Source organism: Haliotis rufescens, unplaced genomic scaffold (genome assembly GCF_023055435.1).
Source record: "Haliotis rufescens isolate VD_foot unplaced genomic scaffold, xgHalRufe1.0.p SCAF_20, whole genome shotgun sequence".
Classification (NCBI taxonomy): domain Eukaryota; kingdom Metazoa; phylum Mollusca; class Gastropoda; order Lepetellida; family Haliotidae; genus Haliotis; species Haliotis rufescens.
The window spans coordinates 1,947,041-2,082,706 of NW_025963891.1; the positions used below are offsets into that span (position 1 = coordinate 1,947,041).

General features: G+C 43.1%; 2 protein-coding genes across 2 annotated transcripts; one reads left to right on the plus strand and one right to left on the minus strand.

Moving 5' to 3' along the window:
• The first annotated feature begins 35,942 nt into the window (after positions 1–35,942).
• Positions 35,943–41,134, plus strand: LOC125382689 (uncharacterized protein DDB_G0290685-like). The gene is made up of 2 exons (XM_048400972.1): positions 35,943–36,053; positions 40,544–41,134. Exons 1-2 carry the CDS (start codon positions 35,943–35,945, stop codon positions 41,132–41,134), a joined length of 702 nt encoding a protein of 233 aa, XP_048256929.1.
• Positions 41,135–60,689: 19,555 nt separating this feature from the next.
• On the minus strand, positions 60,690–117,938 carry LOC124151033 (bone morphogenetic protein 3-like). Its single transcript, XM_046523273.2, has 3 exons — positions 117,020–117,938; positions 82,090–83,072; positions 60,690–62,129 (listed from the first exon to the last, which is right to left on the minus strand). Exons 1-3 carry the CDS (start codon positions 117,315–117,317, stop codon positions 61,938–61,940), a joined length of 1,473 nt encoding a protein of 490 aa, XP_046379229.1. The 5' UTR covers positions 117,318–117,938; the 3' UTR covers positions 60,690–61,937.
• Between the last annotated feature and the right edge of the window lie 17,728 nt (positions 117,939–135,666).

Here is a 135,666-nt window from a genome sequence, read left to right on the forward strand (position 1 = left end):
ATAAATATTAAATTATTGAAAATGAAAATTCTTCAATATTTCAATATTTTGTATTGATATATTTTTATGAAGCACTATCATGACGGTGGAGAATGCTCTAATATGATCGACGAATCTGAGGCCACATTTCAGATCACAGTAAAATGCTTTGGACTTAAGCACTTGCAATTTTTTCTCAATCCTTATCGGTGGCAGATTACTATACTTGTATTTACAAATGTAGGTTACGGATTTCCAAGTCATGATCTCTAAAATATTTAAGATATGAATGACAATACAGTTCAGGGAGAGTGTTAGGCATGCAGTGACCTCACCGAGTGAAAGTAGGCGCTCGTCCCCTTCCATTTGTCACGTCAAATGCATGAATGTATTTCTGGAGACGTTTAAACGCACCCCACTTTAGCACTATTCGTTAAGTTGAATAAATGGCTTTGGCAAATGACAAATAAGTCCAGTGTCTAGTGTTGTCCTCTTATGGTCGTGGTTGTATCTAAAGTTTGTGTAGGCAGTATTGCCAACGTGTTCTTCTGTTGCCGCAGCCTTCTACCTGCCCGTTTTATACATTTTCCCTAGGTAAGAGAGTTCACTGACTATGAAAGTCCAGTTTCCAGCCTTGCCGAACTAGGCTGGTATTATGGAGTTACGTTTGGGCTGGACTAACGAGTCTATGCATAGTCCAATCAAAATCGCGCAACGAAATCGAAATTCGGTTCGTAAACTGTCGTGCAGATTTCGGTCAATTGCATGTGCACCGCCAAATCGTTGTCAACAATTATTTTCCAATTTTTTTCATTTTTTTAATCAAGTTGCTCACGTGATTTGATGCATTTCGCGTTAAGTAAGACCCGTTTTATCACAATATAGACCTTGATTATCGATCAGATCGTCCTTACTGGGCGCCGCTGTTTTGTTTGTGTCAAATTAAGTGATACGAGAGTTGGAATCTGATTGGTCCATAGGAGAGGTTTAGAAGGGACATAACTCGTAATAGCCACTGGTGGCGCAACGATCGAGCCCAGAAATTCCAACATAGTTCGGCAAGGGTGGAAACTGGACTTTTAAAGTCAGTTAACTCTCTTGCCTCGGAAAGATGGTTTTAATATGAACCCACAGTTGAATTAAGAACACATTCTCTTTAAGGAGCTACTGTGTACCGATGCCAAATATTTATCCTGGTTCCTGAAGAAAATGGAATCGTTTGAATGTCGAATACACTCTTAAAGTTGCCATATTCTTTGAACGTTGTGTAAATGTAATTATGACTACTCCAGAATGTCCAACAATTTGGGCAATCCTAGCACGTCGGTTGTAAATAATAGTTTTCTCACGCGCCCGGCTCCAGTCCATCAGTCAACACCATCAAGGTCCTCTAACAGTTTTTTAAAAAAAAGATCATCAGTTCTCGGGCATCTGCACTTTTTGAACCAATGAATTACACATGGCCTCGTGTACCTCGTTTGTAATGGGTGTCGCCTAGTCCCGAGTGAGTGAGTGTGTTTGGTTTAACGCCGCTTTTTTACATTATTCCAGTTATATCTCAGCGTGTCAGCTTAATGTGGGAGGAAAGCCCGAATTTATTCAGGTCTCAGATGTTTACCACTTCGGTGAAAGCCACGAGCACAGGTATGGTGCTGACAAACCTAGAAACATTATCGGGGCGAACTGGGATTCGAACCTATAAGCATAGGTATCTGTCGTGCCAAAGGGACACAACTCTGCACAGCTAATTGCGGCGCCTTAGCCCCGAGGGTACAACAGTGGCCCAGTGATACAGAGCGTTGGGTTGTGATCCACCCTGATAACTGACCCTGCTATGTCATCACCACATCCGTTCTCGTGGCACCCACGTCTACGATCCGCACAGTTCAAGCTTCTCGCCCGCATAAGGGGATGACCGTGATATTCTGCGGTAAGGGTTGGGGGTGGGGTGGGGATGTTGCTGGAAAACATTATTTGTTCAATGTTTTGCATGAAAAAAAGGAAGCCGTGTTGGATGTTATGTGCTGGAGAAATAGTGTGTTTTTGGTACCCAAGAAAATAGAATTCTGTCTCAAATGAATACTAAATGGTTATTTCTCTCACCTCACACGAAGGATCATAACTGAAATTTGTTGAAAGAGTCGGTTGAAAGGGTAGGGGTGTCACTGGATGAGGGTGACATTGGTAGGTATGTGACTTGGTCATTCGGTACTGGTATGAATGTATAGGGTTGTCATTCGATACTGGTATGAGTGCATAGGGGTGTCATTGGGTACTGGTATGAGTGCATAGGGGTGTCATTCGGTACTGGTATGCCTGCATTGGGGTGTCATTCGGTACTGGTATGAGTGCATAGGGGTGTCACTGGGTACTGGTATGCCTGCATTGGGGTGTCATTCGGTACTGGTATGAGTGCATAGGGGTGTCATTGGGTACTGGTATGAGTGCATAGGGGTGTCATTCGGTACTGGTATGCCTGCATTGGGGTGTCATTCGGTACTGGTATGAGTGCATAGGGGTGTCACTGGGTACTGGTATGCCTGCATTGGGGTGTCATTCGGTACTGGTATGAGTGCATAGGGGTGTCATTGGTTACTGGTATGAGTGCATAGGGATGTCACTGGGTACTGGTATGAATGCATAGGGGTGTCATTGGGTACTGGTATGAATGCATAGAGGCGTCATTCGATACTGGTATGAGTGCATAGAGGCGTCATTCGGTACTGGTATGAGTGCATAGGGGTGTCATTCTGTACTGGTATGAGTGCATAGGGGTGTCATTGGGTACTGGTATGAGTGCATAGGGGTGTCACTGGGTACTGGTATGCCTGCATTGGGGTGTCATTCGGTACTGGTATGAGTGCATAGGGGAGTCATTGGGTACTGGTATGAGTGCATAGGGGTGTCATTCGGTACTGGTATGCCTGCATTGGGGTGTCATTCGGTACTGGTATGAGTGCATAGGGGTGTCACTGGGTACTGGTATGCCTGCATTGGGGTGTCATTCGGTACTGGTATGAGTGCATAGGGGTGTCATTGGTTACTGGTATGAGTGCATAGGGATGTCACTGGGTACTGGTATGAATGCATAGGGGTGTCATTGGGTACTGGTATGAATGCATAGAGGCGTCATTGGGTACTGGTATGAGTGCATAGGGGTGTCACTGGGTACTGGTATGCCTGCATTGGGGTGTCATTCGGTACTGGTATGAGTGCATAGAGGCGTCATTCGGTACTGGTATGAGTGCATAGGGGTGTCATAGGGGACGGGTATAGTGCATAGAGGCGTCATTTCATACTGGTATGAGTGCATAGAGGCGTCATTCGGTACTAGTATGAGTGCATAGGGATGTCACTGGGTACTGGTATGATTGCATAGGGGTGTTATTCGGTACTGGTATGAGTGGGATGGGATGTGAGTGGGTAGGGGCTACTACCTGCTTTAATTGTCAATATTTAGCAAGTAGGTTTGAGGATATTGAAAAAATGTTAGTTTTAAGTATATGGAGGGTACGAAATCCTTTGTACAAATGTACAATAAAGACGTGATTCCCTTTGAACTACACTCTCACGCAACAACAAATCTCATGTTTCAGCAAAAGTGTGACTTATCTAGCCTCAAAGAACAGCTATGATAATTGAACTTCTCTGTCAAATATTTTTTGACACGAGCAGCGCTAATGACGTCATACCAGGCGTTAAAGCGAAGTTATTTCGAACTCATTTGCAGCAATCGGATTTGTTCCTTGTTATGGCGAGATTACATCTATTTTTTATGTCATAACATTATATCGTAATACACACACGTACTCATTCCGTATTGAAATGCGTCTAAAAATGCAAAGAGTCTTCACGTGATACCCAAAAGCCTATGAAATAGTTCATGATTAAGGATTTTAGTCGTTATCCTATCTGAGCTCATCTTCAGATTTCTTCAGGATCAAATTACGTATTCATGACCGGCTGTATGATATGGCTTCAATATGGCGTCCAGACGGAACACGATGAAGCAATGTAATTACAGAATAACATGACCATTCCTGGTAATCCTGGCAGTAAGACCAGAGATGTGAAGTCGGTGTTCATCGCGGCGGTTTCAGCCGCCAGCCGCGATGGGGAGAAAAGTAGCACCATTTCTCTGAAGTTCCTATTCGACCCGGTATTGATTAGCTGTATAAAAGACAAACGATGACAGTTATGTGTCGGTGCCAATGAGTTAATCTCCGTGAGGAGCTCAGCCGGTCGGATGGGACTTGTGGAAGGATAACCGAAACCGGAAGTACCTCATTCCTAGTCTTTGCTAGGGCTTTGTATGATCTTATTGTGCTGGAACTCTAAGAACACGGCAACAAGAAGCACTAGTGGTATACTTAAGAAATATCACATATTTTCCTTTGAAGTTTCAGACTCGATCCTGACACGAAATGTGTTGAATTCAGCGTGATCAATAGACAGCTTATTTCATCGTTCGTTTATGAACCTGTGGAAATGCAATGTAACATTTTGGAATGGCGCTGTTTGGAGGCGAGGTATTTAAGCGAAATTGCCGCTCATGCTCCACGGGTTGTTGAGACTCAAGTGAAACTATCGCCCATATAAACTATCATTTTAGTTACACGGGAACCAAGCCCTCGGGACCAATAAGGTTTCGCAACAAGGAATCCCTCAATATTGTGTCGGTGATATTGGACTCCTTAGAGCAGCTCTTTAATTACAGTCTATCGTTACTACCGCCAATGGGTGTCTAGGGAATGGACAGGACAATATGTCTTTACCCAAAATGAAGTCGGGATTGCGGATGTCACATCTCATGATCTCAGACCAGCTCTAAACCCATAGATAAAGAAGCAAGCATGAGCACTATGACGTCAGGCGCGATCACATTCACTTAGAATTAAGTAGATTGGTGAATGGCAAGAACGACCAACAACCTAATAAAGATGTTTCGTCATGTCTTGTCAAGCTACTGTTAGGGCACTATTCTCTTGTCAGTTGTGAGAGCACACGCCATTGTGTAATAAAACTGTTCTGACGCATTTAGTTTGCGCATTGGCTTTGATGTGGAGGCGATGAAAGTTGCATGGACAGAGAACTGCTGATTGGTCTGAGCTTGATAATCTGATCTGAAAGACGCTCGTGGCTGGTCGGACCCAGCCTCCGGCTTCGCATTTGTACTGTTCTTCTGCTGTAATTATCCAAGTATTATGGTGTCAAACACACTCCATGTTTTGCTAAATTGTCCATTTATTCCACTGAAAGAAGATTTACAAAACATCTAAGCTTAGAAGATTGGAACTTCAACGTCTTGACAAGGATCCCTCTTAAACTGATGAAAGACGTGCATAATGATACTCGTGGTCTTCCCACCGAGCGCGTTCATGCTTGTCGTGATATATTTAGCTTGTATGGAATTATGTTAAATAGCTAAATTGCAATAGGTGATAGAATCGTTTCTGCACCACTGTTGACATACTTAATATAGTGCACCAACTACCTTCCTTTTGACTTACCAAAGACAGTGTCCCCACTACCCCACAGTTGACATACTACAGACAGCGTCTCCACTACCTAACAGTTGACATAGTACAGACAGCGTCTCCACTACCTAACAGTTGACATACTACAGACAGCGTCTCCACTACCTAACAGTTGACATACTACAGACAGCGTCTCCACTACCTAACAGTTGACATACTACAGACAGCGTCTCCATCCCTAACAGTTGACATACTACAGTGTCCTAATACCCAACAGTTGACATACTACAGACAGCGTCTCCATCCCTAACAGTTGACATACTACAGTGTCCTAATACCCAACAGTTGACATACTACAGACAGCGTCTCCATCCCTAACAGTTGACATACTACAGTGTCCCAATACCCAACAGTTGACAAACTACAGACAGCGTCTCCATCCCTAACAGTTGACATACTACAGTGTCCTAATACCCAACAGTTGACATACTACAGACAGCGTCCTCACTATCGCAAAGTTGATTTACAACACACAGTGTCTCCAGTACCTTACAGTTGACATACTACAGTGTCCCAATACCCAACAGTTGACTGACAACAGACAGCGTCCTCACTATCGCAAAGTTGATTTACAACACACAGTGTCTCCAGTACCTTACAGTTGACATACTACAGTGTCCCAATACCCAACAGTTGACTGACAACAGACAGCGTCCTCACTATCGCAAAGTTGACATACTACAGACAGTGTCCGAATACCCAACCCTTGACATACAACAACAGACAGTGTCTCCACTAGCCAACAGTTGACATAAAACAGACAGTGTCCGAATACCCAACCCTTGACACACAACAGACAGTGTCTCAACTACCCAACAGTTGACATAAAACAGACAGTGTCCGAATACCCAACCCTTGACATACAACAACAGACAGTGTCTCCACTAGCCAACAGTTGACATAAAACAGACAGTGTCGGAATACCCAACCCTTGACACACAACAACAGACAGTGTCTCCACTAGCCAACAGTTGACATAAAACAGACAGTGTCCGAATACCCAACCCTTGACATACAACAACAGACAGTGTCTCCACTAGCCAACAGTTGACATAAAACAGACAGTGTCCGAATACCCAACCCTTGACACACAACAACAGACAGTGTCTCCACTAGCCAACAGTTGACATAAAACAGACAGTGTCCGAATACCCAACCCTTGACACACAACAACAGACAGTGTCTCCACTAGCCAACAGTTGACATAAAACAGACAGTGTCCGAATACCCAACCCTTGACATACAACAACAGACAGTGTCTCCACTAGCCAACAGTTGACATAAAACAGACAGTGTCCGAATACCCAACCCTTGACACACAACAACAGACAGTGTCTCCACTAGCCAACAGTTGACATAAAACAGACAGTGTCCGAATACCCAACCCTTGACATACAACAACAGACAGTGTCTCCACTAGCCAACAGTTGACATAAAACAGACAGTGTCGGAATACCCAACCCTTGACACACAACAACAGACAGTGTCTCCACTACCCAACAGTTGACATAAAACAGACAGTGTCCGAATACCCAACCCTTGACACACAACAGACAGTGTCTCCACTACCCAACAGTTGACATAAAACAGACAGTGTCCGAATACCCAACCCTTGACATACAACAACAGACAGTGTCTCAACTACCCAACAGTTGACATAAAACAGACAGTGTCCGAATACCCAGCCCTTGACATACAACAGACAGTAGCCCCACACTTGAAAAAATTCAGACAGTGCCCAAAGTTACCAAAAAGGTTTCTACGTCCATATTATAATTACAATGGACGAAATATTTCACTACTATAATTCATCTCTGCGTGAATACTAGCAGGGGAGAGGAAAACCACGTTTGCTACTGAATTAATCCAAAATATATTCAGTCTATAGATTTTGGCAGCGTGTGTTTGGGGAACGTGAAGGTGACCCGAGAACGATTACATAGTTCCTCAAGTAAGTCATCACTGTCTGGACCATACGTTACCTATTACCCTGTGTTGGGCGAAGATCTATATGTACTGGCCTGTAGTATGCGATAACACACTACTAAGTGTTAACATACATGGTTTATGATGAGGAAGGGTATTTTAGCCGGTTAATATTCTCAAACTGATAGCATTTTACAACGCATGGCCGGCAAACAGAATTGATCCACGCAGCACCATTTCGGCTACATATCTAAATCTTTTTGGCGAAACTTTAATTGGTTGGATTGGTTATCGATCAGGTGGCCCGTGAATGAGGTGAGAACACTCCTCCCTCTACACCCCCTCTCCTCCGAGCGCCCTCAGACCCAACCCATCCAACAATCACGTTCTCAAGCCTAGGTAAACACTGCCAGCTAAATTACACCCTAGCTTCTAGTAGCAATCTACGGAGAAATTTCCGGAGATCGGGCGAGTAAGACGTAAAGTATTAAACTGAGGCTGGCATAGATTCAATTACTGATCGGTCCCTTCTTTACCGATCTCAAATAAAATAGGGCCGAGCCATCTTCATTAGACGTCGTCTACTTTGAAGCGGTTGACCGTTCCAAGACGCGAGGCGCAGTCACCACTCTCCAAGATAAAAAGACCTTTCAAGAGCCTGTTTGAAGCTGTAAGTATCGCAATGGGACATACTCTCCCTTGTAATTCAGCTTCGTCGGGCTCAAAGAGTCTGATGTGGAACGCTCATGTCAAAGAAAATCCTTCAACTATTACTGACGCAATAGGTGATTCTATTTTCATGTTAAAGTGTTAAAGTCTATTGATAAGATAATGACAGGTCTAGCGTGTTGTAGAGATCGTTGTTAGTTAAACGTAAACAGGAAAATATAAAACTAGGCGTTTCTTTTAATATCCTTTCAAAAACGGGGACAATGCTCTCGTGATTCCCGGAGAGCCACCCTTTCAAGCTTGTATATGAATCCCCGTGAAGAGGATGATGAATGAGAGTCTAAAAACATCTAAAACCTCGGCAACAACAAGGAAACACTATGGTGCTTTAATGGTTTGTATCGTCGAAGATAATAACAGAACGCCTGTGTTCTTCGATAAGTGAGTGAGTGAGAGTAGGTTAACGCCGTTATGAACAGTATTGCAGTTATATCACAGCTACATGTCAGAGGAAAGGCAGACATGATGCCAGTCTTAGACGTTTACCACTTTCGTCTTTCAACTGTAGTAACATTACATACAACCACACAGGCAGCCAGGAGTGTATACACCCCAGGGAACTCAAAATGAAAATCGAGTGTACAGTGATCCATTGACAGGGGTAATATAATGAGTCATGAACATTCGCTTGGTGAATGGACTTTGGCGCATTATTAATTATTATTCCTAAGTAGAAGTATTGTTGTTGTTCTTCTTCTTCTTCTGGGGCGGTCGGGTAGCCTAGTGGTTAAAGCGTTCGCTCGTCACACCGAAGCCCCGGGTTCGATTCCCGATGTGGGTACAATGTGTGAAGCCCATTCCTGGTGTCCCCCGCCGTGGTATTGCTGGAATATTGCTAAAAGCGGCGTAAAACCATACTCACTCACTCACTCACTCACTCACTCACTCACTCACTCACTCACTCACTCACTCACTCACTCACTCACTCACTCACTCACCGACCGACCGACCCACCCATCCACTCACTCACTCACTTACTCACTCACTCACTCACTCACTCACTCACTCACTCACTCACTCACTCACTCACTCACTCACCCATCCACCGACCCACCCACTCACTCACTCACTCACTCAAGCTATGATACGGCGGTCTATAAATAATCTATTCTGGATCAGCCAAACTAGTGATTGAAAGAAAGAGAAACATTCCAAGGGGTCTGACCTGACCATCCGCCTCTAGCAGGCTGACCACTTGTAATGACCCTCGATCCAGCCTGCACTTTAACAAACACGTCCAATACTAGCATGCGACACAGTGAGTTAGTGAGTGAAAATAGTTATACACCACTTTTAGCAATTTAAATACTCCAGTTATATTACAAAAATGGGGTGGACACATTGTTGGGAAATTGAACCCGGGGCTTTCTCATGACGAGTCAACACTAACCCCCAGATGACCCCACCCGACCCTTTACATGACGAGGGGCGGTGGGGTAGTCTAGTGGTTAAAGCGTTCGCTCTTCACTCCAAAGACCCGGTTCGATTCCCCACATGGGTACAATGTGTAAAGCCCATTTCTGGTACTCATGTCGTGCTATTACTGGAATATTAATAAAAGCGGCCTCAAACCTCACTCACTCACTCACTCACTCACTCACTCTTCTTCTTATTATTATTGTTATTGTTATTATCATTACAATAATACCTTGATAGGGAAGATCAAGTTCGTATTTACGCGTTGTCAATTTCAGAAATCGAACCGAGCTTTCGAGTAACGAGAAAACGAAATAAGAATTTCGTCACCATTTCTACATCACTAAAACTGATAATTGTCCAGGAATACACATGCACGGATTGCTTTTAATAATCTACATCCATTAATTTCATTTTAATACATGCCTGTTCTATGTTCACCATAACGGTTCTAAAAAAGACAATATGAGATAGCGATTGGGTGTGCGTCATGAGAAGGCACCTTCCAATCTATACACCCATGCTCCACCAGACGTTCCTGCATTCGGTGTAATTGCAAATCATTCAGGCAGGATTCCTTGCTGACTAAATAGCAAGTTTGCGTGGAAAAAGTCATTATTGTTAAACTTGTATTAACCTTCCTGCGTTTTGAAATTGCATTTCGCAAGAAGTTGTATAAGAACTGATTAAATGGAATTGGGATCGGTAACATAGAAAATAGGAAGATGACATGTGAAAGCTCATGGGAGTATGTTGAACACAATATCAGACCGTGATTCACGTCAAACATCTCAAGTGATGACTTTGTCAGAGACGTCATAACAACATATATTATCTGGCCGTGATTCACGTCAAACATATTAGTAACTTAACACCATATCCAGCCGCAGTTCGAGTCAAACACCTCCAGTGACCGTCTAGCCAGGGTTATGTAAACACCATGCTTGCCCCCGATTTACGTCAAACATCGAAAGTGGTGGATTTATGAGGTGTCTAAACTCCATATCAAGCCCCGATCCACGTCAAATATCGTAAGTGGTGGATTTATAAGGTGTCTAAAAACACATAAAATCCCGATGCACGTCAAACATCTTCAGTGGTGGATTTATAAGGTGTATAAACTCCATATCAAGCCCCGATCCACGTCAAATATCGTAAGTGGTTGATTTATAAGGTGTCTAAACTCCATATCAAGCCCCGATTTACGTCAAACATCGAAAGTAGTGGATTTATAAGGTGTCTAAACTCCATATCAAGCCCCGATCCACGTCAAATATCGTAAGTGGTGGATTTATAAGGTGTCTAAACTCGATATCAAGCCCCGATCCACGTCAAATATCGTAAGTGGTTGATTTATAAGGTGTCTAAACTCCATATCAAGCCCGGTTTACGTCAAACATCGAAAGTAGTGGATTTATAAGGTGTCTAAACTCCATATCAAGCCCCGATCCACGTCAAATATCGTAAGTGGTGGATTTATAAGGTGTCTAAACTCCATATCAAGCCCCGATCCACGTCAAATATCGTAAGTGGTTGATTTATAAGGTGTCTAAACTCCATATCAAGCCCCGATTTACGTCAAACATCGAAAGTAGTGGATTTATAAGGTGTCTAAACTCCATATCAAGCCCCGATCCACGTCAAATATCGTAAGTGGTTGATTTATAAGGTGTCTAAAAACACATAAAACCCCGATTCACGTCAATTATCGTAAGTGGTGGATTTATAAGGTGTCTAAACTCCATATCAAGCCCCGATCCACGTCAAATATCGTAAGTGGTTGATTTATAAGGTGTCTAAACTCCATATCAAGCCCCGATTTACGTCAAACATCGAAAGTAGTGGATTTATAAGGTGTCTAAACTCCATATCAAGCCCCGATCCACGTCAAATATCGTAAGTGGTGGATTTATAAGGTGTCTAAACTCGATATCAAGCCCCGATCCACGTCAAATATCGTAAGTGGTTGATTTATAAGGTGTCTAAACTCCATATCAAGCCCGGTTTACGTCAAACATCGAAAGTAGTGGATTTATAAGGTGTCTAAACTCCATATCAAGCCCCGATCCACGTCAAATATCGTAAGTGGTGGATTTATAAGGTGTCTAAACTCCATATCAAGCCCCGATCCACGTCAAATATCGTAAGTGGTTGATTTATAAGGTGTCTAAACTCCATATCAAGCCCCGATTTACGTCAAACATCGAAAGTAGTGGATTTATAAGGTGTCTAAACTCCATATCAAGCCCCGATCCACGTCAAATATCGTAAGTGGTGGATTTATAAGGTGTCTAAAAACACATAAAACCCCGATTCACGTCAATTATCGTAAGTGGTGGATTTATAAGGTGTCTAAACACCATATCAAGCCGCGATTCACGTCAAACATCGAAAGTGGTGGATTTATAAGGTGTCTAAACACCATATCAAGCCGCGATTCACGTCAAACATCGAAAGTGTTGGATGTTTCAGACGTGTCTTAACATCATATCTAACATCTTAAGAAAAAAACACCTCTTGACGTGGCCTTGACTGTGAATTACTGAACACCAGTAAAGGACCGAGTGCAACTGAACGGTACGAAGGCCTCAAGGTTGTCTACCAAGTTGTTACCAAAGAGACATCAAAGCAGATCCATCGGCAGATGCATGACTGGAGTCTCGGAGTCGGCCCGGAAGTCTGGACGACTGGTCTGACAGGTGGTCAGTGATATCTGCTGGTAATTGATATCAGCATCGCCGGGGCTTATAACATCAAGAAGGGATATCACCACGACCAGGGCTAAGCCTATTATAAGCCAAGGTGCGTGAGCAGTACATTATTGTCACTTCCATAAAAGATCAATGTCTTGATTTAGTCAGATATGTTTTGTGGTGGTGCAGAGCAGTACAGTGAGAGGGGTCCAATATTATTGAAATTGGGAAAATACTGATTTAGTAACATCATTAGTAAAAGGATGACATCCTCCATTAGCCAGTGTCTTATTTCGCCGTTCCAATACGATAAGTACCCTTGATTCATTCACCACCATGGCACCGTCTCAAATCAGTAACACAGAAGTTCTTTCGCTCATTATTTGATTGTATGTCTTTTTTCACCGTTATATCATTTTAATCGGACTTTTTGTTTGAGAATGTGTTTTTCAGTCAGCCCTTCAGGACAAGCCAAACAATATTCGTCGAACTACAAAACATTACTTAGCAGAATACCTAACATGTCCTAATATCGAATGATCAGCATCCATCTACACTACTCACTTACTACCAACAGAGACCTAATACTCTGTTAATTCAAGACTTTAAGATTATTTACGAAGACAGACTATTTAATCAAAATCATTAATCTTTGAAACATTTATTTCATGTCTATTCAAGTAGCCGTCAAGAACTACGCCCGAACCCATCCTTCCTTGTGACGAGTATGTTTGAGAATTCCATCGCACGTATTGATCAGCATGATGCGATGCAAGAATGTTGCTAGGTTTTTCATTACGATATATACAGGTAACACATGCTCTTCGTCAGTGTCACTGTCGACAAGACAATCAATACATGTCATTTTCTCAAAGAAACCAGTTTCTCACGCCAGCAACATAATATTTACGCTAAAACATAATATCGACTCGACAGTAAAAAGAGTCGTGTGCCACTGTTTGCTTACGGTCGAACTATTTTCTACTCGCTTAATGTCATCACGACCTTAAAAATGTGTTCGGTGAATTAAAAGTTCTAAACCGTGTAGCGATATTATGTAAACGCGAAGACAAACACCGCTAGCCGCCATTAAATGAACTATGCACCACTCTCGCTGTGAAGACTTCAATTTCGGGTTCAAAGCTGACAAAAACAGGCAGACAAAAATCAATGTGGGAGCTAAATTGTAAACTGTTAAGTGAATCATGTTCAACCGAGTCAGGTTTGGGCACCAACTAAAGTAATAGGGATCGTCAAGCCTCTTCCCCCTATCTGAGGCATATGGCGGACCTGCATGTATGTTCTTCCCAATGCAGTCGGCATCACCATGTTGCAATCAATACATGGCACACTGAAAGCTCTCGTGAAGGTACATACGCATCCTAATGCTCTCATCTCCACCACTAGTAACATTACTTTGCCGGTTTCGGGAAATTGGAAACCTTTTTATGTCCTTTGAAGTCAGCTGGGTGAATTAACGCATAACCCTGCTTGAAGCATATAGAAATAAGAAACCTATATTACTTGCGTTATTGCCCATATAACTGCTAAAGTGAAAAACTTTTCAAAGTTGGTATGGAAGGAGATGGGGTTATTAAAACCTATGGAAAAAACTGTCCTTTCACTTTTGAGAACAAAAAACTGTTAAAAGAACCGTCGTGGTTTTGTAAGAAGAACAGCAAGGTGAATCAGGTAAGGTATTTTCCCCACGGTAATTCGTTGCAGTAACTCCGACGCATACAACACCCAACAATAGCCCAGTCACTCGTCAGGAAATAAGTTGGTGGGTCCGTATGGATTTTCCTACTGTGTAAAAATGATTAAGAGAAAAACTGTCTTCTATTTTCAAATTCGAATGATTGTACATCAGCAGTATACAGAAGTCGCCACGTGAAACAATATTTACTTTTGTCAGCCATTCCGGCAACCAAACTCTTTCATTGCACATTTCTGTTATCAGTATTTTCACTTCAACACAACAGTCCCTGTGCTGGGTTCAGGCAAAGTATCACCACCCTAGGCATTTCAGCATAAGAGAAAATATCGAAAACAGTAGATTAAACCTTTGTGGGGAGCATTTTGGTCAATTTGACGGGTGTGTCAGTTACACTTGGCTGGTCAAAACGTTCATTACTTCGACCAATAAGGCAATGGCAAGAGATCTACAGCCCTTCAAAATTTGGTAACATTCTTGTGACGGACAACTTGAAGCTGATCCTTGCAATGGAACGCGCTTAATCCGAGCCTTTACCATGCTTTTGTATATCTGCTCCTCCTCTGATACTTCTCGCCTGATAAAGCTGAAATTATGAAGTTATGTTTCTTCTTATTAAGACATCTTATTTTGTTTTATTAATTGTGAACCTATTTGAATGTTTTTTGGTTACAAATTGGGTTTGTTTTACTTTAAAATTTAGAAAATGCACTTCAACAACCACAATGCACTGAAAGCTGAAACGGTTTATGAATGATAGTGTCTATTAGATATCACAATATATGCATTTCTTTGTATCTTAAGTTCCTGTAGTTCAGGTGAAACTTGACATGCATTTGCATGTGTTTATAACGGGTGCCATCGTGGGGTAGGATACGCCCATTTTAACGCGAAAACCTGATATCATCGCTGTTTGATTGTGATTCATAAACATATGCTTATGCCGTAGTTAGAACCGTACAATGGACTCTGCTTTTAGCGGAGATTTTTTTCATAATTATATGGAAAGGGTTTTGTCCCTATTTGCACTGTAAAACCATCTCCTCAGAAACTGCTGGACTAATGCCATCCAAATTTGTTTGAATCCGGTATGCAATAGGACCGCCACAGCAGCCATATTGAAAACCTATTTGTTGCCATTACTCGGCCTATTTATTCAAATAAAACGAATTATTTTATAACTGTAGTTGTTAGAGGATCTCAAAATTTATGTTCCCTTTTTCGCAGTATTAGGAGTTGTAAACCTGTTTTAACCATGCTTTTAAAATAAATTTGCGGCTAAACTACTTCTCTTCCCATTGCCAGACTGGGGAAGTTGACCTCTGGCATCTATGTTTCTTCTTAGGTTGACATCATATTTTGTTGGATTTTAGCGTGAGTTTTTATTATATTTTTTAAAGTCCTCAACTTTTGTCAAATACCCATCATTGTATATTTGTCATTACATATTCAGGTGAGCTACAGTGTTTTTAATGTTATATTTTTACCTTGTTTTTATTCACCGATGTATTCACATGTATTCCACTATAAATTGTAAGAATCCCTGGTTCCTCCGCTCTCAGAGATCCTCAATACCGTCAATGTAATCCGCTGACAAGGGCTTTAATGAATAAGAGGATTCCACTTCCTGTTTTGATGCTAATCTTCCTTTTTGTATAACCCTAGTTCCTTCGATTGAGTTTGTCAGAGATCTAGAAGACCGTGTATATGTGGTACATGACACTTATCTCCCTTGCGTCATTAGCTCCCCGGATACAGTTTGCGTGTAAAATTAATCGACCTAACAAACGGAAAATCGGATTTCGAATAAAAATAATGTTGTATTGTATAATTGTTTCCGGGTGACACGAGTCTGTCTTTGTTGAAAGTATATTCGACAACAGCAAGACATTGATCGGAGAACTGCCGTTTACCTTTCATCTTCTTGCAGACATAGACAAAACATTAAAAAATCACCGTTCCTGGATACTCAAGAAAATCTAATCATTCCCATAGCCGCCAATGTTTACTCCCTCAAACAAACAGCAATAGCTGGAAATTCCAATGTCAACTGTAACCCCATCACACAGATGATGTGGGAAGTTTGTCTTCAAAGGACGTGTTGATGATGAGAGTCCTCATCATTGCTTTCCGTTTTTACAACATTTTATATGCATGGAATAATTGCCATTTCAAAAAATATGTGTTTACTAAAAGGAGGAAGCGTGTGAGGCATGAATCTTTTGATCAAATATTTATGAAAGGACTTCTGTATACCATCGATGTCCATAACGATCATCACAAAAACACAGGACATAGGGAGTGTTGATTGTTTGATCCGAGGACCGCGAGATGGAAATTAGTTGTTTATTGTGTGTGAATATATACATCTACATGCTGTAACCTGAACTTAAAATCAGTAGAATGTGCAAATAAGTAATTGTAGATTTCAAGACGAGTTTCGTGGTATTTGTGTATTGATATAATTTTCAGTTTCATTTGATGGTGTGTGTGTGCGTGGTATTCGACTTGCAGGCTTCTTTTATTCTCATAAAGGATTCAGGATTCATGATAAATGTCATCCTCAGTGTTTGGTGACCAACTTCAGAGAGTGGGAGTCAGGCACTGGGTAGATGTTGGCTTATGTCCCCTCAGGCAACAATATTGCAGGAATATCTAGTGTTTAGGGGGTACGTTCGTGGTGTGTGTACATGTGTGTGTACATTTATAAAACCAACTATATCTTTATCAAATATGTCAAACATCGAGACTAAAATCAAAAACTTTTCTTGTGTGTCAATACATACGTAAACTCGACCGGCGCCTAATCAAGCTCCATTTGACTGCAACGACCTTACAGATTTTTAAACTGCCATCCATCATTTATCGTTTTATCTATCATTTTACGCTTTTCTGGACCTTATCAGTTTATGATCGTTTTACATTTTATTACTTCATTACACTCCCGCAATACGTGAATTCCCGAATCATGTAAAAAAAATCCTATTTATAATAACCAGGTTCTTGAATTTGTTCCTTGTTTCGAATGCCAACCTCACGCACTGGCACAACTCTTAGAAAAGCAAATGCGGATGCAGCAGGTGACGGTATTGGTGGATATGTTACTATAACACGACTGTGGGGTACAGGTGGCCAAGTCATCTGAAGAGCGGAAATGACAGAGTTGTGTCCCTTAGGTGTTCCAGGTACCTATGGTCTAGGGTTCGAATCCCAGATTCGCCCCCTGATTGTGTTCCTAGGTTTTTCATCGCTATACCCTGACTTTTTTGCAATGGCAAACCCGTGAAAACCTGCATCACTTCGGGTTTTGTCCTCCCACATTAAGCTAACAAACTACTTTAAGTTTCAGTTGGAGTTTATGTTCAGTGTCTGTTTGTAAATCCCCTTGAGAGTCACACAGCGTCTTCCCTCGCCTCTCTGTCCTCTGATTGAACACAAGCACCACACCAGAATCGTGTTGTATGTCTGTACATTATGCTTGGTATATGAACATATGTGACATTATGACAATGACTGATAATGTGAGTATATGACGTTGTGATAACGCCTAGTTCACGAGTATATGACATTATGAGAATGGTGTGACATTATGATAATACTGGTATATGAGTACATTATATCATGATAATATATGGGTAGATGACGTTATGATCATATATGCATACCTGGTATATGATGGTATGCCTCTTTGATAATTCCCGGTATATGAGTATATGATATTATGATAATTCCTGGTATATGAGTACATTATATCATGATAATATATGGGTAGATGACGTTATGATCACATCTGGTATATGATTGTATGCCTCTTTGATAATTCCCGGTATATGAGTATATGATATTATGATAATTCCTGGTATATGAGTACATTATATCATGATAATATATGGGTAGATGACGTTATGATCATACCTGGTATATGATTGTATGCCTCTTTGATAATTCCCGGTATATGAGTATATGATATTATGATCATACCTGGTATATGATTGTATGCCTCTTTGATAATTCCCGGTATATGAGTTTATGACATTATGATAATTCACGGTATATGAGTATATTATATCATGATAATATATGGGTAGATGACGTAATGATCATACCTGGTATATGATTGTATGCCTCTTTGATAATTCCCGGTATACGAGTATATGACGTTATGATAATATATGAATACATGACGTTATGATAATGCCTGGTGACCGGCTGGATAAACAATAAACACCCAGTTCCTGCTCTCATATAACTTCTGTGTCAACTCACAGACTCGCACCTGCCCAAGGTGTAGGTGACGCCACCCCCGGAATCAGTTCATCTACCCCTGGGACTCACCCAGTGACGGGGCACACATCAGTCCAGCAAGATGGAGATATATATTTTCATTAAATCTCCACGAAACATTAGCCACCTGTGTATTCGCCAAACACCTCGATGTCTGACGTCTTCTGTTGGTCAGAAATAACATTGCTGGGCAAAGCATACATCACCCTGCGGAGGAAATGAGCGCAACATGCCTCCTGCCACCTGCCACCTGTAAACCTGGCTCCTGCTACTTGTCACTTGTTGCAAACCGACGCGTCCGCATGTTGGCTAGATGCATATTTGCGTACGCGTGTTGACTGGATGCACATTTGCGTCCGCGTGTTGAATGAATGCATAATGCTTTCGCGTCTTGACTGAACGCATAATGCGTCCGCGTGTTGACTGGGTGAATAATGCGTCCGCGTGTTGACTGCATGCATAAGGTGTCCGCGTGTTGACTGGATGCATAAGGCGTCCGCATGATGACTGGATGCATAAAGCGTCCGCGTGATGACTGGAAGTATAATGCATTCGCTTGTTGACTGAATGCATAAGCGTCCGCTTCTTGACTGAATGCATAATGCGTCCGCTTGTTGACTGGATGCATAATGCGTCTGCGTGATGACTGAACGCATAATGCGTCCGCGTGTTGACTGGGTGCATAAAACGTCCGCATGATGACTGGATGCATAATGCGTCCGCGTTTTGACTGCATGCATAAGACATCCGCGTGTTGACTGGATGCATAATGCGTCCGCTTGTTGACTGGATGCATAATGCGTCTCCGTATTGACTGGATGCATAATGCGTCCGCGCGTTGACTGGATGCATAATGCGTCCGCGTTTTGACTGCATGCATAAGACATCCGCGTGTTGACTGGATCCATAATGCGTCCGCGTGTTGACCGGATGCATAATGCGTCCGCTTGTTGACTGGATGCATAATGCGTCCGCTTGTTGACTGGATGCATAATGCGTCCGCGTTTTGACTGCATGCATAAGACATCCGCGTGTTGACTGGATCCATAATGCGTCCGCTTGTTGACCGGATGCATAATGCGTCCGCTTGTTGACTGGATGCATAATGCGTCCGCTTGTTGACTGGATGCATAATGCGTCCGCTTGTTGACTGGATGCATAATGCGTCCGCTTGTTGACTGGATGCATTATGCGTCTCCGTATTGACTGGATGTATAATGCGTCCGCGTCTTGACTGGCTGCATAATGCGTCCGCATGATGACTGAATGCATAATGCGTCCGCTTGTTGACTGGATGCATAATGCGTCCGCATGATGACTGAATGCATAATTGGTCCGCGTGTTGACTGGATGCATAATGCGTCCGCTTGTTGACTGGATGCATAATACGTCCGCGTGTTGACTGGATGCACACACATTCACACACACACACGCACACACACACACACACACACACACACACACACACACACACACACACACACACACACACACACACACACACACACACACTGATGTAGAGCTCGGACGTGATCTACACACGTGTAGTAATGTTGCACTACGAATTGACGCACACACGTGCACTTATGTATGCTGACTATTTTGATGAATGGTTAAATGTTTCTTTAGCAATGTCATTTACATGAGGAATATTTCAACTGAAACCGAGATAGGGGCTGAATGTCCTTTGTAATTAAGCGTTCAGCACTAATACGGTCTCGGCAGTCACTGAAGCTGTGGTACAATCTATTAATATTTCATTATTCATACATAGTTGAGAGTGACTTTCAATCAGCCCGTAGATTGTATCTATGTTGTGCGAGAGGTTATGGCAGTAGACGGAGGCTGATCTATGTGGCAAGTACTCTAGCGAAACTATCAGGGGAACATTAGCCAATAATTAATGGCTTTTTTAATCCCGGTTCCAAACTGCACATTTAAAGTATGATCAATAAAGATGATGTATGTGTTGTATAATGCATATATACATTGCGTGCCTTTAATCATACACATTGTTTGGTAATTTAAAGTTTACCGTCTCACGATTGCTCTTTTTGTCCTCAGAATGGAGTCTCGTCACGCAACTGGTGGGATTATAGGGCCGGTTCTCTCAGTTACTTGGGTTCTTTGAATGCATTGTTTGGTGATTATCTTCAGATGCAACTTAATATTATCACGGGGAGATAAAGTCTTAGTAATGGATCTCTTTCTTTCTCTCTTGCATAGGGTTTTTGTCGTCAACCTGAATCTTTGTTCTAATACATGGTATTAATATCTAAATTCACGATCCGCTACTTGTTTGTAGTCTCTCTCTCTCTCTCTCCCTCTCTCTCTCTCTCTCTCTCTCTCTCTCTCTCTCTCTCTCTCTCTCTCTCTCTTGAGTGTGCATTAAGTAGAATTGGCATTAAGTGTAAAGACATAAAATATGTGAGGACGTTTAGTTTACTCGGGCAGAGGTTAGATTTCTATCGTCAAAAATATATAAAGAAAATATACCTCAATTCATTTTCTTGGTTCTTTCACATTCACAGCAAAGAAACCCCCACTGCTGAACGATAGTAAAGAAAAGTCTTTTCATTCGCTACTGACGCACCCAGAATGTATGAATTCACACTAGTTTCTATCGACGTCAAAGCCAATAATGTAGTACTTAATCATGAGAAAAACGTTAATTACGTGCATGAAACAGTACAGATTAATTTGCCCTGTGTAAGTGTTGGCGCTATTACTGGTACCGAGCGAGGTCGCGTTGTTCAATACTCTGGCATCGATTGAAAGTGCATGTTTAATCATTTACTTGTCGAACCGCCCAGGCCGCGTGTGGTCATCCGTTACGCGGTGTGCTCTAAAGTTTCAATATGCGCACGGACTCGACCGCCATTTTTGTAACAATATCAATCATACTAATGTATTGTAATACTTTCACAATACTGATTGGTTTTGGAAAGACAGTAGTTAATGTTGAATCTTTTATAAGACGTTGCGTGACGCTAGAGTTGCCGTTAATATTAGTTCGGTTGAATGGTCCTAACAGCTTCAATCTTTCCTGATGAACAGCCATTGGATGTGGCTATGTTACGGGCAGGTGTGAGAATGCTGTACACATAGATAGGTCTGTCACGACTCGTCCAGCTGATTATGTCTTATTAAACTAAGTGAGTGAGTGAATGAATATGGTTTTACGCCCCTTTTGGCAATATTCCAGCAATATCACGGCGGGAACACCAGAAATGAGCTTCAGACATTGTACCCATGTCGGGAATCGAACCCGGGTCTTTAGCGTGACGAGCGAACGTCTTAACCACTCGGCGACCTACCGCCCTTATAAACTAAGAGTGAATAGTTGATTTTAACGGTTGGATGTTTGATGTGTTCATATATATCCGCTAGAGGGTGTTCTGGTTGCTGTGTCGAAAGAACAGAAATTACTTCCGGTCATACGCACATCTTTAACATGTGTGAAAAGCATCCCTTTGTGCCAAATTGTGCAAATGTCTTTTCATTGATCTGGCCATTATTGGGGTACGTGAGATCATGTTGCTGTTACGTTGGCTTTAACAGACATCACATTGTGCTGCTGAGAATATTATCTCCCCCGGGAGACCTTGACACAGTCTGTTGTTATATGGCAGTGGAATGTATGGTTAAACAATGATTGTAACTGTGTTACATTATTTCTTTTGAAATTCAGTAGAAGTTCATTGCATTGCATTTGGACAATGATTAGTTGTCAGGAATATAGTACTATTTAATGTAAGTAGTGGTGATGAAATTATTATTATATTTAGATGCTCGAATTATATGTAACTTCCTGAAAAGCATGGATGGATGTCAAGCTTTACAGAAACGTGGAATATTCTGTGATGTTTAAGTGACACTTGGCTGATTTGGCACTGTGTAGAAAGCTGGTTAGACTAGATGCGTTAGATGCGTCCCTGTATCATCTCACATTTCATCCCACATTTCATCTGACATTACATCAAGACCAGCTTTTGTGTGAAGATCACTTTTCACCCTGATGTCCAGCCTAGGCCTGATTTGAAAGCTTTGCCACTGTTACGGTTAGGTGAATATTATTACTTGAATTTCACTGAACTTGTATAAAATATTGTACTACCACTCTATTGCATACTACCATTGTTATTGCGGTGCAATAAATTTGTATTGATTTGTATACCTAGTTAAGTTATTAATACAATTGTTGTATACCATTTTTGGGCTGTTTGTTGGTTTCACACTAAGTTCTTTTACATACAGATTTCTGGGTTAACATATTGTTTCAATTTAGGAATCGACACGTAACAGAATTTGGGATCTCGTCCGGGATCGACATTTAATATATCACAAACTATTTGTCAAAATTATTGGATGAACATCTTATTATTTAACATTGTGTGAAGCCAACCATCACTAAGGTGTTTTGTGTAGAATTCGTTAGACAACCTTCAACGAAACAAGTCTTTTGTTCTCAAAAAGTCTGAACTAGTCGAATTGGCCAAATATTATAAACTTGACATCAAATCGGTTATGCTTAAGTCTGATGTGAAGAAAATTTTGATAACTAACCTGCTTGAGAGGAAGAAATTTTGGATGATGATGCTTTTGTTTTGATTGAAGAAAAAACTGATGTTTTGGCATTGAAGAAATTAGAATTCCAAAGAGAAAAGTGGCAAATGAAATTGGGAAAGAAATTCGGCTTGGAGAAATGGAAGCAGAAAAGAAAGAATGCTGAGAATGCAAAAGTAAGACTGGAAGCTGATAAAGAAATTAGGCTAAAACAACTTGAATTACGGAATGGACACATGTTGAGCATGGGGAGTGTACATCTCCTCCTCTATTAACTGTTAAGCATGGGGAGTGTACATCTCATTCTCTGTTAACTGTTGAGCATGGGGAGTGTACATCTCATCCTCTGTTTACTGTTGAGCATGGGGAGTGTACATCTCCTCCATTAACTGTTGAGCATGGGGAGTGTACATCTCCTCCATTAACTGTTGAGCATGGGGAGTGTACATCTGCTCCTCTATTAACTGTTGAGCATGGGGAGTGTACATCTCCTCACATATTAACTGTTGAGCATGGGGAGTGTACATCTCCTCCTTAAACTGTTGAGCATGGTGAGTGTACATCTCCTCCTATATTAACTGATGAGCATGGGGAGTGTACATCTCCCCCTATATTGACTGTGGAGTATGGGGAGTGTAATCTTCTCCTCTATTAACTGTGGGGCATGGGGAGTGTAATCTTCTCCTCTATTAACTGTGGAGCATTGGGAGGGTAATCTTCTCCTCTAGTAACTGTGGGGCATGGGGAGTGTAATCTTCTCCTCTAGTAACTGTGGAGCATGGGGAGTGTAATCTTCTCCTCCATTAACTGTGGAGCATGGGGAGTGTACATCTCCTCCTCTATTAACTGTGGAGCATGGGGAGTGTACATCTCCTCCTCTATTAACTGTAGAGCATGGGAAGTGTACATCTCCTCCATTAACTGTGGAGCATGGGCAGTGTAATCTTCTCCTCTATTAACTGTGGAGCATGGGGAGTGTACATCTCCTCCATTAACTGTGGAGCATGGGAAGTGTACATCTTCTCCTCTAGTAACTGTGGAGCATGGGGAGTGTACATCTGCTCCTCTATTAACTGTTGAGCATGGGGAGTGTACATCTCCTCCTCTATTAACTGTGGAGCATGGGGAGTGTACATCTCCTCCTCTAGTAACTGTAGAGCATGGGGAGTGTACATCTTCTCCTCCATTAACTGTGGAGCATGGGGAGTGTACATCTGCTCCTCTATTAACTGTTCAGCATGGGGAGTGTACATCTCCCCCTATATTAAATGTTGAGCATGGGGAGTGTACATCCCCTCCTCTATTAACTATTGAGCATGAGGAGTGTACATCTCCTCCTCTATTAACTGTTCAGCATGGGGAGTGTACATCTTCTCCTCTATTAACTGTGGAGCATGGGGAGTGTACATCTCCCCCTACATTAAATGTTGAGCATGGGGAGTGTACATCTCCCCCTACATTAAATGTTGAGCATGGGGAGTGTACATCCCCTCCTCTATTAACTGTGGAGCATGGGGAGTGTACATCTCCTCCTCTATTAACTGTTGAGCATGAGGAGTGTACACCTCCTCCTCTATTAACTGTGGAGCATGGGGAGTGTACATCTCTCCTCTATTAACTGTTCAGCATGAGGAGTGTCCATCTCCTCCTCTATTAACTGTTGAGCATGGGGAGTGTACATCATGGGTGCAGGCCCAGATTGTTCCTGCAACGAGAGAGAGGGAGAGAGAGAGAGACAGAGAGAGAGAGAGAGAGAGAGAGAGAGAGAGAGAAGGAGAGAGAGACACACACAGAGAGAGAGAGAGAGAGAGAGTGCTTAATGCACGTGAAATATGGCCTCTGCTGATTTTGCACGTGATCAAAGCTCGGTCGCGAGTTGTTCTTTATAATGCATGGTAGGAGGCTGGTTACAATTTGATGGGGTCCTGATAGAATATTCTGCACGTTCTGAGCGCATAATGAGTGAGTGAGTGAGTTGGGTTTAACGCCGCTTTTAACAGTATTTCAGTTATATCACGGCGTGTCAGCTTAATGTGCGAGGAAAGTCCGGGTATGGTGCTGACAAACCTCGAACCCACAATCATAGGTTTCTGGCATGCCCAAGGGACGCAACTTTGCACAGCGAATCGCGGCACCTTAGACGACTGGGCCACCCTTGTCCCCCTGAGCGCATAATGATGTGAATTATTTGAACTACAGAACCATGAACAAGGGTATGTATTGTTATGCGGCTAGGTTTGTTGTACGTTTATTTGTAGTAATTGATAGTGGTAGCAAATGATAGAAGTGCCAGTAAAATGTCGAGAGATGTCGGTGGCAAGGAGTGGAATTTAGAGTTATCAACCCCTGATTGTGTTCACGAACATTACCAGCTTCATCGTTCTAGTACCGAAATAAAAGAGAGAAGAGGGGAATTCGAGGATCTATTCGACCCGATGTGTGTGTTATCCACTTGCCAAGCGATACCCATTTGGAAACACCGAGTGCCTGCCAGCTTCCATCACTATTATGGATGTAAGAACGGAGACATGGTCTGTTTTAGGACATTTGACAATGACGAAATTCGGAACATTCGTGAGTGCACTTATAGTAATTCCAGAGCGGTTAACTTACTGCTGCTGCCACGTTGTTGATCCATTGCTTTGTCTTTAGTATTGTAACATGTGTGTTTGAATGTCCATTGATCTGGTGTTGTCATTTACTCATTTCACAATTCCGTTCTGTGGGAACATATGTGCCTTTCAATTTGGAAATCACCTCATGATTGTGTGTCTGTGTGTGTGTGTGTGTGTGTGTGTGTGTGTTATTTAATTTTCTCATGAGTGCCGTTATTGGTAGCATACAATCTCATTAAAATCAGACCTTAGTTCTCGCTACCGCTAACCAAAGATCTGAAGACATCCCATAAGGGGTCACGTCAGAATGACCTTTCATCCGACCAATCAGAGCGTCGCTTACCAGATTATGAAAGTGACAGTCGGAATGTGATTTCTAATCATGCAATCTCGAAAGCTTTAACATGGGGTATTCCGAACGATAATTACGGGTTTAACGACAGAATCCATAAATCTAGACCATCTATTAGCCATTCCAGAATGGTTTTTTGTTCAGGTTTCAAATTTGTAATCAAGAATTTGTTAAAATATGTTTCGAAGAGTAGTCGCCAATTTGAAATGTGTGCCGTAAAGCTCGAGAAAGCTGCCTTCTGATTGGTCATTCCATTGGTCGGTCAAAGTTCGCGCAAGGTCGGTCTGACGTGACCCGTAATTGGTGGTTCTCAGATCTTTGTTTAGCGGTAGCGAGAACTAAGATCTGATTTTAATGAGATTGGGTAACATACGGTAACACAACATTATGGATTTTATTTCCAGACGTTTAGGATTATTAAACTATTTGAAAATATGTAGTACTTAATTTCACACAATTCTATCATTTCTCGCCTTAGCCGAGGCCGATTAATTATTACATGTCTTAAATTCATACTATTCAGGTTCGAGTCCCGCTGGCGACACATGCATTCCTATAAAATGTGAAATCATTCACTTGTGTATCAAAGTAAAACAGTCCGTCAGTTCCAGGTGTACATTAATTGAAATGTTGCTTCAAGATAATGAATAATTGACAAGCAACTGTCAACACATTGGCCCTTTTAAACAGTGGAATGGCGTCACAGATGTGTTTAAAACGTAAAAGCCGGCATTGTTCAATCATTTGTAAATATGTCCCGGATTTTAGTTATACTATTGAAGGTCATGTTAACTTTAAGCACCTGTTAAGCGAGCTGGGAAGATTTTGTTGAAGTGTTAGACGTGATCAGGCCAACATGTTGCCCAAGATCGTCCTTCGTCTCAATTGCATGGTACTTCAATGGGATGGTAAGACACAGAATAGCGCAGACACAGGGGTGAGAAGTGTTATTTGGAAAAAAGATGGGTACAGTGTTGTTTGTAAAAAGGGGAGTACAGTGTGGGGGTGGTGGTCGAGAGGGATGCACGTAAAACAAAAAAACTGCTAGCATATAATTCGTGAGAAATTTGCGCCTTTTAGCCGGTGTTAATGTTATTTTTGTTGAAAACAGGTCACCAAATAATTTAGTGTAGTATATCAACATGTTTACTATGCTTTAAAAGGTTGGGAGTGTTGGGTGACCCCAGCACCCCTGCATCCTGGTGTGCACAGTATACCACTCGGCCCAACGTCGCCTGAACTCCAATCATTACAACTGATACATCGGCATGGCTACGTGTACGTCTATAAGAGATTCATAATCTGTTTCTCTTCACAATACGAAATAAAAACAATTAAATCGTCGCATCTCAAACCCCCAAAAGAAAGAAAGATTGTTCTAAATGATGTGCTTAAATCGGCGTGGTTCATAACCACATTTATTGGATTACTGAAATGATAGAAATCCATACAAAATCAGTGAATTATGACAATGAATCGATAATTTGAACGTACATACTATGATGAACATTAATTTCGTCGATAGAGGGGCAGTGGGGTAGCCAAGTGGTTAAAGCGTTGGCACGTCACGTCATTGGCAGAATGTGTGAAGCCCATTTTCCGGTGTCCCCGCCGTGATATTGCTGGAATATTGCTAAAAGCGGCTTGAAACCATACTCACTCACTCACTCACTCACTCGCCGATAGATGCCAAAAGGCATATAACGTGACTGTGTCAACCTTGTAAACCACGATATTACTTATGTAAACGTTTATATATGTAAGTTCAATTGTTAAGTGAGTGTAGTTTTGAAATCAAATTAAATGAGAAAGACCTTTAGGCCCTCAGCTCTGACACCAAGAATCTGCTGAAGCCATACATACATCTGAGTGGTAAAGAATGCCTCTACGTCTGACCACACTTCATGCCAGTGTGTTTTAAGCATGACATTGATCCGTGTGAAGTAAGATCACCGACCCATTCATCCCCATGCAAGCGTTATCTTCACTGACATCTCTCAGCCTGCCCAGACCACGACTAGTATCTCTGGCAACACACAAGACAGCTAGTCGATACTAGCCAGTTGCACTTTCCTGGATCAATGGAGGCCTTCAGCCCTTGATATATTACCTATACGCCGTATACAGATGACGTCAGCATCTCGCGCTTTCTCCCGGGATCCCTGTCTGCATAATGTCAACAGCATGCTAGACTTAGTGTTGAAGGGAAAAGAAGTCAGAATAATCCTACCGCAAAGCTTTTAATAAGCACATGTATGTGTATGTAATTCGTAAGGTCCTTATGCCAGGCGTGTATCATTTTTTCAGATATGCAGTTGCCCCACTTTAAATTTTATTTCTCCCTGTTTAACACACTGATCAAAGTTGAAATTTTTGACAAAGAGTTCTTCCAGACATATCCTTCCACTCTTATATCAAGGCAGACGATTATTTCTTTCATTGCGTCGGTTGACATGGCACTTGTCCAAGGAAGGCGTTTATTCAAGACGGGCACTTATTCAAGGTAGGCGTATATTCAAGGCAGGCGTTTATTCAAAACAGGTGTTTATGCAAGGCAGGCGTTTATTCAAGGCCGGCTCCTATTTGAGCCATGCGCTAATTCAAGGCAGGCGTTTATTCAAGGCAGGCGTTAAATCGAGGAAGGCGTTTTTTGAAGACAGGCGTTTATTCAAGGCAAGCGTTTATTCATGGCAGATGTTTATTCAAGGCAGGCGTTTATTCATGGAAGACGTTCATTCAAAGCAGGCGTTTATTCAAGGCAAGCGTTTATTCAAGGCATGCATTTATTCAAGGCAGGCGTTTATTCAAGGCAGACGTTCATTCAAAGCAGGCGTTTATTCAAGGCAAGCGTTTATTCAAGGCATGCATTTATTCAAGGCAGGCGTTTATTCAAGGAAGACGTTTATTCAAGGCATGCATTTATTCAAGGCAGGCGTTTATTCAAGGCAGACGTTTATTCAAAGCAGACGTTTATTCAAGGCATGCGTTTATTCAAGGCATGCGTTTATTAAAGGCAGGCGTTTATTCAAGGCAGGCGTTTATTCAAGGCAGGCGTTTATTCATGGAAGGCGTTTATTCAAGGCAGGCGTTTATTCAAGGCAGGCGTTTATTCAAGGCAGGCGTTCATTCAAAGCAGGCGTTTATTCAAGGCAGGCGTTTATTCATGGAAGGCGTTTATTCATGGAAGACGTTCATTCAAAGCAGGCGTTTATTCAAGGCGTGCATATATTCAAGGCAGGCATTTATTCAAGGCAGGCGTTTATTCAAGGCATGCATTTATTCAAGGCATGCATTTTTTCAAGGCAGGCGTTTATTCATGGAAGGCGTTTATTTATGGAAGACGTTCATTCAAAGCAGGCGTTTATTCAAGGCATGCATTTATTCAAGGCATGCATTTATTCATGGCAGATGTTTATTCAAGGCAAGCGTTTATTCATGGCAGATGTTTATTCAAGATAGGCGTTCATTCAAGGCAGGCGTTTATTCATGGAGGGCGTTTATTCAAGGCAGGCGTTTATTCAAGGCAGACGTTTATTCAAGGCATGCATTTATTCAAGGCAGGCGTTTATTTATGGAAGGCGTTTATTAAAGGCAGGCGTTTATTCAATGCATGCATTTATTCAAGGAGGGCGTTTATTCAAGGCAGGCGTTTATTCATGGAAGACGTTTATTAAAGGCAGGCGTTTATTAAAGGCAGGCGTTTATTCATGGAAGGCGTTTATTCAAGGCAGGCGTTTATTCATGGTAGATGTTTATTAAAGGCAGGCGTTTATTCATAGTAGATGTTATTCAAGGCAGATGTTTATTCATGGCAGGCGTTTATTCAAGGCATATGTTTATTCAAAGAAGGCGTTTCTTGTCGGCATGCGTTTAATTCAGGCAGATGTTTATTCAAGGAATAACGGTATAAGCTGTCATCCTATGCATCGTGTCAGAACTTGCTAAGAACTCGGCTTTATGTGAAGTGGGAGAAGAACTTGCAACACCACCCCACGCATCAAGAACCTTTAACATTTGCAAGCTGCATAAGCAGTATCTGAGACAGTTATTTTCGCTTTTCTTTTGCTCGGCGAATGATAAAGTAATTGTTTGAAGGAAACATGTTCATTTGAAATTAAACACCCGAGTAAATGGATCCTCAGAGGAAACAAAATAGATAAGGCCTCAGGTAGTTGTAACTACTTGTCAACACGTAACAGTGGCGTGATATATAATTAACTTTTAATAATGTCCTTCCAGGCCCACAGTTTATTATGGCATTTTTGGATATTTCCAGGTTCATGGTCACCAACAAGGACTCTTGACCCGCATGTCCGATGTTGTATATATACTCACGATCAAAAGAAACTATACTATATATTTTAATGCTATCGGGAATATATTCGCTCATAGACATTAGAAGGTTTCCAGAAGACGAACGTCTATGCATATTTGTGCAACTCAAATAACTAAAGAAACAGGGCCCACTTTCACAAATAGATCTTAACTCGTAACTCTTAACTCGTGATCGTAACTCCCATACTTTAACATAGGCTTACGATAGTCTTAGCGCTACGATCGCTTTGTGCAAGTGGGCCCAGGAGTTTTATGATGAAGCAAGCAAAATGGGTATAAAATCCGTCACAAAGTGACAAAAATATGGAACATCCACTCCAGAGAACAATCTCCATTATCAGCTGAAACAGATTCAATTGGCAGACTAGTAGTGAACATTTTATGATTGGATCACCAGTTGTTCGCGGAAAGGGTAAGCATGTCTGGTAGCACCCGCAACTCACACAATTTGCATAAAAAATAAGCGCTTGTTTGTAGCATGACGCCGCACAGCTATACTCTTACCACACAACAGCGGTCTGTAAAAAACTCGCGTCCTGACCAGACAATCCGGTGATGGATCAGACAACCCAGTGACACGATAGTGCGTTTACTGATTGTGTTAGAACTGAAAACGACATGTTTGTTTTGATTACGTCTTCTTATTACAAGTGAATATAAACACTATCGAAATATGCTAAACTTTGAATGTGGATGTGATTTTTGTAAGGAGACATATTTTATCAGCTACTGCAGGAAAACATGTATTTAGTTATCTTAACTATGAGCCTAACTTCTTTCATTTTTAATAACATCTTGCAACAATATGTTTTTTGTTGCCGACATTTTCCTTTATTTCACTAGTCCGAAGCATAATTCTATTTTTTCCGCATTTTCCAAGACAATTATTTCTCTCGATAAAATACCCATTGCTTCTTCCTGACAAAAATAAGACAGTCGGGATACCTTCGAAAGTCACAAAGGACAAAATGAGTGAGTTGACGAGTTGGTTCAACGCCGCTTTGAACAAAATAAACTGAGGGGTTCAAGAAAATATACCGAGTTTGTATTTTATGTAATTGAAAAATGAAAGAATTGTTAAATTGAATTGGGTTCATTTAACCATCACTCATGCCTGCAACCGTAATCTTTTGCTGGGAATTTTTGTGAAAACATTAACTGGATTAATGGAGACTGGGGTAGGAAATGAATTTAAATGACCCCTACTATGTTCGAACTGTTATAAATTTGTGCTAAAAATCAACAACAATTTATTGATTTTCAAAGATATATGTCTAAGATACCAATCAGTAGTTGTGTTTTATGCGAAAATATTTTTAAAAGTTAAAAATCGAATTATATTTTAAAACTAAAACCATGTAGAAGTATTATTTGAGTGCTGACTAAGTGCCAGTGCAGTTCTTTTTTAGAATATAATATAGCTAACTCAAGATATGTTCAATTGAAACTCAAACATATGATATAATCAGCTGAGAGGTATGGTTGCTTTTGCTCCTGATTATGCAGTCCTTGGTGTCTACATTTCAGGTACTTTTGAGGTACAAAGAGCATGCTCTTTCTACAAAGATTTCAAAGCGTCATAGAGCTCTTGCTCACATTGCTAAACAAATTTACAACATTCAAGGCCTCAGTAGAGCTTTCCAAACGTTTTGAGGCTGGCATGTGGAGGACATTTCACAATTTGACGCATCAGTGACAAAAATTTATGTGCGATGCAATTCCTTAATTTGACTTGTACCATTTGTTTCCTTGCTCTTTTCAGGTGAACAATTGACTTGCCTTTGAATGTGTTTGTGACGAGAGCCACCGGTGGGGCAGGATACCCTCATCTTTTCGCGAACACCTTGTATCGTCACTATTTGCTAGTGATTCATAAACACATGATGATGATATAGTCGGAATAGTACAATCGACTTTGTTTTTGGCAGACATTTCTTATGAATATGAAAGGATTTGCCGCTTTTATTTATATGGTGGTGACAAACTAACGGATCCGAACCCACGATCATATGTATCTAGCCTAATGGACGCAACTCTGCCATCCGTGTCCACGACGAATAATAGAACACCGACAGCCATTTTATGCTGCAGTTTTGAACACACCAGAAAGTCTGAAGGAATGAGAATCGTTTGTCATACTCCCATTATATCTTTCACAAGACCAGTCCAGACTTTTCCGTAATCTATTGTATGTGTGTATCCCCTAGGTATCTCTTTCTCAGCCGAGTATGATAGTCCGACACTTGGCGTGTCCTCATCTACAAAGAAGGAAATTCCAGGCTTCATTACACATTTGCTATCTGAACCACTTCCCGTTATTCCCCTGGCAGCGTCTTTGATACCACATGAATATGCTCCATGTAGAAGGAATCACCCGTCCGCCAACACGTCTCCTGACCAGGAGCTGTACACAGAATGTCAATATACCTACGATATACACATTCATATACTACATTAAAGTTGAATATCTGATAACTGTACTCTGTATTTTGTCACAAACGTGCCGAGAGGGGAACATTTTTACCATAAATTGGAAGGACGGGAAATAGCGTTTGGGAATGGTAATGAAAGCTTAGGAACTCATGGGATTGAGGATTGGCGTTTATTCACCAGCTCGTGCGTGTTTTGGACTTCTAAACACGCTGAATTCAGAAAGAACTTAAGCTTGAGTGTGTCAACAAGGCTGTTATAATAATAGAGTCAAAAATATCTACAAATAGTTTAGTACTTGCAGAGACAAGGCTTAACACCCACAATCCACCCATGACAACATGCACAACATGACTCGCGATAATCTAGCTCTGTTTGAAGCTGATCTACATATATTCTTGCAACGATTTGTGATTCTGGATGCAATCTGGTTTCAGCACCAAACAACGAGCCCCTTGCTAAAGGTTGTCCATTTTCCAAAGGTCACAGGCCCCTGCCTATTATACCGACTTATCATGGCGTAACAATTTGCTCGGATGACTCCAGTTGTTTGTGGATATATCTCTGTGATATGTAATGTCAACAAGAAAGGATTTTACTATTACCCAATCCATTTTTTGTTTTATTTGTTTGTTTGTTTGTTGTTTAACGACGCACTCAGCAATATTCCAGATATATGACAGCGGTCTGTAAGTAGTCTGGACCAGATAATCCAGTGATTGACATCATGAGCATCGATCCGAGCAATTGGGATCGATGACATGCATCAACCAAGTCAGCGAGCCTGACCACCCGATCCCGTTAGTCGCCTTTTACGGCAAGCAGGGGTTGCTGAAGACCTATTCTACCCCGGATCTTCACGGGCCCCATTTTGTGTGAGGCTAAGGACTTATCAATGGACCCTGGCGGATGTTGTATGTGGAGTAGCTCCAAGCATAGAAGATCGTGCTGTAGGCGTGTTATGTCGGCACAAATCGACGTTCTTATGCGGATATGGTTATATTAAGTCAATGTTCCATATATATGTTTTATTCCGTCTTTTAAACATCCTCACCCTTCACAGTGACAACAGGTTTTTAATTTCTAAAAGGTTTTTCTCACAATAATACATTGACAATTATATTTTGAGTTTTTATATATTTAACTAATGGCGATGACTGTATATGGACTAGAAGGGGGTGGATGGGTGTGAGGGTCGCGGGGGAACGTTACAGTGAGGGATATCGTGAAGAGAAGATGACAAGAGTAGTCTCCCCTTCAACAAACGTTCACACCCGCAGGCAGCTGCACATAGACCTGTATCTCCGCGGTTGGTTGGTTGGTTTGTTGTGTAAAGCCGCACTCAGCAATATTCCAGCTATATGACGGCGGTCTGTAAATAATCGAGTCTGGACCAGACAATCCACTGATTAATATCATGAGCATCGATCAACAATTGGGATCGATGACATGCGTCAGCGAGCCTGACCACCCGATCCCGTTACTCGTCTCCTACGACAAGCACAGTCGCCTGTTACGGCAAGCATGGGTTGCTGAAGATCTTTTCTACCCCGGATTTTCACGGGTCTATCTCCGTGGAGACCTGCTGACATGAACAATGTGGATTCACTCACTCAAGGCATTCTATATATAACATATTCATAATTATACAATTACCCAAAGAATGACCTAAATTCGTGGATTTAACGTCATTATTCACTTAAGACGTTTGGAATTAACTTATTTCAGGTTAAAATACCAACATTAATAACCTTCATGCCTTTATTATTCAACTAACAATCCAATTCAGTCGTCGATCGCGGAATCGCTAGCGCTTTCGGTGAGACACAACCATTCACAGTACGTCATTGTGTACATAACTTGATACGTCACCTAACTGTGTGGACAACTTTATCACATTTTTGGAATGTATGGAAGCCCCACTATGACAAGTGATACTTACGTAGAGCAGTAATTAAAGTTGGTTAACTTTGTTAAAACGGTGAAACTTGAAGAGAATAAAGTTGGAACTCCTCCATACAGTACTTACAGTCCAAATATGAACGGGTTCTTTTCCAGCCTACTCTTCTGGTGGCCTGAATGGTGAGGTGAAACGGGGTTTAACGTCGCGTCCAAGATTATTGCACTTACATAGCGACGTGCATGCATGGTGTGTGTGTGTCTGCTTGTACTAGTCCGGACTGATGCCGATTTATAGTGCTTGCCTACTGAGACATGAATACCCCACTCAGACACAGTATACTGACTCCGAGCCGACCAGTCCTTGTTTTAGCCCCTTAATGCCGAGCGCCAGACAGGGTAACAATAAGTACAATCTTTTAGCGTCTTTTGGTATGACGCGGCCGGAGATCGAGCCCCGGATCTTCCGTTCTCTGGGCGGACGCTCTACCTCTCGACCACGGAGGCGGTTCTCCTGCATGGTAGTCCACGACCGGGGCAACAAACCGTTTCATGCCGTCTCAGTACAGTCTCAGTCTCGGCGTTAAACCAAACTCATTCACTCACTCAGTACGCGCACGGGACAAGCATATTTAAAATGGACCCAGTGACTGAAACTGCCGAGCATCCATTGTCTCCGGAATGTCAATACTAGCGGTGTACACTGTGAAAGCACCTCTGGTTGAAACCTGCCGCAGAAGCAGAATTTCTCGTCGTCATGGGTGGGCGTGTCTTCAGTGTCAATGTCACTCACGTGCGCGTTCAAACCGAACGATCTAGGTAAAGGTTCCATATTTTGCTACGAATTGTAGCCGTCGGATGCTTGGCTTTCCTTTCCTCGGTAGCTCGAACAATTTTCCTGACATACTTGACTGACATACTCGTGTACATTTATTGCTATGAACCTGTGAATATACGGGTTGGAATAGGTCTTCAGCAACCCATGCTTGCCGTAAAATAAGTGGCCATGCTTGGCGCAAGATGTGACTAACGGGATCGGGTGGTCAGGCTCCCTGACTTGGTTGATACATGTCATCGTATCACAATTGCGTAGATCGATGCTCATGATGACAATCACTGGATTGTCTAGCCCAAACTCGATTATTATCAGTCATATAGCTGTAATATTGCTGGATGCGGCGTTACACGTCGTGGTTTTCTAGGGCTCCTTGTAATGGTAGCAACTTGTCAGCACAGACATTATTCTCGTTCAGTTTGTCTGGCATTTCGAGATCTGAAGTCGGAACGTCTTCTGGTTGGATGGTGTAGAAGAGTGTCCAAAAGCTTATCTGTAAATGGGGTTCAAATGGGAACACGCCCGTTCTCCTGAAAGCCGTTTGCATATTCCATTGTGACTGCAACGTACGCGCGGGTCACAGAAGAAGTGTTGTATTTGCTGGTGGTGCCCGAGTGAGATATCTGATATTAATGACGCTCCGAATTGTAGAACATCTCAAACGGACCAACACACCCAAGAAATCCAAAGTTGTGGATGAAGAATCTCATCCGTGTAACGTTGTGCCGTTGAATTCCCCAGAAGTATGTTCAACCAGTGTAGGAGATGGCTGCCCACATCATCACACTACCACCATCAAATCTGTCGCCTTCATGTATGCAGTTTCGTGCATAACGTTTCTCGCGACGCCTGAAACATGATGTATACCATCCGCACGGCGACGCATAAAGCTTGACTCGTCACTCAACCAAACCTGTCTCCATTGCAGTTATGGCCATACTCTGTGACGCTCCGAATTGTAGATCTTCGCAAACGGACCAAAACATCCAAATTCCACCAGCTGCAGTACGTGATATGAGTGGGTGGTAGGCAGGACAAGAAGGATAATAACATTTGCCTTCGTCCAGTCAATAACACACGGCGACAGTTTTGCTCTGTGCCTATCATACATCAGCAACAAAGGGTGAGCTTGACCACCTGGACCCCGACCCGGTACCATCAGCCTCGTAGCCGGGTAGAATAGGTCTTCAGCAACCCATGCTTGCCGTAAAAGGAGGCGAAGCTTGGCGTAGGAGGCAGCTAACGGGATCGGGTGGTCAGGCTCGCTGACTTGGTTGATGCATGTCATCGTATCCCAATTGTGTAGATCGGAGCTCATGAGCTCACTGGATTGTCTTGACCAGACTCCATTATTTACAGATAGCCGCCAATGAGCTGGACCATTTCTAAGTGCGGCGTTAAACAACAAACAAACCATCAGCTCCGGCGGTACAGTCATCAAAAAGCTCAGTTTGCATCCTTCCTCCAGGAAACTCAACACTCCGGGGGAATCTCACTTCCAAGGCCTTCCCGTATCACAATACAGTCACGATAGACCATCTTTCCGCAGATATCACACAGGGGCAAGCGTCTTCAGCACCAACGGGGGAACGAACGGGGGATGGGATTGACTGATACCTTTTTCATCGACATCATAGATGCGTTCTGGTTTTGATTTCAAGTCTCACTCGGTCAGGATTCTATCCAGTTCCCCGAAGTAACTGTTGACGCAGATATGGCCTTGGCCCGAAGCTCTGTAAGAGATTTTGCTTTCCGTACTTTCAAGTCGCGCCAACGGCCAAGGATGTCATACAACCAATGGACAGGTAGTGGTTGGTCTTTGTCCCTCTTCTCAAGGTGTATAGCTCACTCAGAGACTTAATGACCTCTGCCCTGGCGTACCGTGTCCAACAGCTGTTTTTTTATTATGGTGACAATTCGTTTTTCCTCTTCCTCGTCGCAATAGGGGATGCGACTGGCTTAACAGATTTGTGCCAATTCTCCCATCCTTTGGCCTCTGAGAATCTGTTCTGACACAGAATGCTCCCAAGCTCACTCACATACTGAATAACACCAATACTTCCGTCAAGACCGGGCTGATGATGCCTAAAATATAGCGAAAATTATACAAGAGATGGTCCGAAAAGGTTTCCATACATTTCAATTTTCCACAGGGTGTCACCTGTTTTATCATGTGATCTATGTTTACGGAAGTCAAAGCAAACAGGCGGCAGAGTGTACGTGGCCAGAGGCCTTCTTTTACGACACAATTAGGTATTTAGTCAGTTTGTTTATTTTTATTAATTACTGTTCCACGTGTGCCATGTGGAACTTGGGTCAATGACAATGATGTGTGCTTATTTTGAGCAATCGATTACATCTGTTGATTATTTATATGAAACTTCTAAATGTCTTTTGCGTTTCTATTTTTTGCAGTGTATGGTGCTTGGTGCTACGTGGAAAAACCTGGCTACAGCTAAAGATGATTCTCCTGTCTGCAGTCGGCCGATGACGTTGTTGCGTTGGACTTCCGTCAGCAGTGGCATGTTTTCACTGTTCACCTGCTGTAAGATTGTGATAGCATGCAAATGAAAACCCAACGTTTTCATAGGCCAACAAGTGATGTTGCACGTGCATGTCATGTTGGTGTGTTTCGGCGCCACGTCGTCGTGTTTTTGTGATTTTTCCATCTTTTCACCAACTTTCTGCTCTACCACATTTTTATTCACACAAAACAATCCCAATCCATGTAGAAATGGCCAATTCATTTGTGGTATTAATTTTGTATTGATGTCGCGAAACCCTAGCAGATATTTACGTTTTTACTACTTTTACGTTTCTTTTTGTGTTTCTTTTTTTTTGTGCAGTATATATACCGATGAAAAAGGAAAACTCGTTGTGATGAATTGACAATGTCCTTCTGTGTTTGCCTGTATGTATGTTTTGTATTTGTGTGTGGTATAATGCTCGCACTTATGGCTTTGTATATGGGTCTGAGGCTTTCATGCAAATAATTGTCAGCTCCTTCAATGTGCAGAATGGCGAGGATCGCAATGCCACCCGCCAATTCAGAAAGCAGTGAGCAGTAATTTCTAGACATTTTACAGACACTTCAATCACTACGATATCTCGTCCGAGGCTTAGATTTACTCATTTTTACAACAATCTATAATATTGTTTGACAGGCATTACTTAGGAGTTGACGGATGACAAAGTGGACACAATTTATGGATAATAACTTCTTTTATTACTGTAAAGGCGACAACAGTACAAGGATCTATACCCAAACTTCGCCTTTTCAGTAATTAAAGAAGTTGTTTTCCATAAATTGTGTCCACTTTGTAATATACTGAACAACAAAAGTTCCTGTGACATTGAATAAGATTTCATGCAAAGTTATGTTTTTTACCAAATCTGAAACAATTTCGGTTGGCAACAGTTAAAAGACTCCTGTAAGTGTTCAAATGGTTTAATTTGCCATACTGACTTCAGAAAATGCGTGATTGCTTAAAAACATGAACATGCCAAAATGTCAATTTACAAATCAATAGCTTGTGTGTTCACCTCTGGTTGCGATGAGAGCAATGGACCAAGCGTCGCACACATTCCTGTGGTTATCTGTCCATATCTGCTGGAGCATGTTTCGAAGTTCCTGGAGTGTCTGTGGAACACGTGGTTGACGTCGAAGGCGCCGATCCATCTCATCCCATGGTGAGAGATCAGGGGAGCGAGACGGCCAAAGGATGACATTCACGTTGTTTTGTTGAAGAGTATCCTAAACAAGTCGAGCAATATGAGGCGGGGCGTTGTCATGTTGAAAGGGAATGCCTGGGCCATGACGACGCAAACACGGTAGAACAACAGGGCCGATGATCTCGTCGCGGTAGCGCTGTCCATTGAGATTTCCCTCTACCACTATCAAACGGGTCCCCTGTCTTGCATTAATCCCACCCCATACCGTAAGGCTGCTGCCCCCGAACCGATCTTCTTCCATGACACAATGATTGACGTAACGTTCACCTCGACGTCGGTACACTCGAATCCGTCCATCGCTGTGGCTGAGGTGAAAACGAGACTCGTCAGTGAATAGTACTTGTCCCAACTGCATGGCCGTCCAGCGTAGACCTGTCTGCACCACTGTAGACGTACTTGACGGTGGTTTCCTGTCACGTCTGGCGACGTCTAGCGGGTCTTCTTGCGATAATCCCTGCACATCTGAGGCGACGACGTACGGTTTGTGAAGATATTCGTCGAAGGCCAGGGATGCTTCTTGCAGTCACTGTTGCTGGCCGGAATCGATTTCGTAGGTGTGTTGTTCGAATCCAGTTGTCTTGTCGATTATTGGTTACGCTTGGCCTGCCACTCCGAGGATGGTCTCTATCTACATTCGTCTGTTGCCAACGTTGCCATAAACACTAAATGATGTTTCTGTGGACGTTAAATTGTCTTGCAACATCACGTTGACTCGATCCTGCTTCAAGCATACCAAGACGCTCATTTTCGGACAGGCGTGGCATTTCTTAATGTTGAATAATTGCTTAATTTTGTTGCTTTCTGAGTGGTTGTGGAGTGGAGTGGTTCAGCACGATGCTTAACAATGCATGTGGAATGCCGTTAACGCACATGTTTTTATACCCATTCGTGGGTAGTGAAATGCATGGGGCTTACATAAAAGTCAACTTTTGCATGGAATGCATGCTTTTCTGTAGCAGTTGCGTTTTTGTGACTTGATTCCATATATGTACTACAATATTGAAAACCAAACTTTACTTGTTTGGAAAATACACTAAAATATTCGTGTCACGGGAACTTTTGTTGTTGAGTATATTATAAAGTACTGTGTGACGAAATGAATCTTAATACAGTTTTATTTCAGAGGCTAAATGTTGTCTCTCTGATCGTGTAAACTGATTTAGTTATTAGTTAAGTAATCTGTGTATACGTTTCAAAAACGATAGATGAACTTCATTTCCCTCAAAGATGGTAGATTTGGTGAAATGTGCTGGAGGGGGTGATAGATTGGGGAGGAGATCCCGATGTACACCCTGCTCACCATCACAGTCAAGGGGAAATATGTCCCGTGTAAATAATCGTCTTCACGTGACAGTGAAGAGAACAGATCTAACACACTTGACAGCGAGATCTAACACACTCGAGAAAAAAGATCTTACACACTCGATGGTGGAGAGAAATTATCTAACCCACTTGGCATTGGAGAGAACAGATCTAACTGACTTGACACTTAAGTCAACAGGTCAACACACTCGATAGTAGAGAGGAAAGATCTAACACACTCGACAGTGAAGAAAAAATATCTTACACGCCCGACAGTGAAGACAACAGTTCTAACATACTTGACAGTGAAGAGAAAAGATCTAACTCACCTGCCAGTGGAGATAAAAGATCTAACAGGCTTGACAGCGAAGACAACAGTTCTCATTTACTTGATAGTGGTGAGAAAAGATCTAACCCGCTTGACAATGGAGAGAACAGATCTAACACATTTGACAGTGAAGAGAAAAGATCTAACACTCCTGACAGTGGAGAGAACAGATCTAACACGCTCGACAGTGGAGAGAGCAGATCTACCTCGAATGACAGTGAAGACAACAGTTCTAACATATTTGGCAGTCAGGAGAAAAGATCTGACACGCTCCATTGTGGAGAGAAAAAATCTAACACACTCGACAGTAAAGAGAAAAGATCTAACACATCTGACGGTGGAGAGAGCAGACCTAACATGCTAGAGAAAATGTCTAAACCGCTTTATAGTGGAGACAACAGTTCTAACATACTTGACACTGAAGACAAAAGATCTAACTCACTTGACAGTGGAGATAAATGATCTAACACGCTTGACAGTGAAGACTACAGTTCTGACATACTTGACAGCGGAGAGAAAAGACCTAACTCACCCGACAGTGAAGACAACAGTTCTAACATACTTGACAATCAAGAGATCTGACACACTTGACGGTGGGGAGAACATATCTCACACGCTCGCCAGTGAAGAGAAAAGATCTAACACACTCGATAGTGGAGAGAACAGATCGAACACACTTGACAGGGAAAAGAAAAGATCTAACACACTTGACAGTGGAAAGAACAGATCTCACACGCTCGACAGTGAAGAGAATAGCTCTAACTCACTTAACAGGGAAGAGAAAAGATCGAACACACTGACGGTGGGGGAGAACAGATCTCACACGCTCGACTGTGACGAGAAATGATCAAGCTCACTTGACAGGGAAGAGAAAAGATCGAACACACTTGACAGTGGGAAGAACAGATCTCACACGTTCGACAGTGAAGAAAAAAGATCTAACTCACTTGACAGGGAGGAGAAAAGATCGAACACCCTTGACGATTGGGGAGAACAGATCTAACACGCTCGACTGTAAAGAGAAAAGATCTAACCCACTTGACAGTGGAGAGAAAAGATCTAACACACTCGACAGTGAAGACAATGTTCTAACATACTTGACACTCAAGAGAAAATATCTGACACACTCCATTGTGGAGAGAAAAAATCTGACACACTCGACAGTAAACAGAACAAGTCTAACACACTTGACGGTGGGGGAGAACAGATCTACCGCGCTCGACAGTGGAGAGAAAAGATCAAACACACTTGACAGTGGAGAGAGCAGATGTCGCATGTAAGAAACTGTTGAATCTATTCACAGTACAGATCTCAGAGCTAGTCTACAAATTTACAAATTTCCCAGTTTACAGCTGAATGGAGATAACCCAATGTTCGAAAGCAGTACAATGTTTCCCGTATGGTGTGCCAGTCACAAGTCATTAAGGTATATTTTAAGGCGCTTTAACCACTTTTCAAGTGCTGGAAGATGCATCACTGACGGTGGATATACGTACGACTACACAAATAGCGTAAAATGTTTCAAGCACAATTAATCTTCAGTCCTATTTGTTAATAGACCTACTCATTTTTCAGTTAAGATTAAATAAGAATACTCACAATACAGAAAATATAGAAGGGAGACAACTTTTGGTGCCCTCGGTTAAAAAAAACCACAAGCAAATCATATGTAAAATAATTTCATAATTCACTCTCTGTAAATTCGTGCTTTGATCAGCATATGTATCTCTATATGAACAAAATGGGATGTGGCTCAAGTTGTACATGTTTAACAATGCAAATAATTTGTTCGCAAAGACGTGTTCTAGTATTTGAAGTCAACCAATGTTATCAGATGTAAATCAATATCATACTTACAAAAAGCGACTGCGAAAGAGATATATTTAGCAGAAGAGTACTTCCGAACTTCAAAGAGCCGGGTTTAACACCAATCGGATTGGCTCACGGTCATTGTATTTACAGCGATTCTTATTTCTTCACGTTATCTTGAAATGAAATTATTTTGAAAACGAATGAGAATGATTAATTTCTTGATAGAGATGTAACTAGCTAATGTGTGAGTTTAACAAGATCATCCACGAGCTCGTCAAATTATTGATTTAGTATCTTTAACATTCGGTTCATGATTTCTTCGGCAAAATGTGTTCTCCAACTGTGAATACCACTGACACGTAATTCATCAGGGCCGCTTCTGAATTAGTTCAGCTTTATCACCATTGATCAGTTGTCCTTGAAAGTGGCACGCGCACTGATGTGCCGGCAGTGGCACACTCTCGCACACTCACACAAACACATGCACACGTGAGAACGCACGCACGCAAGCAAGCACGCACGCACGCACGCACGCGAGCACGCACGCACGCACACACACAACCACAAACATACAGATTGATTGGCAGTGGCACATACACGGAAACACACAGGCACACAAAAACGCAGTGACACACACGCCTAGATATACCGGCAGTAGCACGCGCACACACACGCATTCACGCACCTAAATCGCCTTGAATCTACCGAATAATGCTGGCTGCGGCGTTACACAACATTCGATCACTCCCTCCAAGACATCTCACACGTGTTACTAAACTCCTTGTTTCATTTTTACATCCAGATTGCTCACTTCCGGGATGACAATCAACGCTGCCGCAACAACCCCTGGCCCAAGTAGGCTGGTATCTATATTTTGCTTGTGATATTAAAACGTCGACATAATGTAGCAGGGCTATCGTTCGCGCCCATGACCACCATGGTCATGTTCAATAGAAGATTTCCACACTCAAAGCATTCACACATCACCACACTGTTCTAGTCTATCAATACCGTATCAACACTAAGTGTACGCTGCCAGCCACCTCATGATATACATAAATGTTTATATGCTGTGAAATAACATGTAATACCTCTCTGTATAATGTACATCATGTATATCTACCTTTCATGTCTATATTTATATACGTGTCCATATGTAGATAGTTTGTACCCTACCCTTCGAGGGTGTTCTGTACAATACAAATTATTGGTTCCTCTTGATTCATCACCACATCAGACGCCATATATCCTGGTACTAGCGGTGTCAAATACGTGGTTACATATGTCATTATTGTAGGCAGTGCTCGTTATTTCGGGTATCAAACCATCACAACACCATCTACATCTTAAATCAGCATGGCAAAGACCACTAACCGGTATGAGTATTGATCTGGAGTAGAAACATAGCTCTTATTCAATAATGTTTCTAACTACAGAAGAAAGCGAGGCCATAAACAATTTCTTCATTTCCTTCCTCATAAATACTGGACGCTCATAAAACGCAAAAGTAGAATCATCTTTAATAATTCCCCTCATGTGCATGACAAATAAACTAGGATTGAGTTAGTTCTTTCCATTCAGATCACTAACACACGAAGCCGGCCGGATTTAACGCAATTGATCGGCCCTGAGAATTGAGTTATGTCGGAGCGAGTGATGCCAAGTGAGGGGTGCCTGATATGGCGGAGCTACTTTACAAACACTGTAACTCGGTTACCGCGGAGGGATCATCGATGACAATAGGGTCGTGATTTGGTTCGAGATGTAGTCGTAACGAGCTGCTTGATGGGAAAGCAGTGGTCACGTGGTCATTTAGACACCGTGGTCGGGGAATTCGATTCATTCACCTGTGAGATTCACTGCTACATACCTGACAAGTCAACCCTGATCAATACTCCAGACACATGGAGGGGGGAGCGAGGGAAGGGGGAGAGGTTGATGGGGAGAGAAAATAAAAAAGAGAAGATCTGGGGGTGGAGAGAGAGAGAGAGAGAGAGAGAGAGAGAGAGAGAGAGAGACGCATTATTTACACACACGTGCTTGCGAGTGTGTGTGATATAATTTCTATGTTGAAAAACAAAATATACTGAACACATTATGTTATGATATTGTAGGTTATAAATCTAATATTTCCTCTTCGTTATTGTAATGTACACCGAGACTTTATCTCCCCGTGACGCTATTAATTTGTAGCTGAAGATGAACACCAAACAATGTATTTCAAGTATTAAACGTCTCTGAGCTATTTAAACCGGTAGTGAGTTGTGAGAAGAGGAGAAGGGAGTGGGTACCGTTGCATAAAGAGATGGTATAGGGTGAAAGAGAGAGGGGGGGGGGGGGGGGGGGGGGGGCAGAGTGTGCGGAGAAAGAGAGGGGAGAGATGGAAAGAAAGAATAGCAGAGAGAGAAAGAAAAGGAAAAAAAGTGGGAGGGTTTGACAAATAATATAGGTGAGTAAGATAGAGACATAAGAGGACGTGGACGCGGTCATTCAGTTATTACGGTTGTCCTTGCAGACTGTGTTCACAAAATAGCGAATTCTTTAATTTCTCTTATTCGTATGTATTTGTTTGTTGTGTTGTTTAACGCCGAAATCAGCAATATCAAAGTTATATGGCAGAAGTCTTTAAATAATCGAGTCCGGACCAGACAATCCAGTGATTGACACCATGAGCATCGATCTACGCAATTGGTATACGATGAGATGCAACAACCAAGTCAGCGAGCCTGACCACCCGATCCCGTTAGTCGCCTCTCAAAACAAGCATAGTCGCCTTTTTCGGCAAGTATGGATTGCTGAAGATCTATTCTAACCCGGGCCGTGTCTTCATGGGTTTCATTTGTTTGTAAATATTGATCATAACACACGGTTTTAGTATATATAGCGAGAGTTATTAATAGCAAACATCGATCATCATCTGCTCCTAGTTAGAAACCCACTCAAGACACTGCATTCACACAATGCCACAACTCATCGTGCTGGCAACACAAGAGTTCACGTATTATTCTGTTATCACGGTAGAATGGGGAAAAATACACCATGTTGTGTTTTTGGCGAGTGCTATCTTGCGTATTTGATACCTCTAAATGTAGTTTGAAAAAGAATGCTCCAGCTTAAGGTTACAAATGTATATATCGGGTATCAAATCAGCAGTTATGACCACATACTTGTTTACATCCTTAGTTATCCACTCTCTAACTAGCTGTGGCCACGTGTTCGGTTGGTCCTGGTAAAGTCGTCAAGAATTTGTGAAGAATATTGTTAAAAATGCTTGTTTCAGTTCAAGTGTTTTGGTTAAAGTTCAGGGCTCGGTTCAACAAAGCGACCTTAGTCACAGGTCTATGTTAACTAGCGGGGGTTGTGATAGCCTTGAGACTAAACTTGTTTTGTTGAACGGTGGCACGTTAAACAGTACTTGCGAATTCAGATGAAGTTGTCCAACTGACGGGGATAAGGCACACGATACAAGATACAAACATTCCATGTAGAAACAGTGATAATCTGCTATAAACTATATAAACAGGTATATATGATAAGTCAGGATAAGAGTACAAAGTCCCAAAATAAAATCTTATGTTATGTTATGACCTTGGGTTATCTGTAATAAGTCCTTCAGATTTTAATGAAGTTGTGTACGTGATAGCAGATGGTTTCTATGTTAGTTTGTTCATTATTTAAAAAAAAATAGACTAAATATTTCTGTGATGATAAGGCTTTCAATACTTTTTTTAAAGAAAGAGAATCATGTGTAATGTATTTCATTTCGTTTATATTTTAGCATTACGTGGGTTTCTCAAGTCACGGGGTGGCCCAGTCGTCTATGGCGCCGCGATTCGCTGTCCAGAGTTGCGTCCCTTTGGCACGCTAGGAAACTATGATTGTGGGGTCGAATTCCGGTTGGCCCCGATTATGTTTCTAGGTTTGTCAGCACCTTACCCGTGCTCTTGGGTTTCACCGAAGTGGTAAAGTAAACGTATGAGACCTGCATCACTTCAGGCTTTCCTCCCACATTAAGCAGACACGCCGCGATTTAAGTGGAATACTGTTAAAAGCGGCTTTAAACCCAACTCCCTCACCCACTCTCAAGCCACACTTACACACATTGATCGTCCTGCATCCCAACCAACGAGGACTTCGATATGTAGAGAATATAGTTGGCCAGTCACAGCATTGAGTCTCCGTCGGCTACACACATCAACACACACAGAGGTATCACAGAATCTGCGTACACTCAGTCTAGGCGGGTGTAAGGAGTTTTAGGAGCGACGTGGTACGTGAAATTCTCCGTGTCGGGACCGTTCTCACGTCACAATTTCTTTCAGGGAGCGAAAACTTTTGATTTCATAATTTTAGGAGAAGTATATCACCATGAGAAACCGCCACCCTCACCGGTTATCTGGCTCACATATCTTTATTAGCTTTGTGTGCAAAACTGGGCTCCTTAGTTCAAATCTTTTCACAATTGATCTGATAATGATGCCTCTGTAAGCACTAAATAACCGCCATAAACCGCGCCGACACATAGCATAGCTCGCCGTGGTGAGACTCTTGATCACAGTGGCGAGGGAAGAGTCGGGGGAGGGGGAGAGGGGAGGGAGAGGGAGAAGGGTAGGGTTAGGTGGGGTAGGAGGGGCGATGAGAAGGACGTTTGTGGGGGGGGGGGGGGGAGAGAGAGATCAGGAACACCTGTTTCCATCACTGTGCCCGGCCCTGGTTCATCTGTCACTTGCATCTTCATCGGTGCCATGTACAACTAGGTTTAGTAGAAGATGTATGTGTACTAGGAAAGCCCTATGGCCAGTGCATTCACAAAACATTCACAAGACATGCACAAGACATTCACAAGGCATTCACAAGGCATCCACAAGACATTCACAAGACATTCACAAGACATGCACAAGGCATTCACAAGGCATTCACAGGGCATTCACAAAACATTCACAAGACATGCACAAGACATTCACAAGGCATCCACAAAACATTCACAAGGCATCCACAAGACATTCACAAGACATACACAAGAAATTCACAAGGTATTCACAAGGCATCCACAAGACATACACAAGACATACACAAGAAATTCACAAGGTATTCACAAGGCATCCACAAGACATACACAAGACATACACAAGAAATTCACAAGGCATTCACAAGGTATTCACAAGGCATTCACAAAACATTCACAAGACATACACAAGACATACACATGACATACACAAGGCATTCACATGACATACACAAGGCATTCACAAGGTATTCACAAGGCATCCACAAGGTATTCACAAGGCATTCACAAAACATTCACAAGACATACACAAGACATACACAAGACATACACAAGGCATTCACAAGGCATTCACAAGGTATTCACAAGGCATTCACAAGGCATTCACAAGGCATTCACAAGACATGCACAAGACATTCACAAGGCATTCACAAGGCATCCACAAAACATTCACAAGGCATCCACAAGACATTCACAAGACATACACAAGAAATTCACAAGGTATTCACAAGGCATCCACAAGACATACACAAGACATACACAAGAAATTCACAAGGTATTCACAAGGCATCCACAAGACATACACAAGACATACACAAGAAATTCACAAGGCATTCACAAGGTATTCACAAGGCATTCACAAAACATTCACAAGACATACACAAGACATACACATGACATACACAAGGCATTCACATGACATACACAAGGCATTCACAAGGTATTCACAAGGCATCCACAAGGTATTCACAAGGCATTCACAAAACATTCACAAGACATACACAAGACATACACAAGACATACACAAGGCATTCACAAGGCATTCACAAGGTATTCACAAGGCATTCACAAGGCATTCACAAGGCATTCACAAGGCATTCACAAGACATGCACAAGACATTCACAAGGCATTCACAAGGCATCCACAAAACATTCACAAGGCATCCACAAGACATTCACAAGACATACACAAGAAATTCACAAGGTATTCACAAGGCATCCACAAGACATACACAAGACATACACAAGAAATTCACAAGGTATTCACAAGGCATCCACAAGACATACACAAGACATACACAAGAAATTCACAAGGCATTCACAAGGTATTCACAAGGCATTCACAAAACATTCACAAGACATACACAAGACATACACATGACATACACAAGGCATTCACATGACATACACAAGGCATTCACAAGGTATTCACAAGGCATCCACAAGGTATTCACAAGGCATTCACAAAACATTCACAAGACATACACAAGACATACACAAGACATACACAAGGCATTCACAAGGCATTCACAAGGTATTCACAAGGCATTCACAAGGCATTCACAAGGCATTCACAAGAGCCTGGCTCGAATCCTCTCATATACAATACTTGAAGTTCCTTCTTGATTGACATCAGCATCTTAACCCCTTGCCCTTTCGAACACTCATCATACAAGCATTGTTGAACACACACTATAAAAACTGACCAAGAGTATCATTACCATGCCGCTCTTCATGGTATCCAGTATACACAGACAATAACATGTGTGCTTTAGACATGACAGTGTGACGAGGTAAGAAACATGAACATGTAGAATGCTGTGTGGCGGTTGTTTCGGAGGTAAATACGTCCATTAATATGTTGTGTTGTGCCTGCGACCTTCTGTCATTAACACACCATCTTGGATATTTACTTCATCGAAAGTGAGTTTTGGCAATGATAATAAACAAAACATTTAAGTGTTGTAAGAGGCACTGCGTTATGTAATAAAGACTTGTTGGAACTTGGCGTGTTCTGGGAATGACAAAACTTTTCACGAGAACAAGTTGCCGGCACAGGAGAACAAACACATTGAACGCATATTTAAAATTCTCGCAATTGTTTGTTAATCAGTCGGTAATCGGCAATTATAAATCAGTTAGCGGTAGACAGGGACTGAAGGTGCCTGGCTGACTTAAACACCGTTGACGCTGCTTGTTAGAGATGTGATCTATTGTCGAGGAGCCGTGGGGGGTAGGGGGGGGTGGTGCAGGGGAAGGGGTCTGATGGTGGCACTACTGTTACATTGAACAGTCATAGAAGGATGTATTGTAATGACATATAGACATTGCATTGTCAGATCCATTGTCTGATTGTCTTCTGATGATATACGATTTTATTGCATTCTCAGACCTGTTGAGTGATTGTTTTTTGGTGAAATACGCACTCATTGCATTGTCAGATTGATTGTCTGATTGTCCTTTGGCGAAATATGTACTCTTTGCATTGTCCAAAATATTGTCTTCTGGTGAAATACGTACTCTATGTATTGTCCGATCTATTTTCTGAATGTCTTCTGGTGAAACACGTAGTCCAGGCATTGTCCAAAATATTGTCAGATTGTTTTCTGGTGAAATACGTACACCATGCATTGTCTTATATATTGTCTGATTGTCTTCTTGAGACATACGTGTCGTTGCATTGTCGGATCCATTTTCTGAAAATTATTGAAAACTAACACTGTAAGTGAAATGTGTATAGGGCATAAGCAGCGAATTTATCCAGGGTATTGTGTACATAAGCAGTACTTTATCCAGTGTAAAACATATAGAATAAGCTGTGTTTTATAATAATAATAATAATAATAATAATAATAATAATAATAATAATAAAAAGGCCATCTGAACGACCACTGCATCGAGTTTACGTGCAGTGTGTTGAGAAGATCAGCAATCCTGCAGAGTCCTTCGCTTGGATGAAGTCGTCTGGCCTGAAAAATGAAACAGAAGGCTTTCTGTTTGCTGCTCAGGGCCATTCACTTCCCACTCGAAACCGTCAATGTGTGTGATTTTGCATCTAAATGTAAATATGAAACGTAGATTATGTAATGAATTAAATGAGACTGTCCACCACTTGTCAGTGGAAGGCCAGCTTTGGCCAAAAACACAGTATCTTGAGCGACATGATGTTGTAGCTCGATCAATTTTATTACCGTCTTTCGCCATGCTTGTGGTTTTGACACAGAGGTCCACCCATGGTACGACCTGGAATATGTAGTGGGCCGTCATGTAAAATGATAAATACAAAAATTCTTTGGAATAGGCCCATTTACAGCCTCAGGCGTATCCAGGCCAACAAACCTGATCTTGTCCTTTTTGATAAATCAATGAATCATTTATATCATTTTATTTTCTGTCCCCTTTGACACTAATGACAATGATTGACAAGACTGAGGAAAAAACATGGCAAATTTGCGGACCAAGCTTCGAAAATGTCACGCTTGCAACCCATGTATCAAGTTGTCCGACTCCACATTGTTCTCGGTGCCTTAGGTTTGGTACCTCCCAATATGTTGACTGGCATTGGGAGAGTAACCCGGGTTTGCTAACAATTCTGACAATCTGGGTAATGCAGAAGGCTGCAGTGTTGGGGATTCTTCACATTCTCCGAAAAGTTCTGGTGGGTTTGACGAGCAGCGCTTCCGGAGAAGTCCCATTCGCTGTCTGGGATGCGTGTAGAGGGGGCAAGGCCCTGAGCTGATGATGAGCCTAACCAGCTGACTGCACCCAGGATCGCCAAACCCCTCTTTGCTGCATTTTTTATTTTAATCTGTAAATAATAATAATAATAATAATAAAAGCGACAAACCCTTACCCATATTTAATAGAAATCTCTGCTAAAAGCATTGTACGATTCCGACAATATCATAAGCATGTGTTTATGAATCACTATCAAGTAGTGACGATACAAGGTGTTCGCGAAAAGGTGAGCGTATCCTGCCCCACCGGTGGCACCCGTCACAAACACATGCAAAGTCAATTGTTCACCTGAAAAAAACCACAGGAACCTATGGTACAAGTCAAAATAGGGTATTGCATCGGACATCATTTTTGTCACTGATGCAGTGCTTTACCCAGTGAAAGCAGCTCTTCATTATCACTCCACGCAATATGTATTGCATGAGCAGTGCTTTACCCAGTGAAACGCGTATGTTCTCACCATTGCATTGTTGCACTCATTCCATGCTGTGTTCCACCTGGAGCTAATGTGATTGTTCCAGCCATTGAGAACCTCATTAACTGCTAGTTGTACCTGAGAGTCTCGCGTCAACGCCGATTCTTTCTGTGATGTTGCCCTGTGCCGCAGTCTTGAAAAAATCCACTGGATCCCGACACAGACAGATCATCTTCTATACTACAACCCCCAGGTTTTAACCCGGGATAAGGAGAAATGGGATGAGGAGGAGGAGGATGGAAGCGGGCGGATGCCCTCATCTACCTCTAGATTGCATCTTCCGTCTCCTACCCCAGATTTGACGCATACGCGCAACATACTTCATTTAGAAGATCTAAACAAGTCTCGCGAGACTGCCGCCTATTCGCGTGAATCCACGATGATCTGTCGCCACTGTAGTTTACCGGTGGTGACATTAAGGGCTATTTATTCCGCTCGAAAAGACCTTTAATTAAAACCTGTCATCTTTATCGCAAACATTTTTCGTTAATTGATTTGAAAGGATTTGAAGAAAATATTTTATATGCAAAATATTTGGGATGTAGACGCGTGGATCGGGGAGTAAACAACCCTACACCTCCCACCTCCTCCGATGTTTACACGCCCAGAATCCCCCCCCCCCCCCCCCCCCCCCCCCCCAAAAAAAAAAGAAAAAAAAAGAGATTTAAAAAAATTAAAAATTAACAATAGTTCGATTAGTGAGTCGTTAGGACATCGACTGGTACATACAATTGCGTTATTCCCCAATAGACGTGCTTCAATATGAATATGCACCTATGGAAAGTCCAATATTCCAGCAACATCACGGCGGGGGACACCAGAAATGGGCTTCACACATTGTACCCATGTCGGGAATCGAACCCGGGTCTTCAGCGTGACAAGTGAACGCTTTAGCCACTAGGCTACCCGACCGCCCCTCACAATAAGAGGAAACGTGTTTGATAGTACCGAGAGCCTTGCCCAGTCGTCGAAGCCAATTCCTTGTGCATTATCGCGTCCCACGCCAGAAAACTATTATCTTGGGTTCGAATCCCGGTTCGACCCGATTATGTTTCTAGGTTTGACAGCACCATATCCGTGCTCGTGGGTTTCATCAAAACGGTAAACGTCTGAGACCTGCGACAGGTCGGGTTTTCCTCCCACATCAAGCTGACAAGCTCATTCACTTACTCCCAGATAGGCTCTTACAGCAAGCATGGCACTGGTGACCGTTTCTGTCCAACAGTGGTACATGTTCCCGACTAAGCCCCAACAAGCGCTAAATGCTACCATGGTTCTCCACATACCCTCTGTCTGACATCATTGGTTTAGACCCGACCCGACAAGGAGGCGTCCATGTGTGAACCAGTATAGTATATACACATGCAATCCTGAAGCCTGGTACTGAGCAGTCCCGGAAATAAATGTGCATTGCTGCCATGCATCAAAGTGCAGTATCGGAAATAACACGGGCTATATTTAATATATCTCACTGCTTATTGGCACATCCATTGATCTACTCCCGGCAGGTGCGACACCGACTTCGTAACTGTATGTTACGTCACAACGCCCACCCAACGTCAGCAGCAATGGCAGACCAATTGCTGACCAATACTGGACTAACAGTCTTTGAAATGAAACTATGTTTTTACAGGAAAAACGTTGTGAAATTATCTTAATACAATATAATACAAATGTGCCCAGAAATCTCTCTTCATTTTCAGACCAGAACTGCCCAAGACCAGACTTGACAAATATTATAGACTTGCATGGGCTGTATTGGATATATTTGTTTCAGGGTTTCACGTACAAGATGTGATGTAATGTTTACTGGAACTATTTTAGAAGGTCACTGACTTTTTATATTTTCCGTTTGTCTGTCTTGGTAAATAAGATATGCTGCCTGCAACAACTATGTTTAACGTACATAAATAACAAAAAATCTAGCCAATATGTATGTGTGTGTGGCGGAAGGAGAAACTTCGTGATAAGGGTGCCGCTAGGTCTTCCGGCTAATCACCGGTTTGGCGCAGTAATATACACTAATAGAATCCTGATGTATTTCCCCTGGTATCAGGAAGTCACGATATATCGGTCACTGCAAAGCGTGTTATCACACACTTGATTATTTAAATACAACATGTTTATAACATACACTGTGGCATATCACCGTGCATGTAACTGTGTGTGGCGCACATCCATAAGAGGCGGAACCTTCAGCCAGCACGAGAGCCGTGACATGAATTCTCATGCTGGCTGATGTCCTCTCAATTTCGTTATATTACTGGCAGATATGATTAACCGCATTCCGGATGAGAACAGTTTAATACACGAAATCTATTTAAAGAATATGTTGATACACGAATTACTAAAACGGAGTTTGGTTTCACAGCTCCCGATGAACCAAATCATACAACCATATAAGTTCGCCTTTTACATGATTATATTTCTGCTGGTGGAATCTTCAAAAATTAAAACTTTGATATATATTTAGGCGATGTAATTTTGTTGCCCCAGAGGAACCCTTACAATCGTTATGGTAATAACCACGTTGGGGTTCTGGTTCAGATGAGGTCTCCTGTAACCTGTACTTGTCGGACGAGGTGATGAGATGAATCGGGTAGTCAGGCCCGCTGATTTGGTTGTCAAACGTCATCGTGACACCGATCAGTGGTTTGTCTTGGTTATTTACAAGGCCACGGAGGTACATTGCGACGCTAAGGAACTAACTATGGTGTTATATTGACATTCGCTTATCTCGAACTACGGAAATAGCAATGTATGACCGCTGGGACTTATTGTCACAGTATATGCTTGAAGGATTAATGTTCGCACGGCAGCTATGGATCTTGTTTAGACGTAGTTTAAAATAACATGGCATATCTCACCAAGACGTTTAAGTGACTGACCATTTGATGTTCGGATTTTTTTGGACTTTATTTCATTACAGATTTAAACAAAATTCACTCCCAGGTTTTACAAAAAAAAATTGGATGCATATCATGGATGTCCTGAAAACGTGTGATGAAAAATACTTTTATATATGTTTGAATGGTGAAAGAAAGACAACCAGAGTTGTCAGTGGTCAGTCGCTTAAACTGTTTTCACTGGGCGTAAAAGGCAAAATAGCTGGGAAAATGATATTATGTCATATAATCAGTGATGTCACCAGGTGTTCGCGAATAGAGTAAGCCTACCGGTAGCGCCGCCAATCACACAGTTTTCATAGAAACGCACGTTTGTTGCCTGAGACCTTAATAAATGCTTGGTAACGTCACAAACGTTTTCTATGTCACACAGCCCCGTCTGGTACAGCCTTGCTTACTGTCCCATTAACCTTAATTGAGATGTATCTGTCCATCGTGCTGACTAGCAGGTTGAACCTCTCGCTTACAATTCACTCCCATCCATTCACGAACGCTCCTCACAAGTTTTGCGAGCACCACGTGTTAATCCATGACCTTCATCGCTGGCAAAGACGACGTACTTTAGTGCAACTCGGATCACTTGATCTGCTTTCCTTTATGAAATATATCTAAATCAAGCAGTGCCAATCAAAGTTTGGTGATGCAATGTACTGACGTAGCCTCGGTGTTAACCAGACTTGCTGAATATTTTGCGTTCTGTACTGCGAAAACTCTTTAGGACCCTTCATTCTGACCAGAATTTATGGACGCAAAGTCGATGCCAGTAAGACTGGATGCATATATATTTTAGTTATATTCAGAAACCAGTTCCGAATTCTTGCTTCTAAGAATTGCTACCAATTCGAACAATCTGAAACCCATTGCAGTTGTTCCAGCTCTGGTCAGCCTTCATTCTTAACGCTACGACTACCGAAGGTCAATGTAAGATATGTAAGAGTGCTGCTGGGTGTCTATAAAGAGGTTAGCGTGTGAAACCTATATCACTTCGGACTTACCTCCCATTTAGCTGACTCGCCGTGATCTACCCTTCAATGTGATGTTAAACCAAACTGACTCTCTCTCTCACATTCATTCCAAGATGACAGTGGTCATGCCCCGTCGGGGTTGTTTACTACAAAGCCTACCCGTTTAAGAAATTAAGGAAGAGTATGTATGAATGTCAACTCTTTATTATGAGGAAACCCAACGTTTCGGAGTATATGCTAACTCCATCATCAGGTGAATGGAGGAGTAAGCATATACTCCAACACGTTTGGTTCCTCATAATAAAGATGTTGACATCCATTGTTCTCTTCCTTATGTGTATCATAAATGCCTTTCAAAGACCTGTTTAAGAATTGTTCAGAAATTATTGAATCAAGCATGGTTGTTTATAAATAAATATGAGTGGGTTTATTGACAATGCTTAGAAACATATATCTTCTTACAAGTATCAAGAAGCAGTGTTGTAGATGAAGCCAGTAACGAACAATAGAACGAAAAAAACGCAATAAATATCTGACCATCATAGAGCGCCATGAAGAGCTTGTTTTCCCGTATTTGTCCATGCGTTCGAGAAATTAAAGAGTGGACATTAGAAGATAGATTTCGTGATTTTCTATGGGAGCTAGTTTTCTAACGTCTCTTGTTGAGTTAACGTGGCAAAGACGTACTGAGATGACATCCAGCCTCAAGAGCCGGTCTGCACACATAGACGGAGAGGACCCTTTGTCCGTCCCGTGCCTACATTGCCTGTATGATACCATGACCTGGCATGAGGCAATGCTAGTCCAAAGTTTGATATCAATAAAGTAAATGTAATGGGGGTTTTCTGAAGAGTTTAAATGTGACACAAAAGTGAAAATATCTTGTTGTCTACCGACTTTCGTGTTAGTGAGTGAGTGAGTGATTATGGTTTTTCGCCGCTTTTAGCAATATTCCAGCAATATCACGGCTGGGGACACCAGAAATGGGCTTCACACATTGTACCCATGTCATGTGTGTGTGTGATTGCATAGTATCTTTATAAGGAGTCTATTAGTATTATTTTTGGTCACGTATTTGAGTGAATTTGAATCTCATTTCGTTGTCGTTTTGGGTGTAATGTGAAGCCTGTATGCAGCATACATTAATTTCTATCTATCCAGTATCTCAACACAAACTACAGTGGACTGAGACGGACACCCGGTGTTTAAACTATATAAAACCTATTGTTATGTGGCAGCATATATTGTAGATAGAATATGTCCCAGAATGTGGGGGCGGTGGGGTAGCCGAGTGGTTAAAGTGTCCCCCGGGTTTGGCTCCCCACATGGGTACAATGTGTGAATCTCATCTGGTGTCCCCGCCTTCATATTGCTGGAATATTGCAAGAAGCGGCGTCAAACCATAATCACTCACTCATAGAATATCGTCAGCTGTTGTGACTTGGTATCTATTTGGTGGCATGCCCACGCAACTTGAAATTTAGAGTTAAATCCCTCAAGCCTAGCTTTCATGCACTACTTTGCTCCAGGGGTAATGCCACCACATAGGGGTACGAAATTTGCTCCACCTGTCGAGTTTGGGTATTTAACCCCTTGGGGAAAATTTAAGAAACATTTTGCCCCCTGAAGTAAATGTGTGCATGTAAACCAGGCTTTACATGCGGTCGTGTTCTGTTGTAGATTCATTTCCGTGACTGACTTGATTGTTCGAGCTGTTCTGCGAGGACGCGGTTTCTAGAAGGCTTGATGTACATATATAAGTGCGAGACGAGGCGGATTCGAGGCCCCCTTTTTCGATCTTTCTTGCGACTTATCTACGTTACCAGTGCGGTTGCGATACCTATCGGTAAACATCGATTTACTGCCAGGTTCAAAGAGCTTCTTTGACCTAAGAACGGAGCAGGTGCCTAATTCAAGACATACGACTGTGACTAATTCTGGTCATTCAGAAGTGAACCTGTGTTACATGATTACCTGCCACCTATTACAGCCATTGTATTGATTTTATGATTGTAGTAAGTGAGTGAGTATGGTTTTACGCCGCTTTTAGTAATATTACAGCAACATCACAGCGGGGGACACCGTAAATGGGCTTCACACATTGTACCCATGTCGGGAATCGAACAGGGGTCTTCGGCATGACGAGCGAACGCTTTAACCACTAGGCTACCCGACCGCCCCTTTTATGATTGTTAACTTGATCCTATGTGTTTGCAAAATGCAAATAATATTCATTGATCTTGTGTGGTTATTTACCGATTTCACAATTTAGTTCTGTACGCGGCGACGATTTAACATTCGCCTTTCAAATTAGAAAAACGTCATTGCGATATTGTCGAAATCCTCTAAACATTCACACGCACGCACGTACGCACGAGCACACGCATCCACCTCAAGTCGGCTGACTTAAACATACAAAAGTCTGCCCTCAAATTGCCATTCAAAAGTGTTACCTCGTATTTCTTCACCTGGTGTATAGAGGCATGTCATTCTTGTTTTGTGTTAGCATTACAGAGGAGAGAGGTGAGGTGAAATGGGTTTAACGTCGCGTCCAAGATTATTGCACTTATATGTATGTGTGTGGCTGCTTGTACTAGTCCGGACTGATGCCGATTTATAGTGGTAGCACACTGAGATACCATGCCGCAGTTTAACATGAATACCCCACTCAGACACAGTATACTGACTCCGAGCCGACCAGTCCTTGTTTTAGCCCCTTGTTGCCGAGCGCCAGACAGGGTAACAGCAAGTACCACCTTTTAACGTCTTTTGGTATGACGCGGCTGGGGATCGAACCCCGGACCTTCCGCTCTCCGGGCGGACGCTCTACCATTAGACCACGGAGGCGGTCTCTGAGGAAAGAACATATTCAGGAATAAGCACCTCTTAAACACAAGTAATATTTCTCTAACAACAGGCTAGGCTAATGCTGTGCTTGTATGTAACATAGAGCATGATCGTGTCAATATCCCCCAATTAAGTCCTAGGTAACAGGCACATTCCTCATACATATTAAGGTATCGCATGTAATTAGTGAAAGGCCTCTTTTAGAAGATTCCTTTCAAACTACCATCGTGAGTGACGTACAATAACCTTTATCATGTGCCTCCAAGGCTGATATAAAACATGTCAGGTAGATACATGACTGCGATCTGACTCACGTGGCTTAACGGAAATTGATATGTTTAATCGCTGATAACGATCTAATGTTTTCTGGATTAACGTGCACATCAGCGTTACTCGCAGGATGATAGCAAGAGATACGGTATAGGTTGATAGACACGTAGAAAAAGGTTAGCAAGTCCCACGTGTAGACACTTAACGCCTCCAGTAGCCACCATGCAGTGGTAACACGGTCCGTACCATCGTGCTTGTTGTCCAACGCAGTCCGTACCATCGTGCTTGTTGTCCAACGCAGTCCGTACCATCGTGCTTGTTGTCCAACGCAGTCCGTACCATCGTGCTTGTTGTCTAAATCAGTATGTACAATTGTGCTTGTTGTCTCAATCAGTATGTACAATTGTGCTTGTTGACTAAATCAGTATGTACATTTGTGCTTGTTGACTAAGACAGTCCGTACCATCGTGCTTGTTGTCTAATTAAGTATGTACAATTGTGCTTGTTGTCTAAGACATTCCGTACCATCGTGCTTGTTTACTAAAACAGTCTGTACCATCGTGCTTGTTGACTTAAAAAGTCTGTACCATCGTGCTTGTTGACTAAAACAGTCCGTGTCACCGTGCATGTTGACTGACGCAGTCTACCATCGTGCTAGTTGATTAAGGCAGCCTGTACCATCGTGCTTGTTGACTAAAACAGTCCGTACCATCGTGCTTGTTGTATAAATAAGTATGTGCAATTGTGCTTGAGGCTAAGCCAGTCCGTACCATCGTGCTTGTTGACTAAGACAGTCCGTACCACTGTCCCTCTTGACTGACGGTGTTCGTATCTTCGTGCTTGTTGACAAAGACAGTCCGTACCACTGTCCCTCTTGACTGACGGTGTTCGTATCTTCGTGCTTGTTGTATAAATAAGTATGTGCAATTGTACTTGAGGCTAAGACAGTCCGTACCATCGTGCTTGTTGACTAAGACAGTCCGTACCACCGTCCCTCTTGACTGACGGTGTTCGTATCTCCGTGCTTGTTGACAAACAATTCGTACCATCGGCATGTTGCCCACAGCAGTCTGAACAAACGTGCTTGTTGTCCAACGCAGTCCGTACCATCGTGCTTGTTGCCCAAAGCAGCCTTTGCCACCGTCCTTCTTGACTGACGCAGTCTGTACCATCGTGCTTGTTGACTGAAACAGTCTGTACCATCGTGCGTGTTGACTTAAACAGTCTGTACCACCGTGCTTGTTGACTAAAACAGTCTGTGTCATCGTGCATGTTGACTGACGCAGTCTGTACCATCGTGCTAGTTGATTAAGGCAGCCTGTACCATCGTGCATGTTGACTAAAACAGTCCGTATCATCGTGCATGTTGACTGACGCAGTCTGTACCATCGTGCTAGTTGATTAAGGCAGCCTGTACCATCGTGCATGTTGACTAAAACAGTCCGTATCATCGTGCATGTTGACTGACGCAGTTTGTACCATCGTGCTAGTTGATTACGGCAGCCTGTACCATCGTGCATGTTAACTAAAACAGTCTGTGTCTGTACCATCGTGCTAGCTGATTAAGGCAGCCTGTACCATCGTGCATGTTGACTGACGCAGTCTTTACCATCGTGCTAGCTGATTAAGGCAGCCTGTACCATCGTGCATGTTGACTGACGCAGTCTGTACCATCGTGCTAGGTGATTAAGGCAGCCTGTATCATCGTGCTTGTTGACTGACGCAGTCTGTACCATCGTGCTAGTTGACTAGCCAAGTTTGTAACACAGTGTCACCAGAAGACCATACCAGACAGATTCAGTATGACAAAGTAGACACAATTTATGAATAACAGCTTCTTTGATACTGTGGGGGCGGTCGGGTAGCCTAGTGGTTAAAGCGTTCGCTCGTCACGCCGAAGACCCGGGTTCGATTCCCGACATGGGTACAGTGTGTGAAGCCCATTTCTGGTGTCCCCCGCCGTGATATTGCTGGAATATTGCTAAAAGCGGCGTAAAACCATACTCACTCACTCACTCACTTTGATACTGTGAAGGCGACGTTTATACCGTTGTGAAGCATGACTGTTGTTATCCATAAATTGTATCTCTTTGTCATCCGTGAACTTGTTAGTAATGCCGATCAAACAAATCAGATTCAGTATGCTGTGTAATTCCCTTACTTTAACACTACAGACACTACAACAGTAGTCTATCAGAAATAACAAGATATACCAGTGTACAGATACTGACGGAAACGCTTTATTGACAACACAAATGCCATATCAAGATTTGTTTGGCAAATAAATTCAACCCGCAAAATGACAGAAGATAGGGTCACGTACGTAAAGTTGTTTAAATAATAGTAATTTTGTACAATGATAAATGTCGAGGAATATGTACATCACAAGTCCGACCTATCGGGTGTCACGTGACACCTTGAATTATGACACGTGAAACAAACTATGAAAACAAGCAAACAAACATTGATTTCAAATACACCACGTCGTCCTGTACTGCGATTTATTCTGACCCAACTAGCTTGGTTACTAGCCATACATTAGATGACTGTCAGTGAATAACGCGGATGTGCTCAGGTGAGCTGTGATCAGGTCGTGATATGTATATTCATACACAACCTCAACTCTCATCTCGGCTTTGTACACAAATGCAAGCTACTGCTCGCAAAGAGATGAAAGTGTTAATGCAAGATATATTTAATAGTCTGTGTGTCTGGACCTTGACCATAGGTCAAAGCCAAACAGTATATAGAGGTAGATGTGACTGACAGACAACTGTCCGTCTGTCCGATTGTCCGGCCTTTGCCGCAGAAAACGCCAGGACATATGGTCTGTATAGGACCCAGAAAACAGTATGTACACGTGGTGTAGCGGCCAGTTCTTGATAGATCCCCAACACGAGGGAGGGAATCAGGCAGCATAAACGCCCTCCTTACTCCATTTAACAGGTGCTCGTTGTTACCGCGCATGCGTAATGATCCCTCTTGTCCCAGGAGTACGTGTTTCTTCACAAAGGGGATTGCTTTAGGCCTGCTGAGTCGAGCATCAAGGTCGCTTGATTCGTGGTACTGTCCCTTATAATAGCATCGTGATGCTTCCATGAACATGCATCACAAAACATCGTCCTATCTACACACTTGTCTTCACGCATCCGGCGCTGACACCATGGACCGACCATCAGTAATTATGCAATACATACACTATGAAGTAACACTGCATAAATTATATGCCTATTATACATATATGTCGACCAACTATTACCAACAATTACAGTCTAACAGTCACAGCAGGATAACCTCTGTCTGCATCCCTTGCTTCTCCATCAATGTAGTACCATGGATAGTAACTGTTGATAACGTGCTCTGTGCAATCTTGGAACCGTCGACAGTAACCATGCCGTAATAACGCTTCCTCACGGCGCTGCAATCCGTGACAAGGTCGAAGTGATGACGTCACACACAGCGCCCCCTATCGACATGCGCACGACTGTACTGTCATCCCCGGGTAGTTCTTCAGGACGACGTTGCGGTTCTCGTCGAAGTAGAGCAGCGTTACAGAGGACATGGCGTCGGGGACGCAGCAAGGGGCAGGGACATTGGAGTAGATTCCTATAGCGTTTACAATGCTCTGTATTGTCGCATGGTTGGATGGTCGGAGGCGCTGAAAAGAGCAAGAAAATCTATTGTTAGACACTGGTTCACCCACAACTACATCACAAATAGAAGTCAAAAGTCAAAATGATAATTCAACCATAATGGCAACGGTGCGACTTGCCGCTTTGTGGGCTGTGAAAGGATGGGGCAATAAGTGAGGGATAGAGCTGGTTAAAGGGGAAACTATTGACTGGTTATATACTGAGGACAAAGACGACGGACAGTGACCATAACTCCGTTGACAGATGGTGTCGCAATCTCGTCGACTTCAACAACACAGTCGCCTTCTGAAGGAATGTTCTCGTTAAGAACAATTTTTCAACAACAGCCATTCTTACCCACGTAAAGAAAGCGTTGAACTAATCGGAGAAATGTATGTCTCAATCACGATATCCACGGGAGACCAACACAATGTACTAACATCACATAAATAAAATTCCACTTTTCTTTGATATCGTACAAACGCGAACAACATTTAATTCAATTCATGCTTGATTTAGCCCGCGCCATCCAACCGATATGGGTTTGGGTAGTTAAATCTGTTTGTTTTGAAACATTAATCAATGTACAAAACTTTTTTTAAAACACTACAAAGCATTGTTATAAGGCTTGTCCTCTTTCTTCAATACTGGTCACATGTTTCCCAATTTACCACTCTTAGGTCGTAATGGTCTGGCGTGAATAAAACTGTGATGAAGTAATTCAACGCTAAGATTCATTACTCCCGAGGGTTCAGAAATAATTCAGTCTTTGAGCAATAACTATTAATTTTCATGCTTTGAAGCACGTATGAATACAAACGAGAACTGTTTCATTACAGCTGCGCAGTGACCTTGAAGTGACCTCCAGCATCTCGCGCGTCGTCTGCTACGCCATGGTGGGGCACGCAGAGCACAATGTAGAAAAACTTCATTAAAAACTACTCAAATATGGATAATATGTTAATCAAAACGTAGGCAGCGTGACACGTGTCACGGCAGTAGATAACAAAGGACATATCCCTCCGTGACCAACACATGATTCCCATCCTCCGCGCACCTGTTTTCATGTTACGACTCTAATTCCCCCACTGTAAGCCAGTAATATCTTTCGCAAGATCATTTAGTATAAGTATGTGCGTCTTAAAGGTGTTTCTGTGTCACATTAGGTATGCTGGCGTGACAGACCAAAGCCAGCTATTGTGAAACGCTCACAATAAAGGGTGACTGATAAACCTTTAGCAAGTGTTGGATTCTGTTTAAATACAGTGAATCTCTTAACACTGCCTTTTCAAACAATTACCTACCCACGCGGCGTTGTATTAACCATCCGCGCGTCAGGAATTCACCTATCTATGAAATACGACCCTCCAATGAGATCCCAGGGATCTCTTTGACATACGCGAAGCCACCGTAAGCCGGTTCGTCCAATATCATTGGGTTTAACTGAACCTCGCTCCTTCGTTGCCCTCTTCCCAGCCCTGCATTGTCCTCCTCACCCACAGGGGGCTCTCACACCAAAACATCAAGCTTACATGGCCTGTCCTCGCTAATACCCGAGGGCAAGCTAGAACCACCCGCATAGAAGCACAGCGAGGACGGGAGGGTCACAGACTGACGTTGCGATACGTCTCCATGGCGGAGGTAGGGTATCTCTCATCTGGACACCTCCAGGAGACGGGCTGGCCACGCAATCTCTCCGTGCATTGTGTCACTAGACCTACAGACGCTAAGGGCCTCTCGCCAAACAAACTACACATGAAAACATCGGACCCGCGTTGGCGACGTCCTGCGTTCCTTTTGATTGAAATTAAACGATGATGGATCTGTGGGGCAAGCCACCAGGTGGGGGAAATCGTGCTGGCACCTGGCTGGGAACAGCTGACGGTGTCTACACACCTGCTGCAGAAGCAGTGGGGGCATACACAGAATGGCCTTGATTGTTATATCAACGCAATATGTAGCTGAGACATTCATATGCATACTTAAGGAACATCTATTGTTCGCAAGAGCATAGTGACGGGGAAAACGGATCCACACATCCACTATACGTGGACAGATGTAGATTGCGCATGCAAGACCCAGACTCCGTAGACATAGGTTATATCCTGTGAAGTGAGTGAATATTTTTTTCAGCCGCAGTCAAAATTGTTCAGGCTGTATCACAGAGGGTTTAAAGACATCTTCCCGGGGCAAGGGAGTTAACTGACTACAAAAATCCAGTTTCAACCCTTGCCAAACTAGGCTGGAATTCCTGAGTTTTATTTTGGCTGGACTAACGAGTCTATGCATCGTCCAATCTAAATCGCGTAACAAAGACGACACCCGGTTCGTAAAATGCATTGCAGATTTCGATCGATTGCAGGATTTGCAAAGCATGTCTACCGTCTACTCGGCGTTGACAGATATTTTCAAAATATTTTTATGCTTGCAATCCAGGTGCTGCAGTAATATGATGTACTTCGCGAGGTAAGACACGTGTTATTACATTATTACCGATCTTGATTATCGGTCTTCACTGGGCGACACCATTTTATTTGAAGCAAATGCAAGTGATATGAGAGGTTGAATCTGATTGGTGGAAAGGAGGGACACAGGTGGGACATAACTCGTAATAGCCATAGGTGGCGCTACGATCGAGCCACGAAATTGCAGCCTAGTTCGTCAGGGTGGAAACTAGAGTTTCACAGTCAGTTAACTCCTTTGCCTGGGGAAGATGCGGGAAGATAAATAATGGATCTTGAGAAGGAAAACCAGTGAATAACAACTTGACCAACGACTAACATCATCGGGGCACGGTGATTCACACGATCGTCTCTGACTAAAAGGCATGTGAACTCGACCAAACATGTCCATGACGATACCATGCATTACGTTGTGGTGAGAAACATTCAGCTACGTACAATGGATGCTCTGTGAGAAGCAACTGGCTTCCAAAAAGTGGGAAGAGTTGTACCAAAAAAGATCGAGTATTGAATTCAACATACATATATAAAATAACTCAATAACTTAAAATCAGATTCAACATATTTGACTGGCTATTGGTGTTTCAAGGCCAGATTTGCGATTTTCATTGACGTTCGAAATAACAATAAGCCAGATACTGGCCAAAGATGGTCCCACTGAAAGCCAAGGTAATAACACTCACTATAGGATCACGATAATGAGGTCAAAATGCGCGCAAACTACAAAAATAATATAACAGTAACCATGGTTATAGGTTATATTCCTCAACAGCGACCAAACTCATAAATATAAGCAGTAAACCAGTGGACAATCTGGGCGATGGCCTCATACCATGTGAGATATTATTTTTATGATTTTGTATTTCCAAGAAGTATTCCATCTGACTAAACACCTGTGGACAAGCCATGTCAGAGCTATGGTTGTTGCCCTGGCCGTGGCATCCAGGTGGGCGGGTCGCGTGAGGCCAGAAACACAAGTTTCCAATCTCCCATAAACCACGTGATTAATACGCCACCTGGCGGGAGGTCCTCCATATTGCTACCGGAAGTACAGAACGACTGCTGGTATTTATAGTTTTTCATTTTCGGCATGTCGTGATTTTACGTCTTCTTTAACACGACTGAAGTCGGACCACACAGTAAAGGTGGGTAATGAAAATAGGACACTGTTTACTTCTTTAGAAAGCTGATGTCATAAACTTGGGCATAATTTAAGAAAACCACAGGTATCACTATCAAACGTATATCTGTTAACATGTGGCTGGTTATACTTAACATGTCTACGACCTTGACCCTAGGTGTATCATAATGCGTCAACCCCTAAGAAGCGACTGATAACACATGTGAAAGTGTCAGTGAGATATTTATCAACTTCTTTCCATATCATGATGATGATGTGTCGCCGACAACGATGTTGTGTCATTCATGAAGTAGCACTGCCAACTGACTGTACTTGACATCATTTTTCATTCCGCTAGAGAGCGCCACCTGCGGCTAATGAAGAGGAGGACCTGTTGACTTGGGGATTTTCTCCGGCTTACCCGGACTGACCTCCGCTCTCAAGGTCACGGGGGGTTAAAGATAACGTCAGCCACTGTAGCACAGCGTTGTTTCATATGATCGCCAAAACACAGGAACTTCCGCTCCCGGTTTGTCCTCCGGGTAACCGGGCCAGTTTTTGGCATGTTGTACTTAACCTAACACTACATAATCTTTGGAACAACACAAGGGATGACATAAAAACATGTGCAGATTACACATCTCCCGGTGTATTTAGTCAGATGGGGGTTTTCACACCTAGTCTGTCTAGATGTTTTGTGGCAAACGTCAGCAAACTGGTCTCCGGACCTCATCGGACAGTGGGTCGTTTCTCTAGTACACCAGCTATGTAACTACCCGAGGTCGTCCAACTTTCTCACGGGGATGTACGCTTAACCAGCCTCTCCATCTGTCGTCCAACCTTCTCATGGGGTTGTAGGCTAAACCAGACACCCAATCCGTCGTCCAACCTTTCTCCTGGGGTTGTAGGCTAATCCAGACACCCAATCCGTCGTCCAACCTTCTCATGGGGTTGTAGGCTAATCCAGACACCCAATCCGTCGTCCAACCTTCTCATGGGGTTGTAGGCTAATCCAGACACCCAATCCGTCGTCCAACCTTCTCCTGGGGTTGTAGGCTAATCAAGACACCCCATCTATCGTCCAAACCTAATTCCGAATTAATATGTCATGTGTCTATAAAACGAGAAATACAAAATGTTTACCTCACAAACGTAAATATTCAGTCAGTGCCTATGCTAACTCTATATTGATGCTAACACACCCTCGCACGTTGTTGTATGAAAGACATAGACCTAGGTATTATCAAATTGAACGTTTTAAATTCTCGTTCGTTCAAATTCTCTTTTAAGCCAAACTACAACGATTAAAACATATTCTATTACATGAAAGACAAAGGGATCCGACTGACGTCGCCTCGCTTGCATGACCTTGACCTTCCACAGTTAATCATGACGTTGACAGCATAATAGAAACGGAAGGAAATCAAGAGTATATACTATTTCAACAATGCCATACATTGCGTATATGGAAGGAACACTATACACCCTTGCTTTGGACAGTTCGGAATTGGCAATATGAAACCTCACCACCAAGAACAACCTTTCTCGATTGTTGGGTTTAACAGGTGAGGTGAAATGGGGTTTAACGTCGCGTCCAAGATTATTGCACTTATATAGCGACGTGCATGTACGTGTGTGTGCTTGTGTGGCTGCTTGTTCTAGTCCGGACTAATGCCGATTTATAGTGCTAGCACACTGAGATACCATGCCGCAGTTTAACATGAATACCCCACTCAGACACAGTATACTGACTCCGAGCCGACCAGTCCTTGTTTTAGCCCCTTAATGCCGAGCGCCAGACAGGGTAACAACAAGTACCATCTTTTAACGTCTTTTGGTATGACGCGGTCGGGGATCGAACCACGGACCTTCGGCTCTCTGGGCGGACGCTCTACCACTAGACCACGGAGGGGTTTAACAGGCAGTGTGAACATTATAAGAATGGATCACTGAATATCAGTGATGAATGTTAAGAACGGAGCTTGACCTCTCAGATGATGTTGTCCATAATGTGTTTTCACGGAATAAATAGTTTTTTCTTCGTATGCCTGGAAAGAACAGGAAATGCAGGCTTTTTTTCCACGTGTGAGGTGGCCTTTATTCTCAAATGTCCTAAAGTCCAGTTGCTAAATTTTTACGACTATTCCGTAATGTTAACTGATTCGGATTGCACCGGATCTGGGATGGATTTATGTTGTCTTGTCTTGTCCAGATTATTATCCAGGTGTGGATAGGTCGGAATGGTTGGAATGACAACATTTCCACTAGCCCTACACCACAACTGGGGAACATCTGACTAAGATTTAACCACAACAGTCTTGATGATAAAATAAGGCAAGTCCAGCTAATATATCAAGCAATATATTTGTTTCCAAATTTAAACGGAGAAATGTATTGTGTAATTAAATATTTTACAGACAACTACTATTAGACTAGTCTGTCATAAAGACCCTAAAGCAAATACATGTATATCCAAGGAGTTACAAGTAACTGTACACTAGGTGGCAAGTCTAGATTACTGCAGTTTCTGAAAATGAAGAGAGTGTTTGGCTTCCTTTTTATCATATTTATTGGGATAATTTAACAACTGTCCTTTCTGTAAAATATTTCATTTCGGAAACTAGGTTCAGTCTATTATTCGACCAGCACTGTGGGTCACCTGCAGGGACAGGTTGGAGCAGCCGTGACCCGGAATATGGCGACAGCGTGGCTCCTCTATATTCTTCAGGCTGACTGTCGGTCACTTTAATGTGTCCTGTAACCTCCCGTGTCCGACCCGGACTGAAACATCCCGTGTATGTCCAGCCCCGCATTCCTCAGCCAGCCAGGCCAAGCCGATACATTCTGCAGCATAGTTCCTCTATCTCCTATCATCGTGTAATCCAGCCTAGCTTGTATTCATTCCTGTGACATGAAGATCATGTTGTTTAAAGGAAAGCCTGATTCGCTGTCGACTAACCATCTGCGTCAACTTCCTACAGCGCGTTATTACATAGCGACGCCTGAATGGACGTGGAATATAAACGTTTATCGCTTTCACTGTCTAACATAGATAGTCATTCATATCAATCCCGCTCCCCTGCCGTATGTAAATAAGCATTCATTCTTCAAGCCCGGCCCATGGGTTACAAAGACAATCTGTTTCGCCGCTTACTTTCTTAAAAACACACCTTTACCTTCACAACGTTGTATTCATAATCTTTATAATTATTCCTTAAACAATCTATTTATCTCATTATTGACCAAAAAAAAGACCCATAAAAGCCGGCTTGTCGGCCCGTACAGACATCATGACGTCGTAATGATTTACATGACGTCAGTTGCTTGACACGTCACAACTGTTCACGGTATATAGATCTGATTGTTACACACACACATTTCCCCGAAGATAGCTTGTCAAAATCGTAATAATGATATATGAGGTTGTGCAAGCCAATTCAGCGGATAAAATCCCGTACACTCATCTCATTTTATATCGAGGTCCACTGCCGAACTTGTACAATCCTTTACATCGCCCTCCACCCTCTTACATGTACAATCCTTTACACCGCCCTCCACTGTCTTATATGTACAATTAATTACATCCTCCTCCACTGTCTTATATGAACAATCCTTTAAATCGTCCTCCACTGTCTAACATGTACAATCTTTCACATCGTCCTCCACTGTCTTATATGTACAATCCTTTACACCGCCCTCCACTGTCTTATATGTACAATCCTTTACACCGCCCTCCACTGTCTTATATGTACAATCCTTTACATCGTCCTCCACTGTCTTATATGTACAATCCTTTAAATCGTCCTCCACTGTCTAACATGTACAATCTTTCACATCGTCCTCCACTGTCTTATATGTACAATCCTTTACACCGCCCTCCACTGTCTTATATGTACAATCCTTTACATCGTCCTCCACTGTCTTATATGTACAATCCTTTACATCGTCCTCCACTGTCTAACATGTACAATCTTTCACATCGTCCTCCACTGTCTTATATGTACAATCCTTTACACCGCCCTCCACTGTCTTATATGTACAATCCTTTACATCGCCCTCCACTGTCTTATATGTACAATCCTTTACATCGTCCTCCACTGTCTTATATGTACAATTAATTACATCCTCCTCCACTGTCTTATATGTACAATCCTTTAAATCGTCCTCCACTGTCTAACATGTACAATCTTTCACATCGTCCTCCACTGTCTTATATGTACAATCCTTTACACCGCCCTCCACTGTCTTATATGTACAATCCTTTACACCGCCCTCCACTGTCTTATATGTACAATCCTTTACATCGTCCTCCACTGTCTTATATGTACAATCCTTTAAATCGTCCTCCACTGTCTAACATGTACAATCTTTCACATCGTCCTCCACTGTCTTATATGTACAATCTTTCACATCGTCCTCCACTGTCTTATATGTACAATCCTTTACACCGCCCTCCACTGTCTTATATGTACAATCCTTTACATCGTCCTCCACTGTCTTATATGTACAATCCTTTACATCGTCCTCCACTGTCTAACATGTACAATCTTTCACATCGTCCTCCACTGTCTTATATGTACAATCCTTTACACCGCCCTCCACTGTCTTATATGTACAATCCTTTACATCGTCCTCCACTGTCTTATATGTACAATCCTTTACATCGTCCTCCACTGTCTAACATGTACAATCTTTCACATCGTCCTCCACTGTCTTATATGTACAATCCTTTACATCGTCCCCCACTGTCCTACATGTACAATCTTTCACATCGTCCTCCACTGTCTTATATGTACAATCCTTTACATCGTCCTCCACTCTCTTATATGTACAATCCTTTACATCATCATCCACTGTCATATATGTACAATCCTTTACATCGTCATCCGTTGTCATATATGTACAATTCTTCACATTGCCCTCCGTTGTCATATATGTATAATCCTTTACATCATCCTCCACTGTCTTATATGTACAATCCTTTACATCATCATCCACTGTCTTATATGTACAATCCTTTCCATCGCCCTCCGTTGTCATATATGTACAATTCTTCACATCGCCCTTCGTTGTCATTTATGTAAAATCCTTCACATCGCCCTCCGATGTCATATAGATACAATCCTTTACATCCCCCTCCGTTGTCATTTATGTAAAATCCTTCACATCATCCTCCGTTGTCATATATGTACAATCCTTTACATCGCCCTCCGTTGTCCAATATGTACAATTCTTCACATCGCCCTCCGTTGTCATATATGTACAATTCTTTATATCGCCCTCCACTGTCTTATATGTACAGTTCATTACATCGTCCTCCACTGTCTTATATGTACAATCCTTTACATCATCCTCCATTCTCTTCTATGTACAATCCTTTACATCCTCCCCCACTCTCTTCTATGTACAATCCTTTACATCGCCCTCCGTTGTCCAATATGTACAATTCTTCACATCGCCCTCCGTTGTCATATATGTACAATTCTTTATATCGCCCTCCACTGTCTTATATGTACAATCCTTTAAATCATCCCCCACTGTCCTACATGTACAATCCTTTAAATCATCCTCAACTGTCTTATATGTACAATCCTTTACATCATCCCCCACTGTCCTACATGTACAATCCTTTACATCATCCTCAACTGTCTTATATGTACAATCCTTTACATCATCCCCCACTGTCTTATATGTACAATCCTTTACATCATCCCCCACTGTCTTATATGTACAATCCTTTACACCGCCCTCCACTGTCTTATATGTACAATCCTTTACATCATCCCCCACTGTCCTACATGTACAATCCTTTACATCATCCCCCACTGTCCTACATGTACAATCCTTTAAATCATCCCCCACTGTCCTACATGTACAATCCTTTACATCATCCTCAACTGTCTTATATGTACAATCCTTTACATCATCCCCCACTGTCCTACATGTACAATCCTTTACATCATCCCCCACTGTCTAACATGTACTATCCTTTACATCATCCTCCACTCTCTTATATGTACAATCCTTTACATCATCCTCCATTCTCTTCTATGTACTATCCTTTACATCATCCCCCACTGTCTTACATGTACTATCCTTTACATCATCCTCCATTCTCTTCTATGTACTATCCTTTACATCATCCTCCATTCTCTTATATGTACAATCCTTTACATCATCCTCCATTCTCTTCTATGTACTATCCTTTACATCATCCTCCACTGTCTAACATGTACTATCCTTTACATCATCCTCCACTCTCTTATATGTACAATCCTTTACATCATCCTCCATTCTCTTCTATGTACTATCCTTTACATCATCCCCCACTGTCTTACATGTACTATCCTTTACATCATCCTCCATTCTCTTCTATGTACTATCCTTTACATCCTCCTCCATTCTCTTCTATGTACAATCCTTTACATCATCCTCCACTGTCTAACATGTACAATCCATTAAATCATCCCCCACTGTCCTACATGTACAATCCTTTACATCATCATCCACTGTCTTATATGTACAATTCTTTACATCATCCCCCACTGTCTTACATGTAGAATCCTTTATATCGTCCCCCACTGTGTAATGTGTAATCCTTCCTATCGTCCACTGTCTTGCCTGTGTAATCCTTCCTATCGTCCACTGTCTTGCCTGTGTAATACTTCCTATCGTCCACTGTCTTGCCTGTGTACTCCTTCCTATCATGCACTGTCTTGCCTGTGTAGTCCCTCCTATCGTCCACTGTCTTGCATGTGTAATCCTGCCTATCGGCCACTGTCTTGCCTGTGTAATACTTCCTATCGTCCACTGTCTTTCATGTGTAATCCTTCCTATCGGCCACTGTCTTGCATGTGTACTCCTTCCTATCGTCCACTGTCTTTCATGTGTAATCCTTCCTATCGTCAACTGTCTTGCCTGTGTAATCCTGCCTATCGGCCACTGTCTTGCATGTGTAATCCCTCCTATCGTCCACTGTCTTGCATGTGTAATCCCTCCTATCGTCCACTGTCTTGCATGTGTAATCCTTCCTATCGTCCACTGTCTTGCATGTGTAATCCCTCCTATCGTCCACTGTCTTTCATGTGTAATCCTTCCTATCGGCCACTGTCTTGCCTGTGTAATCCCTCCTATCGTCCACTGTCTTTCATGTGTAATCCTTCCTATCGTCCACTGTCTTGGCCTGTGTAATCCTTCCTATCGTCCACTGTCTTGCATTTGTAATCCTTCCTATCGTCCACTGTCTTGCCTGTGTGATCCTTCCTATCGTCCACTGTCTTGCCTGTGTAATCCTTCCTATCGTCAACTGTCTTTCATGTGTAATCCTTCCTATCGTCAACTGTTTGGCATGTGTAATCCTTCCTATCATCCACTGTCTTGCCTGTGTAATCCTTCCTATCGTCCACTGTCTTGCATGTGTAATCCTGCCTATCGTCCACTGTCTTTCATGTGTAATCCTTCCTATCGTCCACTGTCTTGCCTGTGTAATCCTTCCTATCGTCAACTGTCTTTCATGTGTAATCCTTCCTATCGTCAACTGTTTGGCATGTGTAATCCTTCCTATCATCCACTGTCTTGCCTGTGTAATCCTTCCTATCGTCCACTGTCTTGCATGTGTAATCCTTCCTATCGTCCACTGTCTTTCATGTGTAATCCTTCCTATCGTCCACTGTCTTGCCTGTGTGATCCTTCCTATCGTCCACTGTCTTGCCTGTGTAATCCTTCCTATCGTCAACTGTCTTTCATGTGTAATCCTTCCTATCGTCAACTGTTTGGCATGTGTAATCCTTCCTATCATCCACTGTCTTGCCTGTGTAATCCTTCCTATCGTCCACTGTCTTGCCTGTGTACTCCTTCCTATCGTCCACTGTCTTGCATGTGTAATCCCTCCTATCGTCCACTGTCTTGCATGTGTAATCCTTCCTATCGTCCACTGTCTTGCATGTGTAATCCCTCCTATCGTCCACTGTCTTTCATGTGTAATCCTTCCTATCATCCACTGTCTTGCCTGTGTAATCCCTCCTATCGTCCACTGTCTTGCATGTGTAATCCTTCCTATCGTCCACTGTCTTGCATGTGTAATCCCTCCTATCGTCCACTGTCTTTCATGTGTAATCCTTCCTATCGGCCACTGTCTTGCCTGTGTAATCCCTCCTATCGTCCACTGTCTTTCATGTGTAATCCTTCCTATCGTCCACTGTCTTGGCCTGTGTAATCCTTCCTATCGTCCACTGTCTTGCATGTGTAATCCTTCCTATCGTCCACTGTCTTGCCTGTGTGATCCTTCCTATCGTCCACTGTCTTGCCTGTGTAATCCTTCCTATCGTCAACTGTCTTGGCCTGTGTAATCCTTCCTATCGTCAACTGTTTGGCATGTGTAATCCTTCCTATCATCCACTGTCTTGCCTGTGTAATCCTTCCTATCGTCCACTGTCTTGCATTTGTAATCCTTCCTATCGTCAACTGTCTTGGCCTGTGTAATCCTTCCTATCGTCCACTGTCTTGCATGTGTAATCCTTCCTATCGTCCACTGTCTTGGCCTGTGTAATCCTTCCTATCGTCCACTGTCTTGCCTGTGTAATCCTTCCTATCGTCCACTGTCTTGCCTGTGTACTCCTTCCTATCGTCCACTGTCTTGCATGTGTAATCCTTCCTATCATCCACTGTCTTGCATGTGTAATCCTTCCTATCGTCAACTGTCTTGCCTGTGTTATCCTTCCTATCGTCCACTGTCTTGCCTGTGTTATCCTTCTTATCGTCCACTGTCTTGCATGTGTAATACTTCCTATCATCCACTGTCTTGCATGTGTACTCCTTCCTATCGTGCACTGTCTTGCATGTGTACTCCTTCCTATCGTCCACTGTCTTGCCTGTGTACTCCTTCCTATCGTCCACTGTCTTGCATGTGTAATCCTTCCTATCATCCACTGTCTTGCCTGTGTAATCCTTCCTATCGTCCACTGTCTTGCCTGTGTAATCCTTCCTATCGTCCACTGTCTTGCCTGTGTAATCCTTCCTATCGTCAACTGTCTTTCATGTGTAATCCTTCCTATCGTCCACTGTCTTGCCTGTGTTATCCTTCCTATCGTCCACTGTCTTGCCTGTGTTATCCTTCCTATCGTCCACTGTCTTGCCTGTGTTATCCTTCCTATCGTCCACTGTCTTGCCTGTGTTATCCTTCCTATCGTCCACTGTCTTGCATGTGTAATCCTTCCTATCGTCCACTGTCAGCCTGTGTAATCCTTCCTATCGTCCACTGTCTTGCCTGTGTTATCCTTCCTATCGTCCACTGTCTTGCATGTGTTATCCTTCCTATCGTCCACTGTCTTGCCTGTGTTATCCTTCCTATCGTCCACTGTCTTGCCTGTGTTATCCTTCCTATCGTCCACTGTCTTGCCTGTGTAATCCTTCCTATCGTCCACTGTCTTGGCCTGTGTTATCCCTCCTATCGTCCACTGTCTTGCATTTGAAATCCTTCCTATCGTCCACTGTCTTGCCTGTGTTATCCTTCCTATCGTCCACTGTCTTGCCTGTGTTATCCTTCCTATCGTCCACTGTCTTGCCTGTGTTATCCTTCCTATCGTCCACTGTCTTGCATGTGTTATCCTTCCTATCGTCCACTGTCTTGCATGTGTTATCCTTCCTATCGTCCACTGTCTTGCATGTGTACTCCTTCCTATCGTGCACTGTCTTGCATGGGTACTCCTTCCTATCGTCCACTGTCTTGCCTGTGTTATCCTTCCTATCGCCCACTGTCTTGCATGTGTAATCCTTCCTATCGTCCACTGTCTTGGCCTGTGTTATCCCTCCTATCGTCCACTGTCTTGCATGTGTAATCCTTCCTATCGTCCACTGTCTTGCATGTGTAATCCTTCCTATCGTCCACTGTCAGCCTGTGTAATCCCTCCTGTCGTCCACTGTCTTGCCTGTGTAATCCTTCCTATCGTCCACTGTCTTGCCTGTGTTATCCCTCCTATCGTCCACTGTCTTGCCTGTGTAATCCCTCCTATCGTCCACTGTCTTGCCTGTGTAATCCCTCCTATCGTCCACTGTCTTGCATGTGTAATCCTTCCTATCGTCCACTGTCTTGCATGTGTAATCCTTCCTATCGTCCACTGTCTTGCATGTGTAATCCCTCCTATCGTCCACTGTCTTGCATGTGTTATCCTTCCTATCGTCCACTGTCTTGCACGTGTAATCCTTCCTATCGTCCACTGTCTTGGCCTGTGTTATCCTTCCTATCGTCCACTGTCTTGCATGTGTAATCCTTCCTATCGTCCACTGTCTTGGCCTGTGTTATCCCTCCTATCGGCCACTGTCTTGCATGTGTAATCCTTCCTATCGTCCACTGTCTTGCATGTGTAATCCCTCCTATCGTCCACTGTCTTGCCTGTGTAATCCTTCCTATCGTCCACTGTCTTGCATGTGTAATCCTTCCTATCGTCCACTGTCTTGCCTGTGTACTCCTGCCTATCGTCCACTGTCTTGCATGTGTAATCCTTCCTATCGTCTACTGTCTTGCATGTGTAATCCTTCCTATCGTCCACTGTCTTGCATGTGTTATCCTTCCTATCGTCCACTGTCTTGCATGTGTAATCCTTCCTATCGTCCACTGTCTTGCCTGTGTACTCCTGCCTATCGTCCACTGTCTTGCCTGTGTAATCCTTCCTATCGTCTACTGTCTTGCATGTGTAAAATCTTTCCTATCGTCCACTGTCTTGCCTGTGTAATCCTTCCTATCGTCCACTGTCTTGCATGTGTAAAATCTTTCCTATCGTCCACTGTCTTGCATGTGTAAAATCTTTCCTATCGTCCACTGTCTTGGCCTGTGTTATCCCTCCTATCGTCCACTGTCTTGCATGTGTAATCCTTCCTATCGTCCACTGTCTTGCCTGTGTTATCCCTCCTATCGTCCACTGTCTTGCCTGTGTACTCCTTCCTATCGTCCACTGTCTTGCATGTGTAATCCTTCCTATCGTCCACTGTCTTGCATGTGTTATCCTTCCTATCGTCCACTGTCTTGCCTGTGTAATCCTTCCTAATGTCCACTGTCTTGGCCTGTGTTATCCCTCCTATCGTCCACTGTCTTGCATGTGTAATCCTTCCTATCGTCCACTGTCTTGCATGTGTAATCCTTCATATCGTCCACTGTCTTGCCTGTGTAATCCTTCCTATCGTCCACTGTCTTGCATGTGTAAAATCTTTCCTATCGTCCACTGTCTTGCATTTGAAATCCTTCCTATCGTCCACTGTCTTGCATGTGTAAAATCTTTCCTATCGTCCACTGTCCTGCATATATAATCTCTATAGCCAGGAGGCTGCAAGAATACAATGGCCGAGGACACCAGGACGTCACACAGCTGGATGGAAACAGAACCAGGCTAGCACACTGCCCATTGGGCTCCTCAAGCACCCCCTTACTCTAGTCATACCATGTCTAAATCTCTACTGATTCCCTTTGTCAAAAACTGGCATACAAGGACAAATATAACATGGAAGCAGTCGTTGAAATATTTTTGTTTAATCTTCCCCAGATTGGATTGACTCACGGTATGTAATGAGATATTGCATTGATTCTACAAACCAACGAGGGGACAGTTGAATGCCTAGCTGATCTCGGGACATGGGCGTTGATTCAGGGACTGAATGTTTAAATATTAAAACACATTACTGATGACTGAGTTCCGTTCAATCATGAGCCGTCTTCCGTGGCCAGCCATGTTTAAACGTCGTGTAATGAAATTCCCGTAATTCCAAACTGTGTGTGAGATCCGTTTAGCAGTGAATATCATATGAGCGCTCATCTAGTTTAGGATCGCAAATAATTGAAATTTTGTGGCTGACAGACTTCTAAGAATAACAATAATTGCTAAAACGCCTTGTCTGTGCGTGCCTGAGGCGTGTTCTTAACATGATAATCCCTTTTCTACACAATGAACATGTCCGACACATGAACGTGAAGTTTCGTCTCCTTGTTTGAAAACTTCCTCTTTTCAGTCAGTCATAACATTTACATTACCAATATTTTCCGAATTGACGTAGAGTTCATTTGAAGTCGGATGCATGAAATATTAAATAAACGTACTCTTGTAGGGCAATGTTTCTTCCGTGCCTCTCTAAGCACCTCTCATCATCCTGACAGTGGCAGACAGACACTAATTCTAGAAGTCTACGCCCATTAAACCACGGCATGACAACCACTTACAATACACTGGCCTAAATCAAAACAAGCACCGGTGCATCCCCACTAATTGCCTTGCTTGAAGAACAGTGTAATCTGCAACCTTTTGCCATTACCTATCGAATGTTCTTAATTACGCTTACATATAACAAATACGCTTACGCCTATTAACTCCCAAACTACCATTTGTCAGCATTGTCGGGATGGTGTGTGGGAGTAGGAACCGATATGGTAAACACGGGAAAAAGAATCCAGGGGGATGTTGTAGAGGCTGTTTGACATGAGAGGCTGTCGGCCTAAGCCTGCTGAATCCTTCTGGAACCTGCAGGAGCCACTGTGTCGTGACAACAAGCGAGGTAGTAGATTCAGAACAACCCCAGCAGACACCAGTATCTACAGTAGCATTGTGTCGTGACAACAAGCGAGGTAGTAGAGTCAGAACAACCCCAGCAGACAGTATCTACAGTAGCATCTGTGTCATGACAATAAGAGAACCGTGAAGATCCGGAGTAGAATAGGTCTTCTGCAGCCCATGCCTGCCGTAATAGGTGACTATTCTTGTCGTAAGAGGTGACCAACGGGATCGGGTGGTCAGGCTCGCTGACTTGGTTGATGCATGTCATCGTATACCAATTGCGTGGATCGAGGCTCATGATGTCAATAACTGGATTGTATGGTCCATACTCGATTATTTACTTACATACAGCTGGAATATTGCTGATTGCGGCGTTAAACAACAAACAAACATGACAACAAGAGAGAGCAACAACGCCAAACACCCGTATCCTACGGTGCCAGTGAGTTTAATGCCGTTGTCAGCAATGTCAGCTGCACCAGGGAAGCCCACATACATGAGCATTATAAGATTATTTAGGGGTAAAAACGATGCAGTATCTTCCAAAAAGCGATAGCATCTTAAAGATTAACGAGCCACACAGTGAAAGTAATAAACCATTTAGAAAGCGTGAAAATATGCTGACACAGAGGTCATATGACTGGATCTTCTTGAGATTGTATTCAAGATTGGAGTCGCTGTTGAAAGACGCACAGTACATGTTTGACACAACATGCATGAAGAGGACGGGCATAGAGACATCATTGCAGGATTTGTGTTCCTGTCAGAGCTCGTAACCCATGTCATGGCACTGTCTTGAGAGAATTGAGGGCTCCTAGGCAGGCGTGTTCAGTTCCACTGGAGGCATTGTCTTTAGAGACTTGAGGGCTCCTTGGCAGGGCGTGTTCAGTTCCAGTGGAGGCACTGTCTTTAGAGACTTGAGGGCTCCTTGGCAGGGCGTGTTCAGTTCCAGAGAAGGCAATGTCTTGAGAGAATTGAGGGCTCCTTGGCAGGCGTGTTCAGTTCCAGTGGAGGCACTGTCTTGAGAGAATTGAGGGCTCCTTGGTAGGGCTTGTTCAGTTCCAGAGAAGGCAATGTCTTGAGAGAATTGAGGGCTCCTTGGCAGGCGTGTTCAGTTCCAGTGGAGGCACTGTCTTGAGAGAATTGAGGGCTCCTTGGCAGGCGTGTTCAGTTCCAGTGGAGGCACTGTCTTGAGAGAATTGAGGGCTCCTTGGCAGGCGTGTTCAGTTCCAGTGGAGGCACTGTCTTGAGAGAATTGAGGGCTCCTTGGCAGGTCGTATATGGTCTTTTGGAACCAGTTTTGAGACTTTTTGATGGACTGAAGGGGAATTATTTTCACGTGATCCTAACAAGGCAGCTTCACGTTGCAACCAAGCATTTTCTTTCCACTGAACCACAATGAACTTGTGCATTACCTCAACAAAATCATTTCTCGGATCACCATCCTCCTCCCTTGACAAAGCTATGGTCATGTCTCTACTTGTTTCTCAAATCAGATGGTATACAACTTCCTACACACAGTATAAAATATAATTGTTCAAAAACAAAAATGTTCCTTGGACTAACGCCTCTTTGCACAATACTTCCGTTATATTGCGACGTGTCAGCGTAGTGTGGGAGGAAAACTCGAAGTGATGCCGGCCTCATACGTCCCTCGAGGACGGGTGTGGTGCTGACAAACCAAGAAGTTAATCAAGGCGAACCGGGATTCGAACCAACGGTCATAGATTTCTGGCACACCTAAGGGACGCAACTCAGAGGCGCCTTTGGCGACTAACCCTCAGGCCCCGTCACAGCATATGTTTGTCGAGAGATGGGACTAAATAGAAAGGGATGTCAGCTCGGTGACTTGGTGTGGAATCTTGTTCATAATATCAATCACTGGTTTGTCTGGCCAAGACGCGATTATTTAAAGACCGCTGTTATATAGCAGAGGTATTGCTGAAATACTATTGCTGATGGCCACCATTCTCAGCTTCTGGTTAAAACACCCATACACAGACGATAAAGGTATATATCGATCACAAACGGCTTGAGCGTGGAACAAAAGCACAGGGCACTATACTATGTTTACTCACTTAGTTGCATATTTGCGGGGTACGTTTTATCAAGATGTCATGCTGCTATCGTGAGCACAGAGAGAATTCAATATGACGATATTCAGGACACGTGTTACATTAGGTCTTCCAGCCTTCTAGTATGGCTCGATGACGATCTCAAAAGAGGCGTAAATGTACAATAACTAACGTTCAAAATGCAGCATATCCCTATCGCTTCGTCAACATGTGCTTGGTTCGAAACTCGGTTCGCCCTGATAATTTCAGCTCGTGGGTTTCACCAAAGTGGTAAACGTCTACCTGCCTAACCTTGGGCTTTCCTCCTACATAAAACTGACACACCTACATATATGAAAGGAAATACTGTTCAAAGCGGCGTTAATCCCGCCTCGCTCGTCGACATACGCGTTGCGTTGACCATCTTTGACATGTGAGCAATTATCAATGGGCAACGCGCTTTATGTACAAGTTTCCACAGACCCCCGACTTCAGCCGAGTGTAAGCTGTATGTAAGCTCGCTCCGCTAGGATTAATATAGACTTCTGCACTACTCACTACTTGAAAGCGAACAGCCAGAAATAGGTTTACGACAATAACAGTCGCCGGAGCATCCCCCAGTTCCAAAAACAATAGCAGAATGGTGCCACCACAAGTGTCTGCAATTTACGATCAAAGGCTCGCATATAGGTGCGACAACGGTCTTCCGCACACAGAGGTGCATTGCGTGCAGTGCATTGTCGTGTTCAGAAGCACAGGGCTCTGCAGATAGGGCGTGCTCTGTTGTTCTCATCAACACGTTACCGAGTTCTGTCATAAGTCAAACATCTTAACCTATTCTATCAAGTATGTAGACTTTAATCTGCAGTGGATAGACTTGCATCTAGAGTTAAAGCACATGCAAGGCTTTTATCTTGACCTACATCAAAGATCAGACTTTAAAATAGGTTTAGATCACAGGTAAAGCTTTTATCTAGACCTATGTCACAGATCACACTTATTATAGGTTTAGATCACAGATAAGGCTTTGATCTAGACCTACGTCACAGATCACACTCTAATATTGATTTAGATCACAGGTAAGGCTTTGATCTAGACCTAAGTCAAAGATCACACTTTAATATAGGTTTAGATCACAGGTGAGGCTTTGATCTAGACCTACGTCACAGATGCACTTATTATAGATTTAGATCACAGGTGAGGCTTTCATGCAAACGTTTATTACATCCAGACTTTCATCTTCACGTTGGGCTAACAGTGATATTTTCATCTGGACCAATATCACAGGTCAAATGTACCTATATCCTTATCAAGGTCAAAATGTAAGCTTCCAAAGTTTTGTCATTTGAACATAGGTTCAGTGATCTGGGGGCAAGACAATATGTCGGAAGAAACCAACGTCCTCGTCTATGGAGTGGACAGACAAAGGATCATAATCGGACCGGATCCTGGTTTAGCCATAGTTGCAAAGACAGTTGCTGCGCCTAAAACCAGATGATCTCGAGTGCCGACAGATTGATACACCTCCAGGATTGGATTAAGTTCAATGCCCGCCCTTTCCATTGAACCTTGTTCTGAATCCGCACACCGGCCGTTTGGACTTGAGGCAATCAGAAAGAACATGCGTCACGTTATACAAACCATATGATCTATTGATACATGCTAAAGGCTCCAGTAAATATAGGCCAAGAAATAGTTGCACATAATGTCCGAATGATAGAACTCACATTTCCCCATGGTGCCTATCATATTCTGATGGCCGAGGGCAGTGATGAGACGTAAAAACAATGTGAAAGGTTAAATTGGTAACGTACCTTTGTCAGAGGGAAGGGGCAGATACCGGCACAGTAGTGAGCTTCAAAGGATTTCGGGGAAATAATCCACTCTCCCCAACCGATATCGGCGAAATCCACAATTAGTTTTCGTTTACTACACACATTATTAGGGCTGTTGTCAGTGCTGGCTGTGTTGTCATGGTAATCCTCCCATTCTTCCGGAAGCTTCAAGCGCCGCTTATTGGGCTTCTTGTTCTTCTTCCGGTTGCGCCTTCTGTGTTTCCGCTTCCGCTTTTTGCGCTTCTCGGAGGGATAGGGGATTAGCTGATTGTCCGTCAGCTTCGTGTGCGTCTCCTTCCTAGCCTGCAGAATGCCAGGGTGTGTTTGTGGAATGTTGAACTTGGTGTGTAAGCGGTTATAATCGGTAGCCTCCTCTGGGATCTCGTTGTTGAAGATGGACCTCTTGGCTCGCACTGCAGACTCGTGTCGCGGACTTTCGGTTCCAGACACAGACTTCAAAAGCGGAGAGCTCTTACTTGGAGCAACTGTTGAATGTGTTACGCTGTGCCTCTGGGTTTCTTTGTTTTTAAGTGACTCTGCAAGTTTATCCAACTGGTCCAGATTAATGCTCCTCGTTTCATTCGAATACACAATAAGAAACGGCATAGAATGATGCCGAACAAATCTTTTTAATGCAACTGTCCTTTCTTTGCCGTTTGATTTTTCTGTTTTGAAACTTAGGGCAAAAAGATGAGGGCGTGGCCGCCTTGCGGCTAAGCAACTAAGCACAGCGTCCGTAACGTCATACCACTGCCAGCCATATGCTGAGTTTCTCATTGTTATTTTGCCATTTTGGCTTAAATAATGTGGGGCTATTTCATATATATGCACATCAACATCTGTCTTTTTGTGCCAAGGTTTCGACCTTCTTTTATATAAATGCACTTCCGCACTCAAAACTTTTTCTGTTGGTGCTATTGATGATAAGTTAAAGATGAACATGGCCTCGTCATTCACTTCACCTGAAACAAAAAAATTGGAACGTTACAGCACGTGGATTTATTTAGTATGCAAAATATTTGAAACTGTACTGGACTCAATAGACTTAAATTGGTGTATAAGGTTCATTCTTTGGTTATAATCACATTCAATCACGGTAGAAAAACCGGCTTGTCAGTGTTAATTGCCAGGGTCTTATACCGATCTACCAGTGTAATGCTTCACAAAGTGCCAAGAAAACACGATAACTCATTTTTTTCTAAAGATACTATTCATACGACTGGGTCAGATTTTCATGTGAAACTTTCCTATCTCTGAATCTCAGCAGGTGGCTAAACGCACGCTCAACACGCAAACGCAAATCATTATAAATAATCCCAAAATGTCGTATCTTATTTGATCGGAGAGGACTGAAAAGCGCTGAAAATGTCTGATAACATGGCACGAGTTTTGCATGACGCCGGAGACGTATGTTGAGAGATTGCACGTTAAGCGTGGGGTTCCCCTCCTGTAGCGTGTGAGAAGAGATGGCCAACATTTGCCGGAGAAACATTAGTCGTGTGGGTACACAAAGTTTGCTATCAACGGAAACGGAAGTCGGCCATTTTGATATTGACCGCTTGATTAAGATCAGAATCATTAACTTTCCTATCTGCACGTTTACGGTCGCAACCTGAAACTGCTTCAAGATTTCAACTCCAAGACGATGTAAACTACTTTTAGACAATTATGGGCCACTACCTCAATCGTCGGAGGGACGGTGATAAGGGGGAGCTCTATAACATAAGAATTTCTTTTTCATCTGGCAATATATTTTTTGTCAAAACTGCGAGAAAACTGGTGTTTTCAGTTTTTCATGGGCCAGGTTATTTTTGTAGGAAACATTCCAGCTCCCCAAAATATAACAAATTGCCGATCTTACACCTCAACTCCCCGGGGAAGGAGTGTATTTCGTTTCAACAACGCTGCTTTTGGCTATTAAATCATCTATCAGAATTACTGAAACCTTTGACCGCGTGTACTGACACATGAAACCATTATCTGTTCATATATATGTATTCTCCAAGGCCACGTGGATGCTTTCTTAGGGTCCTCTTGGCGGTGCCAAGAATAATCTTTTCCATTAATCTTCTCGTAATTTGTCGGTTTTTTTAATCTGTTTATATATAAACAAGTGATAAGATGTCATCTGTCTCCCGAGTCAATGCATTACAGCGTGCCCGGGGCACTTGTTCTGGAAATGAATGTAGTTTGCATGTAACATACAGCGTTGTCATTAAAACGTTGATAATTACATGCTAAACAACCTGTGAAGATCCGGGTCAGAATGGTCTTCATCAACCCATGATTGTCGTAAGAGGCGACTATGCTTGTCGTAAGAGGCGACTAACGGGATCGGGCGGTCAGGCTCGCTGACTTGGTTGAAGCATGTCATCGTATACCAATTACGTAGATTGATGCTCATGATGTCAATCACTTGATTGCTGGTCCAAACTCGATTATTTACACACCGCCGTCTGCAGTGTGCGAATAATGCAGAGTGCGGTGTTAAACAACAAACATGCTAAACACGTGCTAATACTCACCAGACATGACTACTAATATATGCCAGTTTTCCTAAACATATTACAGTTTTCTACATATGAAATTGTAGATGTCGATTTCGGTTATATTTCGAATTTCCAGATCTCGATTTCCGTGATATATCACTATTTTACCCAATAAGAACTTCTAGATCTCGATTTCCGTGATTTATCAATACCTTACCCTGAATGAACTTCTAGATCTCCATTTGAGTGATTTATCAATCATTATATTTTCTACATAAGACCTCTACAGAAGCGTACATTTTAAGTTGTAATTTATACAAATCGTTGTCACTTTATGTGAATGTCGATTGCCGTAATGTATTGATTTTGTTCTGCATATGAACTTAAACTAGACCTAGATTTTTGTTATAGATCAATATTTCGGCGATATTAAAAGAACTAGATTTCCATGAAACATCAAAATATGTTTTACATCAAGATCTTGATCGTCATTTTTTTCTCAGTGAGTAACCTTTTTTTATAAAAATAAGTCCAACCCAGCTGGTGCATAGGCCAGTAGTTTGGGAGATAGAGAAAAACTGCTGATACACACGTTAATCTCGAATAAACCTGGTTTGGTGAATCAACAGTAACTGGACATCAGACTTTTACAATCTGAATGCCACTTTCAATCAGTGCGATTCCCACCAAGCGGCCTGTGACGCATGGGTGTTACTGGAATGTTTATATTTTGTTTGAATCTCCGGAAACGAACGATGACATTTAATAAGAATCGCACTTGGAAATACACGTGGCATGGTGCTGTACTTCAACGCCAGGTACGTCATTCTGTGAAGGATCCTCTTGCCCACCGCCTACAACACCATACTAAATCTATATCCGACCGAAGAAAAAGTTACGGGACAGAAAAGAATGTATACATTTGTTATCACGGTGCGCATTCGTCTTATCCAGTGGCGGTAGTGGTGACTCTGCCGTGATAGTGCCACCAAACCAGCCTAAACATCCGCATTGCTTCAGCAGCAAAAACACAGATGAAGAGCCAAACAATTTAAAGATATAATTGACATAAGACGATGAAGAAGCCCGTGTTATGGGTCGCTGGAAGCTAGAATTGGCTTATAAGCGATCTCCCATTACGTTGGTCTGTACGTTATCTGATGCCAATGCAGTAAGCCTCGAGTATGGCAACATCACGGCGCTGATGTAGCAATTACATCGTTCAGCGACATCGTGTCCCCAACGACTACGGCATAACACATGTGTAATGTGATGGATGCGTGTTCATCTCGAGACAGACATGCCCCACACCTCCACACAGGTGCACGTCATCAGTAATGAGGATATCCCCCCGCGCTCCGGGGTGCAGCACTTAGCTGTAGTTAGGTCACAGGGTCATGTCGTGTGCGCCTGACTCTACAAAGTAGATCATCCGTTTACCAAGCACGGATATGTATCTATACCGAAAATCACGAATAGTATTTCTCTGTTGTCTTGGACACGAACCAAATAGTTTCTTGCAGCGATTTGGCACTGGTGGTAAATAAGCACCACAGTGCATTGTTCATGAGCAGCGCTATCGACCTTACATATTCTAGTTGTGAGTTCGAATCCTGGATTTAGCTTGATTACGAACCACGGGCTAAACGGTTCACAGGAGCCGTTAAACCTCATCTGGAAAACCTTTCTCATAAATGGATCTGTATTTCTTTTCATATTTGCAAGATATTAGAGAAAATTCTAATTGATATCAAACAAACATTTGAAACGTACAAAGGCACGAAAACATGATAGATTTAGAGGCTTGAAAAAAATACATAAATACTGAATATCAAAAGTCAAAATCAAAAGTCAGTACATAAGTAGTGGAGAAAAAACTGCAGTTTCAGGTTGCAGAGCTAGATTCTAGATTATAAAGAACAAGTCGACAAATGGTAACGGGCGGGTACACTGTGACATAATATCGGTTCAGGTGAGCTAAAACACCCTGGCGTATTCGTATAGTAGACTGCGAGCCAAACACTTGGTACCGGTGGGGTTAGGGGCGGGAGGCTCTTATTTGCTCTTGGGATCAGCCATGATCAGCGCTACAATACCGTTATTTTCTCTGAAAAAAAAGCCAAACCACCACCACCACCTATTTCTTTCCAAGTATTCAGCATGATACCCCCACCCGTTTATAACTTCATTTCTGGCACTATATATTAGTATAACTTGTTACCATGAGGCACTATACATAAGTATACCTTGTTACCATGAGGCACTATACATTAGTATAACTTGTTACCATGATGCACTATACATTAGTATAACTTGTTACCATGGGGCACTATACATTGGTATAACTTGTTACCACGAGGCACTATACATTAGTATAACTTGTTACCATGAGGCACTATACATTAGTATAACTTGTTACAATGAGGCACTATACATTAGTATAACTTATTACCATCAGGCACTATACATTAGTATAACTTTTTACGGTAAGGCACGATACATTAGTATAACTTCTTTCCATGAGGCACTATACATTAGAAGAACTTGTTACCATGAGGCACGATACATTAGTATAACTTGTGACCATGATATATGTCAGAATCAGCAAGTAAACAACCGCGATAGATTCAAGGCCCTCTGTACCATATTATTTTGCATGTCTCGTACATGTGTCTTAATATTGGACGACAACCATATTTGACAGGAGAATATAATAAACATGGAATTCAAGGCTCCTTCCTAGAGAAAGTCAACCTATCTGCTACTAACTAAATTTTCATTTTCCACCACATGCCAGCCTTTGTTTTGGCGACCACATATTACTTTCATTTAGATGTGAACATGTTGGCTCAAGATTGGCGTTATTGATGTGAGCTCGCGGAGTGACCAGGGCCGTGAGCGTGCCTTCCATTTCTCCCCCGTCGGTGTGGCAGATCTAAACACCTCCAGACGGGTAACAAGGCAAGCGTTTGATGGTACCCTGTAGTCTAAATCAGAACCAGGCCCTAGAATGTGCCTTTAACAAAACTCTTGACACAGTTGTCGCCAATTTTGACCACATGCACTTCCACGGCTGTCAGGCCAGGTTCAACGAGTGGAGTGCGGCTTCGTCGACCTGGGGGATGTTGAGGGTCCTGGGCGGACTGAGGGATTTAGGGGCCTCGAGGGGTTAGGGACCTAGAGGAATCTGGGGATGAACGATGGGGGGTTTAGAGAGACCAAGTTGGATCGGGAGAGTTCTAGCCTCCAAGTGATATCTTGAGAAATCTAGGGTCCGAGTGGTATCTAGGGAATTCTAGGCTCCAAGTGATATCTTGAGAATTCTAGGGTGCAAGAGAGATCTAGAGAATTCTAGGGTGTAAGGAAGATCTAGAGAATTCTAGGGTGTAAGAGAGATCTAGAGAATTCTAGGGTCCTAGTGATATCTAGGGAATTCTAGGGTGTAAGAGAGATCGAGAGAATTCTAGGGTGTAAGAGAAATCTAGAGAGTTCTAGGGTCCAAGTGATATCTAGGGAATTCTAGGGCCCAAGTGATATCTAGGGAATTCTAGGGCCCAAGTGATATCTAAGGAATTCTAGGGTCCAAGTGATATCTAAGGAATTCTAGGGTCCACGTGGGAACTAGAGATTTTCAGTGACCTGTAGGGGGACCTGGCAGTAAAACAGGGACCAAGACGGTAATCAGCGACTTCATCGTCGAGTCCCCGGGGTCGGATGGACATAACTAGAGGCATTTACTGCACGGACAGCATCAAGATACCACTAATTTGCAGTAACTGTGCTCAGAATGTAGAACCTCGACTTTTAGTGCAACAGAAAGGATCTCTGAAGTTATAAAGCGGTCGTTACACGCCATTGAAATACGGCACAACTATGTTCTCACACTTAACTGTGGCCATGTCGCCTCTTTTCTGGATTCTGCACCAAGAGTTATCTCCAAAGCCGCGGCATTTCACTGGAATATTATTGCTTTAGACGTACATATCAGCTCTGGGACAATACGCATAAAATAAGAATCAAAGCCGTTATTATTTGTTAGATGTTGTACCAACCACACGGGGTGCTCGAGATTGATTAACACACTGAGATAAACCTACCCCATTGTTTTGTATTTCAACACAGCAGCGCCAGTCAGTGCATACAATCATAGTTACACATCAGCAGGTCACCTGTCGAGTGTATACGCATTGTATATACAATATATTGCATGTCAGTGTAGGAAATGACTCGGAAGGCGCCTTTAATCTTTCCCCGATATACCAGTAACAATGATATATGGTTTACGTATCTAGGAGAAATGTTTAACAAATTCTGGGAAGTATGATCATAAAATCTTGTAACCTTAAGTGACAAGCTTTTAAGTTATCAACGGACCTAAGTGTCAATCAAAATATATATTTACAAATAAAATGTTAAAATATCACTTAATATGTAAGTCTGGTGTTTTGTCTGTTAAGCCAATGCAGGTGGCAGTGTAGACTTGCAAAAGTCTCTAAGGAAATGGTTATCAGTTTAAATCATATCCATATAGATTGCATCAATAATAAGATCAGGTTGTCCCTATAAAAAACTGACGTCCCGTACTGTCGTTGATCTAGACTTGCCAATTATAAGGAAAGGGTTGCTTATATATCCACGGACATAAATCCAGTGAAGCCTTGCAGCAAGGCTTGTGGCAGTGACAGGGTCTGGGATGGGATGCCCAACCAGGTAGGTCTCTGATGATCGCGATGCGAATAGGCTAAAATGCTTGGCGGGTCAGGAGCCAAATCTGCAGACAACCATTTAATAGTTCTACAAATAAGCGCCTGACCTTTATGCCTTTACTTATAGAACATAAAATGGCTAAGAATCTCCGTTCATTATTCCCTAAAGAACAGCGTCAAGCGCCGCTATGACTTCCACATTATGAGGGCGTGTACCACACCTGTGTACTGACATCTCTTCATGAGAGCTTGTTTTACATGACTGGTGGAAACAGTTGTATGGAAACATGTATCTCTCCCGTGATATCTGAAGATCCCGGAAAAATATATGCTTGTGATGCAAGTCGATGAGTAATCGCATGCTTAAACATACGACTCCGGAACGTGTTTCTAGCAATGAAACATGGCCAAAACTCATAATCCAGCTATGCGGAAATGTTGCAGAATTATATTTTTCTATGTGAGTACGTCACGTTGGATTGTCACAATCATGACGTTCATTGTTTTGGAAGTATCTTTGGCCAGATAGTGCAACACTTTTGGGTTGATTGGAATGCATGCATGCTGAAGGGCACGTTAAAGTGAACAAGTTTACAAGTGATTGTAATATCAGAGGCCATATAGTGTCACTGTAGTGAGTTGTAACATATCAGGGCATTTAGTTGCTATTTCAAAAGAAAATTGTAAAACGACCGAGGCCATAGAATCTTAAAGCTTTCAGACAATATACGATATAACAAATGTTATATTTGGGATAACACTTTCTTCGGGTTGAGTCCTGTCCGGTTTCGAACCCACACCGCCAAAGTGAGGCACCTAATCGCCAGCACACAAAGTCAGCGATCTAACCCACTCAGCCACCGAGGCTTCCACAAAAATGTTAGCAGCTAGATGTGTTGTGTGGCACATTGGGGTTTCACTCACAAGGAAGTATTTAGTCACAGGCTGATGACACAAGAACCTCATGTAATACAAGTGTACTGTGCTGACAGCTCATGGATCATAATCGGGATGAATCAGTGATGTTCGAACCCACAACCAGCGGATCCTGCAGCCCAAGGACGTGAGGGTACGCGGCGAGCTTCACAGCTTGTGACCTTTGACCAGTAGCCTCCGTTGCTCTCTAGCACGTGGGTCGGAGGTCAAGCAGTGTCTTGGCTGGTTGCGTGCCACAGCAACCAGACAGCAGTGAGTAAGTGAGTGAGTGTTGTTTAACGCCGCTTTTAACAGTATTTCAATTATATCTCGGCGTTTAAGCTTAATGTGGAAGGAAAGCCCGAAGTGATGCAGGTTTTTCACGTTTACCACTTTGGTGAAACCCACGTGCACGGGTATGATGCTGACAAACCTAGACACATAATCGGGGCGAACCGGGATTCGAACCCACAATCATAGGTTTCTGGCGTGCCCAGGGGACGCAACTCTTCACAGCAAATCGCGGCGCCTTAGACAACAGGGCCACCCGTTCCCCTAACAGCATGGTTCGATGCTAATGTTTTCTGTGACTGGCTTGTCTGGTCCAGACTCGACTATATACAGGTAGTCGCGACATGTTGGAATTGTGCTGACCTCAACCACTCATTATGAGTATTTTAACATAGCGATGTCATATATATTAGGTATATCGTTTATACTGTACGTGTTGATGTGAAGGCGTTGACACATTCTGTCATAAAACTACATTTCAGATATGTTCACCATTGTTGTTCACGCTTTGCATCATGGGACGCCAATTTGTCAGATATAAACATAGCACACCTGATGTATTGTAGATTTGGTTCTACACAGCACAGGGATATACTCTGGTGTGTCCGCTATGTCGGCGTGGATTCGTCAGCATGTTTCCTTCACGGGCACACCCCTGCGATGTGTTTACCGTTTACTCTCGCGAGAGTGACGCGAGAATCTTCACATTCCCAGAATGCAATAAAGATGCGCTTTATGTCGCGCGCTGCTATAAAACCTCATAAAGCCCGGATGTGGATGTAGCAAAATGGCGAACACTGGGCCGATTTGTCGGCTTGATGTTATCACCCCTCGCCATCACTGCTTCGACGCCATGGCGGCACACCACAAGACTCCGACCTGACGGCCATATTTCATACACTTGCTTTTGTTGGAATCAGTTACACTGGGTAGCACATCAAAGACGGAGACGACCACACAGGAAACGTCTTCGCCAAATAGTTTCGGTGATATACGGTGTTTAAATATATCAAACTCCACGCTGAGACTTTATTTGTAATCAATGAACTTCCGGCTACGTTGTATTATGGGTAAAACTTGAAACGTATAGTATTCAATGAAACCTGCTTGCGAGGGCGTTGTGATATTTTCACATTTATATACTCGCTGTTGGAATGATAAACTCAGGAACACAATGCCTGAGTGAATTAAAATAATATCCACACACACCCCCCCACCCCACCCCCCGCACCCCACACCCCACCCCAACCCCCACACACACACCCCTCCCCCACACTTACACCCCCACCCTGCGACAGTATTTGAGCCATATTTCTCTGACAGGAGACGCGAAACATTATTTTCCCTCAGCGCATTTTCAGAGCATCCACCATGTCCAGGGAACGACTTTTTTTCTTTTGTAATTTTTTCATCATTTTTTAAATCAGTTTATATTTTTTCCAAACAGACCCCAATCATCATCCACTCCTCAGAATATTAAATAGTCGGCCCCTTAACAGTCGTTGAGTACACTTACGTTGAACGTGTATCGTCAAAAGCTCATCCGATAATAAAGGATGCATAGAGAACAAATTGACAGTGAGGGAGGATGTTTTGTTCCAGCTAGTACCTAAACACTACAACCCCATGTGTCTCGCTGGCCATTACAGACCGTTATACACCGGGCAGTTAGTAATTGTTGGTATAAACACTGCATTACTGGTTGCGGTAATTACCTATTAGTTTCCAGAAGAAGACAATATATTGCCGGTAGGTGGCGCCTAGCAGAGTACACCAGTACACAATATTTAGACAAGACCGGGTCTACCAAACAGCCAGCACAATCTCCTCACATCAGTTATTTCCTAACCGATACCGACCCTGCTGTCGAGCCTGGTTCAAATGATTGAAATTCCATTATCTTTCATAATCAGCAATCGTACATCTTGCCAATTAAAGTATTATATCGACACATTAACGGATGAGTGGGTTTTGAACAAGTGGGGTTTTAATTCGCCTGTATGAAGAAAGAGTATGCCGGTTAGCTGTAATATAGGGCTCATTAAGGGAATCTGGCGGAAAGCAGCAGAGGGCTGTACTCTTGGCGGGGCTCGTGGCAGGGCAACACCGCCTCAATCTCCCATGTTAATAAACGTTGTTATATCTGTCAGCATGGTGCCAGAGAATGGCTCCACTGGTTCCACCACAAGTATAAACGCTGATGAATCACGTGATTACAAAGCACTTGATGATAGTACCCTAACAACTATAGTAGCTAATCACCAGGGTTAGTCGCGACGTTCCACTACATAATCAATTCCGGAGACAATTTAGGCAAATCCTGGTCGAGTGGGAGACACCTGTTTTTTTTGGTACAGTCTAACCAACACTGAAGTCTCCATTCAGAGTACGACAAGGGTAGCACATCTTACGATGGTCCAGTTGTAGCGCAGACGCGTTAACAGACGGCTGGATGAGTGGAAGAGACACTCTCACTGAGAAGCAAGCCTTGGCTGCTACTGTCGCCAAAATATAAGATATGATATAGAGACGCGCCTTGTCTACGGGTGTTCCTCAACCCAGCCCACTCTACCTCCAACGCCCCCCACATTACTGGACGCCAGAATGTGCCTGGATCTTGACTGTTTGAGGGTAGGCGGCAAGGCCCAATCTCACAAGCAAATGGCGACTGCCCGAATCACTAAACTACTTAATGAGTCTGCCCTTCAAACATAATATTTACTCTAATTTTACGGTAGGACCCGTTTAATCTGCCTTGTCTATAGTAGCCGGTACATGCGAGGCAAGAGGTGGAGCTTATCTTGTGTTTACTGTGGCGAGACTCTCCGTCCTCGCTGCCAGGTTCGAGCGGACAGTCGCTGCCAGCAAACACGCTTTTTCAAGTGGTCATTGTGAGACGGACAACAAAGCTATAAACTTCAGGGGCTTAACCCTCCTTAGGCGCCAGGACTCTCCCCTGGGTGCTCCTGGCTTAGATAGGAGACTTTAATACTCGCCAGAACACCGCATGGTCAGAGGACGGCAAACACTGGACCCTGAGCGGGAGGGGGGTTGAGAGGGACGATGGTAGCCGGGAGACAGTTGAGAGATTCAGACGATAGAAGCGGTCCTTCTACATTAACCGCTATCAAAGACGGCGACTCTTTACTGAGTGTCTTGTCTCAGCTGTTGTGGAGTTTAGGGGGGTTTTATGACACGGGTCTAGTTAGAGTTCCCTTGCTAGTTCAGTTCATGTTACAGTAAGTGTATTGTGCAGTTCGTGTTGTGAACAGTCAAATCATGTCAAGTATACCTGTTGCCACAGTCCCGTGAAAGCGTTTTCTTCAAGCTAGTAGTTAGTGGATGACGAATGTTATGTAGCGGGCTGATTAAACATAGAGTGACCATTTACAATGGCCATGAAAATTAATACTAATCAAAATAGTTAAGGATCCTAACTATAGTCAGCTAGTAATAGGAGAAACAAAAGAATCCGGTGATCCTTAAGGTGTTTGAGTAGCAGAGTAGACAATCGGTACCATAAACCGATATTCGAATGGAAGTTTAAGCAATCCCAATACGATAGGTGAGTCAAGTAAGTAGAGATATGTGTTGTATTTTCTGATTGGCTGTGTCATGGCAGAGCATGGGGCAAAATGCATACAGGTTTCTACAGATATAAGGCCCTTGGTCCTTCCTGCATTACTTGTTACGTGACGTTGAAAGTGACAATGCGGTATTAATCAGAATGTGTTTCGTGATCGTTAAAACTGTCGGTATATCCAGGGACTTGGTTAAACTGAAAGGGTCAAATGTATATCAATGTCGGTACAATATTTATTTGATCTAAACCTATCTATGTACATTGTTGGTTAAATGTAAAGCTATCGTGGTACAGCGTCAAAGTGTCAAAGTGTCAAAGTTCATATCGAAAACTACTACGGTACAATGTGAGTCAAATGAAACCGATTGGGGTTAAATGTTTCTTATATGTACTAACCTATCAGGGTGTAATGTTTGGTAAATCTCACCTATCAGGGTGTAATGTTTGGTAAATCTCACCTATCAGGGTGTAATGTTTGGTAAATCTCACCTATCAGGGTGTAATGTTTGGTAAATCTCACCTATCAGGGTGTAATGTTTGGTTAATCTCACCTAATTAGGTGCAATGTTTGGTAAATCTCACCTATCAGGGTGTAATGTTTGGTAAATCTCACCTATCAGGGTGTAATGTTTGGTTAATCTCACCTAATTAGGTGCAATGTTTGGTAAATCTCACCTATCAGGGTGTAATGTTTGGTAAATCTCACCTAATTAGGTGCAATGTTTGGTAAATCTCACCTAACTAGGTGCAATGTTTGGTAAACTCTCACCCATCTAGGTGTAATGTTTGGTAAATCTCACCTATCTAGGTGCAATGTTTAGTAAATCTCACCTATCTAGGTGCAATGTTTGGTAACTCTCACCCATCTAGGTGTTATGTTTGGTAAATCTCACCGATCTAGGTGTAATGTTTTGTAACTCTCACCCATCTAGGTGTTATGTTTAGTAAATCTCACCTATTTAGGTGCAATGTTTGGTAAATCTCACCTATCTAGGTGCAATGTTTGGTAAATGTAAACGACAGCATCATCCTTATTCGGGAACAATGTTTCAAACGAGATATTGTTTGATATCATAAAGTACAAAGAGTTGCACTAATCCCTTTGTTTGATAACAATTCATAAAGAGAAACGGTCCATGAAAGGAGAACGATATAATCCAAACGGGACAAATATTCGAATTGAATGCATCATACAAATGACAACATTGCACCTCTAGTATTCGAATCGAGAACGAGATATCCAATATACGCCGGTGCCAATCGAACAGTGCCAGCCTATCACCGGAACATATTGACAAACCTGGATACCCGTATCACTCTGAGGGCAAATTACAATGGCGACCCTTCCTTAGAGCACCCTAATTGATTTTATATTGTTATCTGCCAATGTAAATCAATATGATTTATGAATTAAATTGATCGGAGCACTTAGCTTCAGCTTAGCTGGCGACTTGGAGAGGCCACGACGCGGAATACAAACATGGTTGTAACACAGTTGCTCTTGTCCGGGTGCGCTGGGGTGGGGTGAGGGTGGTACTGGTGCGGGTGAGAGGCTCCCCGGCTAGACGGGGTACCAAGGAGGAGCTAACACGTGCCCTGTGGGCAAAGAAGGTTCATTGGCAGAGACACGGCCTCTCTAGGTAAAAGGTTTTTGGTAAACTTGACACTAGTGATGTGCGTAGAGGGGGTTCAATGGTAGAGTTAATACGGCATCTCTGGGTAAATGGGATTTTATGGTAGAGTTGACACATGTGATGTGCGTAACGGGGGTTCAATGGTAGAGTTAATACGGCCCATCTGGGTATATGGGGGTTTATGGTAGAGTTGACACAGGTGATGTGCGTAAAGGGGGTTCAATGGTAGATTTGACACGGGTGATGTGCGTAAAGGGTGTTCAATGGTAGAGTTGACACGGCCCCTCTGGGTAAATGGGGTTTTATGGTAGAGTTGACACGGGTGATGTGCGTAAAGGGGGTTCAATGGTAGAGTTGACACAGGTGATGTACGTAAAGGGTGTTCAATGGTAGAGTGTACACGTTTTCTGTGGTCGTGAAGGTTCAAGGGTAGAGTTTACAGGCGTTCTGTGGTCGTGAAGGTTCAAGGGTAGAGTTGACAGGCGTTCTGTGGTCGATGAAAGTTCAAGGGTAGAGTGTACACGTTTTCTGTGGTCGTGAAGGTTCAAGTGTAGAGTTGACAGGCGTTCTGTGGTCGATGTGTCACAACGGTAGAGTTGGTACTAGCGGTTCTGTGTCTGTTGTGTGTGCGGCTGCTCCATAAATGGGTACCGGTAGGGTCCGGAACATTGGTATGAAAGGAGCAGCTAGTCAATACTGGCGCCAACATGGGCAGCACTATTAAAAAACCCAGCAACATTGACCACCACTGAATGCTCGTAGCATATCTATAGTGCTATAGGCACGTGGTCATTGTGCTATTTCAAGAGTATGATCAAGACATTGCCAGAACTTAACACCGCAATTCAAATACACGAATTACTTGATCCTTTAGATCACTTTCCATGAATACCGTTTCATAAATAATCATCCTTTGGTGGTACGAAGAGTTACCGGACCTCAAATTTACACAACACGCTTCCACTGAACAACGCTGTTCGTTCAACACAGGTTGACGTTTAGACCCAAAAACCCAGTTCCCTGTATTTGAAGTCCGAAATAACAGTATTTATATTAAGAGGACCAACAAATGGTTGGTTTGCCAGGCTATGACCTACAGGCTTTCATTGTATGTCACTGGCCATCGTGTTTGCACGGGGAACGCTGGACTGGCTTGTACCATAGCGGTGTTGTCTTTAAAGCGTGCACTGAATGGTTCCTGGGGCACACGCCCATCACCGGCTCCTCCTTGGGTATATTTGTCCGTCGGAGAGTCACGGCCTGCGTGCTGGCCCCTCGCCGGCCACTGTTGTACCACGCGAGGTGAGCCTGATGAACAGAATGGCGAACGCACATCCCCGTTTTTCTGTAATTAACAGGTATACGCCGATTTCATCAACATTCTGGCGATTTTTAATATGTTTGTAAAGATTTCATCGTTTTGTGTTATCACAACTTGTGTATGACACAATATAGTCTCTACCTTGGTGGGAGTGAGAGTGGATGAGTGTGAGGGTATGGTTTTACCCGGCTTTGAGGAATTGTCCGGTAATACCACGGCGGGGGACACCAGAAATGGGTGACCCATGAAGGAATGAGCCGTGCTACGGAAGGAGTGCTATTTTCCGTCAGTTATTATGGTCACATGGGCTTGTAACGCAAAAAATAGCAGCAAGAACCCGGAGCTTCGGCTCGACGAGCTTTAACCTCTTGACAACCATAGATCCCTATTTACATCCGCCTAATACTGCTTTTTAAAGCGTAATCGGTGCCTATCCACTCACTCACTCACGAGGCTAAGTACAAATATAAGTAAATGGGAGGTCACTAACATGCTAAGCCTATGAACCCGAGCGACTGTGTTGAATGCGTCTTTTGCATACAACATCGTCTCGGTGGCTGAAGCTTTGAAGCGAGGCCCCTCCGTGTATAAAGCCATCATGTGAACAATACGGTAGATCACGGCGGTAATTAGTCGTCATTGGAGGCTGTGTGGGGAGGCTTGGGTATCAAAGACGGGCGGATATGGAGGTAGCTGGGATGAGAGTATCTCACGGAAATCACGGACAATGATGAGATGACATCAAAGATGCAGATAAGCTCTGACACAGCCTGGATGAAATCATTTGCCTTTTAAGTAATTGAACAGCACAGTCTTGTCGTGGCTTTTTTAATATATATCTATTACAGGGTCTCGCTGCCTACCGATCGGGCCTGGTACTAATTACTGACTTACTGCTTTCAAGAGGATGATAGCAGTATGATACCCACTATGTGTATACAAATGTCGCTGATGGAGAAACGTGTAAATATCTTGTTCCTAACTAGTTGCTACTGATGTGTGTAGAGCCTGAACGAGTAATTTCACTGAACGAGATACTTGGTGCCTTCATCACTCGGTTCTCCGGTGCTTTGGGTGGGCTTCCGCAGCAAACAGATTTAATTAACTTCCTATCGATGGCTTACACAATACGGCATTATAATTTTAGTTGAATTTTATAGTTATATATTGTTTATTTATAATCATTGCAAAAAGAAATGTTATTAATACATATAAACTTGTTTGAAAATATGAATGTTCGATATGTTATTTTGATTTATTTAAATCGTTCATTTCATTCAAACATATATTTTCATAAGCGAACAGAAAATGTGTGTGTCGGTGACAGGCAATTGGTTGAATCAATGACCATGTTGCCGCGAGGTCGACGATGACGTGCTGCTGATTCTGGTGTTGCTGTTCATAGTAGTTGCGTTGCAGACTTCCTTCGTCTCAGCTCTGTGGAGTTTAAACGTTTCTAAATGAGCTCTCCGCCATCTTCCAAAGCGTATTAAACCAGGTATAGCGAGCGTAACAAGTTCTTTTTGTGCCACACGAGTGTCATGGTGATGTTATTGCAGAATGGAAATCTATTAGTTACTAAAAAAAATTAGGCCATCGATTGTGCAGACAGGATTTGGCGGGAGATAGTGGTACAACAAAGCGCGGAGATTCCGTCACCTCCCCTCTGCCGCGGCTAACCACCGTCTGTCCCGACCTCAAACAACGTGTTTACTCTATACTACGTAAGAAAATAAACTTTCTTGAAGAGAAAAACGCTCCTCACTATACTCAGAGCCCCGGCATTTCAACGGAGGCGAGTCAGCGCCTGTAGTAATACTGTGTCGATATACAGGAACACTGTATCTTGATCCATGGTTCCACAAACATGTAACGGAAGCTGGTGGACAAGTTTTCGTGACACAAAGTCCGATATTTAAACTATTGACGCTAAATGTACCATTTACACAAGGTTCAATGTTAGGTTAAAGTTATTGTACAATATCTAAACTAAGAAACATAATTCCATACAAAGCCCAGTTTCGTGCCGAATGGTGTATTGGGCGTAAAGGTCTATAATAAACATAGATGATAAAGGATCATTCAGCACACCTTCCAATGTTCAAGTATTTGTGTTGAATGTATACATACAACAGTTCACTGATGATGATCAAAATTAGAGTGAGTGAGCTGGGTTATACGCCTTTTTTAACAAAATAATGAAAAAGGAGGTGTGGTGGAGAGGTTGGGTTTTTTTGGGGGGTGTCACCAGAATAGGACTTCACACGTTGGGCTGGCATTTTATATGAAGATATTTTTACATCTATAGGACTGATTGATAAACTGTAGACTAACCGGAACTTTGGACTGTGGACGTCCCAGAACTGTCCTCATCGCTACTGATTGTTAAACTGTGGACGTCCCGGGACCGTCCTCATCGCTACTGATTGTTAAACAGTGGACGTCCCGGGACTGTCCTCGTCGCTACTGATTGTTAAACAGTGGACGTCCCGGGACCGTCCTCATCGCTACTGATTGTTAAACTGTGGACGTCCCGGGACCGTCCTCATCGCTACTGATTGTTAAACAGTGGACGTCCCGGGACCGTCCTCATCGCTACTGATTGTTAAACAGTGGACGTCCCGGGACTGTCCTCATCGCTACTGATTGTTAATCAGTGGACGTCCCGGGACTGTCCCCATCGCTACTGATTGTTAAACAGTGGACGTCCCGGGACTGTCCTCATCGCTACTGATTGTTAAACAGTGGACGTCCCGGGACTGTCCTCATCGCTACTGATTGTTAAACTGTGGACGTCCCGGGACTCTCACACTCTTCAGTGATAGGAATGTCGCCTGGTACACTGAGATATGCATCTAGTCCTAGATAATAACAGTCTACTGCGAGAAGCTGTTTAGCTAGATCAGTTTACAATATCGAAAATAATGAAGTGAATTAGCCCTACGCTGTGCTTAGTATTACAACAACGATACGGAAGTCGATCATGGAATCTCTGACTGACAAGGACGTGCAAAACATGACACAGGAAACTTCAACCGTCAATTTCCTCAACTGAAATACAGTCCTTTTATCTCAAACGCAGCAGGATTTCAAAGATACCTTCTTAATAGGTCCTACTCATTTCAATACTGTACGTCACGTGATGTATTATCATGTGCACGTGACGCGTGCAGCGAACTGACAACCATGTCAGGTTCAGACCTGATTGACGCATGCCCAGCTCGGGCAGGAAACACAGTGACACATACAGCACTGATAATAGCAAAGGTGCAGGTAACCTCAAGGGTGCCTGTTAGTTGTCATATTACATGACAATTCAGACATCCCAGTTCACCGAACGATCGGTCATTGAATTAGAAATCCCTCCATTCCCTGTTTTTTCTTCAATATTAGGTCACAAAAAGTTAAATAAAAATGTATCATCGCACAGGTTATGTAAAACATGCCAAGCGAACTATTCAGGGCGAGCCTTTGGTTTTGGTTTTGTCCGGTAGACACACCGGTTCTTGTTGATTATAAATTGTCCGGAATATACTGATAGAGTTATCTTTCTTTGCCTAAATTATGACGCCATAGCATTTAGTTGGAAGTAGATATTTTAACGAGCTAAGAAAAAACCCGCGTGGGTCCGCTTGCACAAAGCGACCTTAGCTACGACTTAAGTATGTCAGCTACGATTAAAGTATGTTTAAGTATTGGAGTGGAGGGCCTTAGTGGTCATTTTGAAGAAGATAAGCCTCTGATGAATATCGATATATATGACTGATACATTGCCGATGCGAGGTTAATTGTAACTCGCTGTTTGTTGGGAAACATGTATTTTGAGTTCATGTCTAACTCGGTTTTGGTTCTTGTGTTTTAGTGTCAAGGATGCAGCCTTGTAGAGGTACGGAAACATCTCTTAATGGGGATTTGATAAACGAGCCTTGAACAGCGAGAAAACACATTACCGTCTTTGATACCAGGGGGTATGTTCTGGCCCCAAGCTCGCAGCGAGTTCCTCGTAACACGTAAATGAAGACGGTGATATTCACACGAAATTTGATTGACACCTGTCTGTTACATGAGCGTTAAGGAGCAGATCATGCTTGTACCTTGCACCATGTAAATTACACCAGCATCAACCTCCACCTGTCCTTGCTTGGTCCCCGACATGCCGAGCCAGGGGGCGTGGTGGTGGAGGCATATACACAAGCAGAAGCGACATCACAATGACTGTTGTCACTGTCCACGTCGTTATCTGACACATGTGTCTGATATGTGACAGCACGTCGACGTCCACAGTTTAGCCACTGGCGGCTCACATATGTCATATTTAACAATTACGGATGCAAATAAACATCGTGACACGGAGCCCAGTCGTGACATCATCGTCACGTTCCACATCCTTTTCATAGTATCATACTGCATAGTTACGTGACATTCGCACCAGGAGGAATAACAAATTCCGCATTTATGCGCACGCTTTACATCGTTTTTCAAACGAATCTATTCTCCGATGGTATGTCATTGAGATCGTAAATCCTATAGCATATCGCTAGTTTACTCAGGCATACGTGTGATGACAACTTGTGGCCCGGATGTATTTAAAGGGGTTGGGCTCAGACAACGAGGCAGTCCCAGTGGGTTCGATTTAAGTATTTCACCACTTTGTGTAATATTTTGAATGTAATTATGTATAGTCGTGTATGGATAGTTATTGCTTACTTCATCACGCATAGACAGTGTCTCCGCTTTACACATGACACTTATACACGCCTCTAAAACCTGCACTGCAATGGTGCCACGGACCGGGGAGCGAAGACCCCCTTTAAACATGGGAATACAAAAAATATGAAAAACCCCAAATAAGTCTACAGTTCTTTGGCAAGTCTAGAAAAGTCATAAAGAGATTGGGGGAGGGGGGGAGGGGGGGGAGGGGGGGGGGGGGTCCTTTCTGTTACATTTGATAGATTTTAAATCACAAAAAGACAATTGAACAAAATAAATAGTCTCATGTCAAACTAAATAATAATATACTACTAAAAAGCATGACAGAATTATTAAAGAATTGGGTGGTCCTCAACTGTTTTAGACATATATATAGTATGTCATAGAGAAAATAATTGAAAGAAAAATATTTCAGAGATTAAATGTCGGTCATTCTTTGACATGAAGAAGTGGTATCCATCTAGTTTCTGCCCAGTCACCATCTCACTACTGATTAAAGTGCCTGTGTTGTGTCCATATTATCACATGCTGTATGAACATTGTTGTTGAAATGGGCGTTTAATGCAACTTTCATCGCATGGGTGAGCGTTCCTGGCCCCCAAAGAGTAACAGGACGACGCTGGGATCCCCTTGTGATGTCGACGGAGCCATTGTTCTATTGAAGAACAGGAATTACAAAATCGAATCACAAGGCCCATATTTTATCATTCTCAAGAAAAGTGTACGAGTGAAGAAGAGAAAATATGCAAATGCTATTCTTGTGAAGCTAGCGACAGAATTGTACCAAGCGTGTGTGAGAAACAAGAACCTTGCCAGGCTTTCGTGGTTGAGACACGCTACCGGCCTGGGCCCACACTTCATAAAAGACCTCGAAATTCCTTAAACGCAATTCACAGAGACCCTCTAAGCTCCAGGCAAGCCTTGCAAAGAGCTCAGTGCGATGTTCTTTCAACTTTACAGTCCCTAAGGTTCATTTGGCACCGATGCAGATTTGATTTGCGATTTGTCGTCTTAAAAAACGGAAGCCATGTTAGCTGGTGCCAAAGTGAGAGTTGTCATCACATTGTTGTGTGGGGGACGACGCGCTCGTGGCAGGAGGAATCCAGGCGGCGGTGTGCGAGTCCCCCTCGTACCTGAGTAAACCCCCTAAAGACGCCCGGTGTTGTCGGTCCTCTATCTTGCACCAAATCAAAGGCAGCCCAAGCTTGTGACTCAGAGCGACTCGTCAACAAGCCTACAGTAAACAGTTTACTTTCGCCCTCGCCGACAATAGCCAAATTGACAATTACCCTTTGGCAGCAAAGTGCAAATTGTCTTAAGACGTTGATTCGGCCAACAAGGCAATCCCAAGCTTAACGTTGATGTCGCAAAACCACAATGATCTTAATGGACGATTCCATACATTTAAAGCGTTGCAAACACAGCGGTGCTGTTATCCAAGAAGAACATCCTTGACATGCCGTGACCTCTGATAGCGTTACTGATCTTATTCACCCTATCTATTGTACTTCTATAGTAAACTAGATATATTAATTGTTTTAGGAAATGAGTGTGATTTCATTGATCTTGTTCACCTTTACCTAGAAATATTGCACTTCAAAGTAAACTATAAAATTGTTTTAGAAAGTGAGTTGATTTATGGCGAGGGTCCGAGTGAAGTGAATCATATGTGAGAAACACGTGAGATACACTTAAATACAGGTGAGAACAGAGGAAGTAAGGTAAGAACAGGAGATAAGATGGCGGGTAGAACTGCTATGTAGTAGTGAAATACAGGTGAGATTAAACGCAATACATGTGAGACAGGTAAGAAAGACGTGAGATATAAGTGTGAGGCAGGTGAGAAACAAGTGAGATATAAGTGTGAGACAGGTACGAAACAAGTGAGATATAAGTATGAGACAGGTAAGAAACAAGTGAGATATAAGTGTGAGACAGGTACGAAACAAGTGAGATATAAGTGTGAGACAGGTAAGAAACAAGTGAGATATAAGTGTGAGACAGGTAAGAAACAAGTGAGATATAAGTGTGAGACAGGTGAGAAACAAGTGAGATATAAGTGTGAGACAGGTAAGAAAGACGTGAGATATAAGTGTGAGACAGGTAAGAAACAAGTGAGATATAAGTGTGAGACAGGTAAGAAAGACGTGAGATATAAGTGTGAGACAGGTAAGAAACAAGTGAGATATAAGTGTGAGACAGGTAAGAAACAAGTGAGATATAAGTGTGAGACAGGTAAGATATAAGCGTGAGACAGGTAAGAAACAAGTGAGATATAAGTGTGAGACAGGTAAGAAACAAGTGAGATATAAGTGTGAGACAGGTGAGAAACAAGTGAGATATAAGTGTGAGAAACAAGTGAGATATAAGTGTGAGAAACAAGTGAGATATAAGTGTGATACATGCAAGATAAAGGTAGAACAGTGAGGTATAGGGTAGTAGGGAAGTGTGGTACAGTGAGATAAAGGTGGTACATAGGTATGACACCAATGATACACATGTGAGACGTGTGGTACAAGGGCGACAGAGTGAAATGAGATACACGACAGATACAGGTGTGATACAATCTGATACAGTACGAAACAGTGAAAACAGGTGTAATACAGTGAGGTGATACAGAGGTGAGATACAGGTGACTATGGAGTGGTGACGATTAAGGAGACACCCATTACTTCACGTGGTGCAAGATCAGGATGACCCATCGAACTGAGTGGAAATATCAGGCCTTAAAGCAAATTAGTCGAACTAAGTTAATATTTACAAATGTCCAAAAATATGGATAATTTTGGCGGCCATCTTGGATTTGGCGGCCATATTGGAGGTTCACAATTTAGTCAATAAGCAGCTCCACTACAGGAAGAATAGACGTGTATGAAACTTATGATGTGAATTATAGTCCACGATTTAAAAAATGTAATTTTTAAATATGGAATATGAAAGAGGTTTACTAGGTTATGATAGTTCACCCGATCTATTCATCATCGGTGACGGCGACTCGGACCTTTGCTCCAGTTTAACTCATTTGCTTCCATTCTCAATTATTATGCATACAGGACGCAATATTGCGTCCGGTAAATCCCTGCTTTGTAAACATCATTACGAGCATTCATAATATCAACTAATGTCTACAGTACCTAATAACAATTACTGAAGGCAGTGTATAACACGCATGCTGTGGTATTCTAATTCTGGTAAGTCTCTCTTACAAATCCTAACAGAAAAACCAAGAAAATACCCAAGCAAGTTTTCAATACTTTGGTAAGTCTAGATTTCCTCAGGTTTGGTAACTAAATAAATTAATAAATACCCCGGTTCCCTTTCTATGATGTATTAAAACATAACTGAAAACTTTTTTATTTCATTTCAGTGATTAAATGTTAGTCAGCATTCTTGTGTGAGGCTTAGGTGTTCTTAAGGCTGTGGTGGCAGTGTTCTCCTCTGGCTAACGCTCAATCGATAACAGAAAACGTTCGGTATCCCAAGAAACGGCCACAACACGTTGAGTACTGAACATCCTAAATCAAACTACATTTTCAAAGGCTCCCTTGAGAAAGGAAAATATCGACATTCATCACAAAAAATACAAGTCGACACATTTGATCTCCCATCGATCAAATAATTTTATACAAACATATTTTTTGTGAAGAAAGTATACGGCAGGAACGCGTGATCTGGTTGTAGATGGCAACACAAAATGCTATCGGTGTCTTTCTGATATACATTTATTATGCTGAGAGTGTGTTATGTCTTTTCGAAAAAGTCAGCTAATGCGTTTAAGACTACAGTAATTATTATCTTTCGCGCGTAATTTATTTCTGTGTGTATGTCGACATCCTACGTCGACTATTAACGCGCGTGTGTGGCTTTGTTGATTGTTTACCCAGCGTATATAGGTCGGTGTTTAATGCAGCCTCGCCGTTCTATTTGCAACCTCATGATGGGTTCAGCGTACTGTTCCGATGTGTTAAACCCGTCACCTTACCATCCGGGACTTTATCTGCTGAAATTATAATCAACGATTCATTTCTGTGATTCTCTCGAGACTTTGGGGCCAGCTTAACAACGATAAACATGCGCTGGAATGTTGGCTTTTCCTCCGAAACACGGTACGTGGAGATACATCCACGAGACACATGAAACGTTCTCGAGATTTTACGTTTCGAGATGAAAAATATGATCATCGGTACAGTGAACTTCATCAGTTGAAAATTAAGGAGAGCGTGTCATATTAATTACGGCTGCACATTGTATGGAATGGATTTAAATAAGTATTACATCTACAGCATTGGGGTAGTCTATTTGTTATATTGATTGAACATAATAAACTAGTTTGTTTTACAAATATAAATGGATTTCCTGAAAATATGAGTTTTGAATATGATATGGCCGTCCATTGCTGCAGCGAACGGTGATCATCAGTGTTTATTAATGTGTAGGCCCACTCATGTGTGCCATCAGTTGGTGTCAGTCTTCCCCTGCCCATTTGGCATAAATCGGTATAATATAATAACTCTCTGCCCAATCTAAGGGACAGCCATCCCTGTCAGGGCGCCTGTATGCATGGCGCTAACGGCAGCACGTTAATATCCCAACAGCCCTCACCCTTCTCCATCCCGCAACGACCAAAATGTGGCTATCTTTGATACATGTATCCCTACCCCAGACCAAACCATGCTTTCCCTGATACACGCCTCCCTACCCCGGACCAAACCCTGATACACGCCTCTCTATCCCCGACCAAGCCCTCGCCACACCTGACGCCTCCCTGCCCCCGACCAAACCCTCGCTATCCCTGATACACATCTCCCTACCCCCCGACCAAGCCCTGGCTACCCCTGACATCTCCCTAGGCCCGACCAAACCCTCGCTACCCCTGACGTCTCCCTACCCCCGACCAAACCCTCGCTATCCCTGATACACATCTCCCTACCCCCGACCAAGCCCTCGCTACCCCTGACATCTCCCTAGGCCCGACCAAACCCTCGCTACCCCTGACGTCTCCCTACCCCCAACCAAACCCTCGCTATCCCTGATACACATCTCCCTACCCCCGACCAAACCCTCGCTATCTCTGATACACATCTCCCTACCCCCGACCAAACCCTCGCTATCCCTGACGTCTCCCTACCCCCGACCAAACCCTCGCTACCCCTGACGTCTCCCCACCCCCGACCAAACCCTCGCTATCTCTGATACACATCTCCCTACCCCCGACCAAACCCTCGCTATCTCTGATACACATCTCCCTACCCCCGACCATATCCTCGCTATCCCTGATACACATCTCCCTACCCCCGACCAAGCCCTCGCTACCCCTGATACACATCTCCCTACCCCCGACCAAACCCTCGCTATCCCTGATACACATCTCCCTACCCCCGACCAAACCCTCGCTATCCCTGATACACATCTCCCTACCCCCGACCAAACCCTCGCTCTCCGTCCCGCCTCCCTAATACACAGTTCGAGGGTATCCCGAGTCTGCCCTGGTCTGTTTTACACATCTCTGTTCCGTCAGTACAGTTCAAGTACAATGTTCAGACTTCAAACAGCCATGGTATGTTTGAGATGTTTCCTAGAGATCATGAGGCGAACATTCCCCCATCAGCCACTAACAGTATCCCATCTCAGAGTTGTGTAGCGTAACACCTACGTTGTGTCTAACTAGAAAATGCGAGGTCCGGCCTTCCATGGCGGAGGTGCGGTCGGGTAGCCTTGTGATTAAAGTTTTCGCTCGTCACGCCGAAGACCTGGGTTCGATTCCCCATACGAGTACAATGGTGAAGTCCATTTCTGGCGTACCCCGCCGTGATATTGCTGGGATACTGCTAAAAGCGGCGTAAAACAATACTCACTCACTTCCATGGTGGCCTTGGGTCGTTGTACGTAACAGAGATGCATTGCTGTACATTTGAAACGTTAGATTTGATCATCAACTAGAAATCATTAAAAAAAACTTACAATTTGTATATCTATTATGCAGTTGGTATTTTGCTATTTATTATAAAGTAATAATGAACAACATACATAATGCTCTTACTGGACGCCACTGCCGACTGTCATTGCCCATTGATCCCAAGTTGTACTGTGTTGAACTTTAGCCTGTTTCTGACAATCTGGTGGCAAAATGGAAACTACCCACCGATCCGCAAATAAATAATGACTGCTTTTCTGTGGTGTGGTCCTATAAACCTTTCATATTTCCATAATATGTCAACAATTGCCGCGACTTCCTGCATCCGTGAGGCCATTAAAGATGGTAGGTATCGCGGCAATACTCGCCACAGCGTTCTTCCCTACACTCCCTGTGCGGAGCTTGTGTGGTCTATAGGGGAAAGCTGATTGAAGAGCTTTAATCGTATAGTGCGAGACATCATTAAGCACTAAATGTTCTCTTTGAAAGGTTTTCAGCATGACTAAGGATATTTATATCCCAATGTCACTGTGTGATAGTTGAATATTCCAATAGTCCGTGAATAACACATATACATGATTTAACTCTTACATTCGATTATGACTATCAATGTGTCGCTAATGACATACCTGTCCATCCTCTTTATAAATAACATACCCTACCTACCCTCACAAACAATGGTCATATCCATCTTCCTGTAAACCCCGGTACATGTCATCTTGGTGATATATTCCTGTATATCTCCCACTATCCTGATGATATAAACTCACCCCTTTGGTATAATCATATATTCCCCCCAAGCCCTGACAACTTACCCGTATATTTCCCATTACCACGTTGACACCTGTTTATCTTACAAAACATCATGATATACCCTCACTACCTATGATGATATACCCCTATATCTCACCAACACTGATCATATACAACTGTATATCTCACTAACAATGATTATTTACAGCGGTATATTCCGCAAAACCCTGATGATATATCTCCACTAACACTGATGCTATACCCCCACTAACACTGATGATATACCTCCACTAACACTGATGCTATACCTCCACTAACACTGATGCTATACCTCCACTAACACTGATGATATACCTCCACTAACACTGATGATATACCTCCACTAACACTGATGATATACCTCCACTAACACTGATGCTATACCTCCACTAACACTGATGATATACCTCCACTAACACTGATGCTATACCTCCACTAACACTGATGATATACCTCCACTAACACTGATGATATACCTCCACTAACACTGATGATATACCTCCACTAACACTGATGATATACCTCCACTAACACCGATAGTAAGCCTCTGCATATCACACAAATAAAGACAAAGGCCTCCTACACTTGTCAGATGTTTATATTGACTTGGTGGAAGGGAGTTTGTCCATCAGTCAGATGTTTATAAAAAAATAATTTATGTACTTGAAGGAAAGGAGTTTGTCCATCAGTCAGATGTTTATATGCACTTAAAGGAAGGGACTTTGTCCATCAGTCGATGTTTATATGCACTTGAAGGAAAGGACTTTGTCCATCAGTCAGATGTTTATATGCACTTGAAGGAAAGGACTTTGTCCACCAGTCAGATGTTTATATGCACTTGAAGGAAGGGAGTTTGTCCATCAGTTAGATGTTTATATTGACTTGGTGGAAGGGAGTTTGTCCATCAGTCAGATGTTTATAAAAAAATAATTTATGTACTTGAAGGAAAGGAGTTTGTCCATCAGTCAGATGTTTATATGCACTTGAAGGAAGGGACTTTGTCCATCAGTCAGATGTTTATATGCACTTAAAGGAAGGGACTTTGTCCATCAGTCAGATGTTTATATGCACTTGAAGGAAAGGACTTTGTCCATCAGTCAGATGTTTATATGCACTTGAAAGAAGGACGTCGTACTCTGGAGTCAGATATTTGCATGTTTATTAGTCAGATATGTATATGCACGAGAATGGCACGCTGGTATATCGTCAGAATACAAGTCATTAGAACATTCACGGTAGATATGTTGAGGTGTGCGCGAAGCTAACATTCTCGCTACATATACTACCTGGCATAACCACAAGGTTCGCAATGGGAATCTGCTAAACCACAGCTTCTCGCCACCTCGGGTGACTAATACCATGTTGTGAAGACGAAGGGTATTGTTTCACACCACCACGAGTCCTCTGACACCATCGTGCTATAGCGGGGTGTTTTGTCCCTCCCGTGACAGACAGCGCACACTGACACGGACCCAGCAATCGTACACGCTCCCCACCTGACTAAGAGTGTCCTCGCACCTGTACATCACCCTAGTTTCGACTGATGTCCAGCTTACTTGGTGGACTCATACGGCGGTAGGCCTATAGTCGTTAAAGCATTACACGACTGTTACATGGAGTACGTCTTAGCTACGAACAGGTGTTAGGCTAACTGCGCCGTCACTAACCAGTAGTGTCAAACGATGCACAGGTGCGCTGATACGCTAAAAAACTTACGTTTGAACTGGCGGATAACATTATATATTCTAGGTATAAGTTTGTTTTTTGTGAGAGTAATAGCCTCTAGTTTATATAGTAGCTGTTATAACTAGCTTTTTGATAAAAGTAATGTTGTTGTCGACGGGTAATAAAAAGAACATTAATACTAATATTTCCACCTAATTCCGTCCCGATAATGACTAGGCGTGTTGCCTGATGGACAGGTAAACAGTGGGCAGGTGTTTCTGGTTCATGACGAAGTATTTTCTGACGCTCAGGTAATCACCTCATCCTCACTTAATACCCAGGTCCCTGAAACCTACACCTGCTTCATATAGGTAACATGCAGGTGTTCTGATAACCAACCGTGAGCCAGGGTCGTCCTGTGTGACAGTAACATGGATCTCACGACACAGGTGTTTGGTGATTTCCCGGAGATCCTGTCGGCCTTGACCCCTGTCTTCTCACCCTTGCACACACCTGGCGATGGCGAGCTGATCTGTGACTCAAGGTATATCACCTGCAAACACCTGACTAGGGCGAGCTGATCTGTGAGTCTGGGTATAACACCCGCACACACCTGACTGGGGCGAGCTGATCTGTGAGTCTGGGTATAACACCTGCACACACCTGGCGATGGCGAGCTGATCTGTGAGTCTGGGTATAACACCCGCACACAACTGACTGGGGCGAGCTGATCTGCGAGTCTTGGTATAACACCCACACAAACCTGACTGGGGCGAGCTGATCTGTGACTCAAGGTATAACACCTGCAAACATCTGACTAGGGCGAGCTGATCTGTGTCTTTGTGTATGACACCTGCACACAGCTGATAAGGACGAGCTGATCTGTGACTGACTATCACACCTGCACACACCTGACTAGGGCGAGCTGATCTGTGACTTTGTGTATGACACCTGCACAAACCTGACTAGGACGAGCTGATCTGTGACTGACTATCACACCTGCACACACCTGCCTAGGGCGAGCTGATCTGAGAATCTGGGTATAACACCTGCACACACCTGACTAGGACGAGCTGATCTGTGACTGACTATAACACCTGCACACACCTGACCAGGACAAGCTGATCTGTGACTGACTATAACACCTGCACACACCTGACCAGAACAAGCTGATCTGTGACTGACTATAACACCTGCACACACCTGATTAGGCCGAGCTGATCTGAGACCTTGGCATAACACCTGCACACATCTGACTAGGGCGAGCTGATCTGAGACTATGGGTATAACACCTGCACACACCTGACCAGGACAAGCTGATCTGTGAGAGACTATAACACCTGCACACACCTGACTAGGGCGAGCTGATCTGTGAGTCTGGGTATAACACCTGCACTAACCTGACTAGGGCGAGCTGATCTGAGACTGACTATAACACCTGCACACACCTGACCAGAACAAGCTGATCTGTGACTGACTATAACACCTGCACACGCCGGACCAGGACGAGCTGATGTGAGACTCTGGGTATAACACCTGCACACACCTGACCAGGACAAGCTGATCTGTGACTGACTATAACACTTGCACACACCTGACTAGGGCGAGCTGATCTGTGAGTCTGGGTATAACACCTGCACTAACCTGACTAGGGCGAGCTGATCTGAGACTGACTATAACACCTGCACACACCTGACCAGAACAAGCTGATCTGTGACTGACTATAACACCTGCACACACCTGACTAGGGCGAGCTGATCTGAGACTCTGGGTATAACACCTGCACACGCCGGACCAGGACGAGCTGATGTGAGATCTAGTTAACAACAGTCCACCGTATTGGGAGATTGTTGTTCTGAGCAGCAAGCTCCGGTAACATACGTGATGCAGTCCGCTTGATAACCTACACATAATCATGGTTGTCGTTATTCTTTAAGCTTCACTGACGACAAAGCCTTTTACGTGCACCTCCTGAACAGCTCACCGTACGCACGCTAGTGCTCGGGTCCCTCATATGTTAATGTACAGGTGAAGGGTAAAGACAGATTATACCAACGTTAGCCTCTTGTGGTGTGTCAAGGGGATTAAGGTATTTGATAATTCATGCGGTTAGCTACCTTATGCTTCTGTATGGTTTCCTTTGGCGGCAAATACCAGGACCAAGTCTGGGTTATGGTTGCTAATTTCGGTGAGGTTTAACATGTGGTATTGTGGTCGGGAACAGGGGTTTTACCAACGCCATTTGCAGGGGAAAGTTTGGGACATTCAGTGAGAAATGTGGCATTGTATAATTGCATGGAACAAGAGGTTGATCAACACCATGAAGGGTAACGGTTGAGACTATCAATGAGACCTGTAACACGGTATTGTGGGAGACGATACACGCCAACAGCGGGATAGCGGTTGAGACTATCAATGAGACCTGTAACACGGTATTGTGGGAGACGATACACGCCAACAGCGGGATAGCTGTTGAGACTATCAATGAGACCTGTAACACGGTATTGTGGGAGACGATACACGCCAACAGCGGGATAGCTGTTGAGACTATCAGTGAGACCTGTAACACGGTATTGTGGGCGACGATACACGCCAAGAGCGGTGTAACGGTTGAGACAACCTATGAGACCTGTAACACGGTATTGTAGGGGCCATACACGCCAACAGCGGGGTAACGGTTGAGACCATCAGTGAGACCTGTAACACGGTATTGTGGGCGACGATACACGCCAACAGCGGTGTAACGGTTGAGACAACCAATGAGACCTGTAACACGATATTGTGGGCGACGATACACGCCAACAGCGTTGTAACGGTTGAGACTATCAATGGGACCTCTAACACGTTATTGTGGGCGAGAATACACGCCAACAGCAGGGAAACGGTTGAAGTTTTTCAATGAGACCTGTAACACTGAATTATCGGCGAGAACAGGGGTTTCATCCCGACCACAACACGGGTAATATGTATGTTAGTAAATACCACAACAATTGCCGCCTTTGGAGGTGTTTGTTTAGAAATGAAATCCTCCGCAGAACCAATAGCAAAGGAATGTGTATGGTTAACTGGGTTAAGTCCATTCACCCTTTCAACCTCAATGTTTGTAAACTTCGATTCCATAGATAAATACGTTTTTTTATAAATACCAGGAGCCAATATAAACAAGCTGTGTAAAACTTCATCTGGCCAGCCTGTGTTTGTAGGTGTATTTATATCGTGTTTAACTGCGGCGACTTCAGTCGCCATAAGGGCAGTCAGCAGCCTCATCCCTTCCCCTCAACATCAACAACTGCTATAAGGCCATACGCGCTTTCCCAAGGTCTTGAGGGAGGGGAAAGGTGGGAAGATGGCTCTAATGAAAGTAAGAGCTCGGACTTCCGAGGGGGCGGTGGTGGAAGGGGGGACGGGCGCACTCACCCACCCCCGAACCACAATGGCACCTAACCCGTACCATATGCGGGCAATAATACGCGGCAAAGTGCCCAAGCATAAATCATATCTGCTTTATGGAATCATAACTGCATAGAGTCGTTAGGGACAGAATTGGACCGGACTTCGCGTGACCCACCCCAACCCCATACCCTACCCCACCCCCTCACGTACGCACGCACGCACACGCACACACACACACACGCGCGCGCACATACAGACACACACACACACACACACATCGGAGTGACCGGCGTCATATTGTGACGGAGGAAGAAACCAGAACCTTCCAGGGACAGGAAGTGATGAACCGGTTTAAACCGTCCTTTTAAATCAAGACAAGAGAAAGTACACGTTTGGACCATCCAGTCCTTCAAGACTCAGAAGTACCCGCAATTGCCATCCGGTCCTTCAAGACTCAGAAGTACCCGCAATCGCCATCCGGTCCTACAAGACTCAGAAGTACCCGCAATTGCCATCCGGTCCTACAAGACTCAGAAGTACCCGCAATTGCCATCCGGTCCTACAAGACTCAGAAGTACCCGCAATTGCCATCCAGTCCTACAAGACTCAGAAGTACCCGCAATTGTCATCCGGTCCTAAGACGGTCAGAGGACAAAATCGCCCGATCTACTCGGCCCTACAAGACGTAGGAAGAAACAACCGATACGTTCTTGAAGACAGAAGAAGAACCCCTCTATCCACCCAGCCCTACCTGACAGAGGAAATATAATGCTAGTCCACCCGAACCCTGAGGACACCCGGCCGTTCGTGCACAGCGGCGCGACAATCCCAGTGGTGGCGATAAGCGAGCCACACACTAAGGTAACTGTTTCTCACGCAGGCTTTCACACACACACACACACGCAAGCACACACACACGCACGCACGCACGCACGCGAGCACACACACACGCACGCACGCACGCACACACACACACACACACACACACTACCCCACACCTCCCCCTGAACATACAGGTTTAGCAACATAATGATCTCCGTTATATATCAACGTGCAGTTCACCTTAAAATAAATCCAACATCCGTTTAATTCAACTCTGTACAACAGAACACTGATATAGAACACTGTGTCCTTTCAGCCGCCGCTTTACCGTTTGCAGCTTAGGTTTCATAAGAATATCATACCTTCCAACCCCGTTCAGATATATTGTCGTTACCTGTGCACACCTGAGCCTTCAGCTATGCTACATCCTCAGCCATCTGTTCCAGCGGGCCTGTCACTCACAGTAACATCAGATATAAACACATGCACTATCTCCACTTCATGCGTTTATTTACTGATTGCCTTCGCCCTGACAACACTTCTTGATCGTCATGTCAGAAGCTGCCTTAATCAGCGTTACAAACACGTGCGTAGCTGGAGATTACTTTATCTATCAAACCGTTTTTTCTCTAATCAACTAGACTTTAACACATCTAATGCCCGTCAAAGAGTGTATATTTTAAACACGGAGATTCCTTATCACACTTAATGTTATTTTCTGCTATACCTACACAAATTGGATTTTAATACGACAGCTTATTTATCCAGATTTTTTCAGCGATTTCCACATCTGCAACGGTCGTGTAGGCGTCATTAGCTAAACGGTTATATTAAACACGTGCAGCACGAGACAAGCTCTAATTATTTGGAATATTTGACGGGGATTTATATTCGATGAAAGCGATACTGGGAAAGCATAAAATACGACATCATAATTCATGCACAATCGTCCTATCAACCATCTCAGTGGAGGAAAAAATTCTCCGGCGCTTATATCCAAGTCGACAGATTTGCAGCGGTTATGGATATATATATATTGACGCCATACTAATTTTTAAGAAGATAGGATCATTGGGTATGAATTTTAAGTTCGGTGCTTGTTCGTTTTGCGACATGTCGTTTTCAATTTCCTTGTCATAATGCCGCCTCTATTGAGGGTATCCCTTGGGCACGACTGCCTATAACTATTATAAGTACAATGGTGCCTTTGGGGCCGGGGAACGCAGACAAACGAGGCCGCACGGTGGAAGGGGGTGGGGATTTGACACAGCCGGACTACAACAAAATGCGCAGGGATCTTTCTTCTGTCTAGTCATCTTTCTCTTTGATGGAGGAAGAAAAAAATTTTCAACCTTTGTCAGCAACAGGCGGTGATGAGTAATGTTACTTGATGTGAAATATCAAAAGTAGAATTACGCATACTGATATTAAATTGACAGAATTATTCAGAAATACTATTCTTATACACAAACAATTTTTCACTTAATTTTACAATTTATTGTAAAAATAAAAAATCTCATTTAATAATCCTTATATGGATACTTAGCATGTATAAATTTCATCTATGTCAATGTGGCACATTTATTAGATTTTAAAATAATAATTTTTCAAATCTATTCAAGAAAACGGTAAATCGCTTTATGGTAATTTTGAGATATGATTATCTAAAAGAATATGAATTAAGTTTGATGGAAAAATGTAGGCTAACTTTGAAGTGTTACAATATACTTTGAATCTAATCTGTATTACTAATTCCACAGCCCGGCTCGCCGGTAGAGAGTGCGGGGTACACTTCAAAGAGACTTCGCATCAGGCAGGTAATACATGAACAAGCAGTGGATGACTGGTTACATTATTCAGCACCTGGGGAAATCGCACTGGATTAAACAGTATGCATCATCGACTCGGTTGCTTCTCAACAAAACACAATTTGCGTAAAAAACAAGTTTCAATTAAGACACTTGAGGACAAGTACACATCTGTGACAGGAAACCATGTTGTAACGAACACACGCCGTACTCCGCCGTACGGATGGTTAACTAATTACCACGTACGTATATTTTAACACCGGTCTTTCATCGTTTAACCGTATAATATTTTTAAAGGATTCACTTGCTGTGAAATTAAGACTCCAATTACGTATATACTACATTGAAGAGATTTATACACTGACGAGACATCTGGGCTGTGTGTACTTGTTTTTTTCTACGGTACCTTTTGACACATCTAAAGTACTTGCCATCTACCCCCTGACACCCGTTTTGTTGGGTTGCTCTGATAGGAGTGGGGGACGGGTACGTGAACAGCCCACTAATCTTCGACATTCAGTTTCTACCACACATTGGAGCCCTTAACGTTCTCACATTACAACCGCTAGATTCGGAGAGGAGGGAGGGTAACGCTCACGTGAAAAGAAACATGACCCCCGGGGGTCCGTGTCGCCGATTTACTCCAAAGTGTTCATCTCCCTTGTAATCACCCCCACCATGTGGACGAGCATCTGAAAAGTGTAAATCCTGCCATTCTGTTGGGCTTACACACCGGCAAATTGTCAGTGTTAAATGAACGGAGTACAAAGGTAGGCAGATGGGCCTGTAATTAGCCCGTCATTAACAGGTGTAATGTGGAGCTGTCGGTTACCACTAAATGAGCAGTTATAGAGCTTGTTACCAACCTATTTCTGCGTGAAGGCTCCTCACAGTGTTCCCCAGCAACTCTTCTTGGTGACTCTCACTGAATTTGTATTTTTCGTACAGATCCAAAATGTACTTGGGTGGGTTGGTTTCTTTTTCGTATGGATTTGGTATCTTTCTGGATGGCTTGGGAGGGGTGCTTGTGAAGCCGAGTAGCTTCCTCACTGCCTCGTGCAACAGAATGTTTTTCCCTGCATCGATGTTCGATCCTTGATCCTTAGTCACAACATAGTGAAATAATATGTACACAAAAATCACCAAACACGATGGATTTTTCATTTTGAAAATTCAACAGACTTCATCCAGTACCATAAAACATAGCAAGAATCTCCTCATCCAGAAACAATTTTCCTGGTGGACAAAGTCGCCCACAGCGCTTAGTACATTTCACGTCACAATTAGATTGTGAGATTTAGACATACTGTGTATGCGGTCTATTAGCTGGCTATTTGGTATGCGTCCATGGGGAGAGAAAAACAACGTGTTTACTCCAGGTGGGTTAATCTCGAAATTTGTGAATCAAATTCTAGACGTTCACAATTTAAATCCTGCGCGTCCAAGTTGTCAAAACTTGAGAAAAGTTTGCACGTAACGACTGAAGCAGCGAAACACCTGTCCCGTGAAAAAACAATAGAGAACCACTTTTCTTCTCGGCACTTGTGAGCCTTACTCCTTACTCCTCCAGTGGCGGCCTACTATGCTTCTTTTACACGTCAAAAGCTGAGTGAATGCGCCCAACGCAAGCCCCGCCCCCTCGCGGCCAGTGGCGACAGTGAGAACGAGAGCGGTTTAGCAGCACGGTAGTAAGCATACGATCTCTGCAGCAGGAGACGAATGTGTGCTGTAGTCGGCTACGGCCGCCCAAGCATACACTCGCTATCTCCGCAGGCCAGAAGACCAGCCGACGCACGGCGTTTATACGTTAGGCGACGGACGCTGAAACAGTAATGTAGGTAGCGAGCACGGTCTGCATGACTGACAGAACACACAGCTAAAGCTGGCATCTGTCTCTCTCCGAGGACAGCGGATCCTTCAAGGTGTAGTCCAGCCTACAGTTTTATAGCAGGGCTGTAATCCCTGCCGGTGTTTAATAGAAAACCTGGTGGGTTGGAAAACAATGAATGTGTTTACAGATGCTGACGCTGGCTGAACTGAGAGACTGTTTTTTTCCTGATAGTATCAGTAAGGGGAATGTTTTCTAAAAGGGTTGTGTAATTTCCCCTCTGTGTACTATATGTTTCATCACCGTATAGAAATATTTTCATTTTCTTAAGATAATTTTCCCGAGCATCAATGTGGATCCCGTCATGGCATAATAGAAAGTCTAAACATGTCTGGCCTGGGTGGAAGGTGTATGGCTGGATCAGAGAGCGTCACTCCGCACCCCCTCCCCCGGGGAGACTCGCTGTCACCGTACACGGTCCAACCCACTACCACCCACCGCTCACCACAGCGCACGGCTTGGAAGAGAAAAAACTTTTCATGTATCTAACCTCGGAGTTGTTTGCTAAACAAATCTTACTTCAGATACCAAACGCAAAACATTTGTGAAACGTCAAGATAATCATTGTTTGATTTTTTGTTTGTAATATATCACACGATAATGGCACATAAGTAGGTAACTGGTGGGTATGGCGGTACAGGCTACCTTCCTGTTATGAACGCAAAAATGACCTGGCGTTGATTTTGCGCCAATCTCGCAGTCACATTAACGTGTTTGCAGTCCAGTGATATCAAATTTACGCTCCACCGAGAGATAACATGGACGTTATTCAATTGTATAAAATTGGTTAGTCCTGCCAATTAGAAGACACTCGGTTAAGTACATGTCACTGGGGATAGTCTTCGTGGCATGCAATGCCCTCATTTATTCGTTGTGTTTCTCCCCGTGGGAATCCGGGTTACAATAATTTCCCAGTGACATATGCTTCTAGGAGGCGACAGAATGGATCGGGTGGTCATTGTTGGCGACAGGTTGATAGCGGTCAGCGTATCATGACGGCGTGTGTGTGCTTATAATATCAAACACTGGTTGGTCTCGTCCAGGTTCGATTTTTCACAGGCTGCCCCCATATAGTTGGAATATTGTTGACTGCGTGCGTCTGCTCTCACTGTCGATAACATCACAACTAATATACTGCTGCACATCTAGCCTCTACATTCATAGCCTCTCATACTGTCAATCCAGGCCAATCCTTTCCCTGCTTACAGTCAATCCTGGCCAACCCTTTCCCTGCCTACTGTCAATCCTCGCCAACTCTTTCCCTGCCTACTGTCAATCCTGGCCAACCCTTTCCCTGCCTACTGTCAATCCTGGCCAACCCTTTCCCTGTCTACTGTCAATCCTGGCCAACTCTTTCCCTGCCTACTGTCAATCCTGGCCAACCCTTTCCCTGCCTTCTGTTAATCCTGGCCAACCCTTTACCTGTCTACTGTCAATCCTGGTCAACCATTTCCCTACCTATTGTCAATCCTGGCCAACTCTTTCCCTGCCTTCTGTCAATCCTGGCCAACCCTTTCCTTAGCCTTCTGTCAATCCTGCCACATCCTTTCCCTGCCTACTGCCAATCCTGCGTAACCAAACCCTTTTCCTGCCTACTGTCAATCCTGGTCAATTCTTTCCCTGCCTACTGTCAATCCTGCCACATCCTTTCCCTGCCTACTGCCAACCCTGCCTAACCAAACCCTTATCCTGCCTACTGTCAATCCTGGTCAATTCTTTCCCTGCCTACTGTCAATCCTGCCACATCCTTTCCCTGCCTACTGCCAATCCTGCCTAACCAAACCCTTTTCCTGCCTACTCTCAATCCTGGTCAACTCTTTCCCTGCCTACTGTCAATCCTGCCACATCCTTTCCCTGCCTACTGTCAATCCTGCCCGACCAAACCCTTTCCCTGCTTAATGTCAATCCTGGTCAACCCTTTCCCTGCCTACTGTCAATCCTGGGCAACCCTTTCCCCGCCTTCGGTCTATCCTGCCACATCCTTTCCCTGCCTTCGGTCAATCCTGCCTAACCAAACTCTTTCCCTGCCTACTGTCGATCCTGGTCAACCATTTCCCTGCCTACTGTCAATCCTGCCCAACCCTTTCTCTGCCTACTGTCAATCCTGCCCAACTCTTTCCCTGCCTTCGGTCAATCCTGCCCAACCCTTTCCCTGCTTAATGTCAATCCTGGCCAACCCTTTCTCTGCCTACTGTCAATCCTGCCCAACTCTTTCCCTGCCTTCGGTCAATCCTGCCCAACCCTTTCCCTGCTTAATGTCAATCCTGGCCAACCCTTTCCCTGCCTACTGTCAATCCTGGCCAACCCTTTCCCAGCCTTCTGTCAATCCTGCCCAACTCTTTCCCTGCCTTCGGTCAATCCTGCCCAAGCATACCCTTTCCCTGCCTACTGTCAGTTCTGGCCTAACCCTTTCCCTGCCTTCTGTCACGCCCGTTAATGTTAGCAAGAGCCGATTAAAAGCTAAACTTGGGGTATGACAATGTGAGATCTCACTGATTGTATAACCGGAGCCCGACGGTTTGCCCGTCCAGATTCAGTCAATAACAAGGCCTTGTAATGCTGAAACGACGTTCATTGAGTAACTCACTCCTTCAGACGGGCACACCTGGCAGCCCCCCTTCTCCCCCTCTCTCCCCAACAACCCGACTTCCCTCTACCCCCCCCCCCCCCCCCCCCCCCCCCCTTATTGATCTGACAACAGATAAACATTGTCCACAGCGTTTCCAGTGTCTTACGTCTATCTCTCTCTACCTCGTAACCATGAACCTTCCCGTCAACTCCCTCCTCAATTGACGTGCCATCCCCTTCTCTCATTTGTCTCCCCACACAACCCTCCTATACTTCCAGACAAGAGCCAGTTCATTCACAAATAGTTGTTACATGATAAAATACGATATTTATTCGGAGTTAGTGGAGTCGCTGCACTTGGACAAACGTTATCAGATGATATGTCTTGAGGATATGTCCCTAAATCAGCGCTGTCTAATTTGAATAATTTACAATTGAGGACCTATATAGGTGGCGCCTGCACAGGAGGCCGTGTCTTGTGCTCTGTCCTACCTGAGATAAGCGTTTAGGAACCGACCATTTCATATCCTGGGGGTGGCGGGTGGGGTGGATGGGATTGCTTTCTTTTATAAATATAATCACGAGACTTGTAAAATAATTTGCCTCAGGTTTTACCCACACAAAATGAAACTGTTCGCTGTTCGCTGTTCGATTGGATATAAAGATGTGTTTTATGATATGACAATATCCGAAAACATATTTTGTCTCTAACGAAAATAATAGGAAGCAGCCATCCCAAACAAACCCACCAAACCCAATCCCCGCGCCTCCCTTGTTCAGCCCCATCCCTCTGAACATGGTCGGGAAAACAAAATTTAACCATACTTATCATACAACTATCATAGAGCGTGGTTAAATGTTTGACATTGTTGACGCAGATACCTTTAACAAAATATTCATTCCGAAATGTCATTTTTACTGATAAGATGTCTGCCATGGTGATCATTAAATCACATTGTTATCAATTTTCAGTTTCGTTAGCTTTGATCACATTTATTCTGTCATACCCCTGCGGAGGTAATTCACAGGCTGGCGACTCAATTCCCGAAACTCGGTCGGCCACTTTTCTCTACCTTGCTGTCACGTTCTCTATAATTTCTTGAGTGACCCAACTTTGTGGGTTACACGAGTACATGGGTCCTAGTTTAACAAGTTTTCCTCAAACGAAATGTGAACTATGTGCGAGAACAAGACAGCCAACATCAACTCATCCCCGGGACGGAGAATGTAGAACAGGTCAATTTACTGATCATTAAATCCTCCATGGACGATTTGTTTATAGAATACTGTACTGAACAAAAGAATGGGACAATATTTTCGGAAATATTTCTTGTAGTGAAGACTGAACACACATCATAAAAATATCCCAAAAAATATCCATGATCCCCAATGTTTTGTTCAGTATATTATTTGCTTAGTAAGACAGCTTATGATTATTAAAAAGGTACACGAACGCACATTTATAATGTATGTGGGGCTGTGTCAAACCTTGTGCCGCACCTGTGCAATAGGTCTTCGTTGTTAAATTAAAGGAGTAGTACGCTCTGCCAATTTGGCTGCCCCATCAAGTTCGATTCAAGTCGTTCACACAACTATTGTTTGTCTGCTAAATCAACATTGTATTATGTCTATCAGTACCATATTAACAAAGAATCAATATTCCATCTTCACACATGGCACCGTCTACAACGTGGGATCTAGACTCCACATGGAATCCAGACTGTGACACAGTCTCTGTCTAAGAAGCGACTACCTTCATGTGGTGGTGTATGACATCATCAACTATTTGCGTTCATCTGCCTTTGACTCTTCGTATACTCGACAATTACTGATGATTCCACCTGCCACCGACACACCTGTTCACGTGTCTAGTCTGAACATTCTAGCATTATTATGCGAGGTCACGTGACCATGCGCGTGCGGCTATGGAATATCAATGTTATGTTTTTTTGTTTTATTGTTTTGGTTTTTGTTGTTGTTGGGTTTTTTGTGGGTTTTTTTTTTTTTTTTTGCGGGGGGGGGGCGTTATTGTTTGTTGTTTAACGCCATATTCAGCAATATTACATTATATGACGTCGGTCTGAATCAAACAATCCAGTGATTGACATCATGAGTATCGATCTGCACAATTTGGTATCGATGACATGCATCAACCAAACCAGCGTGCCAGACAACCCTATCCTGTCTGTCGCCGCTTACTTCAAGCATGGGTTGCTGAAGACCAACTCTACCAGGGATCTTGAGTAATAACGTCACGTGTTACCGAAGCATGACTATCGAGTTGAACTGCGGCCCATTCGGCTAATTCCGCTAGAATAATTCTTCGAGCAGCAATGGAGGTGTAGTGATGTGAATTCAATGGAAACCACGTAACCGCATTTATTTCGTATAAATGAACAATCGTTTTTAACATCATATATGGTTTTTTTTAAGAACAATAAAAAGGAAACAGTTTGAATAGTTATTTAATAAGTGTGAGGTTCACGACTTCTGCTCATGTGATCACGTGACCGAGTTCCAATATGGATTCCTGTCCGTGTTGGCCGAGGTCCGAGAGTCGGACGGAGCTGATCCTTCTGTATCGATGTTCTACCATTCAGAAGATACACATATGTAAAGGACAACTGTCGCTTTGTGAAGTAAATGTCGTCATATTAATTCTCTGGATACCCTCCGCTTTACAGTCACAACCAGCTGTTCTAATGACATCCCCCGAGTCACAATTAGCCTCGTCCGCCGTTGATGACGTCATAACCATACAGTGCGTCGTATCACGAATAACAAGTAAACATATAAACAGGTGATAATGCCAACAAAAACCAGGCCAAATGGGATATTTCACATGTTCAGAGCGTCGCGTTTTTCACGAAAATATTGTTCAGTGCAAATTCTCGAAAGGTAAATATTTTCGTTCAATATTGTCTTAGATGGCAGAGATTCTCTTAGATACTCTTTCTAAGAGCTGAGAGTACACCCAGGACAGAAGGACCATTCCCGGTGTGTTGGCGGGGAAGCAAAGGTGAAGAAAGTGAAAGGTCACTTCCGTGCTGTAATAGACTTGCACAAGTCTCTAAGGCAATAATTATTCGTTTAAATCATAAATTCTAGTTTATTAAAATGATAAGAACAAGTTGTCCCTAGAAGAGACTGGAGTCTTTGTACTATCCACATATATAGACTTTCCTATCATAAGGACACAATTACTACACATCCATGGACCTTTCTTTCAGTACAGTCTTGGAGCAAGGCTTATGCTGTACCTGCTATACCCAATGTCAAAAGTGCTATAATTACAAAGAATCCAAGCCAGTTTTCGTTTTAAGTAACAAATGGTAAAATAATCAATTTGTGGGTACCCGAGTGTTGAAATGGACTTTTCTGAAAGGAATTGAATTTTTCAAACGGGGATGTATATAAAGCTACACTGTGACGGTTGTCTGGTTTGGCTTAATCATCCCTTGGAGCAAAGTAAATATATTCGAAGCACCACATTTCTATATATTGTTTTCCTACTGATTGTCGTGATACTGTCATGATGACCGGGAATGGTTACAGATCTATCGACCGAGCCTGGCACATACATACGTGTGCATAGGAGTGGAACAGGTGCGTGTTCTGCATGCAACTTCGATACAAGGCTGCCCCTGATTAACCTAAGACGGATATGGGTGAACTCCCTGTGAACCTAACAATTGAAATGAGATGCACATTTGGGGACTTTCATTGACACAGAAATAGCAGTTTCAACACCTTAAACCGGAGATTCATTCTAATTTTCCAAAGAGGGTAGGGTTGGGAGTGCGGGAGAGTGCCTTTAGTATACAGTGAGTGAGTGAGTGAGTGAGTGAGTGAGTGGGTGGGTGGGTTGGTGAGTGAGTGAGTGAGTGGGTGGGTGGGTGAGCGAGTGAGTGAGTGGGTGAGTGGGTGAGTGGGTGGGTGGGTGTGCGAGTGAGTGGGTGTGCGAGTGAGTGAGCGAGCGAGCGAGTGGGTGGGTGGGTGTGCGAGTGAGTGAGTGAGTGAGTGATTGAGTGAGTGAGTGAGTGAGTGGGTGAGTGTGCGAGTGAGTGAGTGAGTGAGTGAGTGACCGAGTGAGTGAGTGAGCTGGGTTCAACGCAGCGTTTAGAAATATTTCAGTTACATCACGGAGTGTCAGTAGTCTACCTAACTACTTGTATCTATCTATATACGTTCCTGTAAACGGCCCAGGAATATTAGTGGCGAGAGCCATACATGGTCCAGGGCTGTATATATTCCAGAGTCGTTGATGGTCTAGGGCTATAGATGACCAATGGTTGTGGATGTTCTTGGGCTGAATATGTTCCAGGTCTGTGGATGGTCCAGGGCTGTAGATGTTCCAGAGTCGTTGATGGTCTAGGGCTATAGATGACCAATGGTTGTGCATGTTCTTGGGCTGAATATGTTCCAGGTCTGTGGATGGTCCAGGGCTGTAGATGTTCCAGAGTCGTTGATGGTCTAGGGCTATTGATGACCAATGGTTGTGGATGTTCTTGGGCTGAATATGTTCCAGGTCTGTGGATGGTCCAGGGCTGTAGATGTTCTTGGGCTGAATATGTTCCAGGGCTACAGATGACCCAGGGTTGTCGATGTTCCAGAATTGTATATGGTTCAGGGTTGTATCTGACCCACGGCTATAGCTAGCTCAGGGTTAAAGCTGGTCAAGGGTTATAGTTTTGTCCAGGTCAGTAGAAGTTAGATGGCCCAAAGATGTAGGTGTTCGGGGTTTTAGATGTTCCGGGAATGTGTATGTAAGTGTACAGCTCCGGATCTGATGCAATACTGTACAAAGAAGCCTTTCACATCACACGTGTATACAGGAAAAGAGAATACAAATAGCGTCTTATGGTCGAACAGCAATCCGTGCTGTTTCATGTTCACTAATTCAAAATGCTTTATTCTGCAAGTTTGGCAATTACATCTCTGAACACTGACTATCTTGACAATTTCAACTGTAAATTAACGAGTTGACGCAAAACGTTTTCCCCTTATCCAATACACTGTTGATAATACCCCCCGAGGGCACCCCTGGAGTCAGAAAGGTAGTGCTATCATAACCTGACAATGAGGACAATCCACTTAATAAGATTGGCATTCTTACGATACTGAATTACTTCTTCAGATAAACTCACTCAATTACTTTCAACTACGGTGCAAGGGCAAGTATAAACGTTTGTCAATACGGCCCCCTTTGTACAGAAACACTCGACTGCCGCTCGCTACACCATCCGCTTCATAAAGAAAACACAAAAATATGTTTTATGTTTAATATACAAGGTATTAAACCGCACACTTTGTCGCATACCTGAAACCGGTGGTCCAAGTCCTGCTTGAGAAGGCTCTTGCTTCAGCGGGGTGTCCTCATTGAAGTCACAGAAAGGCCTGGTTGTTCGGTACTGAGATAATCCTCACCTGCTTTAATCCGTAAATGAGCTGACTATTAGCATTTCTATAGATGTTCCTTTCACTTTGCTCGAACATGCTCATTTCGAGATGTATTTCCCAGGGTACTTTGCGATCCGTTCCCACTCGCTACTTAGTTTCTCAGCGGGAATCTGCGATTGTGGCACAGTACAGCTTGGCTGCTCGGCGGGTTCTCGTCTTATTGGTATACACAAGATATAATTGTTGGGCTGAGGTATCCCCCTAGAGACATCAGCCCAGTCACTCACAAATGATGTATCTGGGGGAGCCGCACATGCAGCTGGGTAGCCCGAATGCGAGTGCGTCTCTCCAATATAATCCCAGCTCCCGACTGTTTTATAGCTATCAAATGAAAAGCAATTTCCTCGGCACTCAGTAAAAAAACTTTTAGGTGCACGTTAAGGAACCTCATATTAAAAGATATTCTATTATTTTTCACTTATTTCCCACAAACATACATGTTTTTCTTTTTGTTAATGGTGTGTCGTCGCCACTTTCCTTCGGCATTTCTATTGACTGTTGATATTTTCGAAGCCATTTTTCAATTCTACGCTGCTACAATCTGGTACAGGAACTGCCCTATTCCTGCTAGTATATAAATCAGAAATAAGGTGGTTGGCCACCTTTATATGGATGATAGTTGCTGCATCCTCGCTGAACAAAGGCAGATGAATAGCGTGGTTGTCCGTGTGTTCGCTCGCCACGGGTACATTCCGGGTTCGATTCTCAAATGTGTAGCTTCTTTATGGTGCCGTGATAATGTGCATTGTGTGTCTTTTGATTCACACCGCACTCAGCAATATTCCAGTTACTTCACTACGACCAGTGTCCAATCGATCCGTGAAGATCCGGGGTAGAATAGGTCTTCAGCAACCCATGCTTGCCGTAAGAGGCGACTGTGCTTGTCGTAAGAGGCGTGTAACGGTATCGGGTGGTCAGGCTCGCTGACTTGGTTGATGCATGTCATCGTATCCCAATTGCGTGGATCGATGCTCATGATGTCGATCACTGGATTGCTTGGTCCAGACTCGATTATTTACAGATATGCGTCATGTAGCTGGAAAAAGTGCGGCGTTAAACAACAAACAAACATTTACCAAGTTGACTCACAGCAGATAGGTTACCCATGGCAACCGACCGATCCTCCTGAGTGGGCTCTTCCGACACACATATCGGTTACTTTTAACCTATCGTGGCCCGGAATCTACAGATGGTGACATGAAACCATGCTTATAATATGGTTGGAATCGTACAATGCTTTCAGAAGAGATTTATTTTGATGTCCCATGCAATTACCTATTTTGTTCCCGTGCGTTTATTTTCAGATGAAATGTTTACTTGCCTTTGCTTGTGTTTGTGACGGGTGTCACTGTTGTTGCAAGACATGCTCACTTTTTCGCGAACACCTTGTATCATCACTATTTGATAGCCATAATCGTACAGTCGACTCTGCTTTTAGAGTTTTCTTGTGAATATGGAAGGGATTTTGTCGCTTTTATCTATTATTATTATTATGATTATTGAAAGGATTTTATCGTTTTTATTCAGAAATTATTTCAGGAGTTATCCAAATATGCATTATCGGAAATCATTAATGAATCTGAAAAAATAGGTTTTGCGTATTTTTGTGATAATGATCATTATTTCACTGTGACGTGTATGCTGCTACAAAGCCATGTAGTATTTTCTGCAGCATGGTGAAAACAAGGTAGAACATTGCTACCGTGTCTACAGTTTTACTGTTTGATGTAGCAATATCGGCACAATTTGCTAATGAGATCCTGGCAGACATTTTAAATTAAAACCCCTTGTAATAGGAAGGTTGTTGATAGTGTGCTTCCTTGGCGTTCGGCCGACGTCGGGAGATGTATATCCGATATTAATCTAGGATTACCCTAATAGAACTACGTAAGAGGCCGGGATACGGCTTTTATCTCAGGAAAACAAATCTATCTCCGAGATATTGCAAGCAACTCATACACGGGCAGATTTATGGCGCTAAATCCTGATTAGAGCGACCAGGCGTGGCTCCAGTGGCGGTTTTAGCCCAGATGGACTGCCGTAGTAATGCATTTACGATAATTAAGCCTGCAGATGTCCCGTTAATGCGCCGTTACAGATTGATCTCAACTTTGCACGTGCTTTATGCGACTCTATCCCATCAAACCATTCGGGTCATTTCGATTTTCTTTTTGATTTTATGAAGCTAAAGTAAACATCGTCGTCATTTCATCATTTTCCCTAATCGCTAGGAGAGTTTATGGGAGGGGGAAATCTTGTTTACCCTTCCATGTGTGAGCTTGGGGTTGGGAGAATAGACATGGCGCTTGGTCACGCCTCTGTTATGCTGATAGATGGTCCCCGAGTGACAACAGTCTCCGGTCTTGATAGAAATAAAGTCTGCCGACATCCAATTAATTAAATATCAGTAGATTTGCCTTAGCATCAAGTCAGTGCTTAGATGAAGGGATGACCTACCTGACTGTTGTCATGCATCATCAAGGGCAAGCGAATGATCATTGAACATACAACCTGACTAGAGAGCGTTCATCCGTGGATGGAGAACTCCGTCTCGGTATACTGTCAACAGCTGAAACGCTCAAGCATAACAGTAAAAGGAAAACATGCTGAAACATAATGTCTGTTTTTTATTGATATTTAATCCCGACTCCATCGTGGGTATAACGTGTGCTTCTAGATAACGACTGTGTCGGTGTAGCGTGTTCAGGCTATCGAGAGTCTATTGAAGCCAACGAGCACAACAAATCGTCATTTGTTAGGAATTTGTGGGCTATTAATTTATATATTTATTTATTCAAAATGGAATATCTTTCATGAATGACAGTAAAATGTAACACCCATATTCACAGATTATAAAACTGGAGCTACAGACATAACATTATAAATATAGGGATGCTCCTGAAGACCCAGAATAATTATCACTTAAGACAGATATTTAGGCATGTTATACTTATATTCATGGAGTATGAAGTTGGAACTGGAGTCACAACTTAGCACAGTCAGATACTGGCTGTAAACTTGGACATCGAGACACAACAGATTTCAGACAGACACTCGTCGTAGACTTGAGGCTAGAAATACAATAGAGTTCAGACAGACACACGAGTAAACGTATCACTGAGATAGGACAGAGCTGAGGCAGACACTAGCCGTAAACTCGGGCCTCGACACACAACAAAGTTCAGACAGATGCTTGTCGTAAACATGGGCTTCGAGAAGCAACAAAGTTCATACAGACGCTCGTCGTAAACTTGGGCATTGAGACACAACAGAGTAAACGTATCACTGAGATAGGACAGAGCTGAGGCAGACACTAGCCGTAAACTCGGGCCTCGACACACAACAAAGTTCAGACAGATGCTTGTCGTAAACTTGGGCTTCGAGAAGCAACAAAGTTCATACAGACGCTCGTCGTAAACTTGGGCATTGAGACACAACAGAGTAAACGTATCACTGAGATAGGACAGAGCTGAGGCAGACACTAGCCGTAAACTCGGGCCTCGACACACAACAAAGTTCAGACAGATGCTTGTCGTAAACATTGGCTTCGAGAAGCAACAAAGTTCATACAGACGCTCGTGGTAAACTTAGGCATTGAGACACAACAGTGTAAACGTATCACTGAGATAGGACAGAGCTGAGGCAGACACTAGCCGTAAACTCGGGCCTCGACACACAACAAAGTTCAGACAGATGCTTGTCGTAAACATTGGCTTCGAGAAGCAACAAAGTTCATACAGACGCTCGTCGTAATCTTGGGCTTCGAGAAGCAACAAAGTTCAGACAGACGCTCGTCGTAAAATTGGGCATTGAAACACAACAGTTCAGACAGGAACTCGACGTAAACTTTGGCCTCGAGTTCATACGTACAGACGCTCGTCGAAAACCTGGGCTTCGAGACACAACAAAGTTGAGGCATATGCATATGCTTGCCGCCTAGCTTTATTGACTTCAGTTATACATCACTGAATAATACATAACCATCATCCTCCAGAATGTGAATATTTTTCTCATTTCATGATCCCACTATTAACATAAAGACACAAAATTAACACTATCTTTAAGAATTATAGCTGAAGCTGTTGAATATTTTATGACTGACTAAGCATAGGGCATAAAACACAGGGCATTTATCATGTTTTTAACCGACAGTTTAATAGTTTATTTAAATAAAGTCCCCTACATGTTTTGTGAGAATAATAGAAGCCTGAAACCAAAGCAAACTTGGAATACTGACAAACCTGAAATACCAACTTACCCGAAAGACTTTTAGTCTCGCAAATCTGAATACGATGGTGACATAACGAGGCACTAACAATCATTTCGCTCTCTATCTTACTAAAGAAAAATGTGGGAAGCCCATTTCTGGTGTCCCCCGCCGTGATATTGCTGAAATAGTGCTAAAAGCGGCGTAAAACCATACTCACTCACTCAGTACTAAAGAAAAACTTGATGAGATGAAACTGAAAGCCATGTTATACGACAGTGACCAGTTTAGTTTTAGTTTATATCTCAGAAAGACCCACCAAGGGTGGTACATGGGAAAAATTATAATCTAAATTCAAAATGTAATTAAAATATCAATATCAAGATGACAGGAGAATTGTGTAGATACATATACGGATCAAAGTTACAATGAAATATGACAGAAATAAAGTGACAAGAATCTCATACACGTTTTCTAACAGCTTCAACACTTCTAAAGATGGTGTTGATGAATTATGGACAACATTGTCCCGTCACTGTCCAACTGGTCTGTTTAGACCAGAAATCTCAGTTCCCTGCAAGGCCAAACGGTTGGCCCCTAAATGTTATGGTTCACAAACTCTTCATGGTAATATACTCGTATCGGTCGGAAATCGTATTAATGGCTTTATACCCCTAGAGAGATAGTAATGTTTATCTATAGTGTTGTGTGAATATATCAATGGCATACAATCTACACAGCCTAAGTAATTTATTTACATCCGTTGGCTAAAGATCAAAGGCATATGTACGGGGAGCATCGGTATGATTACTCACACAAGACGTATGTATGTCTACCTGGAGTTGAATTAGTATGGCGTTATCCAGTGTCTACGTTGTAGAAAGTCAGTGCCTACGGCCGACGTAATCTGACTGACAGGCTCTGTCTCCCCCGGAACAACATCAACAATCACAGTGAGTGCACACACACGTGGCTAATTGCAATTACAAGCCGACTGACGTTTATACAACGTTGACCTTTCCTGGCGTAGATTATATTGTCTGTAATTAGACCGTCAGTGTCTCATAACGAGTAACACGACAATAGAGCCGATTGCGACCATCGCATCCCTATATCTGCCAGTCGACAATGGCTGTGTCATTCTTGCCAGGCGTAGTTACGATGTCGACAGGTCCGTGGATCTGTCAGTCCCTGCTCAAAAATATGACGTACGTTTCATGTTGTTGGAGGCCATGACACCCGCTGACAGGCTATCAACCGGAAACGGAGGTTGTCCCAGCTTCGTTTACATGATTACGCATGGAAACGACAAGCTGCATATGGTTCCGTGTAGCTGAGGTAAAACCACTTTTGGTAGAGTTTCTGCAAGATATGTCAGAATCTGAGTTCTCTCTTTCCTTACACCAAGCCACTGGGGACACGAGAGGACCAGAAGTAAATGCCCTGTTAACTTGCCTTGAGGCGTTAGCACCTTAATTTTGAGTGGGCTTCGTCAAAATGGTAATATCTAAACCTTCGATGAGTTTGTCGTTTTTCCCAAGCAGTGGTAGATTGCTAAAATAGCGGCGTTAAATCCAAATCACTCAAAAACCGATCAACACACAAAACAGCTTTCTGTGAGAAAAGCCTGTATCCACAACAAATTACAACGTTAGATTTGTGTTCAACACCCTGTAGTGTTGAAGTCTTCTATGATGCACAGGTGCAGGTCATTGTGAGTAGTGTTATCCCATGTCATGTAGTGTTATCCCATGTCATGTAGTGTTATCTTCAGCTCTATCAGCCAATAGACATCCCGCACTCAGCTCTATCAGCCTATACACATCCCATCGTCAGCTCTATAAGCATATACACATCCCATCGTCAGCTCTATCAGCCTATACACATCCCATCGTCAGCTCTATCATCCTATACACATCCCACCCTCAGCTCTATAAGCCTATACACATCCCATCGTCAGCTCTATAAGCATATACACATCCCATCGTCAGCTCTATAAGCCTATACACAACCCATCGTCAGCTCTATCAGCCTATACACATTCCACCCTCAGCTCTATAAGCAAATACACATCTCATCGTCAGCTCTATAAGCATATACACAAGCCATCGTCAGCTCTATCATCCTATACACATCCCACCCTCAGCTCTATAAGCATATACACATCCCATCGTCAGCTCTATAAGCATATACACATCCCATCATCAGCTCTATAAGCCTATACACAACCCATCGTCAGCTCTATCATCCTATACACATCCCACCCTCAGCTCTATAAGCATATACACATCCCATCGTCAGCTCTATAAGCATATACACATCCCATCGTCAGCTCTATAAGCCTATACACAACCCATCGTCAGCTCTATCATCCTATACACATCCCACCCTCAGCTCTATAAGCATATACACAACCCATCGTCAGCTCTATCATCCTATACACATCCCACCCTCAGCTCTATAAGCATATACACATCTCATCGTCAGCTCTATAAGCATATACACATCCCATCGTCAGTTCTATAAGCCTATACACAACCCATCGTCAGCTCTATCATCCTATACACATCCCACCCTCAGCTCTATAAGCATATACACAACCCATCGTCAGCTCTATCATCCTATACACATCCCACCCTCAGCTCTATAAGCACATACACATCTCATCGTCAGCTCTATAAGCATATACACAAGCCATCGTCAGCTCTATCATCCTATACACATCCCACCCTCAGCTCTATAAGCATATACACATCCCATCGTCAGCTCTATCAGCCTATACACATCCCACCCTCAGCTCTATAAGCATATACACATCCCATCGTCAGCTCTATAAGCATATACACAAGCCATCGTCAGCTCTATCATCCTATACACATCCCACCCTCAGCTCTATAAGCATATACACATCCCACCCTCAGCTCTTTAAGCATATACACATCCCACCCTCAGCTCTATAAGCATATACACATCCCATCGTCAGCTCTATCAGCCTATACACATCCCATCTTCAGCTGTAGCAGCCTATACACATCCCATCCTCAGCTGTAGCAGCATATACACATCCCGTCATCAGCTCTATCATCCTATACACATCGCACCCTTAGCTCTATTAATATACTTGACCCGTGAAGATTCCGGGGTAGAATAGGTCTTCAGCAACCCATGCTTGCCGTAAAAGGCAACTATGCTTGTCGTAAAAGGCGACTAACGGGATCGGGTGGTCAGGCTCGCTGACTTTGTTGATGCATGTCATCGATCCTAATTGCGTGGATCGATGCTCATGATAATAATCACTGGATTGTCTGGTCCAGACTCGATTATTTACAGACCGCCGTCATATAGCTGGAATATTGCTGAGTGCGGCGTAAAACAACAAACCAAACCAAACCAAATTAATATACCTTAAAGTTCCTTAATACTTTGTATCAGGAAAATATACCCCCAGCTCTTACAGCCTACACTTATGCCCTTTTCAGCCCTTGTTCCGGAATTAATAAACCTGAGGGTATCTTTATAGAAATACAATTATATGTATTTAACCTGATTCCTAGCTTTATTCCGGGGATCATGTCAGTCCACTGGTGTGGTGTTGACACTTTGACACTTCTCCTGTGTGTCACAGACCTATGGAGCCCATCACGAAGTAATTGATGTGTTTCATCATAACGTTTGTTCTCGAAACCAGCAGCATCCCAATAGCTGCAAAACATGAAACACTTGAAGGATTCCACTTACGTAAAACATTATCACTGTGTAATCTGACATGACAAATTTACTTGCAACAATTTCTTCATAATTTACACGATACTTATATATACTACTCAAAGAAAGAACTAGTCATGTGAAAAAAACGAATGTTCTTTAACTTATGTTGAGTATGTTTTCTAAAGAAGTTGTCCATGAAGGTCCTGTCTTTATCTCCATCATCTGACCCGTGAAGATTCGGGATAGAATAGGTCTTCAGCAACCCATGCTTGCCGTAAAAGGTGACTATGCTTGTCGTAAAAGGCGACTAACGGGATCGGGTGGTCAGACTCGCTGACTTGGTTGATGCATGTCATCGACCCCACTTGCGTGGATCGATGCTCATGATATCAATCACTGGATTGTCTGGTCCAGACTCGATTATTTACAGACCGCTGTCATATAGCTGTAATATTGCTGAGTGCGGCGTTAAACAACAAACCAACATTATCTTCATCATCTAAATATACATCAAAGACGTGATATAAATAATTAATTAAATCAAAGCAATATAATATTATTCTATTTTAAATTGTTTTACACAGCATTTCTAAGTAAGTTCTACACAGGACTGCTTGCCCAACGTTCTCCAAGGCCCTCTCGGCTCACTTCGTGCAGTAACGCATTGCAACCTAGCTGGAACGCCCGCCGTTTTCACAAACATGTTGTTGAATGTACGCAAACAACTCGATAATAGCTGTTGTTATTTTTTTATTTACTATTTTTTCTCCCACTTCATTTATAATCCGTAAGATATACCCACCTTCGGCGTGGTGCCAAGGCTTACAATGGTCCATTAATCGGAGGTTTGTTCCAAGAATTATATAGCCTTGAGGTAGATGTGTGTAGCGATAACACACGAGGAAGATTGCCTGTCAAATAACAGATGTAGAATGCTTTGTCCAGAGATTAGCCAGTCACTAACAATAATTTATTGTACAAATTGTTCCAACAATAGAATAACGAGACGTTAATCGGGTGATAATCGACCTCGGTACTGTTGTTTATTACATGTTGTGTCCGTCAGCCATTTGACATATTCTTAAACGTTAAAGGTGTAGGTTGCACGGTGTTATTTCCATCGTTGGTGTGATATACGCATTCCACATCAATATGCCTCTATGTCATATATGTGACTTAAGGTACGGTTCGACAAACAATGCTTCTTACGTTTCTGACACTAAATACAATACGGGGGAAAAATACGATCTATTTTGTGAAACAACTCTGTCACGGCGCATGTGACACTTGTGATAGATAATCACTGACAATGGTATTAGACAGAATTAATGCGCGGCAGGGCGAGCAACTACAATGAGATGACTGTACCGGTAGATCTGTGTATTTTGAATAATGATCCAAATATACTCCTGGCAGGAAATAGGAAATTAAGACTTCGATACGATACTTCATCCAGTGTGCTTGAATGTGGGCCATAAATCAGATTGCTGTTTCAAAAATGCAAATTACGCAACTTCACAATTAATGTGTTTTCACCTGACACGTCCTGTTAAAACAATTTATCATTTAGTATTCATGGATTGAACAAATAAATCGCGAGTTTCGCATTATATTTTACAAACAATTTGAAAGCGTTATAATAGTGCGAATTTGTATACTCAACATAGCTGAAAATACATCTC

What these genes read in the sequence shown, in the direction of transcription:
- LOC125382689 (XM_048400972.1), top strand. Translation starts at nt 35,943, where the DNA reads ATGACGCTCCGAATTGTAGAACATCTCAAACGGACCAACACACCCAAG. An exon ending in TGCCGTTGAATTCCCCAGAA is followed by an intron (nt 36,054 to 40,543) that starts GTATGTTCAACC and finishes TTAAGTCAACAG; the next exon opens with GTCAACACACTCGATAGTAG.
- LOC124151033 (XM_046523273.2), bottom strand. Translation starts at nt 117,317, where the DNA reads ATGAAAAATCCATCGTGTTTGGTGATTTTTGTGTACATATTATTTCAC. An exon ending in GAGCCTTCACGCAGAAATAG is followed by an intron (nt 83,073 to 117,019) that starts GTTGGTAACAAG and finishes TTTTTGTTTCAG; the next exon opens with GTGAAGTGAATGACGAGGCC. An exon ending in GCCCCTTCCCTCTGACAAAG is followed by an intron (nt 62,130 to 82,089) that starts GTACGTTACCAA and finishes TGCTCTTTTCAG; the next exon opens with CGCCTCCGACCATCCAACCA.